Below are 125262 nucleotides of genomic sequence, written 5' to 3' on the forward strand. Positions count from 1 at the left end.
CTATAATTTGGACAGGTCTGTTTCTTCAGCAAAACGTTCCCTGTTAAGGGCTACGCCGGGTGGAGCTGCGCGTGATGCACACTGTCAATTTCCACGCACGGCCCAGGCCCCGGAGCTGCAGTCAAGCGCCCAATTACCGCAGCTCCTGGGTTTTTGTTTAGCTTAGCAACCCCCGCCCCCTCCCTTCCCTTCCCTTCGGGCACCTGCGGCAACCTGCCAGCCCGGAGCCCCGAGCAGCGAGCGCGGCCCGCGCCGCTGGCCAGTGACAGGGTGACACTCCGCCCTGGCCCCGGGGTTGGCTTCGGCTGGCTGGAGGCTCAGCCCCCTCCCCGCCTGGCGGGCGCTGCCCGCTCCGCGCTCTGCTCTCGCTGTGCGTGGGGCTGCGAGCGGCTGCGGCCGGGCGCGCAGCCATGAAGGTGGCGGTGTTGGACCTGGGCACCATCTTCGCCAGGCTCTTCAAGCCCTCCGCGGCTCCAGCTCCGGGCCCCGCCGCCTCCTGCTCCCCAGTGCCCGGGGCGGCTCCCGGCTGCCCTGCCGCGTCCAGGGCGCCGCCTCCCCCGTCCCCCCTCCACCCCCGGCCCGCCCTATCCTTCTCCCGCGCTCCCTTGCCCAGCTCCCTGCCCGCCAGCCCCCGGCCGCTCCCTCCACTTGCGGGGGGCTCCCCGGCTGCCGCCGCCGCGGCGCTCCCAGGGCGGGCGGCTCCCGGTGGCGGGGCTGGGGCGGCGTACCCGGGCGCAGGCTCCCCGCGCCAGGCAGCGGCTCCAGCGGACAGAGAGCCCGGCGCCTGGTCAGCCCTCGGCGCCAAGCCGCTGCTCTTCGTCACCCTGCCCGACATCGGCGAGGAGGGGGTGGCCGAGAGCGACCCGGAGGGCGGAGCCTGCGCCCCCAGCGCCGCCGACCCAGCGTGAGTGGGGAAACTGGGGGCGGGGGGCGACTGTGTCTGGGTCCGAAATGGCGCAGGATTTCCCCCTGCCCCGGCAGCCAGGGCTTGGGGGGGGGCGCTGGGAGAGCCTGTCTCTCTGGTCGAGGAAAGGCTCAGCTTTGTGTTTGGGGGGTAGGGTAAGGGGGGGGTGTTACCCTCCCTTAAAAGTATGGAGCTTGCGTCCTGCCCACCTAAGGGGTAACCGCCTCAATCATGCAGCGAGCCCCCGGGGTGCCCAAAGCGCTAATGAACTTTCCCCTCTGGGAAGGACCCATGTTTGGGGGAACAGGTTTAAAATGCTCCTGTGCACAGCTGTGCCCCTGGGGACAGAGGACTGGATTCTGCACTGGGTTACGCAGGTGTAATAAATCCAGAGCAACTCTACCACCGTCAACAAGGTGACTGGATTTATGTTAAGGTAGCTGAGATCCGATTCTGTCCTCCCAGGACTTGTAATCTCCTAAATGGAGTTTCACCTATTTCTTTTTATCCTGGTAGGGTAAAATCATTCTATTAGAATTAGAAATGGGGCTCAGCAGAGAAACCAACTAAGGCAAAGGAGAGGGTAAAAGGGCCTCGCTTTTGATGAGGTGTTGCCATACGATTATTTTTACACTTGTGCTCATTGTAAAAGGCTGCTTCAACGTGCCTGCTGTGTGTTGAAGTACACATTTGAATTATATTCATAATGTAAAGAGATACTTTAAAACAGATTGAAAACTTTCTTTAAATCTGAATTTTCCAGGCATTGAGTTTCAAAATGCTTAACTTCGATTATAGTTAAAGAGAACTACACATATCCAGCCACTTAAATGTGGATTTTGTGTGATTCTACTGGGGGATGTTCTGCTTACAAAAAGTTGTACCACATTAAAAAACAGGGCAGTTTCTCAGCTGATGTAAAGCAGCATAGCTCCAATAACATCAAGTGTAGCTAAGCCGATTTACCAGCTAATTACCTTGTCTAAAGTTTTAAAAGGAAAAATACATTCTAAAATTATAAAGTTATGGATATTATATTATACCCACATCATGCTTCAGTTGTGGCTAAAGTTAGCACAGTTATGATCAGAGAAAAACAAATATTTGGTAATGCCCTAGTGAGAACATATTTTAATTGGGGTATTTAAAAACAACTTTGTGTTGCAAAATATGTGTCTGGATTTCTTTTAGTCCTTAATATAAAATTAATATGTGAAATCTACTATTATTTTGATGTGAAAATCATGTTGGACAAAGCTGTAACATTGATTGCTGAGGTCACTTATGATTTCAATTTTCTTGACTTTCTCAGCATAAACATTGAATATACATCAATGTGATACTAAATTAATATTCATAACTTATTGTAATGAAATATAGGATGGGAGCATGTGAAGGAGGAGAAAGTGCAGTGTTCTGAACGTAAAGTTACTTGAACTTTGTGAGGAAAACAGGAATTCTGGAGGTGCAGAAAGTCACACTGGTAGAAAAGGAAGAAGAGTGTTTGAAGATAATAGGGTTATAAATAATAGCCAACATGGATTTGTCAAGAATAAATCATGCCAAAGCTATCTATTTTCCTTCTTTGACAAGGTTACTGGCCTAATGGATGGGGGAAGATGTAAACGTGATATATCTTGATTTTAGTAAGCTTTTTGGGGCAGTCCCACATGACATTCTCATAAGCAAAACTATGGAAATGTGGTCTAGGTGAAATTATAAGGCTGGTGCCCAAATGATTGAAAGACCAGGAGTACTTGTGGCACCTTAGAGACTAACTAGTACTCCTTTTCTTTTTGCGAATACAGACTAACACGGCTGTTACTCTGAAATCTGATTGAAAGACTGTACACCAAGAGTAGTTATCAAGGTTTCCTGTCAGATGAGGGGGGTGCATCTAGGAGGTCCTGCAAGGGTCTGTCCTGGGTCTGGTAATATTCAATATTCCATTAATGAAAACTTGTATAATGAAATGGAGAGGAGTTGTTGTCTTCTTTTATTCCTGTCTGTCAGCTCAAAAGCAACGATGGGGCTGATTGAAGTCCATGGACAAGGGGGATCCAGTGGACATAGTGTACTTAGATTTCCAGAAAGCCTTTGACAAGGTCCCTCACCAAAGGCTCTTACGTAAATTAAGCTGTCATGGGATAAGAGGGAAGATCCTTTCATGGATTGAGAACCGGTTAAAAGACAGGGAACAAAGGGTAGGAATAAATGGTAAATTTTCAGAATGGAGAGGGGTAACTAGTGGTGTTTCCCAAGGGTCAGTCCTAGGACCAATCCTATTCAACTTATTCATAAATGATCTGAGAAAGGGGTAAACAGTGAAGTTCCAAAGTTTGCAGATGATACTAAACTGCTCAAGATAGTTAAGACCAAAGCAGACTGTGAAGAACATCAAAAAGATCTCACAAAGCTAAGTGATTAGGCAACAAAACAGCAAATGAAATTTCATGTGGATAAATGTACAGTAATGCACATTGGAAAAAATAACCCCAACTATACATACAATATGATGGGGGTTAATTTAGCTACAACAAATCGGGAGAAAGATCTTGGAGTCATCATGGATAATTCTCTGAAGAAGTCCATGCAGTGTGCAGCGGCAGTCAAAAAAGCAAACGGGATGTTAGGAGTCATTAAAAAAGGGATAGAGAATAAGACGGAGAATATCTTATTGCCCTTATATAAATCCATGGTACGCCCACATCTTGAATACTGCGTAGAGATGTGGTCCCCTCATCTCAAAAAAGATATACTGGCATTAGAAAAGGTTCAGAAAAGGTCAACTAAAATGAAGAGGGGTTTGGAACGGGTCCCATATGAAGAGAGATTAAAGAGGCTAGGACTTTTCATCTGGGAAAACAGGAGACTAAGGGGGAATATGATAGAGGTATATAAAATCATGAGTGATGTGGAGAAAGTGAATAAGGAAAAGTTATTAACTTGTTCCCATAATATTAGAACTAGGGGCCACCAAATGAAATTAATGGGCAGCAGGTTTAAAACAAATAAAAGGAAGTTCTTCTTCACACAGCGCACAGTCAACCTGTGGAACTCCTTGCCTGAGGAGGTTGTGAAGGCTAGGACTATAACAGGGTTTAAAAGAGAGCTGGGTAAATTAATGGAGGTTAAGTCCATTAATAGCTATTAGCCAGGATGGGTAAGGAATGGTGTCCCGAGCCTCTGTTTGTCAGAGCGTGGAGATGGATGGCAGGAGAGAGATCACTGATCATTACCTGTTAGGTTCACTCCCTCTGGGGCACCTGGTATTGGCCACTGTCGGTAGACAGGATACTGGGCTGGATGGACCTTTGGTCTGACCCAGTATGGCCCTTCTTATGTCCACTACTCTGTCTTGTACCAGCTTCACAGCTTTGTTCATCTTGAAATCTTTTTGTTCTATGCCATTCATCATGTCTATCCAACACATCCTTGGTCTTCCCCTTATTCCCAGGTCTTTGCACTCTGGTATGTATTTCCATGTATGGTATACTTTTCAGCTGCATTCTTGACACATTTCCAAACCACCACAGTTGTCTTTTTTGAATTTTCTGTAATAGCATTATTTCTTGCTCTAGCCGTTTTCTTATCTCTTCATCTTTTTATTTTCTGCAGTTTTGGAACTGTCAGTATTAGCCTGAGCAAGTTTATTTCTGCAGTCAAAATCTTTCATCGTCAGAAATACTCGTACTTCCGCATTCTGACCCTTAGAGCGTTATTGGCATGATAGTTGTCTGGTATATGTTGAGTTTTGTTTTTATTGAAATGTTTTTAGCCTTACAGATCTTGCATAGTTTTGCAAATACAGTTGTGGCCAGTCTGATTTTTCTTTGTATATCGTCTTCATAATTCCCATTCTTTGATAGTAGTCCTCCAAGGTATGCAAATTTTTCCACTTGTTCTAGTCCTTTGTCTCTGAATTTGATCTTTACCTCTTGTCTTCCAACTGCCATAATTTTTGTGTTCTCCATGCTGATGTTCAATATGAATTTTCTGCTTTTATCATCAACCTTGTCAGTTATTCTCTGTAAATCCTCCTTGCTCAGTACCATGAGGTCAATATCCTCTGCAAATCTAAGGTTATGCACTGTTGTTCGACATATTAACATGACTTGTCCCATTTCATCTGTCAGTGCTACAGATATTACTGCTTCCAGAACCAAGCTGAACAAATCTTGTGATACCATTCATCCTTTTGTCGCTTCTCCAGTGATTCTGAACCATTTCATCAGCTTCTTGTCTAATCTCACTGCACTCATCAACTTGCTGTAGATGTTTTCTATCAGCTTGATCCATTTTTCAGGGATGACATACATTCTTATAACTTGCCATGAGAATGGAGTGGAGAGTATGATTGTAAAATTTGTGGATGACACCAAGTTGGGGGAGTTTGCTAGCACCTTGAGGACAGGATTAGAATTCAAAACTACCTTGACAAATTGGAAAATTGATCTGAAGTAAACAATATGAAAGGCAATAAACGCAAGTTCAAAATACTGCGCTTAGGAAGAAAAAAAACAAATACACAGCTACGAAGTGGGGATAGCTGGCGAGATGGAAGTACTGCTGAAAAGGATCTGGGGGTTATAGTGGATGACAAATTGAATATGAGCGAGCAATGTGGTACAGTTGCAAAAAAGGCAAAAATCATTCTGGGTTGTATTAACGGGATTGTCATATGTAAGACGCAGAGGGAAGTTGTCCTGCTCTACTTTGCACTGATAAGGCCTCAGCTGGAGTACTGTGTCCAGTTTTGGGTGCTACAATCTAAGAAAGATGTGGACAAATTGTAGAATCCAGTGGAGAACAACAAAAGGTTCTTGATAAAAGGTTCAGAAAGCATGACCTATGAGGAAAACTTAAAAACCTCGGCATGTTTAATCTTGAAAAAAGAAGACTGAGCAGGGCCTGATAAATCTTGCAGTGTATTAAAGGGCTGTTATGAAGAGGTTCAGTTGTTCTACATGTCCACTAAAAGTAGGACAAGAAATAATGGGCTTAATCTACAGCAAAGAGATTTAGGTTAGGTATTAACAAAACATTTTTAATTGTAAGAATAGTTAAGCTCTGGAATAGACTTCCAAGGGAGGTTGTGGAATCCCTGTCATTGGAGGTTTTTAACAACAGGTTAGACAAAGGTCAGAATATACTTGATCCTGTCTTAGTGCAGGAGAATGGACTAGCTGACCTCTTGAGGTCCCTTCCAGCTCTACATTTCTATGATTCTGTGATTTTTGGGAACTGTTTTGGATAAGAGAGCTGAAGGCTACAGTAGTTAAGAAGAGAGCAAGAGGGTATGGGCTAGTATGTTGGCAGTAATCATAAAAGAAGTGACAAAGTTTGGTATTGTAGAGGAAGAAACAAAAGGACTTGGTAAGGGCCTAGATAGAAGGGGAGGAGAGGATGTTGAAGATGACTTCATAGGAAGTCATGACTTATGGTTATGACTTGGTAATAACATATAGTGGTACTATCAACAGAAACAGAGAAAGGCATAGAGGAAAAGATTTAGGAGTGAAGATAAATCAGTTTGATTCATTGAGTTGAAGTTCTGGGGAGAGATCTGGGGGAAGTGTTGGAGAGAGGCAGAGGCAGTAGTATAAGATGGGAGATCAAGAAAGGAGAAGTAGATTTGGGAGTCATGAGCATAAAGACAGTGGCTGAAGTCAAGGGAATGAATGAGATCACATAGTTGAACAGAGTGTAGTATGAAAAAAGAAGGGACAGTGGATGGATCCTGTAGGACTTGGACCGAGTGTGCTGTAGGGGTGCTTTGCTGGTATATGTATATACACGTATATACACAGATCTACCCCGCTTTAAAATGGGAGAAGATTTAAATATACTAGGGAACTTATGGTATGCGGCAGCAGGCTCTGCAAGGACAGATAGAATGTGGCAGGCCAGTGCCAGGTAGATTTACACTCCAGCTTGTTGCAAACTAAGTGTTCCTATAGACATGCCCTGGCAAAAGTGCAGTTTTGCTAGTATAACTGCATCTGTAGTATGGGATTTTGTCGGCATAGCTGTCAGTCAGAGATCATTCCTCACCCAGTCCTGACCAGCGTAGCTATGCTGGCAAAAGTTTGTAGAGTAGACTGGGCTCAAACAGATGTGGAGGAAAAGATGGAGCCACCAAAAGAGACATTGGAAGAACAAATTGTAAGGTAAGAGGAGAAGGAGGAAAGTCCTGAGTTGAGAAAGGAGAGGTTATGAAAAAGAGCAAAAGAATTAGTCAAAAGCAGCAGAAAGATCAATGAGAATGAGTCTTACACTTCGAACATTTTTTTTTTTAAAAAGGAAATTAGAGAGGACTTGGGACCTAAGTGCCAAATGCCTGAAACAAGATTAAAGCTACTCTTAGTTGGAATAGCCTGTGCTCTGTATTATACAGTTATACGACTAGCTGTGTGTTAGAAAATTTCCTCTGGCATAACTCCTGAAATTCCTGTTCATAATGGTTGTGTTTCAGCTTGTGAGCCCACATGAATGCTGTTGCTGTAACAGAAGGCTGTAGTCTGATTACCATGTGTTGCAAAACTTGGTCATTACATGAACAAAAAGAGGCCTTGGTGAGAGAATAGACTTGGTGTCCATTCAAAATTATGAACATATACCACAGCATTGTAATTGAATTTATCATGGTATTTGTGATATTTCCCTTTTAAAGTAGAAAATATCATGTAGGTCATAGAAAGGTGCTTATCTGTAATCTGGAAAGTCCATATGGCAAATACTTAGGGTTTACACTTCATATGCTGCCTTGTGCTTTTGCTTTGTTGCAGTGGGATGCCTCTGAAGTTAATGTTGTTTCTGGGGACCTTTTATCTGATATGCATTTATGCAGGGATGGAGTAGTAATGTCAGTGTTTAGAACTGTATTACAATAGACACGTGACTGACCATCCATCCTTTAAAATAAGAAGAAAACAATATTGCTTATTGCCAGCTAACCAGCAATAAGTTTTAACAACAGCACCCAACAACAACAACTGTGGATGACATGATCTTAATGGTACTATTTTAATCAAGCTAGCAGTTTCTGCTTATCTAAAACATTGGATGAACAATAAAGTCTCCATCACTATATTTTCTGTGATCTGATTCTCTCTCTCTTTTTTTTTTTTTCGGCCTTGTGATTCACATTTGATTATTAGTTGATGTGATTTTTATCAGTGATGCTACATTTTTGGGGGGTGAAAAGCACTGTCCCCACCAGTTACTAAGCCTAACTAATTTAAAGCTTTAATAAGAAATTTTTAGGACAATATATTACCATCTTAATCAAGCATAAAACATACGTAAAGTAGAGAAAGCAGGGATAGGATAATGTGGCACAGGTAAGCCACTTGTCATCATAAAGGTGGTCTGTCATAAAGGGAAGGGTAAACACCTTTAAATCCCTCCTGGCCAGAGGAAAAACCCTTTCACCTGTAAAGGGTTAAGAAGCTAGGATAACCTCGCTGCCACCTGACCAAAATGACCAATGAGGAGATAAGATACTTTCAAAGCTGGAGTGGGGGAGAAACAAAGGTTCTCTCTGTCTGTGTGTTGCCTTTGCCGGGATCAGAGCAGGAATGCAGGTCAGAACTCCTGTAAAGAGTTAGTAAGCAATCTAGTTAGATATGCGTTAGATTCTGTTTTGTTTAAATGGCTGATAAAATAAGTTGTGTTGAACGGAATGTATATTCCTGTTTTTGTGTCTTTTTGTAACTTAAGGTTTTACCTAGAGGGATTCTCTAGGTTTTGAATCTGATGACCCTGTAAGGTATTTACCATCCTGATTTTACGGAGGTGATTCTTTTACTTCCATTAAAATTCTTTTTTTAAGAACCTGATTGCTTTTTCATTGTTCTTCAGATCCAAGGGTTTGAGTCTGTGTTCACCTATGCAAATTGGTGAGGATTTTGATCAAGCCTTCCCCAGGAAAGGGGGTGTAGGGTTTGGGAGGAAAGATGTTTCCAAGCGGGCTCTTTCCTTGTTATATATTTGTTAGACGCTTGGTGGTGGCAGCAATAAAGTCCAAGGGCAAAAGGTAAAATAGTTTGTACCTTGGGGAAGTTTAAAAATAAGCTTAGGGGTCATGCAGGTCCCCACATCTGTACCCTAGAGTTCAGAGTCGGGAAGGAACTTTGACATGGTCCGATCTGGATTGCTCCATCCGCCTCCCCATTAAACACACACATTCTTTATACCTTGTCTTGTAACATTACATAGGTGCAATTTATTAAAACTACCTCATCTGTAAATATTTCATTCTAAATATATTTTCTAATGCATTTTTACTTATTCTGCTAATGCTCAAATTTGTAGCTTTTTATCTTTTTTAACTCATTGCTTTCATTTATTCATTATTTCATACAACAGTTGTCTTATTGTTACTTATGTGCTTCTTGTGGCCTTGGAGTTGCTGACTAGTTTTGTCCAGTCAGTGTTTATCCTCCCTAGACATTCTTCCTTGCATCTGGCTAATACATTACATATTGTCTGTTTCACTTTGCCCTGTTGTCTATATAGACTAAGAATCCACTGTAGAAAAGACACAAACTAACTTTCTGCTTTTTTTTAATTCAGCCTTTGAAAGCTGTGTCAATAAGATACACAGCAAAAAAAATTTACATTTTCTTATAACAGTGTACATTTATTTCTTTACACTTTAATGACCTTGTCAGTTGTGTCTCTTTCAAAAATTAGATTTTTCAAATTGTTATGTATTTATCAAAATCCAAATCCAGTGTTTTGGGCACTATGCAATGCAGAAAGTCTGATCAGCACTATACACACAAGACTTGCAACTAATTATCCTTTTATTGGATTGTACTAATTAACCTGAACATAATCTTCTCTTTGAACAGTTGAAAAAGTATCATCCATCTGTTTAAAAAATAGGAACAGAAAGTGACACATATATTGAATTATTACACAGATTATAACCAAATATAATTATGAAGACATTTAGTATCTCAGAGCTTTTAGTAGGGCCTTTTTTCATTTTATGTATGTATGTACGGTGCTTACTGTGGTGGGGTCCTGATCCTTCCTGGAGGCCTCTAGATGTTACCATAATGCAAATAATAATTAAAGACTTGCTGTTTGCTTTTTAGATGCTCAAGGGTTACACTAAAAGAAAAAAACAGGGAAGGATTTGTGGCCCTTAAATGAGCAGTTTATTAGGTAAGTTTACTAACCACACAGGACTTGATTCAATTAGTGTCTGATTCAGTGGTCATTGAAGCCAGTTGAAATACTCTCATTGACTTCAGTGACTTTGGCTCAGGATCTTAGGCCCTGCTGAATTGGGGCCTTTGATAGTAATAGCACCTGTAAACAAAAGATTTCCTGAATTACGCTTGGAGCTAGAAATAAGTTATGGAAAAACACTAGAACATATATGAATAAACCCTAAAAATAAGAGACTTTGCTAATTTATCAACTAAATGAATAGTTTAAAATCTTACCTGGCATAGTTTAAGCTAAGGATTTGCGAAATGCCAGCAGAAACAGTCAGGCTAAGCTTCTTATTCATCACTAACAAGTGTAATATCTATACAAAGTAAAACTAAGTTCTGTTGAGGCAAAGCAAAAGTAAATGTAAGCCTTCCAAATGATAGATATTACTGAAGCTCCTATTAAAAAGTTAAAATAGATCCACAAACACAGATAAATGTAGAGGAGCCATATAAAAATGCATATTATCAAAATGCCAAAATCATATGCTCAGTAGCTTTCATAATCCAAATGCACTTCTAAGTGTATTTGTCAGTGCAGAATACATCTACATAAAAAGCAAAACAAAAATAACCCATAAGATGTTCTCCTTTCTCTACTTTCCCCTTGTTACAGGGTGGACATTTTTTGGTTTGGAGGAAACACAGTTGGACTTAGCTGAGAAAGTGAGCTGTACATTTTGATCTGAACACTGTTTAGTGTGTACTTGGTATGTTCTTCAGCAAACTTTGGATCTGATGGACCTAAATGAAATTTGGATAATGGGTTTGCCTGTATTTTAATAGAAAATAGATGTAAAAACATTTCTCTTCTGAAATAAAAAAAAACCATCAAAATTAACTTCTGCAGTTCAGTACTAAAGCCAACTGTATTTAATACTGCAAACTAAAATAATTCAGCTTAAATATTTAAATTATTTATAATACAAGTTAGAATAATTAAGTTAAGGTGTTTAACTAATTGTTTCTTTTTATTAAATGTTTCCCATAAAACAAACAGTATTAGTAATATAGTTTAAAAACTGCAGAGGACTGGGGACATTTTTATCTTTCAGTGTTTCTTATCATGATGTAAAATGTTAATTTGAAAAACAGATACATTAAATGTCCACAAACACTTATTGAGCAAACAATGTGTTTCATTAGCAAATATCTGTTCCAAAACCCCCCCAAAACAACAGTTTTGGACTTTGAACTGAAGTGTTTGGTTTAAAAATATGAAAGAGAATCAAATCACAAATATTTGGGATCTTTTTCAATCTTTTATATAATGCAGTGGAAATAGTGCACTAGCCATTTACTTTTTGTGAATAAAGTTCAAATCAATTTTTAGATCACTGCCCTCTCCTCTTTCTAATTCTGCCTCAAGACCCAGTTCTGCTGTGATGCCTGTGAGAAATTGGACAACCAATGCTGATTATACAGTAATTGGAGATAGGTAGTGTCAAGGTTCCTTCCCCACTCTGAACTCTAGGGTACAGATGTGAGGACCTGCATGAAAACCTCCTAAGCTTACTTTTACCAGCTTAGGTTAAACTTCCCCAAGGTACAAACTATTTTACCTTTTGCCCTTGGACTTTATCGCTGCCACCACCAAAAGTCTAACAGGTATATAACTGGGAAAGAGCCCGTTTGGAAACGTCTTTCCCTCAAAAATCCTCCCAACCCTTACACCCCCTTTTCTGGGGAAGGCTTGATGAAAATCCTCACCAATTTGCATAGGTGAACACAGACCCAAACCCTTGGATCTTAAGAACAATGAAAAAGCAATCAGATTCTTAAAAGAAGAATTTTAATAGAAGTAAAAGTAAAAAGAATCACCTCTGTAAAATCAGCATGGTAAATACCTTACAGAGTAATTAGATTCAAAACACAGAGTATCCTTCTAGGCAAAACCTTTTAAGTTACAAAAAGACACAAAAACAGGAACCTACATTCCATTCAGCACAGCTTATTTTCTCAGCCATTTAAAGGAATCAGAATCTAACACGTATCTAGCTAGATTACTTACTAAGTTCTAAGACTCCATTCCTGTTCTGTCCCTGGCAAAAGCATCACACGGACAGAGACTTTGTTTCTCCCTCCCCCCAGCTTTTGAAAGTATCTTGTCTCCTCATTGGTCATTTTGGTCAGGTGGCAGCGAGGTTATCCTAGCTTCTTAACCCTTTACAGGTGAAAGGGTTTTTCCTCTGGCCAGGAGGGATTTTAAAGGTGTTTACCCTTCCTTTTATATTTATGACAGGTAGTTACGTAGTTATTTATTAGATGCAAAACAACACAGATGATTTGGAACCTATAAGTTGTGCGATAGCTGACTGGGTGGTGGTCGTTGGGGCTCCCTTGAGTCCCCACCAGATCCCAATTCGGATTGTTTATGATGTCCATCTGCTGTTTGTACCACAAAGGAGTTTTCCAAACAAAATAAACACAACCAAAAGAGAGGCCTTTTTCTCTCTCTCCCTTAAGAGAGAAGGGAATCAGAGTAAAAGAAAAGAAAGGCAAAGGTGGTTTGTCTCTTAGTCTTTTTTTGGGGTCACCTCTCTGGGGCTTGGTTTATCAGCAGGTATAGCATCTATAATTAGGGTCTGTCTCCTGCCCCTCCTCCTGTGGGGCACCCTGCTTTATAGCTGGTCCATGTAGGTTCAGGGGTGGTAAGGCCTGCAGCTGTCTTTCTGTTGGCTTATCTGTCTCTGTGTTCAGTAGTCTCAGAGGTACAGCAGTCTTCCTCCTGTTCACCAAGCCTTCCTGTGGCAGGTTTTCCCTTTATAAGCTCCTCTTCCAGGCATAGCAAGCCTTACAGGTGTGCCTAGTAATGCTGAAGGAGCACAGAAGAGCTTGTCAGTCTTTGCTATACTAGAGTGGGGGTGTGCCCCGTCACACTAACATACATAACTGTATGGTTCTATCTTTATAAGTCATCCTCCCTGCCCACTTCCCTTCCTTTTTTGTTACATTGTGTCTTCAGAATAATTTGAAAGCTCTTTGGGGCATTGACTGTGCTCTCTGTACGTTTATACAGGACCTGACTCCTAGCTGTGTTACTGCAATACAAATAACAATAATGGTTAGAAATGAGTGTACATCTCCATTTGTGCACATCACAAAAGCTCAGATAATTGTGAGTGCATGACTTGCACTCTGCTCAAAAAAGTACAGGACTGGCATAACAGGGTTGTAGGTGTGAATTGAGGTTCGTCGGCAGAGTTGTCTGAGGAAGGCTATGCAGTGCCTGCGTACATCATGCCTAAATCAGGTCAATGCTGTGTGTCTATTTTCATGAATACTAAATGTATCCTTTTGTTTTTTCTTTTTTGAGTAAGAAAAATAAAGCAGAATATAATGCAATCTGAATTTGTTTTCCTAGTGAAAAGTAGAGGATGTAATCTATTAGACAAATTAAAAGATGGATCTGATTATTGTTAGTTAATTGTTGAAGAGAAATTGCTGCCTATCTTATAAGGGCTGATCAGTAAACACTTTAAAATGTACTTTCTGTCATTTAAAATTGGTTGCATATTCCTGCTAAGATCCAAGATAGACATGCACTACAAAATGCTTACTTCCTTTTATTAGACCATGCCCTTCAGAGTTCAGACCCCTCTATTTGATATAATTTATGTTCTTTTGTGTATTTTTAATTGCAAATCAAATATTTTATTCATACCCAAAAGCCATGTAATGAATATGTATTGTCTGTTTTAAAAAGAAAAAAACATACCAAGAAGATGAAGAAGAAGGAATAAGATATGGCACCTGGAGAAGGAAAGTCTATACCTCTACATTAGCATTTTTTTAATTAGATGATTCCACTTAAGCTTTTAGAAGCACCCAAATTAAATATTGATAACTATAGTCCTTCCTACCTTGAGTTCAGATTTAAGTTGGTCTAAATTATAAAGTATATATTTTTTCGCTTAGTATTTAAGCAGATGAGGTAGCTCATCCAAACATAAAATCCTTTTCCATTTGTTTTTTTAAAAATGTTAAAATGTGATTTGTTCTTTTAAAAAAACATTTATGGAAAAGTAATCATTCAAATAAATAAGTGTTCATGTTCTACTTCATCACCGTTTTCTTCAACTACTTTAGCATGATTGCATCCTCAATAAATTGAAATACCAAAAAGACCCACAATCTGGAATTCAGTTTTCCCTATTGTAGGCTGAATATTGAATATGCCAATCACTCAAATTCTTTCAATTCCATAATAATCAGTGAACAGCCTGAAGCACTGGAGGAGGTGTAAACTGCTGCTGTGGTCAAAAAGGATTCCATCCTTCCATCCCCACTGCCTCATTGGCTAGATATATAATGAATTCCTCTCCAACAGGGCCCAAGAATGCTAATATGCAATTGTTAGTCTCCCCGCACCTCCACCACCAAAAAAACCTCCTAACCCCAAAACAAACAAAAACAAAGCACCCTCCCCTGCAGAGGGTAAAATCTGTAAAATCTATCCTGCTCTGCACTGTTCAATATGAAATCATTTGGAAATGAGATGCCATAGACTCCACCACCATCAGCAGTACATTGGTGACACCCAACTGTATACGACCTCTTCCAGAGTTGTAACCAGTGCCATTTTAAGAATGAAAAAATGCCTAGAGGAGATCAGTGTATAGCTGAAGAACAGCTGACTCAAACTTAAAGTGGACAAGACTGGAGTGATATTGGTTGGAAGAGGGAAATACTTTGAAGAACTTATTGAGTCACAGCCAATATCTGTCTCTCAAAAGCATCTGCCCCCATTTGTCAAAGTGGTACTAATCTCTGGAGGTCCTGTTTAACTGTGCACTTAACTTTTAATATTTCAGAATTTAGAAGATCAGGTTCCATCCATGATGTCATCTTCCACCTCCAGTTTGGTCCTCTGAGTCTTGGCTTCAGCATTCAAAATCAGTGGTCACATCGAAAAAGGGGGCATAAGTGTCTTGCAGAAGGTGACAGAGTGAGATGGAAACAGAATCCTAATCCCTTGAGTCCCCTTCTCCTTTTCCAAGTGCTAGACAATTAACATATATCTTTTTCACTCTGTGTAGTATCCTATACATAACATTATAGTGTCACTTACAATATTTTTAACTAGAAGAAAGCTTTAAAATAATTTGTGGTGCATTGGCAGGATATTTTTGGATTTGGGATTGAGTGAAAATATATCAGTAACAAAATATTTAGTGCTAAATCCTAATTAACACAACACCTCTGAAATCAATGAGAACTCTCCTTTTAACTTGCCTGGGACTAGGATTTGCTCCTATATAACTGTTCTTTGGATAGTGCTCTTAATGAAAAGAAGGTTTGGTCCCCAGGGCTAGCTGCCCGGGGCCAACCGAGCAGCAGCCAGTTTGGCTGGTCCCGGGGCCACGCCAGCAGCCACTGGTGCAGCTGGCTGCGGGGCTGCTTCAGCAGCAGCCAGCATGGCTGTCCCCAGAGCCACCTGATTAGCTGGCCCCGGAGCCAGCTGCTTGGGCAGCCCTGGGGTCAGCCACACTGGCTGCCGCAGAAGTCATGGAGGTCGCAGCAAGTCACGGAATTTGTGAGTTCCGTGACAGACACAGAACCCTATTTATAAACAATTAAGAGGATGGTGTTATATGCAAGTTCATACATTTTTCCAAAGGTTCAGGGGCCAATTTTGACTCTTACCCCAATATGCTACTCCACTAGTTTATAGGGGCTGTGGAGGAGTCACATCAGGCCAGAGAAGAATTTCCCTGACACAGAAGCAGATTATGGCACCTTGTAGCCCCTGACATGTGGAGTGTGCTGGGAGCCGAACCAGGACAGGAGGGGTTATATACATAGTGCCAGCCACTGGCATTTCTAAGGCTGTAGCTCAGCCCATACATAGCCATGGGGAGCTGCTGTAAATTAGAAGGTTGCTGCTGTAATTTGTGTTGCGCGGCCCTGGAGTCAGCCACAGTGGACCCCGCAGAAGTCAGAGGCCAGACTCTGGGCACTGGAAAACAAGCTTAATGCCATGTTTTCTCCTTTTTCCCCCTGGGCTGTGCCTCTGAACCTCTTAAAATATGTCTGCACTGCACACCACTGGCAGCTGTGTGTAGGATATGTGTGTAGCAACACACTGCAGTGAAAAGCAAGCTATGCCCACGTAGCATTAATTGTGTGTGTCAATGAAAGGCTCTGGTGGTGGGGCAGCAGTGGAGAAAGGTTCTGGCATCGCCTGTGATGGGGAAAGGCTCTGGCAGTGGGACACTACACAGCTAAAAATAGCAATGTAGACAGGAGAGACACCGCTTGAGTGTGTAGAGAGCCATGTAGGGTATATACCCATAGGGGTGTCTTTATTCTCATAAGCAGTGCGTACATGGTATACATGGGTATTTATACCTGTGCTCGGAAGTGTGCAATGTATGTACTTTAAACGCCACCATAAAGAGGGTGTAATGTAGAGGTACCCTCAGGAAAGGCAGCACAGAACCTGTCCCTTGTTGGATTGAGAGGACTGTGTTCCATTTATCTTCATATAATTTCTCTGGTATTTCAAAATGAGGGCATGAGTGTATAATTTATTCCTTCTCTGTACGGAGAAAAGACAGGATTAGATGAATTTCCAGGAGATGGTGTGTTGTGTGTGTGTATTGGTATACATAGGCTGTAGGGAGTGAGGGAAAGTGCTTCACAGCATTTTGAATATTGTGGCTAAGAACTATAGCAAACTTTAAATCCTTCTAATAAACCGTCCTTTTTCCTACTTTCTTGGCTCCTAATTTTGTTTCAGATCATATTTTATTTTTTAGCAATAATACTTACACAGCCTTAAGAATGGTATTTCTATTCAATTCTCCCCTGCCTCTTGTATTCTTTTGTGCCAGCAAGCTGATTACAAAACAATACTATATAACTGGGTAGGTGATGTCACTTGAACTACTGATATCAAAAAGTTTGCAAATGCTTGAGGGGAGTGGCCAATATCTTATGGTTTCAAAACTTCTATCCAGTTTGTGACGTAGGATTTTTTTAAATTTTAACCTCTTCTCTTTTACTTTCAAAGGTGACTTTTGTTTACAGTAGCCAAAAAAGTTTGTTTTTGTGTTTTGCTGGGGAGGTTGCAATAAATAAATAAATAAATAAACAAAAAGAAACAAAAAAACCCAGGTAAAAATTATTCACAACTTTAGTTCACAGTAATGGTTTTCGTCATTGCCAAACCCCAAAATAATGGTTTTCCTCATTGCCAGTTCAGCATCTTCTCCTTGAGAAGGGGCTTGTGGACATAAAAGGGAATAGAAAGTGAATTTCAATTTGTGCAGTATAAGACTGATCATCCCATGGACAAATGTGGTTTCTCCTACTCTACTGAATGATCATGAACTTTGGCCCAAAATGTCCATTTTAGAGAATTTGCACCAAACCTTTAGACAACTGCGGGGGCTTTAGCTAGTACATGTGTGGTTTCTAGGCACTCCATGTGTAACCCACACACCTGGTGGGTGTGGTGTTCTATCCTGTCTAGTGACATTGAGACCACTGAGAGAGAGATAAAATGAGTCTTCTCTAGAGCCTTAGCTAACAGGCAATTGGCTTTTAGCTCATGTGGTAGAGGCTCATGCACTTAAGCTCCAGAGGTCCCTGGTTTGATTCTGCCCGCTGATGAGGGCTCTGTCGGCTTTACACATGTACAGAAAGTGACCACATGATTTGGGATCCTGCCTAAGATCTGTAAATCAAGCTATATTCACACATCAGTAACAAATTTGTGTAATTTAGCACTTAGTTAACAATTATGTTGATGATGCATGAGCCATAAGAGAATCCAGGTTAATTCCCATAGCTGGATGAACGTCATGGTGTTAACAAGAGTAAAAAATAACTTTTTCTCACTAAAGTACAATAAACAGATACAGTATGACTCATAATAAAAGGATCTGTTGGAAGGGAGATATTTTGCTGCTATAACTAAAATTTAAATAGAAAAAATACCACTACAGTGTGCAGCTGATGGCAGCATCCAGGGCCTGTCCTGACAGAAGTAACAAAGAGTTCTCTTTGCCTTGCTATGGAAATTGACTCTGAAACTGAAGAATTACAGCTCAGACAAGCCAGAGTGAATTTGGAAGGAAGCCCATGGCTGCATTGTCTGTGAAACATACTGCCATTAGGGAAGGAAAGTTTTATACTGCTAGTTTGCATGTTTGTTTCAAATGATTTTTTTTACTTCTTGATGGTGTCTGTATTACATGTTGCTATTATTTTCTGCATATATTGGCCACAAATACCTTGTCTCTGCTTTTTCATATTTAAAATCTTTGGGCCTCCAATATTTGCTCCTTTTTACCAATAATTAAGGTTTTTCTTCTGATCAAGATGGAATGCTGGTAAAACCCTGTGCTCATCACATGGCCACATTCCCCTACTTCTGGAAGGAAGAAATACAGGGTGCTTCTGTTGGATGACCACACATATTTTTTTAATCAAGCTTCTGTCTGTTGTGGAATTTTGCCATGGAAAGGGAGCATTTGTTGCTGTGGTTGCAATTTATGGATGGGGGGAAAAGTTACTTTGTGAAAAATATATTCCCGCAATCTGATTAAATGATTCTCATATCCTAGAATAAGATGTAGCAAAATTTCACCTCATTATTGTGTTGAGCTCATCACGATGGTATCTGAGCACTTTACAAGCTAATATATCTGGTACATGTGAAAAACAAAAACAAATTCTCCCTCACTATAGTGGGTTTTTATTTTAATTGTGGGAAAGCTATACTCACAAGTAAAAAAGTTTTACATTTTGACTTTCCCTTGATAGCTCATTCAGTATTTAGGTAGTGTATTTTCAATTGTTTCATCTAATAGCCTATTCTGAAAAGCAGTAATATACTTGTATTTATGACCTTGATATGGCAGAGTACAGTACAGAGTATATAGTCCTTCTATAATGACAGGTTTCAGAGTAACAGCCGTGTTAGTCTGTATTCGCAAAAAGAAAAGGAGTACTTTTGGCACCTTAGAGACTAACCAATTTATTTGAGCATGAGCTTTCGTGAGCTACAGCTCACTTCATCGGATGCATCTGATCAAGTGAGCTGTAGCTCACGAAAGCTCATGCTCAAATAAATTGGTTAGTCTCTAAGGTGCCACAAGTACTCCTTTTCTTTTATAGTCCTTCTAGTGTCTGAAGTAGTTTGTTGGTAATAGCAGGGTTACAAAATTCAGTTCAATGATATTATAAGAAGGGCATTATGAAGATATACTTTATTTATTTGGCTGAAAATATACTGCAGTGAGGTGAACTATATGAATATCATGCAAATAGCTGATATAGTGGAATGTATTTATTTACTACTGGTAATACTACTCTTGAAATTCTCCATTCACCAGAAACAAGCATTGTACAATTTGTCAGCTTTCACATATAAAGACTGAACACTTGGTCATTTTGTAAAAATAAAATAATACTATCTCTTGATTTGGTTGCTGCGGGTTAAGACTTTGATTAATAACGTGAGTTTTGTTCAGGAAATATTGAACCAGATTATTATAGGTATCTCCACCAGCACCATCCTTAATTAAGGTAGCCTGATACTTCTGTTATATGCAACTGAAAACATGACCTTATAACTCTGCCATACTTTAATTGTTTAGGCTGAAAATTTCCATGCCTTTTGCCAGCCGCAAGCTGTATTTGTCTGGAAAATTTCAGCAAAAATGGTTCAGCCATTTCTGAGAACAATATTAGAAAAAAATATTATTTCTCCCATGTTAAAAATAATGTTTAATATTGTTTTTATTGAGAATCTTTAGTGCGTCCATCCTTTGGAGAAAGGGCTTGAAATTTGGCTGGGAGGTTGGGTTTGTGTCAGAGTTGTGCCTTTTTGAAACAGCATCCAAATGATAAACCTTTGAAAAATCTCAGTTTGCAAATGCTGAGTGGAGACTTGTGAGAGTTTGCAGCCAAATTCTCAGAAGATTAATCTGTACAGAATTTCACTGAAACCAAGGACTGTAGTTGCTGACCAGGACTTTCCCTGCAATTGCCATTCCTGGAAGCTGTGGTTCTGGGCACTGGACTAGTAAGAAATATATTTGATATGATCTGAAAATTATCCAAGAGTAACAATTTCAATGTGGAACAGAAGAGTTGTTTTTAAAAAAAATCAGTAATAGAGGCAAATTTGTAGAATATACAATTCCTTACCAACATGTAGTGTTTGTGGCTTTAGCTTGCTATTCATAAAAATAAAATATAATTCCTTAAGTGTTTTTTGTTGTGGTAGTAGTGGTAGTATAGTTGGTTCCATTTTGTTTACATGTCTGGTACTATGGGGACATCTTATCACAGTTTATCAAAACCTTAGTTGGTTACTCAATATGTTTTAAAGGAGACTTTCATTTGAGTGTGAGCCATACTGTAGGTGCACACATCTGCATGTGCATTATTTTATTACTTTCACTTGAATACTCTGGTGATCGTGTAGGGACAATGTATGTGCATGCTTGTGCACAAAGTTGCATGTGTACAGAGAAAAGCTAGGTTGGAAATGGTGTTAAAAATCAGGCCATTTATTTACAATGTTCTAAAAACTGTGTGAAGTCAAACTGATTTCTCTTCTGAAAGAGAAATTTGCATTAAAATTCAAATATGGAATGCATATTTATTAATGACTCCTTCACATTTTTGTTTCATTTTTACAAATTTTTAAAAAAGCATGGAACTATGTTAGGATCAACCCTAAATTTTTGCATGAGCTAGATCAAGCTATATGCTGAATGCATCCGATGAAGTGAGCTGTAGCTCACGAAAGCTTATGCTCAGATAAATTGGTTAGTCTCTAAGGTGCCACAAGTCCTCCTTTTCTTTTTGCGAATACAGACTAACACGGCTGCTACTCTGAAATCTGTCATTAATAATTGAATAACTAAACATCATGTACATTATTCTAATAGAGCTTAAAGTGTTTCTTGTAAAAGCTTATATCTGTAAGCTTTGAGTGGAATCTTATACAATACTTTGAACAGCACAGCGAAATATCTTGCAATGAACCAGTTTAACTGTTTCCGAGAATATTGTTGTGGTGTTTCCATCCAGACTGAAACGTTCATCGTGAGACACAAGTTAGATATAGCCTTCATGTATATGGTAAATAAGACAAAGAAGCCCATATCAAAGTGTTTTAAAATTTTAATTGTTGAAAAGTGTCTGGTTGCATATGTCAAGGCTGAACAAGTTCTAGTTTATTTTATCAGCAGAGCTACAATAACTTGCAGTAGTCATTCTCTGGAACATGTTCAACTACCTATGTGATGCAGAAAGAAAACATTAAATAATGCATAAATACTGAGGTGCAGTAAAAACAGGTCATGTGTAGGGTTTGAGAGAATACATGTTTGCAGTTCTGCAGACAATTAAAAAGTACACCTAGTTTGTGACTGGGAAATGAGTTTTATTAGAGTATGGTTGGAGACACTAGTTGTTCAAAGCCATGGGTTTGCTTTGGCTGCTTAGGCCTTTTTGGTGATGGCACAACCATGCACCAACTCCCAACAGAATATAGCTGGGATTTCATCCCTCTCTCCCTCAAAATAAATACCTGCTGCTCTAGCAAGCACTCCCTCCTGGCATCCACTTAGGACAGCTGTGAGAATCCGAGTCTCTGTGCTGTGGATTTCTTGGTGTGTGTTAAGCTTCTTGAGCCTTGTAGTGGGGTGGTCACCCCTCCTGCCTGGAAGGGCCTAAAACAGCCCTGGGAGAGGGCTGGGGCAGGGAAAAAGCTGGGCTGACTGGCAGAGCAGCCACAGCTGGGGGCCACGCCCAGAGATGAAAGTAAGCTGGTACGCCCTGGTACGTCGTACCGGCAAGAGCCGATGCGCCCTACTGGGGCAGCCCAGCTTCCCCAGGGGGCAATTTAAAGGGCCTGGGGCTCCCAGCAGTGGCTGGAGCCCCAGGCCCTTTAAATTGCCTCCAGAGCCCTGCTGCTGGAGCCCTGGGGTAGCGGCTGCAGGGCTTCAGCGGCTATTTAAAGAGCCCGCGGCTCCCCTGCTTCTATGGCCCCGGCCCTTTATATATCTGCCAGAGCCCTGCTGCCGCTGCTATGGAGGCTAATTAAAGGACCGGGGCAGTAAAGCAGGGGAGTCGCGGGCCCTTTAAATAGCCCCTGGAGCCCTGGGGTAGTGAGGGCTCCAGGGCCTATTTAAAGGGTCCAGGGCCCAGCTGCCTCTGCTGTCCCATCCTTTAAATAGCCGCTGGGGCCCGCCACTTTCCCAGGGCTCCGGCGGCTATTTAAAGGGCCAGGGCAGTAGAAGAGGGGAGCCCTGGGCTCTTTAAATGGCTCTTGGAGCCCCGGGCTGCTGCTGCTGCTACCCCGGTGCAGGGTGGAGCGGGACCACTTACCTTACAGGGTGGGCTGGGGCTGGCTCTGACCCCCTCAACGCTGCCCCTTCTGGGGGCCAGAGCTGGGCCCAGCGTACTTGTAAGTCACTCAACTTACTTTCATCCCTGGCCACGCCCCAAACAGACCACAGCTGGCCTTTATAAAAGGGCTGTGGGCCAGGCACTGAGAGAGTCTCCTCTAGCCGTAGAGGGAGAAGCCCTGGCTGCTGAGGAGTGTACCTGGGTACCTAAGGTGAAGCAGGCCTGGGGAAGGCCAGAGGAGCTGGGGAGCTCCTGCCTGGAAACCCCCCAGCGTGCAGCCTAGTATAAGGCCAAATAGGACTGGGGTTGCAGAGGGCAGCCCACAGGTAGGCAGAGGCAGCAGGTCCAAACCCCCCTTTGCCTGTGATGATTGGCGTATATACTGCAGTCTGCCCCAGTGAACGGGGGCTAGATGATGACTTGGCAGTAGCCATATACTGAGGCGAGGTGGGGATAGTGGGTGGGGGTTCCCCTGGGAGGGGGAGGCCCAGATCTGTGGTGGGGTACTGCAGGGGGCAGCACCCCGGGTAAAGGGGCACCGTGGTCTGGGAGGGACACGGGGGGGCCAGCAGCAAGCGGGACACCGGCCTGCAGAGGGCACTCAGGAGGCTTGAAGAGCTAATTCCCAAGGACGACCAGCAGGAGGCACCACAGGGTTGAGTCCTGCCCCGTTACAAGCCTCAACCTATTGCAGCACTGGTTTTTCTCTTGGTTTTTCTGGCAGATTTTCTTCTATGTGCCCTAGGTCCCGCAACCAGTGTTGACCCTGAAATATCTCACTTACTTAAATGGATCAACACTCCAACTCAAAGGTGTCAAGCTTCTGGTTTACACTTTAACTCTTTTGGGGCACCCAGTAGTTGTGAAGCGCATATACATGCACACCCTGTATGGTGTAAAACCCTTATTCTCTTTTATACGTAATCATGTAAAGCACAGGAGAATACAGATAAAAAATAATGAACATCTCAAACTGCAAATGTCCCTCGCTTTCTAGCTTATCTGTCCCTTGTGAGTCCTTGGGGAACCATCAGGGTCCCAGAGGGCAGATAACCAGGATGTCCCCTCCTCATTCAGTCTGCTGCATGCTAGCTTGCCTCTCTCCCTCATGAAACCCTTTATCCAGCATCTGTGGCCTTGTTTTCTCCTGCCCCATGCTGCTTGTTCTGTTTCTCTGTGTGTTCATATATTTTAAACCCCTTCTGGTCACCCGGCCTCTTTTGTTCTCCTCAGGGTAACTTCCACTGCTCACCTGCTCCCTTCTCTTCAGAGGAATCAGCTAAACAGGTTTTTCGAAGGATGTGGATGCTTTTTTTTTTTTTTTTTTGCGCGTAACCTTGTGAGGTCTAAGTACTGTTGTTAACCTTAAGTGTTTCTCTTTGTAACTGTCTGGGATGTACATGCTAAAGGCACTGTCAGCAATGATGGATTCACATACATATAGGCACTTACAACAGAGCAGTTTTTTTCATAATACAACTTCACAATAGCAGTTAGAATTCATAAGTGGTATAGATATAGCCCCAATTAATCACATATGGGTAAAAGTATAAGAAAGTGGAGAGGGAGAAAAGATATTTACTACTATCTCTTGCTCTCTATTAAACATCTGTCTACCACAATGGCTATAATATAATACCCAGTTTTCTTTTATTTTTCCCCTTTAACTATCCCTTCCCTTATAGCCTTTCCCAACCATCTATACCTTGGTCATGAAGTTCTTTCAGCCTCACTGTTTCCCTTCCAGGTCTTCTGTTCTAGGCTTGTTTTTAAACTTTTACCTTAAGAAACTGAACAGAGAGCCCTAAAACAGCTACCTCTACTTTGATTGGCTGCTAGCCTCAGAACATCTCATTTCAATAAATGTGGTCCCCATAGTTTCTGATAGACTGTCCAACCTGTCACCATCTTTCACTGCCCTCTTACTCTAAGATAGCCTCAGGATAATATGTCTACACTGCAACTAGACACCCACAGCTGGCCTGTGCCAGCCGGCTTGGGTCTGTGGGGCTCAAGCTGCGGAGCTGTTTCATTGCTGTGTAGACTTCCGGGCTTGGGCTGGAGCCCAAGCTCTGTAACCTTCCCACATCCCAGGCTCCAGCCCGAGCCCAGAAGTCTACAGAGCAATGAAACAGACCCACAGTCCAAGCCCTGTGAGCCCAAGTAAGCTGGCATGGACCAGCCATGGGTGTCTAGTTACTGTGTAGACATACCCTTAGTCCCCTTTCTTCTACTAAGAGTAATTCCTTTGTTAATCAACTTGCATTTAATATCTGGGAATATAGCTTCACTATTTCTGTTGCAACTTTTACAGTATTTAAGTGTCAGAGGGGTAGCAGTGTTAGTCTGTATCCACAAAAACAATGAGGAGTTCAGTGGCACCTTAAAGACTAACAGATTTATTTGGGCATAAGCTTTCGTGGGTAAAAAACCCACTTCTTCAGATGCACTGGGTGAAAATTACAGATACAGGCATAAATATACTGGCACATAAAGAGAAGGGAGTTACCTTACAAGTGGAGAATCAGTATTGACCAGGCCAATTTAGTCAGGGTGGATGTGGTCCACTCCCAATAATTGATGAGGAGATGTCAATACTAAGAGAGGGAAAATTGCTTTTGTAGTGAGCCAGCCACTCCCAGTCCCTATTCAAGGCCAAATTAATGGTGTTAAGTTTGCAAATGAATTGTAGCTCCGTAGTTTCTCTTTGAATTTTGTTTTTGAAGGTTTTTTTTTGTTGAAGGATGGCTATTTTTAAATCTGTTATTGAATGTACAGGAAGATTGAAGTGTTCTCCGACTGGTTTTTGAATGTTATAATTTTTGACATCTGATTTATGTCCATTTATTCTTTTACGTAGAGGCTGTCCAGTTTGGCCAATGTACATGGCAGAGGGGCATTGCTGGCACATGATGGCATATATCACATTAGTAGATATGCAGGTGAATGAGCCCCTGATGGTGTGGCTGATGTTGTTGGGTCCCCTGATGGTGTCGCTGGAGTAGATATGGGGACAGAGTAGGCAACGGGGTTTGTTACTGGGATTGGTTCGTGGGTTAGTGTTTCTGTGGTGTAGTGTGTAGTTGCTGGTGAGTATTTGCTTCAGGTTGGGGGGCTGTCTGTAAATGAGGACTGGCCTGCCTCCCAAGGTCTGTGAAACTGAGGGATCATTTTCCAGGATAGGTTGTAGATCCTTGATGATGTGCTGGAGAGGTTTAAGCTTGGGGCTGTACGTGATGGTCAGTGGTGTTCTGTTGTTTTCCTTGTTGGGGCTGTCCTGTAGTAGGTGACTTCTGGGTACCCGTCTCACTCTGTCAATCTGTGTCCTCACTTCCCCAGATGGGTATTGTAGTTTTAAGAATGGTTGATAAGGATCTTGTAGGTATTTGTCTCTGTCTGAGAGATTGGAGCAAATGTGGTTGTATCTTACGGCTTGGCTGTAGACAATGGATTGTGTGATGTGTCCTGGATGGAAGCTGGAGGCGTGTAGGTAAGTATAGCAGTCAGTAGGTTTCAGGTATAGGGTGGTGTTTATGTGACCATTACTTATTTGTCCTGTAGTGTCCAGGAAGTGGATCTCTTGTGTGGATTGGTCTGGGCTAAGGTTGATGGTGGGGTGAAAATTGTTGAAATCCAGATGGAATTCTTCAAGGACCTCCTTCCCCTGGGTCCATATGATGAAGATGTCATCAATGTAGCACAAGTAGAGTAGGGGCGCTAGGGGACGAGAACTGAGGAAGCGTTGTTTTAAGTTATCCATAAAAATGTTGGCATACTGTGGGGTCATGCGGGTACCCATAGCAGTGCCACTGACTTGAAGGTATAAGTTGTCCCCAAATCTGAAATGGTTGTGGGTGAGGACAAAGTCACAAAGCTCAGCCACCAGGTGTTCCATGGCCTCATCAGGGATATTGTTCCTGAAAGCTTGCAGTCCATCCTCATGTGGAATATTGGGGTAAGGAGCTTCTACATCCACGGTGGCCAGGATGGTGTTTTCAGGAAGATCACCAGTGCATTGTAGTTTTCTCAGGAAGTCGGTGGTGTCTTGAAGATAGCTAGGAGTGCTGGTAGTGTAGGCTCTGAGGAGAGACTCCAAATAGCCAGATAATCCTGTTGTAAGAGTGCCAGTGCCTGAGATGGTGGGGCGTCCAGGATTTCCAGGTTTATGGATCTTGGGTAGCAGATAGAATGCCCCTGCTCAGGGCTCTAGGGGTGGGTCTGTGAAGATTTGTTCCTGTGCTGAAGCAGGGAGTTTCTTGAGCAGATGGTATAGTTTCTTTTGGTACTCCTCAGTGGGATCGGAGGATAATGGCCTGTAGAATGTGGTATTGACACCTCCTCATCAGTTATTGGGAGTGGACCACATCCACCCTGACTAAATTGGCCTGGTCAGCACTGGTTCTCCACTTGTAAGGTAACTCTCTTCTCTTCATGTGCCAGTATATTTATGTCAGTATCTGTAATTTTCACTCCATGCATTTGAAGAAGTGGGTTTTTTACCCATGAAAGCTTATGCCCAAATAAATCTGTTAGTCTTTAAAGTGCCACTGGACTCCTCATTGTTTTTGTGGAATTTAAGTGCTGACAATGCGTGGGAATGGGGTCAGATATTGATGTGGCTTTGTTTTTGGCTTCTGGATACAGAGTTGTGAAGGCTGCATCCAGTGAGAGAGAGGGATTTGCATAATCACAAGTGATTATTTCTCAGTAACCGTTCAAATATTATGCAGATTAGACTCACATAAATCATTGTGCAGGGAATTGCATAACTGCAAAATTATTGTACATTTACAGTCAGTAACTGTAAATCTTCCCTTCACTCTGGCTGAGACCATTCCATTTCACCATAAAGAAATTAAGTATCAAACAGATCTGATTTTAATAATGTATGTGTTTTTGATGCAGTGCTTGTGAAGGAGAAGTGTTTCCTTATACAAAGGGAGAGCAGAATATTGGAGTAAAGATTTGTCAAGTAAATCGGAGAAGAGAACTTGCTCTATGATTAGAATTGAGTTAAGAGGCTCTGGAAGAAGAGTACTTCTTAACATCAATTTCAAAATATACTTAGGCCTGTATTATATCCATGGCAATTGCAGGATTTAAATTGAATTCTTAGTTTTATTAGTAATTGTTCCAGAGATGGGAGGATTAGGGAGATGTGCTTGTGCTACTTTATAAAATGTAATATTGTGGAAGAGGAATTTTACATTCATTGAAGCTTGATATTAAAAGTACTTGTCAACTCAGCAGATGGAGTATTATAATATAGTAGTCTACAGTAAATGAAAGCAAGGATATGCTTCTTAAAAGCATCCAAGGCCCAATCTCTATCAGTGTTTTATATTTCCATTTGTTAGATGCCTCAGTATTCTACTAGACATAAAAATATCAAACAAATTTACCACTTGAAAGGAAATTATTATTTTGTAAGCCGACAGACCATAATACTGAATGGTGTCTTTGAAAATGAGTACACGTGTGCTGTGAAATCCAGGAGTTTCAGTACATAATTTTTTAAGAAAAGAGAGAGACAAGTCGGGATGTAGTTTGTAACCTTTAGCAATTTTTCAATTGAAATTATTTGTCTTAACTGTCATTTTGTTGTTTTTGATGTGTTTTTTTAAGAATGAGGGCTCGAGCAAACTGCCAAGCAGAAAAGAGAACTGAAGCCTTTATCACCAAATTATAGTTTTCCCACTACCACATATTACTGCATAGCAACAAGTTGAAGTTTACTGAATGAAAATTTTTGACTCTCTGTGATAGTTTTAAGTAGTCAATGGAAGGTCACCTTGTGTTCTATTTGGAATTGGCTGGTGACAAGAGTGCACTTGGATATTAGACTCGGAAAGGATTGGAATGTTAATGTTCTGGCATCACTCGCCGTGGAAAAGGTTAAAAAGAGAAGTAGCTAAATAACTAGTACTTCCCTCACAGACACCTTTGCCATATTCATTGTGGGGTGGGATGCGGAGCTATTCTGAAATTCAGCTGCCCTAGAGCAGAGAGGACTTTCCTTGGCAGCTGACTCTGCAACTTGCATAGAGAATAGTGTTCTTAACATTTTGCTTCAGTGGCCTTGTCCTGGGAACCCCATATACTTTCTGGTGGGTCTATATATGAGTTATTTCCATCAGGCCTACCAGCAGGACTCCCTGAGACCTGGTTGATGATTGTGGAATGTACCATGGGCTCTCCTTCATGGGCTTTTTTTTTCTTTTTTTTTAATGGATGATTAAGGAGACATATCAACAGGCACCTCCTGGACTTCTCAGGCTTGTGTCTTGGGCCTTTGTAAAGAATGGTGGTAAGTTGAAAGACTCATGCATGGCTTTCTCTGTAAACATCTTTCGCCATGGCCTCTGCTCCACCATGCACTAACAGGACCTAGCTCTAGAGTGGTAGAGAAGAGACTTTGAAATCCAAGCACTTTTCAGGATGATAGCCACTGAGACTCTTCCTGGTCCCCCTATTCACTACAATTAGAGACCTCTGTACTGGAACAATACCTGAAGCCCGTGGCCCTCCTGCCACTAAATCCATGCTAGACAGCAGAACCTAAACAACCTAACTTTCCCATAAAAATTAATAAATAAACATTCAAACATGGCAGGCACGCCATCTTGATAGCAGAAGAAGATTATTGATCTTGGTTTGGGTAGTATATTATGTGTGGGTGAGTTATTTTCAAGTGTTTATGTATGAAAGTAAAGTGGGTATCTGCTAACAGTGACCTTATTCTTGTGTTTATGCAATTTAATGCAATGTTTGTGACAAGTAAAATTTTATCCATCCATAACTAGATCAGGGAAGTGACCCCAGACTTTACATGTAAAATTGGGAGATGAACAAATGAAGTCATTAGCTCTTTGTTGTATTGGCTTTCTTCAGAGGAAAATAAGAACCACCACACTGGATCAGATCAGTGATGCAGCTAAACTAGTGCCCTGTCTCCAGCACTGGCCACTACTAGATTCATAGATTGTAAAGGACAGTTCTGATAATCTAGTTTGATCTTCTGCTTAACACAGGCATACAACTTCTCCAAAATAATTCCAGTTTGAAACAGGATTTCGTTTAGAAAAACATACAATCTTGATTTAAAAATTGCCAGTGATGGAGCATCCACTATGACCCTAGGGAAATTGTTCCCATGACTAAGTATGCTCACTTGTGCAAATGTGCACCTAATTTCCAGTCTGACTTTGTTAGCTTCAGCTAGCCATTGGCTCTTTTTTATACCTATGTTGCTAGATTAAAGAGTTCATTATCAAATATTTGTTCTCCATGTAGGTAGTTCTAGTCTGTGATCAAGTTGCTCCTTAGCCTTCTTTGTGCTAGGCTAAATAGATAAAAAAAATCATTGAGTCTATCATTATGAGGCATGTTTTCCAATCCTTTAATCATTCTCATAGCTCTTCTCTGAACCTTCTCCAGTTTATCAACATCCTTCTTCATCTGCAGATGCCTGGACTAGAGATGATATTCCAGTAATGATTGCACAAGTGCCAAATACAGAAGCAATAATACCTCCTTGCTCCTACTTGAGATTTCTCTGTTGTATGCATCTAAGGATCACATTAGCCCTTTAGCCACAGTGTCACACTGGGAGCTCATGTCCAGCTGATTATCAACCATGACCCCCAAGTCACTTTCAGAGCCACTGCTTCCCAGGATAGAGTCTCCCATCATGTAAGTGTGGCCTATTTTCTTTGTTCCTAGATGTGTACATTGATATTTAGCCATACTGAAACACGTTTGTTTGGTAATGCTCAACTTATCAAGCAATACAGATCACTCTGTATCAGTGACCTGTCCTCTTCATTATATACCACTCCCCAAACCTTTTTGTTCTCTTAAAACTTTATCGTGATTATTTTGTTTTCTTCCAAGTAATTGATAAATATTTTAAATAGCGTAGGGTCAAAAATCAATCCCTATGGGACTCCACTAGAAACATACATGCTCCATGGTGATTCCCCATTTACAATTACATTTTGAGACCTTGTATTTAGCTAGTTTTTAATACATTTAATGTGAAGCATGTTAATTTTTTTTTAGTTTTTTAATCAAAATTATAATGCAGTACAAAGTCAAATGCCCTACAGAAGTCTAAATATATTACATCAACACTATTACCTTTATCAACCAAACTTGTAATCTCATCAAGAAAGTTTGACAGGATCTATTTAAACCCATGTTGATTGGCATTAATTGTATTACCCTCCTTTAATTCTTTATTGAGTCCCATATCACCTACTCCATTATTTTGCCTGGGATCGATGTCAGCCTGACAGGCTTGTAGTTACCCAAGTTATCCTGACTATCCTCTTTAAATATTGGCAAAACATTAGCCTTCTTCCAATCTTCTGTGTTCCCAGAGTTAGTGGAAGGCAACATTAATTGTCCAATGAGCTCTGGGGCCAGCTGTTTTTAAACTCTTAAATCAGCAGGTCCAGATAACCTGCATCCAAAAATGTCTGACTGTGGTAGCTGCTGAGACGGGGGGGCTGGAACAATGTATATAGTGGGGGTACTGAGAGCTGTTGAACCGAACTTTAAACCCTGTATAAGATGGAAACCCCTTCAAGCCAGGGGCTGCGGTTGCACACCGGGCACCTAAGCTGAGATGATAGTGGAATGGGATGAGTATCATCATCATGATATGACTACATCGCTGTTTTCCCCCCCAGATATAGAACAATAATATTTATTGAACATATCTGACTTTTCTGCATTTTTTCTGATAATTCTACCATTTCCATCTAGTAATAGACCAATACCATTTTCAGGATTTTTTTTTTTGTTCCTAATATACTTACAAGCTCTTTCTTATTATCCTCAACTCTGCTGGCCATAGATTTTTTTTTTTCCCCTCTGTGTCCTTTGTTTCCCTTACCAATTTTCTGCAATTCCTCGCTTCTGATTTATATTCATTACTATCTTTACTTTCCTTCATTTGTTACATATATTTCATTTTTTATAGCTGCCTCCACATCCCCTCTAAGCTTGGTTGATTTTTTAACCAGTGCAGACTTTTCTTTATTGTTGCTTTTTGAGCATCTAATAAGCCATTCACAGATATTCACATTTTTCCATTTAAATTCTCCCCTATCCCCAGCTGATTTGGCTCATAATTGTTTTCAGCTTTGTGAAATTGGCCTTTTCTAAATTACCCAGATGCTTTGAACGAAGGTGTCAATCCCCAAAATAAGCAAATATACAATAGTATGCCTGTGGGGATAGTTTTCAGTCTGGTATTTGGTATTATATGAGCGGCGAGAAGGTCAGGGACATCAAATGTCTGAGGCATTGCATATTAAATATTGATTTGTTGGAGCATACTCACCTTGTGTGCATGTCTTGGGATAGCTGTGACTCTGGGGCACAGGCTGTCCTGTTGCACCTCTGAATACCCCTCCAGATTAAACCAAGTTTTTGTCTGGTTTAGTGTTGCACACATGTTGGACCAAATTTCCCCTGTGCTGTTGGTGAGCCTGGTACAGTGTCCAAGGTATGGGCCTTCCTGTGCCTTGGCTGCCAGGAGCTAGTCTGGCTCCTTGCACAAGTTAGAGCAGACTCTTTCTCCGGCCTTCTCCAAACATGGCTTAAGCACTCCTGCTGTGCTCAGACCTCCTGTGAGCGGTGGAGGGTTTATTTGAAACAATTTAATGCAAACTCTAAAGTACATTGTTATCTTAGCTGCTCAGTAGTACCTGATATACAGTAGATCAAATAGTTCTGATGGTGGCCGTGTGATCATGGCTTTTTGGGTTAAGAAAAGGAGAAAAGAAAGATTTACTGACCACTTTGATATAATCATTATGTTGATAAAAGAAATCCATTGTATGCGAAAAGAATAGTGATTGTGTTTTCCCTGTATTTTATCATTGTATTCTTATTACTGATGTGCTTTGAAAGCCTTATGGACCATTTCCAAGAATTTTATTCAACCCTTTTTTTTTTCCCCTTCCCCCTTCAGTTCCAGGGACACTTGATCCTGCTGTAGTAAATGCTTCCTATCAGATCCCAAAGAAATAAAACACCTCTACCAAAACACTAATTAGCTTTCTTTATTATTGTAGTTAATTAAGATGATTGCATTTTCTTGACATTAATTCATAATTTATGTAAAAATATGATAAAATGTCAGATTTGCCTTTAAAGATAAATGAACTCCTAAGTATGTATGTCTTATCTCAGTAGCGTTCAGAAGCTCAGTCTAAGAAATAATGTAGATAATACATCATCTGACAGATGACCCTGTTGCTTTGGGAAATACAAGTTTTTTGCACCAAATCAGGATTAAAAAAGATATAAATAAAACATGCATGAGTTAATACTCAGCAAATGCTCAGGTTATTGCATATTAAAGTTTAATATTTGTTTTCAGGCAGTTTTGTTACCAAGTTTTTTTTTGTTTCCCATTTTCTATTTTCTGGGTAATGTTAGATTCAAACCGTGTACAGTACTTCAGAATGATGTCCAAAGTTTGACAGTCATTGAGCTGCGAGAAAGTTTTCAGACACCATTTGCATAGAATATGAATGAGGGCATGCAGGATTAGGCCATAATTGTGAAAGGCTAGTGCACTACTGACACAATAAAACAAAAGACAAAAAAAAATAGTTCAAAAGTATAAGCTAAAAGCAAATGTGTGTGGTGTTGCTATTCACCAGAAAGGAAGGAACATAAGTTTACATTACAGGCCCCAAGACCTGGTGCTTCTGCTTGAGGAAGTGATCTGTAAGCACTTACTATCAGGTATGCCACTCATTACCATGAGCAGTCTTATTAACTTCCTTGAGACTACTCATAGTGAGCATTACACTGAGCAAAGTGATTCTGCAAAATAACAAATGTACTTTTAATCAGGTAAGCAAAAACAAACAAAAAAAAACTAGGTATCAATATTTATTCTTCCAAATTAGTGTCAAAGGATTTTTTTTTCAATATTTAGTCTCCTTCGATAGATGTATCTATTGCTTTTATGTTAAAGACATCTTATGGTTCATTTGTTCAGCAAGATGACAAATGTTATAGTGGCTTTCATTCATGGATCTCAAAGCTCTCTCTAAAAATAAAAAAAAAAATAAAAGTCTATGAGGCCAGTAATAGTAATATACTCATTTAGTATGTGGATAAAATGAAGCACAGAAAGGGTCAGTGACTTTTCCAAACTTACATATCAGTACAGTAAAAGAGATCAGAATAACACTTTGTGGTACTGACCTCTAGTCCCCCTGCTATAACCCGTTACCGTTGCCAAGATTTGTAGTAGAGACACATGATAGGCCTGAAAGCTGCAAAATTCAGATCTGGATTTTGAATCCCCCTTTCACTCCCCCCCAGCCCACCCATACAGACTGAAATTTTGTGGGAAGGGGGATCAGATCCAGGGTTTGGATGCAGGTCCATCTCTAGTGGAGAGTTAATATTTCAAGCATTTTAGTTTCATCACACAGAGTTCTGTGAGAAGGTAAATATCATCATTGTATTAAAGTTTCCTTTTAGCCATGTAGATGTTACTATGGAAGATACCCATGAATTTCTCCAATGAAATATCAGTGCATACTGTTTCATTTTTATGGAACAAGAGTGACATCTAGTGACCATCTAGTTTTGTAACTATAACAGTTCTGTATTCTATACATAAACACAGCTGTATTTTCAGCTAGTGCAAATTGGGTAGTTGCATTAACTTCAGTAGAGCTGTGTTGACTTAAATCAGCTGAGAATCTGACCCAGTATCTTCATATTGTGTCTACAAACAGTTTGAAAACTGGCATCGGGTATCAGCCATGTGCTTTCCTGTTATTTAAAGTAATAAACCTCTTTTTACAAATGCAATTACACTTCCCCCAAGTTTTCCCTTCATTTAGAACCCTGCTATGACATCAGGACTCAAAGAGAGAAAACTCATGAAATGTTCAACGGCAAGATAACTTTTTCCTTTTTCTTTCTCTGCTTATGTATTTCTAATCTGTTTATCACTGTGGGATGTAAGTGCCAAATACTCATTTAAAAAACAGTAAATTTCATATATAAGGGACTCCTCTCTCCATCTCCTTTATTCAGATGCTATTATGTAGAGTTTAATTTTATATATGTATCAGGAATTACGCTAGGTTCTTAAATCCTCATTATTGAGAGGCTTGTGAGGGGGAATAAAAATCCAGTTAAGTTTCAAACAAACAAAATTATTGGTGGCTGAGTGATTAAGGTGCTTGACTACAACCCTGAAGGTCGTGTTCAAGTCTCTCTTGATATCACACTTAATGGCCAGCTCCGGTTCACCCAGGTGCAAAATGAATACCTGATCCACTGGGCAATCAAAGGCAATCGTAAGGATGTGTGGGACTAGAACCTGGATCTGCAGAGTCTAGGATAGCAGATGTTTCCACATCACCAGAGGGAGACCATGCAGAGCCTCATCCAAGGAACACTTAAGTGCCACAGGAAATACCACCCGAAGGGTCCACAGTGAAAGCACCCTGCGGCCCTCTGCTTGGCCCATGATCACTATTTAACCTTGGAGAGTGTTCCAAGAAGTTGTCTGGGCAACCATACAGATTTCTGGCATTGGCTAGCCAGAAGGAATTGCTCTCAACCTTCCCAAGAAAAATGCAGACATGCTACATCTGCACTGGGACTGTGACTACTCCTTAGACCTGCATCCTGTGATGAAGGTCCTTTATGGATGGATCTATGCAATGTCTGAGCCAGAACTGGCAGCCCTTTGTTCATACATCCAGGAAAATTTGGCCTAGGGCTTCATCCAGCACTCCACCTCCCTGCCAGGGGCTCTGGTCCTTTTCGTTAAGAAAAAGGATGGAATGCTATTCCTCTGTGTAAACTTTCGGGCCTGAAGCCAGGTGATGGTCTGACACCGGTATCCCCTGCCCCTAATCTCAGAATTATTAGATCATGTATGGTCTTCCTGAATTTTCACCAAACTGGATCTCTGGAGGGCTTACAACCTAATGTACCTTAGAGCAGGAGACGAATGGAAGATGGCCTTTTTAACCTGCTGTGGGCACTACAAATATTTAGTAATTCCATGTAGTCTGACCAATGCTCCCATAACCTTTCAACACTTCATTCTGGGCCAATATATAGTCACCTATCTTGGTGACATACTTGTGTTTTCAAAGAACCCTGATCAACATTGTTACCATGTTCATTCCATCCGGAAAAGACTACGGAAGCAGAGTGTATATGTGAAACTGGAAAAATGTATCTGACCAATCCTCCACAGAATTTTTGGGTTATATCCTTTTCCCAGAGGGCATTAAGATGGACCCGCAAAAGATGGAGGCTGTCTGCAGCTGGGCAGTACCCAGGTCCCCCTGGGAGTTATAGGGCTGTCTGGACTTGCAAATTTTTAACCGATGGTTAATTCCAGGCTTCTCAGGGCGAACACCCACCATGACAAACCTCCTCAGGCATCTAAACAAATTTGGTGGCTTTCCAGAAGTTCACCATGCCTTTAAATAGCTTAAGCCACTTTTATGACTGCTCCTGATCTAGCACATATGGACCTGTCCCAGGCATTCATAGTGGAGGCCGATGCATCCAGTGTTGTGATTGAGGCCATACTCATTCAGAGGTGCAGGCAACAGCAAGTGCTGTACCGCTGTTCAGACTCCTCCCAAAAACTCACCTCTGCTGAATGGAATTATGAAATATTAGACAAAGAACTGCTTGTGATTAAATCAGCCTTTGAAGAGTGGTGCCATCACCTCAAGGGAGTCTGACACCAGATGCAAGTCTTTTTCTGACCATAATAACCTTGATTAGCCTCATAAGGCTTGACCCTTAAACCAAAGACAGCTCAGGTAGGCATTGTTCTTCCCTTGGTTTGATTTCATCATTACCTATTGCCCAGGAGCCAGGAATGGGAAAGCCGATGCCTTATTCCAAGAGGGTGAACATTACCAAGAGAACGAGGAGACTAACCAAAAACACCCTATCTCCTAAAAACTCACCATTTCCTCAGTGTTGCAATACACCAAGACCTGATTGATCTAACCCGATCTGCTTTGTGGGGTGATCTGTAAGCCCAGGAGGTGACTGAACAGCCTGAACAAATGAAAGTCAGAACCAAAATGCAATGATCCACACAGAACACGATCACATAACTCAGTGGGCTTATTTACATTCCACCAGGGCGTCCCAGGCCAGAAGTGCGTCATATGTGCCATGATATTCCATTGGTGGGCTATTTTGGCTGCCTTAAGACTTCCTGCATGGCTTTCCATTTCTTCTGGTGACCTCATTTACAAGTTGAAGTCTGGGATTATGTTGATTCTTGTGACCTGGGTGCACACACCAAGAGACCCCATGCTAAGCCCATTGGCATTCTCCTTATCTATAACCTGGGCCTCGATCACCCTGGATTTTCAGGAACTCCTGACTCTGATGGCCACACGGTAGTCTTGACCATTGTGGACTAAGTGAGCAAAATGATGCATTTCATCTCCTTTGGCCCCTGCTCTCTGCTGAAGCAACGGCTCAGCTGCTAGTGGTGCGTGTTAATTCATCATCATGGGCTTCTGGACTGTATTATCTTGGACCAAGGTCAACAGTTTGTCTCATGCTTTTGGCATGAAATGCTCCGGTTACCGGACATTCGCGCTTTTACCTCCGCTATGTACCAGCTTCAGACAGATGGGCAGACAGAGAAGGTGGATCAAGTACTAGAGCAATACTGAACGTGCTTTGTCAACTACCATTCTGATAACTGTTCTCCCTCCTGTCTTATGCTGAATTCTCATACAACAATGCTGACCATGCCTCCCCATTTTTGCAAATTATGGGTTCCACCCAGCTTTGCCGGCAGCTGGCCCAAACCCAGCAGCCACTGGCTGTATCCAATGAATTAAACATATCCAGGAGGAGCTTAAAGACCACCATGAAGACACGAAAAAGGACTACAAGTGGTATGTGGACTATTGATGCCAGGAAGGCCCAGCTCTCGCAGGAGGCCAAATGGTCTGGCCTGCAGTAAAACATCTCTGTATGAACAGGCTGATCTGCAAGCTAGACCACCAGTTATTTGGACCATTCTGGATTTATCAGCAAATCAACTCTGTAACCTTCAAATTGCAGCTCCCTCAATCCCTTAAGACATATTATGATTTCAGTGTATCCCTTCTGAAGCCATACATGGAGGACCCTTTTCCTGACCGGTCCCAACAGCCACCCCCACCAGTCCAGGTCCAAGGGCATGAGGGTAGTCCATGCTATCCTGTACTCTTAAACTGCAGAATGGGAGACTGTACTAGCTCAGTGACTGGGAGGGTTATGATCCTGAAGAGCGTTGCTGCTGCCCGTGTCATGCCCTAACCTGGTGAAAAGGTTTCCTCAAGACCAGCTGGATAAAACAGGCCTGAGGCCAACCCCGAGGAAGTGGTGAGTGTAATGTATTGATCCATGTGACTAGAACCCAGGTCTGCAGAGCCTGGGACATGTGATGTTGCCACCAGGAGGCCATGCACTACCATATCCAAGGGGCACTGTGGAGATTAGGTGCTGCAGGAAGTACCGTCCAGAGTGACAGCAATCTATGACCCTCTGATTGGCCCATACTTGCTATTTAACCGTAGAAGGTATACCAGGAAGTTGTCTGGGCAACTACACAGATTTCTGGCCTGCTGCGACTCCAGACCTCACCTCTCTTCCTGATTTCCAGTCTCCAACCCCTGACTCTCTCTTCTTCTTGCCTCCTGATTCCAACCTAACTACCTCTGATCTTTGGCCTCTGACCCTGCCTTGACTCTGACCCTGACTCTTGCTTATTGATCTTGGCTCTAGTGATTATTCTGATCCCTGCTTGCTGACTTCTGCCTTGTAGCCATCCTTGACATGTGGGTTGGCCCAGCTGTGACTGGTAGGCAAGACTGCCTATGCCCTGATCCCTTACAGTCAGACATGATGCTGGCCACGTCACTCCCCTGGGTATGCTGACTGTGAAACTGACCTGCCTTCACTGTGTCAGCCGAGTGAACCATTGACTTGGGGGAACTTTGAGTTTGACCGTGCCAATGACCATACTCTTAGTATTACCCTACGTCACCCTCCCCACGTTGTCCAAATCAAATAAGATTGTTGCTATTGTGATGCTGTCCACCTCAAGCCATTCTTATCTATTCCAATCTCTCTTCTTGAATTTAAAGTACTACTTCCTTTCTGGTCTTCCTGATTATGTTTCCTCTTTAGTTTGTCCAAAATTAGATGTGAAAATGATCTGACACCTATCTCTCTTATTATGTTCAGTCCCTCTTCACTGGCTTTCTCTTGCTTTCTGTAACAAATTCAAGCTCCTTTAAGGCCATGCACAACTCAAGCTATGTCTATACTAGCAGTGCTTTACTGGTCTAGGAATACCAGCACACTACAGTGACAAAGCACTCCTCGTATGGCTACGGCTATATTGGCAAAGATGTGCTTTGTACCAGTCTAGTAAAACCATCCCCTACAAGTGACGCAAGCTACACCAGTAAAAGCACAGATTTGCCAATATAACTGTGTCTACGCTACAGATGTCTGTCAGCATAGCTGCGTCAGTCAGTGATCACACCTCTTTACACCCCAATCAACATATATATCTACTGGCAGAAGTCTGTAGCATAGACATAGTCTTAGTGTTTTGCATCTCTCTCCATTTGCATTTATTTTGATGCTCCTCCACATCCTCTTCACTCTTCCCCTCACCTCTTCATTCAGCTTAAGCCACAGGTCTAACAACCTCCTTCATTTCTTCCTCACATGTTCTTCTCCTCACTTTCTTTTATGTGGCTCCTTTCTTGACCGTCTCTGCCATCTCTCCACTCTATCAAGTCCCTCACATATTGTGAGATCTATAAACCTTACTTTCCCTTGCTAAGTAGTGAGGCTGAAGGGAAATAATGAAACTCTCAATGCTATATGCATTAATCCCTAAAATATGAATCATGCGATCTTACTGTAATCACCCTCATTCTCTCTTCCTTTTCTCTCTCCTTCCCCTGTCTGCCCAGAAAGGACTACAGAGGAAAGCAGTCTGGGAAATATAGTGAATCACAAGTTAAATATGAGTCAACAGTGTAACATTGTTGCAGAAAACGCAAACACCTGGGATGTACATTCTGGGATGTATTAGCAGGATTGTTGTAAGCAAGACACGAGAAGTAATTCTTCCACTCTTCTCCATGCCGATATTGCCTCAACTGGAGTATTGTGTCCAGTTCTGGGTGCCACATTTCAGGAAAGATGTGGACAAATTGGAGAAAGTCCAAAGGAGAGCAACAAAAATGATTAAAGGTCTAGAAAACATGACCTATGAGGCGAGATTGAAAAAACTGGGTTTGTTTTGTCTGGAGAAGAGAAGACTGAGAGGGAACGTTATAGCAGTTTTCAAGTACATAAAAGGTTGTTACAAGGAGAAGGGTGAAAAATTGTCCTCTTTAACCTCTAAGGATAGGACAAGAAGCAATGGGTTTAAATTGCAGCAAGGGAGGGTTAGGTTGGACATTAGGAAAAATTACCTGTCAGGGTTGTTAAGCACTGGAACAAATTGCCTAGAGAGGTTGTGGAATCTCCATACTTGCATGTTTTTAAGAACAGGTTAGACAAACACCTATCAGGAATGGTCAAGTTATTACATAGTTCTGCCTTGAGTGCAGGGGACTGGATTAGATGACCTACTGAGGTCCCTTCCAGTTTTACACTTCTATGATTCTATGTATCTGTACCTGCGCTGGTCAATTTCTTCTTAACTTAGATAGTAAGCTTTTCAGGGGAGGGACTCTTTTGTCCCCTCTATAGCACTGCAAACGTTTATTGTGTAGATAATAATGTACTGAGCCTAACTTAAGTTTTAAATACAGTTGTGAAGGTTTTGTATCTCTATTGGGACTGTAAATTCAAGTGGCATTTCCATTTGCATTATTTTGATAGTGATTTTGTCCTATATGTCCTTTTTTTTTTTTTTTTTTTTTAAAGTTTTCACAGGGTAGCTTTACAGACAGGCTTTTTTCACTTCCTTTTTCTATCTGTAATTCTCCATATCTTGAACTTCCTCTTTGGCAAACTATAGCATGTATGTTCCAGCCTGCAATAAATCACATTAGAGTCACTAAACATTTTTCTTCTAATATTTTGTTTCCTTTGGCACCCACTTGTTCAGATGATATGATAGTCTATCATTTCCATAATCTTATTCTTCTTATTTATTTCTTGATGTAGGAGAGCTGTAATTTTACCATCTTCATTCTAGGAAATATATTTTCTTTAGGTCTTTGCAAACCACTATAAAATGCATATTTTAAGGCACAAGATATAATTTAAGAGGGGAGGAAAAAAAAGGAAGTTGAGGTGACTGCAGTTGTTGTTTGAAACGTGGAAGCTCGCCACTGATTTCTTCTTATGGTTTCATTTTGTAGCGTAGTTAGTTATCTAACATCTATTATAGTATACTCTCTGAGGATACAGGAGTTTAAACAAGGCATGATATTGCAGTTATCCTACGTATGCGGCTTCTGCAGTTTCCCTCCCCACCACATTCCCCACACACTAATAGTTATTTCCACAGGATTCTCCGATCAGCAACATTGTATTTGTCCTGCTGCAGACTATTATTTCCTTGGATGTGCTTGCAGCAGTAGCAGCTTGAAGGTGATTAGTCAAAACTAGTTTAATTTACACTACTGTAGCCAGTGCTTCTGGGAAAATATTGCTCAACACTGCATGGGCAAATTCATGTTGATTGTTAATTTTCTTCCGCTGCTTAGTATGTTGTAGTGGAAGAGAGAAATGGGTCAGAAAAGGAAGAAGAAGAGAAGATTGCATGTGGTTGCCTTGCCCTTTATGAACAGTTAGTGTGCTCCTGAATTCACCTGTAAAGACTTCGTGTTGCCACACCCTATTTCTCTCTAATGTGCTTTGTCACCACTCTAAAGATTGCTTGAAGCACTGTAGTTCCTGATACGTTTCAGAGTAGCAGCCGTGTTACTCTGTATTCGCAAAAAGAAAAGGAGTACTAGTGGCACCTTAGAGACTAACCAATTTATTTGAGCATAAGCTTTTGTGAGCTCATGAAAGCTTATGCTCAAATAAATTGGTTAGTCTCTAAGGTGCCACTAGTACTCCTTTTCTTCTTATAGTTCCTGATATATCCAAGAACCCTAATTTTAAAGATTTTATGCTCCTTTGTTTCCTTTCCTTTGCTTTGAGTATCCATTTCTCTTGGAGATCACCCATACACTTCCATATATGCTCACCATAGAAGTTCCAAGTACTTTTTGTACCCTTCCTCTAATGACCCCAATTCTCTATCACAGCCATACACTTCTGTTAAGTCATTTGAAAATGTCAGTAGTCTGTTTTCCTGTTTAGAGACCTTTAAGTGCTCCACAACTTTCCCCTAGAAACTTTTACCACACCTCTCTTATAGAGATACCCTGTGTTACTCCATTTCTTTTTAAATGCTTGATGCTTTTTGCACACCACTCAGAAGCCTTCCTGTGCACTTCAAACACATTTGCAGTTTCCTCATGTAATTCAGTATCCCCTGTGAATACCTCTTCTGCACCCCTCCTGTTTAATATTTCATTTAAGTGCTCCTGCTTTGTAGATGCTCCTCAGTGTTTTCCTGAATCTGTCCATTTGCTAAGATTCCTACATGCTCACAAACCTTCTTTTAGAAACTTTTGAGATATTTACACATTCCCCTAAAGTGTTCCCTTATGTGTTCCCAGACCTATTTCAAAGGTATTTATTGTATTGCATTTGTAGCATCTAGAGGGCTCAGTCATAGACCAGGCCCCCATTGGGCGAAGCATTGTACAAACACAAAAGAAAACAGTCCCTGCCTTCAGGAGCTTACAATCTAAAATACCCTCATGTGCTCCTGACCTCTATGTAAAACACAGCAGTTCTGTACTCTTTTATATAAACCTCTGGTGCTCTCTTGCACCCTTCCTATAGAGAGCCCAGTATTCTCTCCTTCTCTCCTGCCCATAGATTCTTCCATGAGTACTTCAGCACCCTCTGTGCAACTTCTTTGGCATTATGCACTGCCATATGCTTCTGCTCTCTCATTTGAGGCCCTATATTCTCCTCTACATCAAGGTGTTGAAACAAAACAGAGTGAAAAGGAACATGGAAGGGTTCTAAGCCCATGAAAGCCTACATAGCATGCAGTCTTCATTTTCTCTGAGCCAGCAAAAGGTGCTGTGCACCAACTCCACACACCTGGGCTTCAGCTGGCATTCAGGACACATACTGAGGGTGGGGATGGAGGGGAAGCAATCACTCTGTGCAGAACACTTTACTCCAAGACTGAAGGATATTGAGACAGGAGTTAATGATGCTTCAACCAGCATTGACTTCCACACCAAACTCCTTCCACTTGGAGGGACTGGTAGAAACTCTAATGACAGTACAGGTCATGAAAGGCATGCTGTTGGGTGAGTGGCGAGGAAGCAATGAGGAGGGCCCAGCACATGCAGAGGCCTCAAGACCTATGGGTTCTTTCTCTCTTGCCTTCTTTAAGGCAGGGTGTAGCCCTTAATGACCACTGAATGATATTTAACATCTTATCCCTCCTTGGGAAATTCACTGCACTCCAACCTGTGCAGGTGCTCCATGCCCTGCCTCCCTCTTTGGGTGAGGGGATTTTTGTCCTCCAAGCCACTGTATAAGTTTCCTGTGCAAAACCCTTTTACTTGAACTCCATGTAGGGGATGAAGATTTGGCCCCCTTTTAGCCACAATCCTGTCCTCTTCCTAGTCCATTCACTAAGTGTTGTAAGATACCATGGTAACCATGTCCTAATTGCTGCTTTCACAATTGCTACCGCTAGTGGAGCTCCACAGGGGAATTATGGCTTTAGTGGTTCCTCCCTTTGTGATCCATCTGACTCAGCTTCCCTGGTTCTCCTCGGTATTTGTGATATCCAAGTAGAGGAAAAAAATAATTAGTTTTACCTGGTGAAAATCGCCCTGTCCCCAATATCTCAGGCAACCAAATGGAATTTTTGTCAAATTTTTCCCATAAAATTCATCTCTGGACTGACCAAATATGAAAAATGTCAGCCTCAGGGTGTGTTGTTTTTTGTTTTGTTTTTTTTTAAAAAAAGACTGTCACAAGCATCTGTAAATTAGGGTCTTATAACTGAAGTGACTTGTCCATAAGAGCTGCTGTATTGTGGTGTTAGTGTAACACTCTGATAAACAAAGTAGCCACCTAGTGGCAGTATAAAACTACATTATAGTTTAGAACAAAGCAAATATTTCTCATTTATACTTAAAGATGTACAGTTCATAAGTTGCATTTTGTTAATGTCTTTATTCGTTATGGCTTACAATTAAAATTATGTTGCAATGTTCTTTTGTGCTTATTGTCTGGATTGTGTAATTATTATTATTTAGTGTTGTAGTGGTTCAGAAGAATCTGTAAAGTAAATGTTTTTCAATCTTATATGTGAGGATAACTGTATTAGTAAACATTAGAAATATTTCTGCATACTTTCCTTTTCATTCCTGTCTCTTAAAACAAACCAAAATAAAAAAAATCCTATATCTAAATCTTACATTTTCAAGATTTAAATAATATTTTAATATAGCTTAGCAAATTGTTATATATTCCTGCTATTTTAGCAGTTTATTTTTAGCTCCCTTAAGACCTCTCCCTTTCCTGGTAGTGCTTGTTTATGGCGAGATGTACAGTATTTATCTGAGATGTACATGTTTTGTTGGAACCTGTACACTGGTAGCAGTGGGAAGTGCTCTGGTGTAAATATGCAGTCACACCTTCCCCCATTGCCTGTACCATGAAAATTAGCTATACTTTAAACTGGGATAGTGAAGGGGAAAACTGGTATGGATTAATTTATCTGAGATGGCTCTCCTTCTGCCCCCACAGAAAGATTTTGAGGGAGAGGCTGCTAGCCAACTCTTTGCTCTGGATTGACTCATTTTCCCAAATTCATTAACCCCTGCAAAGGAAAGCCAAGGCCTGATGTAGGTGTTATCTGGTGCTTCGCCTTTCTCTTGCATCAAACCAAGCATACAGGAATTGTTTCAGAAACAACTGGGGAAATTCAGGTAGGGGTGGGAGTGTGTGGAATTGTTTAAGGCATATAATTAGTACAGAAAAATTTTTAAATGGTACAGTTTGGAAATACTCAATAGGCTACACCTGCCAGTGCCATGGGCAAGCACAGGAATTTTGTAGTGAATAAACTGCATTAGAAACTCATTTCTGAAATAAACCTTCATTTAAAGTCAGTTGGTGGAAATCTCCCTTGGAATTTCTTTATTAAATCATGCTTTTGAAATAAAAATTCTCACACTTAGGCAAAGGAGGAATCACCATCATTCCCCAGAGTGACACTAATTATCTTATTTTCTCCATATATTTATGGTTTACTGTGCATTAAGGATGTGCATGCATTCTTGTTGCCTGGACTGATGCTGTAGCTCCCTCCAACCCCTATGCCTAGTACTATTTTCTGAACAGGTGTATTTTTAACCCCTGTTCCTGGTAGCAATTGTCCCTACCTCTGTTGTTTTTTGTTTTGTTCTTGCATTTTTCCCCTCCAAATAAGGTGGGCCAGATTCCACCACTAGTATTCATTGAGTAGTACCTTTCTTTTTGAGTCACCCTGTCATTTCAGTAGGGTTATGAGGACAGTAAAGTGCTACTCGATGCTGGCTGAATCTGGATTCTGGTGAGTAGTCCATCAGCAGCCTTGCCCTGAAAATCCTGTGAAGAAGGGGCAGAAGGAAGACAATGGACTTGACCTGCACAGGTGTATGTGAACCACTGGTTTCCTTTCTTAAAACTACAATTTAATTGGTCATTGTGTGTGAGATCTTCCTGCTTGTAGGTGGGATGGGGGTGTGGGGGGTGGAAGGACTTGGCAGGTGTATGTTAGGATAGTGGGTATGGCTTTTCCTATTGGCTGAGAGGAGGGTGGGGAACTGCCAGTGCTGCAGCACCCCTTGGCTTGAGGTGGTTTCCATTATATACAGGGTTAACAGTTTGGTTCAATGGCTCTCAGCACCCCTACTATACAAATTACTCCAGCCCGCGTGGGGGATGGGTAGGGCTTTGTTGGGTTTAGGGGGCATTGGCATTAAGGCTCTTGTTCCTGGAAGGAGGGGAATAAGTGGTAGGAGGGAAGGGGCCTTTGTGTGGGGTGGGGTGTGGTGTGATGGTGATGGGGGTAGTGGTCAGGGCTCTCCCTACCGCGTGAGAAGAGAGGGCAGGGTCTGGCAGCTGGATGGGTCGGTGGGGCGGGAGGTGGGGGCTGTTCGGGCAGTGGAGGAGGTTGGCTAGAGTGGGGTTTCTGGGCCCGCGGGCCCGCGCGGCGCAGTGTCTGCCCAGGGGAGAGCCGCGCCCTGGGCAGAAGGAGCCGCCCAGCCCCGCTTACTGCAGCTGTCGTGGAATTCCGCTCCCCGCCACCTGCGGCCCTCGGGAAGGGGCGCTCAGAGCCCGCAGCGAGCGGAGGGTGAAGCTCCAGCGTCTCCGGAGGAGCCCGACCCCGCAGACCCCTTTGCCGCCGCCCCCGGCCTCTCTCCCGACGGGAGATGGAGGGTCACAATGAGAAATGACAGGGGGGCGCTGCTTGCAGCCGCGTCCGCCCTGCGGCCGCCAGGACGGGAAGGGACCCTGCTGGGCTGCTGCGAGTCCGGGCGCCGCTCTTCTCTGCGCCTTTCATGCGCGTGGCTAGCGGGGTGCGGCGCCCCTGCCCCCCGCCCGTGACTTCCGACCCGCCGCGGCCTGCCCGAGATCCAGAGCTGGTGGTCGTAGGGTAAGGCTGGAAAACACGGGGGGCTGCGGGCGCGCCTCGGGGCACCCTCCCTGCGGAGACTCCGGCCTCAGCCTCCGCGCGTGTGCAAGTGGAGGTCGGAATTCCCCGGGGCAGGGCGTGTGCAGGGCTGTGTTACACGTGTCCAGTGTGTGTGTGTGTATCTGTATACAGCTTATTACGAACAGGGTACGTGAATGGTGTATAAAATACATGGTGGGGTGGCAGCAAGATGTATTGGTGTAAATTTGGCATGACTGTATTACCGACAACGAGTCATCGCAAAGAGTCACCGGTAAAACCTTGAAACCATACCATCAAGTGTTTTTCCTGGCGAAAAAGCCCGTTTTAGAGCACTTGCATTTTTTTTTATTATTGTTACTTTTTCATACCTCAGCCTGTAGCTCCATGCTCTCCCAGTGCCAGGAGAACAACTCACACAGACCTCTGAGGGAGTGAGAAAATCTCTTACATTAAAAATTCTGTACAAATAGATTTTGTGTATACATACAAATGTCATGATTTCCAGGTCAGTATCTCAGCACCTTTTGGGAATCTCTCCTTTTGAAAAGTATGAGGTTCTTTTTCTAGCATTCAGGAGGCACAAGATATCTGACCATGAATACCATCGCCATTGTAGACTGACTGTTGTCCAAACCTGGCGCTTCAGGTCATTTTAATCATAGGCATGTGAGGTGTGAGTTTCACATCTTGGAAGAGAAAAAAGGAAACATTTCTGCGGCCAGTGGATTTAATTAAAATAATGGTGTCTGTTTTGAAGCTGTTCAGAAGTTTGGAATTTTAGAATTCTCTGGGGAGATAGATTAAAGAGCAGAGTGCAGCTGAGGCAGTCAAAGGTTCATGGTAGATGCAGGATTAAATAGGAGGAGCGTACATGTATGTAATAATAATTTTTATGTCTGATTAGTGACTTGATTCTGTATTTGACCTTTGTTCTTTAGAAATAAACAAATATGTCCAATTGAAATCAGTGGAAGGCCCACATTTGGAACAAGGGTAGAATATAGCTCAAAGTGACTGTTCTGATTTTAATTTAAGGCTTTAGTTGCTCCTGTCATTCTTCACAGAACTCTTCTCATAACCATAGACAGTGGCTTTATGCATTACATTAAATCCCAGTCAACATTAAGAAAAATTGGAAAATAGTATGGCCGATCATATAATCTTTACATGGGTATTACTTAAGGTAGGAATTATACATCTCAGAAAAGGTTGCAGGACTGAGCCTGAATATTGTGTTTACAAATGCGTGTATTTCTTCTAAAGAGATTTTAGTTTTTTTTCTGAGCAAGGTGATTTCTCTAAAGAAAACTATATTGTAATATTACATGCAGTGTTAGTTATCTAAGAAAAATGTCTAAGAAGTATCTGCATCAAAATAGAACACAGTTGTCCCATCACGCTACCATTGAAATAGTGCTTTGAACCCTCTCCTGTCTGTGCAAAATATTGTATGTGTGTTCTTAATATATATATTTATACTTCATAAACTGCTATATAATGATTTAACAACAATACTATGTTGAATAGAAATTGTGTGTTCAAATTTAACTAAAAGTAAGTATTAAAATTAAGATGTTATCTGAGATTATATTTATATGGCAATATTGGAAAAATTAGTGTTGTATTTGATGGGGTTTTTGGAGAGAGATGAGGTTATATTACTGTGTGTGATCTAAGGATGAGAGGGGTTTTTTTGGAGTATTTCTGATTTTATTGTCTGCTGGCTGAGGTAAATTGTTTCATGAATTTAACTATTTAAGGCTGCTAGGTGGCAGAGTAATGTTATTTGTATATTAGTATTAAGGTCGCTGAGTGATTGTTATAAGTTTAATGATTGTCAGGGTACTCTTGTCAGAGTTGTTATACGTGAGTTCTCAGTGTTGTATGTTCTAAAGGGATCAGTTTAATTTATTAATTGTACAACTGAGTTAGATTATAGCCATTTAGGATTGTAAACTAACAACTACTCCAGTTCAAAAATACTAATTTTTCTCTCCACACTAAGATATTGTTGTAGAAATAGCAATAAAGCAACAGTATAGTTTTCCTCATCTGTGTATTTTAAAATATGTAGTTTAAGGTTTATAGACTCTTTAAGTTATTGAGGGTGGCGACATAGAACTACATTTTATAAGTAGCAATCAAAATGAGTCAGAAGATCAGTACTAACATTTGTTACATTGGAAAGGGCAGAGTAATGAAAAATGTTATGGCCTATTCCCTAATGCAAAAGTCATGGAGCTTTTTGCAGCTCATGAAAATTTTGATATGTGCATGTTTCTTGATATTTAACTAGCATTTCAGATTTCCTAATGAAAATGTTAAGTTGACTGTTTAAAGACTCTTTGAAAAGGTCCTTTTCCACTTAGTAGCATATTTGTAATTTATCTTCCTGCAGACTTTACAGGCAGTGAAACCAGCTGCAGGTTAATGATTGAACAACAAAATTTATTTAACTAAGTACTGCCTGAACAATTACTGTTTTGTGCTTTTGAAGTACCTCTGGTGACGGGAGGGAATACTGCATGAGTGTTTTTCCTGTGGTTTCTGCATGGCAAAATGCAGGGTAAAGAAATGCTTGAAGAATAACATGTAGATTTCTGTAAAGATTCATACCACTCTTAAAATAAGCCTTTAATTCCATTAAAAGTACACTCACATTTTTTTCCTCAGGAAAGCTCTTGTAAATTGACTTACTGTATCTTAAAATTGTTTGAGCAAACATTTTTGTTAATTAACACTTTTAAGGAGTTGGCCGAGACGGAAATTCAAGTCATTGTTCTGAATTCAGAATACTTAGAATACTGAATACAGAATAGGCCAGATACTTTTCAGCCAGTGTTCCTGTCTAGTGGTGAGAGGTGCTTTATTCTACTTTTCAGCCAGTGTTCCTGTCTAGTGGTGAGAGGTGCAATCATACAGTCGTTGGTCCAGATCCTGCAAATAAGTTGTTGGAGTCTGTAAAGAAAAATAGGTTGCAGGAGATGGAAAATAATACTTTTTTTTCTATAAATGGACCAAATGCAAAGCTAATTTATTTTCTTTTTTTCATTGCTATCTTGGCACCCAGTCCTCCAGACCTTTAAACAAATAATCCCATTGACTGATGACTGTGTGCAAAAGGTTTGTAGGATCTCCCCTCCGATCCCTGATTGTAGTACTAGTTCCTAGGCAGAAGCCTTCTTATTTGTCAGTTTGGGAGCAAATACATTCTGTCTTACAGTGCTGTACTACCACTCTCACCATAAGTGCACATTCTTGAGTGTTGTACAGGAATCCAGAGCTATCTTCTTTTACTTGTGACTGGAATTTACAGTATCAATTGCAGTGTGAAAATCGTTTGCTCCGAACCTCTCTTAAATCTGATCTGCTCTTTTCATTTGGCTATACAGTAGTATGCTATATGAGTAGTTAGTTTCTACTTTCTGTTTTTGATGAGTTATGATTATGTACGACTATAGAAATTAATATTGTTTTCTTGTGGTGTTTTCAGAAAGGGGCTGTCCAAAGGATCTACAGATCATTGTTTCCCAGGGAAGAGTGGAGATCTTCCAGCAATTTTTAGGAGAAATGTTCAGGATGCCATTGACAATTTTACCTGGTATGCATTAACATTTGAAATAGTACTTATTAATAATAGAACAATGGGCTAAGTATGGTAATATAATCCATTATAATTAAATATTACGGTGTGTCTACAGCAAATCTGGATGATTAACAGGTTGCTTTATTATTTTGGAAAAAAGTGGCTACATTTAATATTATGCTTTTATACAAATGTAGTGCAGTTTCTTTCCACTGAAGTATATTCTCTAACACAGTTAAAATGAATATCATCAATCATTTTTCGGTAAGCTTTTCCTGCAGGAGTATTGGGTCAAGAAACATCATCTTTTAATTCAAGTGACTATTTTCAGAATACCTCTTGGATTTCATTGGTCATTTCCAGGTCATTTTCATGGATGACAGGTGTTAAGTGAGGACTTCAGCTTTCCAAGTAAACATTATGCCATGCAAGGGAAGCAGCAGTTTAACTAGCTGAGATAGCAAGTAAATTCAACTTTTAATGTATTAGTCTGCTTAACTCAGAGTTTGTCTTTGCCGCGTTTCAGGCAGATAACATTTGCTTTTGGTCTGCATTTTCTCCGATGTACTTAATATTTTGTACAACCATGATTCTTTCCTTCTCAGAGTTTATTTTTCCTTTCCTCTCCTCTGCCCCCACTTGCTGAGTAATATAATCCCACATTCTTCTTTTTTTATAAAACTATTATTATTGTATCTAAATGCATTTAATCTAGGAACAGAAACACACAGGCTCTGTACTGCACAAAATACAAATAACCCTTGTTAATCAGATCGTCTGTAAATATCTCTGGGTTTGAACTACGCTACTGGGCTCCAGGGCACCACAACCTCAGAGCAAAATGAAGAGGCACCAGCCAGCATGGAGAGTCCAGGTTCAAACTTCAGAGACGAGAAAGTTAACTGTTTTTGTAGATCAGCTAACTTTAAAGAGGCTTCATTCCAACTACCACTGTCTAGACCAGTGGTTCCCAAACTTGTTCCGCCGCTTGTCCAGGGAAAGCCCCTGGCAGGCCGGGCCGGTTTGTTTACCTGCCGCGTCTGCAGGTTCGGCCGATCGCGGCTCCCAGTGGCCGCGGTTCGCTGGTCCAGGCCAGTGGGAGCTGCTGGAAGCAGCGCGGGCTGAGGGATGTACTGGCCACCACTTCCAGCAGCTCCTATTGGCCTGGAGCAGTGAACTGCGGCCAGGGGGAGCCATGACTGGCCGAACCTGCAGACGCGGCAGGTAAACAAACCGGCACGGCCCGCCAGGGGCTTTCCCTGCACAAGCGGCGGAACAAGTCTGGGAACCACTGGCCTAGACATTGGTTGGTCTGCAAAGATGATTGCCTAGATCTTCACTGCATTCCGGTGTTGGAGGATCCGGAGTACAGCCATATAAAAGCCTCCTGACAAACTAAAAACCCATAACTGAAAGTTTGGAATGGGCCCTGTGATGTTTCACTCCATATTCTTTATGAAAATATGCTTATGATATGAATATGACATAACTGAGAAATACTTTATGGAAGATAGGTCTTGTAAGGTGTCATTGGAAAGGTTATGATTTACTGAATGTGATTATCCAATTTGAATGCCTGTATTATTTCTGTATCTGAAGTTAGGAATATTGACGATGTATCTGTATTTCAGCTTTGCTACTTTGGGTGATGCCCATTGCTAACACTTCAGGTACAACAATGGAAAAGCCAGACAGGGCTGATGACCCATCAGCGAGGACAATGGACTGTGAGAAGGCTTGGCCTTCCTGTGGACAATCCACACTGCAACTGACTCATGGACGCTGTAATACTACAGAGTCAGGTGATCTTGTCACCTGATACTAAACATTACCTGGAACTTCTTGTAACTTTCCATTGGAAGGGAAGGGAGGTCAGTTTGGGAAACAAAGGATTCCCGCCTTATGTAAATGCTACTTAAGGGTGGGGAGGAAGGCAAACAAGACTGCCGCTCTCCATGGCCTATCTGCCCAAGAAGAAGGACTGATAAAGCCACCTGAAGGGAAGGCAAGGGGGGAGTCCAGGCTGAGGCAGGGATCCAGTCTGAAAAGGAATATAACTGGAACTCTGAACCACAGAAACATTGCAACCTGCCTAAAATAACATTTAGGGTGATTAATTTACATTTTGTAACCTTTTTTCTTAAGTATATTGAGCGTAGGTTGTGTACTTTGTTTTATTTGCTCAGTAATCTGCTTTGTTCTGTTATCTCTTATATTCACTTAAAATTCACCTTTTCTAGTTAATAAACTTATTTCTTGTTTATAATATAACCCAGTTTATGTAATTGCTAACTGGGTGGGGAGGGGCAAGAAGTTGTGCATATCTCCCTCCACATTGAGGGAGGGGGTGAATTTCATAAAACCTTTCGGTTTGTACCCCTTAAAGAGAGTGGGCACCAGAATGGATCTCTGTCTATGCAGCTGGGTGTGGCCCTGCCTGTGTGCTTGACTGGAAGAGACTTGTGAGCTTAGCCCGGTAAGGCCAGGTAAAGGGTACCCCAGGCTGGCAGAATAAGCTGACTTGGTGGCATCTCAGCACATCAGGTGACACCCCAAAGGGCCCAAACCTGTCACAGTGGTGTAAGCAGCAGGATAGTGTGCACAGCTTATTGCCCTGAAACACTGGTGGTGATTTTAAGTGAATTTTAAGTGTGGGGACTAGAGAACAGACAAAGTGGTTACTGGTTTGTTATTTTCTGTTTGCTTATTTCTGGCAAGAGAAGAAGGGACAGGAAAAAACAGCAAAATGAGTGAAAGTGAAGCTACCAAAAAGTTGGAGCTCTGCAGATTTCAGGCAGTGGAAAATGAGAAAGAGCATAAAAGACGTATGGAATTACAAGAAGCATAAAATGCCAGGGAGAAAGCAGCCCATGAGAGGGCCATGGAAGCCCAGAAGCAAGCCCTGGAAATGAAAGACAAAGAAATTGAAGCCCAGAAGCAATCCCTGGAATTGAAAGACAAAGAAATTGAGGCCCAGAAGGCAGCCCACGAGAGGGCCATAGAATTGAGGCAGCTCAAGGCTGACAGGGAAAGGGAAGCTCAGAATCATGAACTGGCTGTAATGGAATGGAGGAGACAAAACCCCACACCAGAGGGCGCCACCTCTCCAAAAATCCACAAGTGGAAGCGGTTGTGTCCACCATATAGCGAATCTGGTGATCCTGCTGAATATTTCATCACCTTTGAGAGGCTGTGTATGCTCCATGTGATTCCTGATGATCCAAAGATGACCACTTTGGTTGCAAAATTGACTGGGAGAGCTCTGGACGTATTCAAAAATTCTGCTGCCTGAAATCTCATATTCAATAAGATGTCCAAGGGTGATGCTTCCAATTATGGTAAATTTAAGGATTCGGTTTTGAACAGTTTCAGATTACACCTGAAATGTATAGAGTAAAATTTAGAAGCTTTAAGGGAGGCTCTGGATTAAGTAATGTGGCTTATGTGAACCAAAATGAGAGATTTACTGGATAAGTGGGTGAGGGGAAAAGATACTTATACAAGTTTTGAAGGAATGTATGATTTGGTTGGTCAGGAACAGTTCCTGAATATGTCTAGTATTAATGTAAAACAGTGTTTATGGGATAAAAAGATGGAAACTGTTGATGAACTTGCAGTTTATGCTGATAAATTGGAGCAATCCGAAGCACCTAGTGGAATAAATCACAGGCAGAGGAGTTTAATTTTGGTGGGAAGCAAAGTCCCCGTTTTACCCCGGGAAGGAGGGTGGATGGGAGGCTGGACACTCACCTCCCCAAGTTCACTTCTGCAGTCCTTGTCCCAAATCTCCTGTGAAAGCAGAAGAGCCCAGCAGGTGCTATCGTAATTCCACTGAGCACCTGAAGAATATATGCCTTCTGCTGAGTGGGAACAGGCAGCAGGCAACTCATGGAAATGCTGCTACCCAGAGCACAGAGGCACCTCAGGCAGTTGCCACTTATCACACAGGATTTGTAAAGGTTGCCACTGCACAGCCAGGCAGTAAGCACATGAAGGCTGTCAAAGTAATTGGCAGAGAACTCCCTGCATGGAGAGATACTGGTACAGAAATCTCTGTGGTCAGGAGAGACCTGGTTCAGGAGAAAGACATACTGCCAGGACAAATGGCAGAGCTTTTGTTGGTATGGGGTCACAAAATCCTTGTGCCTTTGGCTAAAGTGCACATGGAAGCTGAGATTTGAAAGCTGAGTTAACCGTGGCTGCGGTTGCTCAAAATCCTACACAAATTCTTCTGGGAAATTACTTTTTCAGTGTGGCTAGGGCTATGCAGGGGTCTGTCAACAGCGAGGAGAAATCTTGTGCTGAAGCCCCAGTGGGAAAGCTACAGAGCAAAGCTACAGAAACTGCTGAGGAAATGAGAGAATGTCTCTTTAATTCCTCTACTGCCCTGCAAAGCAATTTGCTACCAAAGGTGGGAGTGGGTAAAACCAGCTCCTGTCCTGTTGCTATCCCCTCGGGTGATGGGAGTGTTTTGCCTGATGGTAGGGAGTGTGTCGAGGTTGCTGGCTGCCAGGAATTGGCAGTTAAGCACGAAACAGAACTCACTGTAAAATTCATAGGAAAATGTGTCCTAGAAGAAAGCCCAGAGAAAGGGGGTGAAATCCTGGAGACTGCTGCAGTGATTACGGTTTCCTTGGGCCCTGTAACTGGAGGCAAACCCAATTACCAGTGAAGGCTGTTAGCTCTGAGCCCACAGCTGAAAAGGGGGCAGATGCCACTCTGAGGACACAGGGGTGTGTTCTTTGGGAGAGAGGGGGCAGGGAAAGGAGTTAAGAAGGAATGTGGGGGAGTACATGAGTGTCCCCCCCACTTATTACAGGGAAGGGTAACAGGAGAAATTTGCTGGATCTGCATCTGCACTCCCAGGCACATCACCTGTGGCCAGCACTATTGCAAAATGTTTTTTCCTGTTGTGCTTGTGAAAGCCAACTCCCACCCTTTAAGGCGGAGGGGGGGACGGTATTCTTCCGAGCATTCTGGTGTCAGTGGATATGCAAATGAACCATCTCATGCAGAGACAGCCACTTCCCAGGCAGGTAAACCCCTCCCCACAGCTAAGCATCAGACACTGAGTGATAGGGGCTGGCAACGCAAAGGAACCCCGGGGATGTGTGTGTGGGAGTGGATTCTTATTCTTCCAATGGGCTTAACCCTGGCGAGGAAATGCGACTCCACAGGGGGCCAGTAACATACAAGGTCTCCACACACCCTTTCCGCACCAAAACTCCAAAGACATACCTAAACTAAGAACCTTTACTGAGGGGATGAGAAATACAATAAATGTTAAACAAACTGATTTGTTTAGACAGAGGGTGTGGTATGATGATCTTACTTGGAAGCGCCTCTGTGTCATGAATTTGCTGGTAATTTTATGTCTCTTACTACCCACACTGTGGGTCAAGACAAAGAATTTGATACTGGTGGTAAATACTTCAAAATGTGTAACATGCATGATTGTTGGAAGAGTCTTTGGTACGGACTGGGAGTGGTAACAAGAAAGTCCTGTAACAGTGCTGCTTCTCAGCTAGTACCTGTAAACAGGCTTAGAGCTGGACACACCAGAAAAAGCACAACTAATCTAGACTGCTGTGTGAAAGGGGAAACTGAGGCCCACCACCTCATGGCATTGGTGGCTAAATGCCAAGACACCTACACTTTAAAAGATATTGATATCTGCATTATGTTCGCAATGCTACACACCAAAATGTTTTCAGGCAACCTGAGACCAGAAACTCAGGACTTTGCAAAAGCACCTATGGATAATGTTACGTTTGATAACTCTTGGCGGTTGTATAACCAAAGCCAAAAAGGGATTTTAGGCATACTGCCTCCATATTGGTCGATGATCAAACCTCTGGCAGTAATCTCCAAGGGAAGGTGTGATGTTTCACTCCATATTCTTTATGAAAATATGCTTATGATATGGGAATGACAACTGAGAAATACTTTATGCCGGATGGGTCTTGTGAGGTGTCATTGGAAAGGTTATGATTTACTGAATGTGATTATCCAATTTGTATGCCTGTATCATTTCTGAATCTGAAATTAGGAATATTGACTTTGTATCTGTATTTCAACTATGCTACTTTGGGTGACGCCCACTGCTAACACTTCAGGTACAACAATGGAAAAGCCAGACAGGGTTCATGGCCCATCAGCGAGGACAATGGACTGTCAAAAGGTTTGGCCTTCTTGTGGACAGTCCATACTGCCACTGAATCAAGTTGTGCATATCTCCCTCCCCATTGAGGGAGAGGGTGAATTTCATAAAACCTTTGGGTTTGTACCCCTTAAAGGGAGTGGGCACCAGAATGGATCTCTGTCTGTCTATGCAGCTGGGTGTGGGCTCTGCCTGTGTGCTTGACTGGAAGAGGCTTGTGAGCCTAGGCCCAGCAAGGCCAGGTAAAGGGGACCCAGGCTGGAAGAATAGGCTGACTCAGTGACACCCCAGCACATCAGGTGACACCTCAAAGGGCGCAAACCATCACAAGCCCCCTCTCTGTATGTGTAAAGTATAATAAGTAGCAGTAAATATAATAAACCAATACTAATTGAAACTTTTATAGTTTTAAACACTTTACTATAAGAAATAATGCAAATTGAGCCCATCAATTTCTAATAGATTTCAAAAAGTTTACTTGTTGTGACAGACCCAGACCAGTGGGGTACAGGAGTCTGGTAAAAGGCAAATATACTGGCCACTGGATGAATAGTTTTCTGTTCCCTGAGTGACCAGAGCAGGGGCTGTGCTAGAGCAATCAGGAACCTGCTAGAACCAATTAAGATAGGCAAGCTAATTAAGACACCTGAAGCCAATTAAGAACATACTAGAATCAATTATGGCAGGCAGACTAATCAGGACACCTGGTTTAAAAAGGACCTCCCATCAGTTAGTGGAGGGCATGCAAGGTGTGAGAAGACGTTCTGCTGGAGGACTGAGGCTTACAAGCATGGTCAGGCTTCAGGAGAAAGATCCTGCAGTGAGGATAAAGAAGGTTCTGGGGGGAGGACATGGGGAAGTAGCCCAAGGAGTTGTAGCTGTAGCTGTCATGCAGCTGATACAGGAGGCATAGACAGCTGCTGATCCACAGGGCCCTGGGCTGGAACCGGTGTAGAGGGCGGGCCCGGGTTGCCCCCATCCCTCTAACTGCTGATCGGACACAGGAGGAGTTGACCTGGTCTGTGAGCAACACCAAAAGGGAAGTTCTAATTTGGAAAGGGATCTGGCCTGTCCTTTACCCACTAGGTGGGTCAACAGAGACTACAGAGATTGTTCTCCATTTCCCCCATGCTGGCCAGTGATGAGGTTAGCTGAGTGAACAGCAGGTTTGAGCCTCTAGCAGAAGAGGCCAAACTGAGGGCTGCCATGAACCTCTGAGGTGAGCAAATCCGCCAAAAAGTGGAGAACCCACCAAGGCAGAGGGGGAACTTTGTCACACTGTCTATAACTTGTACAATTTTGGCTTCACTGCCTTTAACTGTGCAGGAGGGACCATGTTATTCTTTCAGCACCTTTCACATATTGAGTATGTATGCATGTGCATGATCGCATGTGTAAAGTAAATCCCTATACACATGTTCAGGGTGTCCTGGTAATAGTTAAAATGATAATCATCCAGCACTGTAATGTGGTAGAAAAGTTAACCTATCAATCGGGCCCTACCAAATTTGCAGCCATGAAAAACGTGTCACGGACCATGAAATCTAGTCTCCTACTGTGAAATTTGGTCTTTCGTGTGCTTTTACCTGATACTGTGCAGATTTCACAGGGGAGACCATAGTTTCTCAAACTGGGGTCCTGATCCAAAATGGAGTTGCAGGGGGTTACAGGGTTATTTTAGGGGTGGTCGTGGTATTGCTACCCTTACTTCTGTGCTGTCTTCAGAGCTGGGTGGCTGGAGAGTGGCAGCTGCTGACTGAGGGGCCAGCTCTGCAGCAGCAGTGCAGAAGTAAAGATGGCAATACCATACCATGCTATCCTTACTTCTGCACTGCTGCGGGAGGCGACTCTGCCTCCAGAGCTGGGCTTGTGGTCAGCAGCTCTCTCTCTCCAGCTGCCCAGCTCTGAAGGCAGTGCTGCAGCCAGGAGCAGTGCAAAAGTAAGGGCAGCAGCACTGCAACCTCCCCGCCACTCCTTTCTGGGTCAGGACCCGTAAAATTACAAGACTGTGAAATTTTAGATTTTAATAGCTGAAATCATGAAATTAGCCATTTTTAAAATCGTATGACCGTGAATTTGACCAAAGTGGACCGTGAATTTGGTAGGGCCCTACCTATCAGCCTTTGGATGATAGGTATGATTGCAGCATACACCCATCCCGCTCTGCCTAAAAGCCCATACCCATCTCATTACCCTTATTTAACAGATGGATTTCACAGCATGTTATGAAAGTCATGTGTGCCAGTCATAAACATGAAGGGAAGGCTAACCACCTTTAAATCCCTCCTGGCCAGAGGAAAAACCCTTTCACCTATAAAGGGTTGAGAAGCTAAAGATAACCTCGCTGGCACCTGACCAAAATGACCAATGAGGAGACAAGATACTTTCAAAGCTGGGGGGGAGGGACAAAGGGTTCTCTCTGTCTGTGTGTTGCTTTTGCTGGGACCAGAGCAGGAATGCAGGTCAGAACTCCTGTAAAGGGTTAATAAGCAATTTAGTTAGATATGCATTAGATTCTGTTTTGTTTAAATGGCTGATAAAATAAGCTGTGCTGAATGGAATGTATATTCCTGTTTTTGTGTCTTTTTGTAACTTAAGGTTTAGCCTAGAGGGATTCTCTATGTTTTGAATCTGATTACCCTGTAAGGTATTTACCGTCCTGATTTTACAGAGCTGATTCTTTTACTTTTTCTGTAATTAAAATTCTTTTTTTAAGAACCTGATTGCTTTTTCATTGTTCTTCAGATCCAAGGATTTGGGTCTGTGTTCCCCTATGCATATTGGTGAGGATTTTTATCAAGCCTTCTCCAGGAAAGGGGGTTTAGTGCTTGGGGGGGGGGGGGGGGAGGGAAACGTTTCCAAGTGGGCTTTTTCCAGGTTATATTTGGTAGATGCTTGGTGTTGGCAGCAATAAAGTCCAGGGACAAAAGGAAAAATAGTTTGTACCTTGGGGAAGTTTTAACATAAGCTGGTAAAAATAAGCTTAGGGGTTTTTTCATGCAGGTCCCCACATCTGTACCCTAGAGTTCAGAGTGGGGAAGGAACCTTGACAGTGTCACACACAGGCATATATCATTACCCTATATATAGTATGAATATGTGCAATGTTACTTTTAGTATGTTTGTGTAAAATACATTTGATTCTTATTACTTTGTTTCTTTCCACAGTGAAACTGTTTCATCATTGTCTTCTAGCAGTCCCATAACACCAACAGACTTGAATAATTCTTGGTCTGGAATACAAAGCTATACTACAGGCTTGTCCACTGAAAGAAGCTCAATTTACTCTTGGAGGGATGATGTATGTCACAAATTTTTATTAATAGTACTTTTTGTCTAATTTACTGATGAAAGATTAAACCGTTTTACAGAAAACTAAGGTTTTGAATCGACGGAAAGCACATGACTTGTAATCGAAAAGTTACTTTTTTTCCAGTGCAGGACAGCTGCTATAGCAGTAAAGAAAACCAAATTAGTAACAAGGTCATTTGTTAACTCAATTGTGTCTCCAGTGACTACTACTAATAATGTCGTATATTTGGTATGGTTTTCATTTTAAATATGTTCAGCTGTATTTCCTAAAAACAGTCTTATAATTTGTAGGAATATGACAAAGCTAATACACAAAGAGTGCATCAGTCATTCTGGGATGTGGATGAAATGTTGTTTGAAGGAAAAGTGAGTTCTCAAACCCAGAGTCTGCAGGCAGAATGTAAAGAGTGGACCAAAAGGTCTCTTCATCTGAGGTAAGGGAATTGCTTACTAGAATTAGTTTGACGCTATCAGAATTTTGTTTGATTAATTTATTTTATTTTCTAGGTATCTCAATTTGAGCTGTTCTTATTGGCTTGTATTTGTAGTACTATTTTCAGAATTGTGTTCAAATTCATCTGCAGTTCAATGGTCAAACTTCAGAAGGATAGCCGTGTTAGTCTGTGTCCACAAAAACAACAAGGAGTCCAGTGGCACCTTAAAGATTAACAGATTTATTTGGGCATAAGCTTTTATGCCTGCATCCGTAATTTTCACTCCATGCATCTGAAGAAGTGGGATTTTTAACCCACAAAAGTTTATGCCCAAATAAATCTGTTAGTCTTTAAAGTGCCACCGGACTCCTCATTGTTTTAGTGGTCAAACTGGGTGTTAGTCCTTAGCCATGCATGGACTCTCAGTGCTCTACCTGCTCATGATATTCTTCCTAAGTAATGTAATCATCGCAAAAGATTTTATATTAGTGCGGTATCATGAGAATAGCTATGTGTGTGAAAATTAATATGAGAAAAGAAGAAACATTTATTTCAGTAGTGACTTTTAATATTTACAGCATACATCTAATAGTGCAATTAATACTCTACTTATAAAAACTAACCTCAGTGAAGACATACAACAAAATCCTGTCTGCCCTGAAGTCAATACAAAGACACCCATGCTGCCAATTCTACTCTGTTGAATGCTGTCCTTTTTAGGAGTAGGGAGAAAAAAGTGTGTCCATAGGCTGCAGGAACAGTATGTGGCTATGGTGATGTCACCATCCTGAGTCATGTAAACCAGTATGAACCAAAGTGAAATGTTAGCAAAGCAATAAGTAGTTCTATAAATGGAGAGAGATGTACTTACGGAGAAAATGTCCTTGGCTCTTTCATGGTGGTGCAAGGTGCCTGTGGAACACAGGGACTGCTCTTTCCTTCGATCTCTAGCACAGCAAACCACCCAATGAGGGCAGGGATGAGACCGATGCCCTGTTATGTGCTCAGAGGGTCACACAACACCATTAAAGTGGTACTGCCTTGTGTGCGCACATATGTACACTCTTACTGTCATAGGGTGGCTCCACACCATTCTAATGTGAGCCTGTGTGTATCTGGATAACCTAGTCCTTAATCTTTAAAAGGATTTTAGTTTTAAGTTTCCAGAGAATCATAATTACCAAATGTCAATGAAAAAAGATTTAGAATGTGTTGTTAAGGTTGACAATAATAATAACTAATAAATACTACAATCCTTTATGTGAATCAGGAGACATTAAATACATAAACTTGAAGCAACATTTCCGTATTGTTATACAAAATCTTTTCTTTCTTTAAATGCTATAACAATTTATAGGATATGCAGAAATCCTGCTGTTGTGTAGAAGTGTAGCTAATTCAATATATGCATTCTCAGCTGATTACATTTTTACAGTATTTTCACTGGACTAGAGTTCATATGAATGTTGGGTACTTATGATTTCCTGGCTTAGCTCTGATAATGATGGTAAAAAGTAAATGGAACTTATTAATGAGCTCCTGGAAATAAGTAGATTGAACCTGCCTACCGGTACATGATTCAGGAGGGAAATATATTTACTTAATTTGAGCCAATTTAAAGATTATAGACTAGATAGTAGAGAGACAAGATGGACGAGGTAATATCTTTTATTGAACCAAATTCTGTTGGTGAGAGGGACAAGTTGGTTCAATAAAAGATATTACCTCATCTACCCTGTTTCTCTAATATCCTGGGACCAACATAGCTACAATAACACTGGATAGACTAGTTATGGAATATAAGTGTCATTAACTATTTTGTTAAGTTATTTTGAAAAAAGATGAGTATAGTAGAAAAGAAAGCTTGATACAGTGGTCCTCATGCTCTTCTCCAGTCTGGATTGTTTCTGTATGCTCTGTTTCTTCTCCAGGAATCTGCCGAAGCCTCTTGTAATGATTGCAAGTGTATGTCAGGACTGGGGGTGGAGGTTGGAAGCAGTTGTTCTGAGTGACTGGCTCCCTTGGGAACTTGGATTTCTAGATTTCTGCTTGGAAATTTGTACAAGTTAATGAGTGAACCAACATAAACTTTGCCTCTGCAACCCTCTACCCTGTCAAATGGGGAATAGTGCACAGCTCTAGCACTATAGCAACATGATTTCTGAAGGAGCTATCCTACTAGGTGAGGTGTTAGCAAGAGAGCCACACAACGCTGTCATTATGGATTCTTGAGAGTCCATTGCATTGGCCCTTCAGTTCTCTGTGGATCTTTGGGCTTTCAAGTTCATATCCCCTGGTCCCTGTCCCGTGAGTGGAACATTCTTGCAAATCCTGTCATGTAGATTTTTCAGAGCTATATCTCTCCTCCACAGACAGAGATTGTTTGTTTGTTTTTTAAATCAAGTTTGTATGTTTTTCTAAAATATCTGCTCTAGGAATTATTTTGTGGAAGTTCTATGCCCTGTGTTATACAGGAGGTCAGACTAGATGATCACAGTGGTTTCTTCTGATCTTGGAATCTATGAATTACTGGAAAGGTATGGAAAAATTCTAGTGATATAGAAAAAGCCTGTCTGACATGAATGTCAGCTCTCGAAGAAATATTTACAGGTACGAGAAGTTCTGTGAACATTACCGTGCTTAATTACAGGTGCTAAGGGAGTTTATTTTAGGGAATTTTCTACCACCTGATATTGAAAAATGCATAGTGTGCCATAGTTAACTCTGAGCTTTAAAAAAAACCCTTAGTTCTCAGTCAGGGCTAGATTGTGAACCCCTTTACTCACAGTGTTGAGCAATTTCAGGAGATGCTCCATTGACTCTAGTGGGACTGCTGCTGTGAGTAATTGTTCCCCAGTGTGAATAAGAGGTTTACAGTCAGTCCTTCCATTTTATAATAGGTAAGTCATGCTGGTCTCCGTTTGAACAGCAAAACATATTTAGTTGCTCAGACTGGGCCTGAACATTGCCATTGATTTCATTAGGCACGGGATCAAACCTAATAAAAGAAAAGGTCTTTACTTACTACGTCAGTTTATAAAGTAGAGAATTTGTAATAATTAATGAGTTATTGACTACTGAACATGACTCAGAACTTTCTTATTTACAGTGCCATTCAGTGAAAAAGTAGGAGTTTCTCAAGGAAAAGTTTCCAAGTATTTGAACGAACTTGAGAATCTCAGATTGAAATATACAAGTTCCTACTTATTACCTGTAGACTCCCCTCAAGAGCCCTTGAAAATGTTTAGTGGAAAGCAATGTAAAGTAATGAGCATTAATCAGATAAATAATGATCCAAAATTCTCTATTTCACAAAGGGATTGTGTATACATTAAAAGAAAAATAAACTCCCCTCTCCCCCCCTCCCCCCCCAATTGCAGCCTATACATTGAAGCCTTATCTGGTCCCAATTTCAATAACATGTACATTAGCAGCCACCTTTATAAACATTTTGGGTCAGATCCTTTGTCCCCAGGAAGGTCACTTTTGTGTTACTAGAGTTGTGCAGAGTGATGTTAAAGTAACCCTATTGGGATCGTGTTCTCCATGTATTTTAAAATTTTCTCTTTCTATGTTGTCTGATGGACTGTTGATATGAAAGAGAGTTTTATGTTCTGTATGCAAATCAACTTTTATAACATAGTTCATGTAGCTCGTGTGGGTCTTATCTGTTGTCCTTTCAGTAAATGTCTGGCTATTTTTAAAACTTATAGGCCTGATCCTCAACTGTTTTAAATTAGCATAGATCTACTGGCTTCAGTGCAGCTACACCACTTTACATTATCTGAGGATCTGGCCCCTTATTCCCATTAATTACTCAGAATAAATGTATGGAAGCTATTATTAAATTATTTCTACCTGTTTGTTGGTATTGCAGGTGTCTGTATTTTTCACATTGTTGCACTTCCTGGTATTCTGATTTGATTATGTGTATCTACTTCACATTTTGTATTTTGCAGGATTTTAGGAAAACAGCTTCTTTTTCCTAGGGATGAAGGCTTTCAGCATTTTCAGAGCAGAACAACTAGCTCGGTGTACACCAAATCTTTACTTGGCCTCTGTGAAAGTACTAGCAACACAAAAGAGTATGTTAACAGTTTCATATATGTTACTTTTTAAGCATTTCTATTGACATTACATTTTTTTCATATATTCCTAATATTTCTAGCAACTAAATATAGTTACAGTTAACATAAAAAAACCTCAGTGACAAATAAATAAACATTACCTCTTATAGATGATCAAATAAGTGAAAAGTTTGTATGACATATCAAAGAGTTCCTTTGATTGTGCAGCGATTGTGCAGCAATTGTACCGTAGGCTTTTAAGACCTTATTAGGATATTATTTCAGTATGTTGTCTTTATGTAGTGGAAATAAAATTTACTTAGTCAAAAGCACTTCACTTTGATCTATCATAAGTTTATAGGCATATTATTTTAATAACCTTAAAACACCTCAGTATAATGCAGCATCTGCCTATTTACACTTCTTTCCATGTATATTTAATTCTAATTCTTTTATTTCAGGCTGTGCATTTCGGGATCTAAATTAGTTCCAATAGCATCCCCAGTACACAAATCATTAGACTGTGGTTCCCCAAGGATTTCTGTTTCTGAGTCATCTGGGTATTCATTCCTGGAAGAAGAAATCTATGAGGTGGATGGAAAAATTGAAGAATATCTTGCTTTTGACAACAAGGAGCTGTAAATAAATTATATATTTTTTGAAGAATATAATGAGAAACTGTCATGAAATTGCTTAAAACCTGGTGCTTTACTTCTCTCTAAACCTACTTCCAATTAATTTAGAAAATTCCTTAGTCCTCACTTCTGTGATTCAGAAGTACACTGTGTAGCTCAAAAAGGAGGGATGCAAAAGTGATTTTAGGCCCCCTTTCCGTTCCCTTCCAACCCCGGGCTACCGATGTGTCCCCTGGCATAAGTTAAAGGAGCCTGAAGAGTGAGAGTGCAGGGAAACCACATACCTAGCGCTGGCTGTAGGGTTGGGAAGTTATGGTAAAGGAACCATTGTGCCCTCTCCCTGTCCCTGAACTAGTTTGATTCTTCTGGGGCCAGCTACACCATCTTGAGGGTCACTTTCCATCGGCACATCTAGAATGCAGCCAAGGATGAGGCCTTTCTGAATTGAGATTATAGAGGTTGTTTTTAATATAATTTTTTTTCATTTTCTTAAATTGTAATATGATATAGTTAATGTTAGAACAAGCACAGAATAAAATTTAGTTCCAGAAAGCTCTTTTCATACTAAGTGTATCATGAGGCAGTGAGTAAGGGTTCTGTGACACACCTGTTCCCCAATCCAGACAGGAAGAGAGAGAAATAAAGAGGGGCGCAAATGTCCATATAATAATGGAAGGGTGGATGTGGCACATGAAGTTACATAGTCCCCTGCTCCTGCAAAGCTGTAGAAATCCCTCCAAGTCACTCCACATGGTCATGGCAAATGTGTCGGGATGAGCAGGATGTGGAGCTAAGGATCTACTCTACACAATATTCTCCCCTTCAGAGCTGGTGGGATGGTGTTTTCCTTAGGTGGTGCTGAAGTAAGGGGGTGTGGGATTCTAGCCCCACATGCCCAAGTCCATCAGTTTTGTCTTATTCCTGCTATACTATCTATGTCTATGGCTGCTATATCAAGAGTCAAAAACTTCTTGCTATAACGCCCCAGTTTAATTTTTCATGCTGCTACCACCTCCATTCAACCAGCAAGAGGCAACAAAGCAAAGTAAAACCAATTCATAATTTCAGTTTAGAGCGGTTCTGTTTTCTTCCCACAGTACTTGGGTCATGTATAATATGAACCTTGATCTTTTAAATACAAATCTATTTTATGGTTTTCTGGATCCATAAGAAAATATGTTAGTTTCACTGTTTTTGTTAACAAAAACATGTAGAAGTTGGTAATAAAGCTGAATTTGCTTCAATCATTAGTGATGATGAGAGTTTGGAACAAAAGAAAGCCCAGCTTGCTCGAAAGAGGAATAAATGTGGCATTCCTCCAGTTTCTCCCAATGCCTGTATCAAAGACGCAGTGGCTGCTGAAGTGTTTGATGGTGTCTGGAGCAATATAGTTGAAATATTGGAGGAGCTGATTAGAAAAAACTGGGAAACTGCTATCACAGGTACTCAGAGTTTTTGTAGATGGCACTTATAGACTTGTACTTGGAACAGTAATTTAATTTCACCAATTAATTAAATATGGCTTAGCAAACATCTTTATTATTATTCTTAAATATCACTGTGTGTTTACATGGCACTTTATAAAATTCATGCTCATCCTCCCAATGGAAAGATTCTTACTGACTTCAGTGGGCTTTGGATCAGCCCCATAAAGAGAGGTCTCTCACAAGAAGTGCTTGTAGGCACAAAGAGATCCTTAGTGCAATATATAACATGATGCCTCTTGGAAGCTCTTCAGCAGTAGGGATTGAATCTGGGACCTGGGTATCTAAAAGCATTAGCCTCTAATGTTTAAGCTAAAAGACCCAAGTTTGTTAGCAAAATCACAGTAGAGACTCATCAAACTCTGTGTGGTCCAGCCACTAGAGGAGGAGAGAGAGCTACGCTGACTGTGGGTTATGCAGAAATGAACATAGGATGAAAGAACATAGTTCACTGTGATTAAATTTAACTCTTCCTGGTGTTTTTAACAGACTGTTGCACAGAAAAGCAGAAGGTAAAGAACTAACTATTGGTGAAATGTTGTCCTCTGGCACATGCATGGAGTTGCCTTTAGAAGCTAATGGGATATACATTTTAAGAAACAATGCAGAATAACAGAAGGAACAATGCCAGAAAAACATACATAAAATCAATCTTAAATAAAAAGGAAAAACATATCAATGGAAACTAGTAAAATAATAAACCTCAAATTCATTTTAAAAGTATGGCTGGTCTACACATAAATATTCACAGCCCTGAGTGGGGTAGCTATGCAACCTAACCACTGGCATAGACACAGCTAGGTTGACAGAAGAATGCTTCTAGTGACTTACTATTTCAGTGGGAACATTACCTCCCTAAGCAATGTAGAAACCCGTTCCATTGCTCTAGCTGTGTATACACTTCGGGGTTATGCTGGCATAGCTACAGGGCTGTAACTATGCCATTATAGCCCCCATAGTGTAGACACAGTCTAAGCAGAAGTTGTTAAATATTTGCAGGAGTCTATGCTGGTAGAACTGAGTGTTGCGTGTGTAATTGCCAGACTGCACAACAATTGTTCAGGCTACAAGTGAATTGTTTAGCTCAGTATTATGCATTAAAGAGAAGGAGATTTAGGTTTGCTACCTTGTCCTCTAAGAAGGAAATCCACTTGTGGAGAATAGGCTGCTAAGCAAAGTATGTGGGCTAGGACTGTTGAGAAATTTAAGGGTATGATAGAAATAATATAATGGCTTATACTCACTGGAAAAGTAGCAATTCAGCTTTTGGCAGGCAGGAATGGACTAAGGACATTTGGTTGCTTCTGTTCACACATTTTTCTGTTTCTAACACACCTTACATGAGAATGTTTCAATAATGTTCCAGTTGTTTTACCAGTGTTTTTTAAAAAAAGCAAATTACGTCTCTTCCACGTATATGGCCAAACTGATTTTATCATTGACAGAGAAAATACAGTCATTTTGAAAATGTTTTTAGAAATAAATGCTTTTAATCTCACAACTAGTTTATTTTTAAATGTCATGAAGACTTAAATTAAAACTAATCTAAGACAAAATGTCAACATTTATAATAAATGTGGAATACTGTTTTTCTAGCAGATAATATGTCAAACCTGAGTCACTGATATTTTCCTACCATCATCAATTTGTTTAACTGCATAAAATTTTGTTTCTTAATCACTTATATGTTCTACACTGGTGCAGAGAATGATAAGCAGGTGGAGAAATTGAAGGCTATTACAAGTAAATTGCCACATCAACTAGTCTCCCGTATTACAGCAGATACAGCAAGTATCCCCCCATCAAGAGGCTCGGAGGCACGAAGCACATCTTTTGGTTCGCATTTTGTTCCATCTCAGGTAAAATATTGTTCCACAAAACAGAATTCTGTTTTCAGTTGGCCTAGGCCTTTTCTAACTTAGATCAGAAAAGTTTCCATTTTATTGATTTATGCATATCTAAGGTATTTAGTTTGACTTTCCATCTTTGAGTCTGGTTTTTAAAAAAACACAAGTCTACATCATTGTTATAAACACTTTTTATTTGGACCCCAATTAGAGCCCAAAGACCCCAATTAGAATTGAGACCTTATTGTGTTAGGTGCAATAAAAACAGATAGCAGTACTCCCTATTCCCTCCCAGAAAATCATACCCTTTATATTGAGAGACAACCCTTCCCTTTCAATAGAACCATGAAAGAACTCTTCCCTGCAAGGTGCATGTGAAGTTCCAGCTTAACTCCCCTCGTTCAAAACCCCTAACATCAGATTGTCTTAGTTGCTCCTCTTTCTCTCTCTCTTCCCTTCCCTCTCTCTCCCCTTCCGCTCCCCACTGCATTATGGGTTGGTGGACAAAGGGACTTGTTCAGTGTCTGCCTTGGTGTTGGAACTTGGGAGTCTTGGGTTCTATTTGAGTTTATGGAGGTGGGTATGCTCTAGCAGTTACATACTCTTTTGTTTCTTTTCTTTAGCCTGTCCCTTTCTGTCTCTGTCCCCTATGCTTCTGTTTCCCATAGTCTGTCCCTGTTCACATCCAGCATGTCCCTGCCCCTGCATTCAAGCAGCTTTCTTCTTCTCCTCCATGCTTCCTCGGCGTCCACAGAGGGAACTTTGAGAACATAGGAGAGACAGCTTCTCTGCTCTTAGGGCTTGTCTACACTTATGGGGGATCAGTGAGCAGCGATTGATGCATCGATGGTTGATTTAGTGGGTCTAGTGAAGACCCACTAAATCAACCACAGATCGCTCTCCTGTCAGCTCCTGTACTCCACCGGATTGAGAAGCGTAGGGGGAGTCGAGCGGAGAGCGTCTCCTGTCGACATTGCGTAGTGTCGACCCCGCGGTAAGAGGATCTAAGCTATGTCTATTTGAGTTATGCTATTCATGTAACTCATATTGCATAGCTTAGATCGAATTTTCCCTGTAGTGTAGACAAGGCCTTAGTTCCAGTGCTTCGTACTATAGTGGCCCAGCAGCCAGGAGTAAATTGCAACCAAAAAAAAAGTCCTGTTCAGCCCCTGCAGCCTTGATCTAGGTATGCCCAGTGAAAATGGAATATTTTGAGAATTTAGCTACCATCCTCTAACAAACCTTTACTGACTAAGTGCAGACAGCAATGGTCAGAGGTTTATAATTTGGCCAAATTTGGATGGATTTTCATGGGGGCATTTCAAGTCACCTCTCTGTCCCTACAGCAACTCCTCTGCTAAATTTTTGAGTCCCTACTCCAAAGCCTGGTGGTGGTAGAGCTTCTCTGTAAAGTGGTTTTAAGAATTTTTTAATAGTAACAAAACGTATTTTTCACTAACCTCATTCTCAGAAATGGCTGAACCATTTTTGCTGGAACTTTTCAAAAAGTAAGTAAATAAATTATATATATAAATTATATATAAAAGCCTGAAGTGGACACACAATAAGAACAATTTTAGCCTGAAGAAAAAGCTTTAGGTAAAGTTATAGGGCTCTGTTTTCAATTACTTACAATAGAATGGAAAAGCAACCCTAATTATAGTCATTGCTGCCATCTCTGCCTATAATAGCAATAAATAATGGGATACATATTACTTATGTTTGCAGTGATAATATTCAAGAGTTCTTTCTTGTAATATGTATTGTTAGTCTTAGTTTTCCAGCTTTGTTTTGTGGAGTATTAACCCTTATTTGTTTGCATTTTATCTTCTTTATGGGAGACATTTTCCATTATGATCTGAAGTGGGATTTCTCTTGCATACTGTTTTTAAGCATTTTTTGACCTGACTATGTGGGTTTTGGGGGTTTTGAAGCCTTCCTCCATAGAAGGTAATGAGACTGAAAGGTTAAATACATTTATTTTTTTGCTCTCTTTAGGTTCACCGTTTCTCCAGCAATTTCTATAGTGATTTGAATGGCGTCATGACAATTCAAGCTAAACCACTCCAACAGAGGCATACAAGCTTGGCAGACAAGATACAGTAAATATTGCTATGAAAATAGTACACTTTTTTATGCTGTACTTTGTCATTTTGGCCATATTAAATATGCTTTGGGATTTCAAAAATGTAATTAAAAATGCAGACATCTTTCTGTCAATAATAGATATGACTGAGTTTTAATTTATAAAAATAACAATTATATTTTTCTAAAACGTGTGCATTTTGTTTTCTCTCTAGGAATGAACAAGAAGACAAACAACATAGTATAGGCTCCAGTGTTCTCAACTCAGTGCGGACTCGGCGGGGGCGAATTACTGATAACAGTATTCTCTCATCATCTCGGGTACTGCTGGCATCTTCTAGGAAAATGCCAACCCATCGTAGGCTACCATCTCTCACTTCAGACCCACTATGCTCAAAGACTCCTAATGTGTACAGTGATGAAGTCCTTAGGGGCACTAAACTGTGAGTTTTTAGTTTCACTTTCTTCTTCCTTGCTGAACTTGAACAAGAGCATTCATTGTTACAGGGTTTAGTGAAGTATTGTAAAAGATTGCTGAAAGATTCCACACTTCATACAGAAAAACGAAGCATACATAAAGCATGTTCTGAGAGCTGCCGCTGCATTAAGTGTTCTGCTATTTACAGTAACTTAAATGTATTAAGAAATGTTGTCCCCGGTGTATTAGATGGAATATGAAATCTGTTTAATCTGAATCCTACAGGTATACTGGCTTAGATCGCTTGTCCTCTCCACTTGTACATACAGCCCGGAACAAGTTACCACCAATAAACACGGAGACTGTTGAACAGTATCTTTCAGTACCCGGATCACGGCAAGGCTTTGTAAGATGTGCTTGTTAATATTGTTAAAGGACATCAGTAACTTGAACAAAAAAATTCCCCAAACCCACTTTGTATCACTGGTTGAAATTAGTACTTTGGGGAGAGTTGTATTCAATCATATTTTATTGTGATACAAGGCCTTAACATATGTGAGAATTTATAGTTACGTTTTGAAGGGACATTGGGAGATATTTTAGGTCCCAAATGTAGGTTATTTTAAAGATATTTTTCTAAAATTAAATAATTTTTTCTTGAATTTCTAAAGAGCAGATATAAATGAATTTTGTATCTGTGTTTTAGATTTATATATTGCCTTGCAGTGTTTTGTTGCATTGTGCCAGTGCATGAGAAGTAGAAATTGAAATTGACTAAAAGTGAATATAAATAAAAGTGAAACTGATCCATTTTCATTGTCCAAGAAGTATGAAGTACAAGAAAAGAGAAAAATGATGAAAAGTAAATTAGAATTTTGAAATTATTTCAGTTTGAATAATATATTTCCAAATATTTTTAAAATTATAAATATGGACATACATGAAGAAACCCATAACCTTTATGGTTTTGTATGTTCTTATGCTCCTTTATGAGATGGTGTAGTGGTTGGGGCATTATCCTAGGACTTAGAAGACCCTGGTTCAAATCCCTACTCTGGCAAAGACATCCTGTGTGACTGTGAGCATGTCACTTGCTTTACTGTGCCTCACTTCCTCATCTCTAAAATGGACGTAATAGCACTGCTCTATTTCACAGGGGTGTTGTGAGGCTAGATAAGTTAAAGATTGTGAGGAAGCAGCACCTAGCACTTAAGCATCCTATCGCCTAGTGGAAATTGCAGCCCTAAATTAGGTGCCGAGACTCCCTATACAATGCATGGATCGAGTTAGATGCCTAAAAAGGGATTTACAGAAGTCAGCAAACTGAGCAGGAGCTTCCTAACCTAGTCAGTAGAGATGTTGAGGAGAGGGGTGAGGTCTAAGCATTGCCCCTCAAAGGATGTTAGATGCCTAACTCTGTGCTGGGAGGGAGGTGCTTCAGGATTCCTACTTGTAAACTCTTTCCTAGAATTAAGCATTTTAGCCAACTCAGTCCTTTCTCATGAAAAACAGTAGTGGTGGTGGTCCTGCACCGCCACTCCTTCTACTAAAAACTCAATGGTTAGAGGACTCACCTGGGATGTGGAAGACCCTCCTAGCCGTCTTTTATAATAGGTACAGTAGGGTCTAGCATAACCCTCTCAAATTATGTAGAACATGAGAGGTAGACACATGTTGTTAACACAGCTATCATTCTTCGTCTTAAACAGAACCTCTTGCAATTACACTAACCCCTCTCCTGCCCTCTCTATAAAACATGTTATCTTAATTTTTAGACACTTGAAATCCAATTGAAAAGCCCAACCTAGTTATTTTAAAAACTCTTAACTCAAGCCTTTCACTTAATGGAGAATTAGCTCTTTGCTTTTTTTTTCTTTTAATTTAAGCAAAGGTCAAAAGGATTCTTATTTTAGCCATGCCAATATTTGCATTTATTTCAATGCTCAATTTTTTTTCTCTTTCAGCATAGAGGGCGATATCCTCATAGTAGAGTGTCAAGTGCAGTACCTGACAGTACAGAGCAACGACCACTTAGAGAACGAACTGTCATTATTGATCAGTTTTCAAGACCCAACACAACTAACACATTCAGGGTGGGTTTTTATGTGATTAGAGATGTTGGGCCAGACATCTATGGAAGGGTGGGACAGAAAGAGATGCAGAAAACCTGCCTCCCCAACACCACCACCACCATCTTTGTATGACTGCAAAACAGCCTCCCACAGAACCAGACCTTGTGATCTCAGGAGTGAAGGGACTGCTTACTCCTACTCCTTCCAGAGAGTAGGATGTCTAAAAGCGGGTGGGACCACATTCCTGCACCCCATCTACACTGATCTGAAGAGGGGGGTTAGTGTGCTGGGAAGAGAGATCTGCTGCATCCTAATGAGTGAAGCAGATTGCACCACCTCCATATGCAAGACAGATGCCTGTGGAGGCACAATTTCTATTATACTCCTTCTAGAGCAGTGCAGCTCCACCACTGCCCTCTGTGCTGGGCTGTGGTGTGAAAGTCACAATCAAATCCTTAATCTGTGAGAGGACCATAATGAACAAAAATATTTCCCCCCTTTTTACAGTCAGATACCCCTCATAAAAGGTCATTGACGCCCATGGATTTTGCTAACCATACCTGGACAGGTCAAGGCTTTTTAACAGGTAAGCAAAACCAAAAGATTAATTTAAAAAAGAACGCACAGAACGCCTGATGAGGGGGAAATTGGGGGTACCTTGTGTGGGGGAGCACACAGAGCCTCTGACATAGGGGGTGGAAGAGGAGAAAGGAGGGCATGGAAGAGGTGGGAATGGTGGGGATAATGGGGACCCTGGTATGGGTGGAGTGGGGAATGGAGAGACACACGGAGCCCCTGGCAGGGAGGAGATTGGAGGAGTTCCTGAAATAGAGGGGAGGGCAGCATGCAGGGAGCTTTTGCGGCAGGGTGGAGGTATGCAAGGAGCCCCTGGTGTGTACAATAAGCTCGGCCTACAAAAGCTATGAAGTGTGCAACCCCCTCATTGTAGGTTCTATATAAATGGCAGCAGTGGTGGTGGTTGTTTATAGTTTTTTTCCAGACACTTATTCATAGATGTGTATTGCACATGACATTCCACACTAGATTATAAAATGTCTAAACATACTCCATATAATTATGCTTTTTCATTGGCTGAGGCTGCAAAAGCTTTCCACCCAACTTTTGATAGCATTTCTCTGTCTGTCTGTCTATGTAATGCAAAAACTTTTGAACACTGCATCTAATCAATTCCAAAATATCAGGGTCCCTTCTAGGCATCAGTGGCCAGAACCCTATTGGGTTTTTTTTTGGCGGGGGGGCAAATCAGAACATTGAAAGGGAGGAAGTGGGGGCACATTGACACGTGAATGACAACACCCAGACAGATAATACTGAGGTGGGAAATGTGGGTGTACACACAGAGCCCCTCACTCAGGGGAGAATGTGGGACACTGGTATAGGGCAAGAGAGGGAATGGATGGCAATTGGTGGGGGTGGTATAGGGAGAATAGGTGAAAGGTTTGCAAGCAGAGTCCCTGCCAAGGGGGATGTGGAGAGTGGGGGGACCCTGGTGTGGGGGGATATTTGGGAGTCCCTCGCATGGGGGGAGGAGGGAGACAGACCCTTTGGCATAGGGAGATGGGGGGAGGAGTGCATGGGATGATGTGGGAATGGGGAGACACAGAACCACTAGCATGGGGGGTAGAAAGGGTAGCCTTTACATGGGAGGAAGGGGAAATTGGGGGCACAAAGAACTGGCAGCGAGAAGATTGGGGGGAGTTGCAGGAAGTCCCTGAAAAAGAGGGGGATGGTATGGTGACACATAAGAAGCTGGAGGTGGGGGGAAATGGAGGGATGCAAAGAGCCCCTGATGTGTGCGATAAGATTGGCTTACATGAGCTACAAAGTGTACAAGTCCCTTATTTATTAATAGCGTATTGAACATAAACAAGTAATTTTTAATGTGAAAAAGAAAATGGAAATTTTTTTTATAATGTTCTTTAAATCAAATATTAAATTAAATCATTGTTGGATTTCAGCTAAGATCTTTCCTTTGCTGTACCAGCAAAACAAGGAGGTACTGGATATTGGATTCAGTATTAAAACGAATCTTCATATGGGGCTCTCTAACTTCTGGGATAAAGCAGTACTACTTATGTTAGGTTCCATTCAGCCAGTGAAAGTCTGCCATTCCACACATTGTGTATCCATTCTCATTTCTAAGAATTGTAGGTTTTCCTGAGTTTTGTGTAATTCTTTAGTTAAAGCATTGTGTAGAGAAACTAATAAAACCAAAAGAACTACTCGGATAAAAAAGGTGACGTGAGAATACAATCAAGCTAATAAATGTTCTTCTAAAGGAGGCCTACGGAAACAACCCAAATACAGGGTTGATGTGACTTTTGGTTATAGTACACTTACTAAATAATGTTTTTTATTTTCAGGTTCACAACATTACTCCAAATCCTTTCAAAGAAATCCATCCACTTCCAGGAAGAGATTTCAAGTAGCCTCTTAATACAACTTGGAAAGAGACAGAAAATCCATGGCACTAATTGGAGGACTACGCTGCTTGGCCTACTAGCTGTTGTCACAAGGAATAAAGAAAGAGTATTGCAGCATACTGTATGCTGCTTCGTCTTCCAGTCCTGGGCATATGTGTATGGCCTTGTTCAAAAGTAGCATCAGCAGAGATTGGAGCAAAATGAAAGAAAAAGAAAATAAAACCAATGGATTAAATCTAGACTGTAGGAATTTGGTGTCTTTCCAGGGTAAAGATGAGGCCACTGTCTCTTTCACACATATACGCTGACTTAGTCCTTCATTTGGGAAGCAACTTCATAGTTCTGCTTCTCTGTTGGCAGAAGCAAGTAACAACCTGCTTAAGTCCCTGTAGCTATATTCTCCTTCCTTTTTCCAGTGTTAACGGGCATTTTGTACTGTCCTTGCACTGATTATGTACAAAGTTAATGTCTTTTTAAATAAGAGTTTGTAGTACCCCGTGTTTATTATGCCCTTTCGCTTTTCTAGTCTCGGACTGTTCCTGTTGCTCTCTGTAAAAATTGCCTGTCCCTAGCCTTTCTTCCTTGTTTAATTTATCTTCATCTGAACAGTGATTAGAGAGCTGTATTTCATTCATTATTAGTAATTAAGCTGTTCAGAATGTTAAGTGTTCTGTAGCTCAAATGGAATTGTTCTCAGGAAACAACAGTTGTCTTGTCAGGCTGAATTATTCATTACATTCTCAAGATTTGAACGTGCTCGCTGACCTGTGAATAAGACAGGTCTCACTTACCAAACCAGTTATTATTGAAGTTTTTTAATGACACATACTAATGTGAAACCTAATAAAAATTCCTGTATCTAATCCTGCAGAACATTTGTTTCAACATTAAAATATTTACCTAATGAATAGAGGCAGCATTTCATACTCCCTGCATCTGTTTAGACCATACAAAAAACCAAAAAGTAACTTAAAAATGTTTGTTGTTCATTATGTGTAGTGCAGTAGTGCCTAGAGGGCACTGCCAAGATCAGGGCTCCAGTGTGTTAGCCCTGTACATATATACAATAGGTGACAGTCCCTGCCCCAGAGAGCCAACAGTCTAAATAGACAAGATAGGCTAAAAATTGGAGGGGAAACAGGAGCACAGAGAAATTTAGTGACTTTCCCAAATCACCCAGCAGGTGAGTAGCAGAGCTGAGAATAGAATCCAGGTCTCCTGAGTCCCAGTCCTGTCCCCTGTTCATTGGACAACATAATTCTTGTCAGCCATGCTTGCTCAGGAAATTGTCATGCAGCACTGTGGGTTCTTTGCTTGGCACAGTTCCCAGCACCCAATCTGATTGCTTGTACAAGAGGCAGGTCGATGCTGATTGGGAGTGCTCTGAGGTGTGGTTATCACCCCTGGTTTGGCAATAAGTGGTCTTCAGGTGCTTATCGTGCTCCCAGTATTGATGACATGCCAGTGATGGTTCTTCGAATGATTGCTCATATCGATTCCAATTAGATGTGTGTGTGCCACGTGCACAGTTGTTGGAAAGTTTTTCCCCTAGCGGCACCCGTCTGGTCGGCTGTGGAGCCCTCTGGAGTGGCACCTTCATGGCGTTCAAAATATGACCCTGCTGACCCGGCACCTCCTCAGTTCCTTCTTACTGCCAGTGACAGTTGTTGGAACTGTGGCGTATTGCTCAGCAAGTTCTACCACGTTTCCCCAGCCTCTTTATTTTGTCTCTGTTCTTTATACATTTTAGTTAGTTTAATTTTTAGTTAGTATTAGTTCTTAGCAGTTGGGCTGGGGGGTTTACCCTCTATCCCAACTGCTTTTTCTTGGGAGGGCAAGTCCCAGGGGTTCAAGCCCTGCAAGTCCTGCTCCAAGCCGATGCCAACAGGCGACCGCTATGACGTTTGTCTGAAGTGTCTGGGGGAGGCTCACCAAGCCGATTAGTGCAGGATTTGTAAAGGGTTTAACCCCAGAACCAAAGAGGAGTGAGACTTTTGCCTTAAGCAGCTCCTTATGGAGGTGACACTTAAACCTCAGCCTCTGCCGGTGCTGCAGGACCTGGTACCAAGTTCTTTGGTGCGTAGTGCCCTGGCGACAGTGGTGGAAGTGGTACCGTGGATGGACTCTAGTGGAGACCTGTAGCACCGCGGCTCCCCGGTGCCGAAACCAGCAGGATCGACCCGGCACCGCTCCCACTCCCCAGTGCAGAAGCAGCACCGGAAGCAAGGGAGGAGCAGTTCTTCGTCCCAGAGGCGCAGCCCTCTGGAGTCGGCCAATGGGGCGCATCCTCGTGAGGAGCACCCAGTGCTGAAGCCTGCAGAGATGGCACCGTTGACTTCGGCCCCGCAAGGGGGACCGTTGAGTCTGGTGCCATTGGATTTCCCAGCCTACATGATTGAGGAAGTGGAGCTGCCATCCACCCCAGACACCTTTGCTGCTGCAAGGAACCTCATTGCCATGACAGCGCCGAGGTCACCTACGATTTGCGCCAAACCTCTGGTACCACATCGTATGGCACCGTCTCGAGGCAAACCAGCGATGATCCAACGCTTGGTACCACTGATAGAATCGCGGAACCGGTCGGACTCGCAGCACCGCTCCAGGTTGCGCCAGCGCTCACCATCGCAATGCTGATCCACATGTCGGTCTCCATCGCGCAGCAGGTCCCGGACCCGGCACCAGTCCCAACACTGCTCAGTGAGTCAGAGGACCCGGTGGTCAACATTTTGGCCCCAAAGGGTCCTTTGAGGGTGGCTCTGCCCCTCATCAAAACTATACAGATCAGTGCCAAGACCATCGTCAGACCCTGGCCTCCATCCCTCCCACCTCCAAGGGCATTGAGAGGAAGTACTTCATGCCTTAAAAAGGGGTACGAATACCTCTTTATGCACCCGCAGCCCTGTTCATTGGTGGTTGCGGCTATAAATGAGAGAGAGAGGCGGGGCAGCAAGCCCCAGCGCCCAAGTCCAAAGAAGCCAAATGACTGGACTTGTTCGGATGTAAAGTATACTCCACAGTGTGGGGCTCCAGCTCAGGATTGCCAACCAGCAGGCAATTCTGAACCACTATAACTTCAACTCCTGGAACTCAATGCTCAAGTTCAAGGAGCTTGTGCCAACTGAGAGCAAGGAGGAGTTTGGAGCCATAGTAGAGGAGGGCAAGGTGGTGGCACAGACCTCTTTACAGGCCTCATTGGATGTTGTGGACTCGGTGGCGCACACCTTGTCCTCCGGTATCGCCATGAGGTGCACCTCATGGGTGCAAGCCTCAGGCCTACTGCCCGAGGTTCAACAGACAATGCAAGACCTGCCTTTTGATGGGGCAGGCCTGTTCGCAGAGCAGACTGACTTTCAGTTGCACAGCCTCAAAGACTCAAGGGTTACTAAGAAATCTTTGGGTATGCACAGCCTGACAATCCAATGAAAGCATTTTAAGCCACTACAGCAGCAGCAGCTCTCCTACCCTTCTAGACTGAGGCAGGAATTTTATGGAAGAAGGGGCAAGAACGGCAGAAGGAAGCCTTCCAACCCCAGCTCCCCCTTCCGGAAAAGGCCAGGGCCCGACCAAACCATCGTTGGGTTCCAAGCAAGCCTTTTGAAGGGGTGCTCGAGGACAGTGCACCAGACTCATTCCCGGATCCTTCCCCGCCCTTTTTGAATGGTTTGTCCCACGTCTACCATGCTTGGTCCCAAATAACCTCGGACTGCTGGGTCCGGTGGAAGTGGGATACTCCAGTTCTGCTCCTACCCTCCCTCCCACCCCCCTTCTCTGTCCCTCTTCAGGGACCCCTCTCATGAGCAACTCCTTATCCAGGAGGTGCAGGTACTCCTCACCATAGAAGCAGTGGAGGAGCTTCCTCAGGAGCTAAGGGGCAAGGGATTCTACTCCCAACACTTCCTAATCCCCAAGGCCAAGGGGGATCTCAGACCTATTCTAGACCTGCACGGACTCAACAAATTAATGGTAAAGTTGATGTTCTGCATAGTCTCTCTGGGCACTATTATCCCTTCCCTGCATCCGGGAAACTGGTATGACGCCCTCAACATGAAGAGTCCATACTTCCACATAGCAATTTGTCCAGCACACAGGCGCTTCCTATACTTTGTGGTCAACCACAAGCATTACCAATTCACTGCCCTACCATTCAGCCTCTCAACAGCCTCCTGAGTGTTCACCAAGTGCGTGTCAGTTGTGACTGCTTTCCTCCATTGCCAGCAGGTGCAAGTATACCCCTACCTAGACAACTGGCTGCTCAGGGGCTGCACCAGGGCACAGGTGCAGTCCCAAATCCGTTTGGTCAGTTGCATGTTTGAGTAGCTTGGTCTCCTCAACGTGGGGAAGTCGACCTTGGAACCGACCCAGAGAATAGAATTCGTTGTGGCAGTGTTAGACTCGGTTCAGGCGCAAGCCCTTCTGCTGGAGTCCCGATTTTGAGCCATCACAGACATAATTCAAAGCCTCCAGCAATTCTCAACCACAACAGCAAGCGGGTGCCTGAGTCTCCTTGGCCAATGGCTTCTTGCACTTACGTGACCCGGCACGCTAGGCTCTGGCTCAGACTGTTGCAGACATGGCTCACCTTGGCCTACCGCCTGGGGCGCAACAGCTTGAATTCATTGGTCACGGTGCCAGGGCAGGTCCTCATGTCCCTTCGCTGGTGGCTTGACCCCCACGCGGTGTGGGGAGGAGTACCCTTCCACAACCCTCAACCTTCCTTGTCCCTGGTTATGGATGTGTCGGCTCTGGGATGGGGGGGGCCATCCGGGGGACCTCCAGACACAAGGCCTGTGGTCGCAGGATGAGCTCTCCCTAAATATCAACATCAAGGAGCTGAGGGTGGTGCGCCTCGCTTGCCAGGCCTTTTAGGCCCGACTGCAAGGCCTGCGCATAGCGGTCCTAATGGACAACACCACTGCCATGTTTTACATCAGTAAGCAAGGGGGAGCCTGTACTTCTCGCCTATGCCAGGAGGTCCTCTGACTGTGGGAGTTCTGCATAGCCCACTCCATTCACCTGGAAGCATCCTTTCTACCAGGAGTTCAGAACACGCTGGCCAACCGCCTCAGCAGGGCCAACCTTAGGATTTATGGGGCCCTACGCAGTATTATTAAACTGGTGCCCCTATGCCCGATGGCAGCCTGGGCTCACAGCCCAGGGCGCGGGCGACAAGGCAGCAAAGGATACTGAGCAGCCCGGCCTGCCTCATGGCGGTGGAGAATCACAGTTCCCCACAGAGACCCACATACCCTCTCCCTCATGCAGAATGTGTGGCACCAATGCATTCGGCTCTGTGAATATGGCCCCTGCCTAAGCAGTCTCCAGTGCACACTGGGTGTGCGGGAGCCAACCCGCTCTTACCTGCTGTCATGGGCGGTGGGTGAAGCTGCCGCTTGGGGAGGCTAGCTCCCCAGCCCGCCTCTTCTGCCTGTGGCCTCACCCATACTCCACCCCCTGCTCTGCTCCAGGCCCTGCCCCCACTCCAGCCAAATCCCTGAATCGAAATGAAGCAAATGACATTTGAAAAAAACACTCTTCTGCAATTTCTTTCTAAAGAAAATGGAGCATGTTTTCCACTGCATGTCAGATGGTGAAGATTGGACATGAAGAAGGTACCTAATTAAAAGCACCATATTTGGGAATAAAAATGTCAGTCACGGGTTTTTTGATATACCCTGAAGTTTGTCAGAGATTTATTTCCAAACACTTTGTAGTAAGGGTAAGTCAGGTGAATACAACATTCAATATTATGGAATACATGATGCAGCTCTTCTCTGATTTACATTTTCTTAATCAGTATTTCTAAGGTGATTTTATATTTTAAATGTACTCTTAAGCCTTCATAAAATAATCATTCCAGATTACTACATATTTAACTCACTGAAACGAAGACATTATTTTAAATTAATCAGTCACAGAGGTTTAGTTTGTTAATAACAATGTACATTGTTTTAGAAAAAGGAAACACTAATTTATTTTGTGTGATCTCCATAACAATAGACCTGTTTATGAAATTTCACCAACTTTAAAAAATATGTTTCCAAAGATTTTAGGCATAACAAAGGATTTTATATCTTACTAAGATATTGATTTTGCTAGAGGGGTCTCTTAAAACTAGTTCATCAAATAGAAGGGAAGAAAAGGAAACTTATTTGTCCGGCTATCTGGAAGGAAAGGGGTGTTGTCCCTTTAAGGCTCTCTTCAACAGGGGTGTGAAGGGAGAAAGAGGTGGACAGAAAGGACAGGACGACTTTGGAAGCAAGTTTTTTTTTTACTATGGTAATTAAAATTAAAATGTGTATTTTAGATATGGATGGGCTTTTGAAGGATTTATCTAAAAAATATATGTCTGAAGAGTTAAGCATTTAAGGCTAAAGATGAATAGTCAGATTGTGCATCTAAAAATCTATGCAAGGATTTTTTAGAGATGTGATTTTATAATCTTCAGCAACACACTAATGAAATATTTTTAAAGCAAATTTTAAACGAAGGTCCTGTAGACTAACATGTTCTGAGTAAATATTACAGTAACGCACAACTGTTTTTGTCAGTAAATTCAGAAACTGACAGTATATACCTAGGGGTTGGCAAATGCCTGTTAAATGGCTTCATGACTACTTGAATGGCTCTTTAACAGTTTCAGTGTTGTGCTAATAGGCCTGGAAGGCTTTTTCACTTTTAAGTTACTAGATTCCCTTCCCTGGAAGACTCACCAGGCTGCAGCAGGTAGCTGTGGGAGCCTGCAGGAGGGGTCAGAACAAAAATAGGAAGAGGAGGGAAGGTGGACACTAAGACCCAGGGGTACCCCAAATTTTCGGGTGCCCTATGGAGCCACATATGCTATGTATGCCTAAGGATGGCCCTGCACCTCAGCAGGTCCTTCCGCACACATGAGTCGTCCATCCGGCCAGATATCATACACCTCATTTTCCAAAGGTGGGAGTTTCCCCAGGTTGACCTGTTTTTCCACCCGACACAACAGGAAGTGCCCAATGTTCTGTTCCTTCCAGGGTCACAGCCCAGGCTCCCTCATGGACGCATTCCTGCTACCCTGGAAAGGTTGCCTGCTCTACGCCTTTCCCCAGTTCCCTCTCTTGCACAAGGTCCTGCTCAAGGTCTGCAGGGAGGGGGCAAAGATAATTCTGATAGCTCCAGTGTGGCCTCACCAGCACTGGTACACCACGCTACTGGAGCTGTCAGTGGACGCACCGGTCACGTTCCCTCTCTTCCCCGACTGACTCAGGACCATGGTCACCTCCATCATCCTGACCTACAGTCCCTCCACCTCATGGCTTGGAAGCTTCATGGCTGAACCCCCTGGAACTTCCATGCTTGGAACAAGTAAGGGAGGTCCTCCTTGGCAGCAGGAAGCCCTCTGCTAGAGCCATGTATCTGGCGAAGTGGAAGAGATTCTTGTGTTGGTGTGACCAGCATTGCATACCCCCTCTCTAGGCTCCAGTACCTCTGATCTTGGAGTACCTCCTACACCTGAAACATCAAGGACTGGCAGTGTCCTCCATAAGAGTACACCTCGCTGCTATCTTGGCCTTCCACCCAGGAGCGTCTGGTCAATCTGTCTTCGCCAACCCTATGGTTGGTTGCTTCCTTAAAGGTTTGGACTGCCTACATCCCCAGATCTAACAACCTGTCCCTGGGTGGGACCTTAACCTGGTCCTTTCCAGGCTCCTGGGGCCCCCATTCGAACCACTGGCAACTTGCTCCCTCCTGTACCTGTCTTGGAAGATAGCGTTCCCGGTCGCCATTACATCTGCAAGGAGGGTGTCTGAGGTAAAGGCCCTCACCTCTGATGCACCTTACACAGTTTTCCATAAGGATAAGGTGAAACTCAGGCCATGTCTGGCCTTTCTCCCCAAGGTGATGTCGTACTTCCACACCAGTCAGGACATTTTCCTACCCGTCTTTTACCCTAAGCCTCATGCCAGTAACCAGGAACAGTGGCTTCACTCCTTCGATGTTCAGTGAGAACTAGCTTTCTACATTGAGTACACTAAGCCATTCAGAAAGTCGAACCAGCTGTTCATAGCATTGGCAGACTGGATGAAATGACTCCCAGTCTCATCTCAAGGAATATCCTCCTGGATCATGTCATGTATCTGCACATGCTACGAGCTGGCCAAACTACCAGCCCTGGCTTTTATAGCACACTCCACGAGGGCCCAGGCCTCATCAGTGGCGTTCTGGACCCAAGTCCTTATCCAAGAAATCTGCAGGGCAGCAACTTGGTACTTGGTGTATATCTTCACCTCTCATTACGCCATTGTCCGGCATGCCAGAGATGACGTGGCTTTCGGCAGAGCGGTGCTGCAATCAGCGTTCTCTTAACTCTGACCCCACCGCCTAGGTAAGGCTTGGGAGTCACTTAATTGGAATCGAAGAAGAAAAAACGGTTACTCACCTCTCGTAACTGTTGTTCTTTGAGATGTGTTGCTCGTATCCATTCCAAACCCACCCACCTTCCCCTCTGTCGGAGTAGCCGGCAAGAAAGAACTGAGGGGGTGCCGGGTCGGCAGGGTCATATATTGAGTGCCATGAAGGCACCACTTCAGGGGGCCCCACAGCCAAGCTGACGGGTGCTGCTAGGGGAAAAACTTTCCGACGACTGAGCACACGACATATACACATCTAATTGGAATCAATATGAGCAACACATCTCGAAGAACAACAGTTACAAGAGGTGAGTAACTGTTTTTTCCCCAACACTCCCAGGTAAGATACTTTGTACCCATGATCATTTCTTGTGCTCTGATGAAGTCAAATGTCTTGCACTCCTTCCACTGCAGTTTTACCAGAATCTGGCTGTGTTCCTCTGGTCAGCTAGCAGTGTGCTTGATGTAGGGCTTCTTCTTAGTGACGGACTTAGCTAACACACAATAGGTTAACTGTGTTTACAGTTGAGCAGTCGGCATGGAAAGGAAGGGTTAAACACATAGAATTGTGTTTGAACCAGGAGAGTGCTTCCAGTTCCTGGGAATCAAGTGGTAAATTTGGGGTAGAAGGGACACACAGGCCTAGGTGATTGTGAGATAATGCTGGCCAACTCTCTGGATGTGAGTTTGGTGACCCAGGCATCAGCTGTATCCACACTGTAAAATGAGTGGCTTTTACCCATGTCACAGTGTAGAGGTAAAAATCCTAAGGCCATCTTCCATCCTCTAAAGGACAACTAGGCATCCATTTTGTAAGCCCTTCTTGTCCCCTCCTCACTCTGAATTTGGCGACTTTTTATGTTTAGGCGGGAAGATGAGGTTACTCATCCTGTGCAGTAACTGATGTTCTTCAAGATGAGTGTCCTGTGGGTGCTCCACTTAAGGTCAAGGTGCATCCCGGTACCTTCGAACGGAGATTTCTACAGCAGTACCCCTGTGGGCCGTGCATGCGCTGTGCCTGCCTCACTAGCTGTCAGTGTTTGAATAGTGCGTGCACGGCCCGGGCTTCTCAGTTCCTTCTCTACAATGGAGTGCATTCCAGATCCCGAAGTAGAGGGGAGGAGGGCGGGTAGTGGAGCACCCACAAGGACACGCATCTTGAAGAATATCAGTTACTGCACAGGGTAAGTAACCTCTTTGAGAGAGAGATGTCCCTGTGGGTGCTCCACTTCAGATGACTGAAAAGCAGCATCCCTTAGGATGGTTGGGACTTTGGATCAGGTAAGAAGGCTGTTGACAAGACAGCGCTACCCATCTTGGTTTCATATGTTGCAGTGAGCATGAGAGTGTAGTGCTGCCCAAGGTAGCTGCCTTGCATATGTCAAAAAGCGGGACATTATGGAGAAAGGCAGTGAAGGTGGAGACAGCCCTAGTAGAGTGTGTCCTAATTGATGTAGGAGGGTGTATTTGCCTCAGCTGGTAACAGATATATGCAGTCAGCAATCCATTTGGAGAGTCTCTGGGTAGAGAGAGCTTTTTCCTGTGATCACTGAGTAGTAGAGACAAAAAGTTTGGGGGGTTTTCTAAACGGTTTTGTTCTATCCAGGTAAAAGGACAGTGCTGTGCATAAGGTGGAGTTCAATGGACAGGCTGCTAAATTGCCACTGTTTTGTGGTGAGAGGTAATTACTCAGCCTTAATGGGTAGGTCTTGGCTTGGGAAGATTAAGCTGAATTGGGCAGAAGTGCACCGAATGACTAAAGAAGAAACCGGTCTGACCACTATACTAACGAAACATGCTGCTGTTTTTGGAGAGGATCTGGGAAGTATGAAGGGAATCATTGTGACATTGAACATTAAACCTGACAGTCAACCAAAATATCTGAAAGCCTGAACTGTGCCATACGCCATCAGGCCGAAAGTTGAAGCAGACCTGGAGTGCCTGGTCACCAATGGAGTCCTAATACCAGTTACCCATAGCTCATGGGCCACTCCTATCATTCCAATAGTGAAGAAAGATGGCTCCCTCCGGATTTGTGGTGATTTTAAAGTCACTGTCAACCTGGTGTTGTGTGCAGAGCAATACCCGCTTCCCCGCATCGATGACCTCTTCGCGGGCCTGGCAAAAGAGAGGGGGACAAAAGTTCAGTAAGATTGATCTGAGTCAAGCGTATTTACAGATGCATGTTGATAAAAAGTCCCAAGAGCTGTTGACTATTGTGACTCATAAGGGGCTTTATCGATACAGTCGCCTACCCTTCAGAATAATGTCTGCTCCCGTCCTGTTCCAGAGGGCTATGGACCAGATCTTGTGTGTCTTGCCAGGAGTCCAGTGCTATCTGGACGACATCCTGGTCACTGGAAGGAATGAAGAGGATCACTTAAAGAATTTAGAGGCTACCCTACAAAGACTGGAAGAGTATGGCCTACGAGTCTGCAAAGACAAGTGTGAATTCTTCCAGCCCTCTGTAGAATATCTGGGACACATCATTGATGCTGCGGGTCTTCATAAGGCCCCTGCAAAAGTTAAGGCTATTGTACAGGCTCCCCCACCTCAAAATGTTAGCCAGCTGCACTTGGTTCTAGGACTATTGAACTATTATGGAAAGTTCATCTCACAGTTAGCCACACTGCTAAAACCACTTCACCAACTTCTTGGGCAGAACAAGACCTGGAAGTGGACTGAAGCCTGTAATGTTGCATTTAACAAAGCTAAGGATGCATTGCTAAATTCTGAAGTTCTAACACACTTTGATCCATCCTTACCCCTACAACTGGCCTGCAATGCCTCCCCTTATGGAGTGGGAGCAGTTGTGTCACACATTATGCCTTCGGGAGAAGAGAGACCTATTGCTTTTGCTCCATGCACTCTAAGCAAAGCAGAAACTAACTATGTCCAAATCGAATGTGAGGCATTGGGAATTGTTTTTGGAATTTGGAATTTTCATCAGTACCTGTTTGTGCGGAAGTTTACTCTTCTTACGGACCATCGACCTCTGACGTCAATTTTTGGACCCTACAAAGGCATTCCTCCATTAGCTGCTAGTCGTATGCAATGTTGGGCATTGTTACTTTCAGCGCACACACGAGATCAAATATCAGAAATCCACTCTGCACGGCAATGCAGATGGTCTCTCAAGGTTGCCTTTGCCAGTCAAACATCAAGATACTGCCCAAAAGGAAATCTTCTACTTTGAACACGTAGAGCATACACCCATCACTGCTACTCCGATAAAGAAGGCAACTCGCGTTGACCCAGTATTGTCCCAAGTTATGGACCTGGTGATGCATGGAACATCTCGATGAACCTCTCTGGTCTCACCCGGCCTTCTTACCTATATGTCCAGGAGGACGGAGTTATTGATCCAATCTGGTTGTTTGTTGTGGGGGAGACGTGTCATTTTCCCACCACCACTGAGATCACAGATGTTAGAACAGCTACATTCTGGTCGCTGTGGAATAGTGCATATGAAGGAAATTGCACGAAGCTATTTTTGGTGGCCTGGATTGGACAGAGCTATTGAAGAGAAGGCAAGAGCTTGTATGTCATGTCAGGGTGTCAGGAATGCACCCCAGTGGGGGCGCCCCTACACCCATGGGACTGGTCTGAAAACCCATGGCAACGTATTCATGTTGACTTCGCTGGCCCCCTTGAAGGAAGCATATTCTTGGTGATGGTAGATGCCCATTCTAAATGGCCAGAAGTCTCTATAATGCAGTCCACTACTGCAGAGAGTACTATCCAAAAACTGCGGGGACTCTTTTTAGTCGTTTCGGTCTGCCAGAACAACTTGTGAGCGACAACGGACCGCAGTTCGTCTCTCAGGAGTTTCAAAATTTTATGAAGGCAAATGGGATGCACCACATCACTTCAGCATCATATCATCCATCCACCAATGGATTATCTGAAAGATCTGTGCAGACAATGAAACAAACTTTGAAATCAGCAAGGGGACAACACTCCATTCAAGAGCGTCTGGACACCTTCTTACTTTCCTACAGAAACACACCTCATGCTACGACCAAGGCATCCCCGGCCTTTCTAATGATGGGACAACAGCTGCGCACTTGCTTTGATCTGCTGAAACCTTCTGAACCCAGACAAATTGTTCAATGTCAGCAGCAATATCAAGTCAGCAGATGTGCACCCAGAGCAAAAGACCGAACCTTTAGCTAAAGTACAAAACAATTTATAATCTCTATTTCATATACAAAAACATGTTTCAAAAGCATGAGATGAGGAAGGCCTGAACAATAGCCTCGGCAATCCAGAGAGAGAGAAAAAGGCTAAAACTTTGAAATATTATGCAGAGAGAAGTGGTGATACTTAGAGAGACCCTGGATGACCTCTAAAGAGAGGGCTTAGTCAAAAATGACATCCAGATTTTGGGCATGAGTGACTGGGAGGATGGTGGTGTGATCCACTGTGATGGAAAATTTGTGAGTGAAGATCGTAAGCTCAATTTTGGCCATGTTGAAGATAAATTGCTAGCTGGGTATCCACAAGGAGATGTCAAAAAGACAGGCTTAACTGTGCGTTTGGATGGAAAGAGACAAGTTTTCATCATGGAGGAAATGTAGCAGAGTTGGCTTCACTAAGGGCATTGAAGGAGGGATCTCTCTCTAACTAATGTACTAAAATATTGTTAAGTTACTTGGATATGTCAGGAGTTGTGTACCTCAACAACAAGGACTAGACTAAGATCAGAAAGAAAATCAATAACTTTGAGAAGTTATAGATTTTTAAGTCCACAAGGGATCATTATGATCATCTGTAGTCTGACTTCCTACACAATTTGGTTAGTGTTTTCTAAGCCAGTGGCTTGTGATCCCCTTGTGTGCGTGTGTGTGTGTGTGTGTGTGTGGTGGTGGGGGGGGAGGGGGAGGGTCACAAAGCATTGAAAATTTTATTACAATCTATAGTAAAGAAAATCTCACTCCCCACAAATCCTCACCCTACAAAATCAAGTATTCTATGGCAACCTCTTAAACCACGCACCCAAATAAATTCTAAAGGGTTATGATTGTTACCATCTATACATTTTTTACAGTAAATGTAATGGAGTTGTGAAAAATGTTGACTTCAAATAAGGGGTTGCCAACCTGCAATGTTTGAGAAGCACTGATTTAGGGTATGTCTATGCTAGAAAGTTGACCTATATTCGGCTGGCTTACAGCTGTCGTCAAGTGTCACCAGTGCGGTGTTCTGCTCTATTCAATGTTGATAACAGTTGGCTGCATGCGGCCCTGGCTCTGCAGATAGCTGGCACAGCAGACCCCAAGAGAAACCCCAAGGACCACAGACTCTGATAAGGTACGAAGGCACCTGGCCAGGTTTACTGCCAAACGAAACACAGTCTCTAGCTCCCCGGATCAGATGTCTACAGCTCTACTAGTACATATATGCTCCCTGACAATGGACCGGCTCAGTCAGTGACGGGATTTACCACTGCCCCCTATGGCAGACAAAGACAACCCCTCAGGAGTGCATTCTTATATACAGGTACAAACAAATTACACCTCACTCCTGACATACTGAGGTACAACCCCTCTACGTAGTAAGGTGCAGCCTATTACCTTGTACATGTTGGTTTGATCAAAACAACCCCATCCATCATATTACCCTTTTGCCCCTGTCTTTAGGATGGGTCAGCTTGTTCCTTGTTGTCTGTGTGGAATGTGCAAGTATCGGAGTGTTCTGGTACCATCCTGGCACATGTTTATATCTCTAGTGTCCAGTACCTTTTAGATATGTGTGTTTTTGAAACATCAGCCCTTTCCTTGCCAGATTCTGAGCAGGGCCTGCCTTTTGCTCACAGCTTAACTTTGCTTTATGCTAACAAAGTCTTGACCGTTACTTTAGTTCAGACCTTAGGCCTCATACCAGGCCTCTGATACAAGGGTTTATGTTTCAGGGCCTCATCTAACTACAGTCTACATTACTACAACAGCCACCATAGTAATTTCTGCAGTGATTCACATCCAGCTACCCTCCTTGTGTCAGTGGTGCGCATCCTCACCAGGAGTGCTTCCACTGACCTAAGAAGGGAGCCAGTGGTCTTGGGCTCACAGGTTGGGCTGTGGGGCTGTTTCATTGCTGTGTAGACTTCCAGGCTTGGGCTAGAGGACCGAGCTCTGGCCCCTCTACCCCACAGGGTATCAACTCATGACTATACTTGGTTGTTGTAGTTTGTCCCTCTCCCACACTGACCCTGCCCTCATATGTAATAGTGCCTGTGTCCTGAAAGTATTCTCAGTGTTGCCCATGAGGCTAGTAGTTGTGCCCTGGACCTTGCAGTAGCTGAGTGACAGATAGTTTGACCCCTCTAACTATGAGCAGTGGTAGTTAGGGTCACTGACAACTACAGGGAGACCTCACTTGACCCTCCAAGTTCAGATCCCAGGCTGCACAGGCTCAGGGGTGTCACATTCAGAGTTGGGGCTCCTGGTCCATGGCAGCTGAAAGCTGAAGTGTTTACTCCTAGGGTCACACTTTGCCTTTTGCTGCAGGCATGTGGCCTAACCGAAGCTGAGGGAGTTGCATGGAGTCTGTGCCTTTGCTGAGTCGGTCTTCTCTGATGCTTCCCTCCTTCGTGGTCTTTCCCCTGCTGTGGGCTCGTGTCACCTCCTGCAGATCCCAGCTTAGACAGCGAGAACAAGGCCAACCACAGATCACAGCCGCGTTTTCTTCCTCTGCTGCTCTGCTCGCTCATGGAGCCTGTCTAGAGATCCCTCCTTCCCTGCCGCTTTGTTCCCCGGCCTCCCGCTCCAGCCCAGCCCCCGGGGCTCGAGCTCCGCCTCCTGGAGTCCCCTGGCGCACCGCCCAGCTCGGGCTCGAGGAGAGGGGAACTGTTCTCGGAACAACGGCTCAGTGCACGCCCAGCGGCCGGGTCGGGGCAGCGATGGGGGCTGTGCAGCTGCCCCAGGAGGGGGACCGGCTGCTCTACTGGGGGGCTGGCGTCGTCACTCTGCTCTTCACGCTGCTGGCAGCCTTCACGTTCCGCCTGCTGCCGGATTACCTGGGGAAGTGGAAGGCGCTGAAGCCGATTCCGGGGCTCAGCCCCTGTTACCCGCTGCTGGGAAATGCTCTGCTTTTCGAGCGCAAAGGGGAAGGTAACGGCCGCCCAGACACGTAGCGGGGGGTGCCTGCAAACCCCTCTTCCCTCCTGGAGCTGCTGCCTGCAGCACCCTCTCTCCCGGGTGACCGCAGTGCCCTGGGGATCAGCCCTGCCAACTTGGCCGTACAGCGGTGTAGACATTAGTAAAGTGCTCGGGAAGTGGCTGGCGATTTCCAGGGGCTGTAGAAATAGGAGCTGATTTGCAGCAGTGGAGCTGGACTGGCCCCATCACTAAGTGGTGGTGGTGTTGTAGAATAACAGAGCAGGAGCGAGCTGGTCTTGGGTTAAAGGATTTTTTCCAAGCTGCAAACAAAAACAAAACAGTTCATTACTCAGCATCCTGCTGCATTTCTAGATCCAGGCAAAACAGACAGGCAGTATTACCGAGACTCTACTTCTACCAACCAAACCTCCCCCAGAAACCTCTGAGAGATCTTTATGGTTCCTGGGATATACCACCCCCCCGCTATTTCCAACGAGTTTATAAATTGATTATAATTTGTTTCATGCAAACAAGTTCTTAATTATGATGCCCTGTCCTTTTAATTATTTGAGCACTTCCCCTCCCCATTGCAAAGCCTCCTTCTGTGTTAGTTTCTCTTTTGCAGCCGGAATAATAGCTACCCGGCAGACAGCTGTGTTGCTTTCAGCTCCCCCTCTGTCTTGGTCCAAACGTAACATTAAACTTGGACGAATTGTTTGTTTTGATTTTTACCAGATATTTCCTAACTGATGTCAAATATTTTTAACTTTCAAGAGTTCAAAAGGACATTTTGAAGTTTACCTTTTTCAGAAGCTACCTTTCCACCCCTGTATGCTTTGAAATCCATTTCTTGTCTTTCAGTGAAACTTTAGAGACCCTTGGTCAGCCTCTTCATGGCTAATACATTTAAAAACAACTGCCATGGTACATGCTTTCCCACTAGACTCTACGGTAAAGGAGTCTTATGCTAAAGCGCTGGATAATTACATAATTAGATGAGCTTGTTATGTACATAGGAATTGTTGTTTCAGAACAAACTTTCAAAGTGTATGCAGTATTTATGCAAAACTGGAACAGTTCCACATTACAGTATTATGAGTCCATTCATTATGCTCCTCTGATTTGCAAGACAAATCGGACATTACTAGTTCTTTTTCTACTGTGAGACTTCTTTATACACCTATATTCATCTGAGTCTTAAGGTACTGAAGTTATTGTGCCTTTCTCCCCAGTGAGATAGTAAAAATATCAATATGCATGGATTTCTGTGCTTATTGTACCTGTGCAACTATGGGCTTTTGTGCTGTATTATTGAGCCTTGATTTTTTTAACAAAAGGGATCTTTCAGGTAAGTTATACCTGAAGTGGAATGAAGAAAAAGGATTATTTTTTTGCTTAACTTTGCTGCAGGGTGGGTGTGGTGGTTGTGCTGAAGAAGACAATACTATAAATGTAGGTTTAATGCTCCTGCTGGTGAAGTTTTTTCTTTTTGATGTCATTTGGGAAAACAATAGGCCAGACCTGCAGCTGGTGTAAATCCGGTGTCTTCAGTGGAGTGCTGCTGATTTACAACAACTAAACACCTAATATGGTGAATTTTATCTGGTGTCTGGATATCCCAAAAGGTAGCTGATCTGGTTTATTGTTAGCTTTTTGCTAAATGTAAGGCCCAGTCCTGCCCTTCTCACACTTGTAGAATTTTCATTAAAATATAGATTGATATGGTCTTCCATCTGCAAAATGTTTCTGTGGCAAAACAGAAGTATAATAGATGTACTATAGGTTATAAATTGTGAGCTGTATTTCACGTTGTGTTCTTCTATCTGTAAAATATGAAGTCCACATTTTATAACACTATATAACTCCTGGACTTAGTATCTTACGTAATTATTTTATGTGTAATTAATGTACATCTGCCACAACTCTTTTACTAGAGAAACAACACAAAGTCCATTTGTAGCACATTATATATAACTGTTATGTAACCTCTTGGACCCTTCCCTACCTGCTGGAGCTAAGGCAAATGCAGCGGGGCACATTGGCTCCTCTCAGCACCTCCCACTCCATGGCCCCAACAGCTGCCAGCACAGGCCTTGTAGAGGGGAGCTTTAAAGTTCCAAGCTGCCCCAGAGCTCTTTGCTGCAGCACAGCCACCATGAGAAACTACAATGGCCTGGACCTTTTACACTTGGGGAGGGAAGCCATCTAGAGGCACTGGGTCCCAGTTGGTGCACAAGTGCTCACAAAGAGCAGCTTCAATTAGCCCCCAGGCCAGCATAGGTATTCTGAGGGTGGAGCTTTGAAGCACTAACACCTCAAGAGCCTCAAAGACCCAGGGGTCCTTTATCCTTTAATCAAACTCCTGTGAGGGCCAATTAAAACTATGAGCAGACATTTCGGCACAGAGCCCTGTGTTGGAGCCCCTCTGGCCATCCCAACAGACAGCTGTGTCTGTGTTGGGAGCTAGATGAAACTCTTCTTGGGGTAGGCTGTGGTTGATGGACTTAGCATCCTCCTCCTCTGTTGCTATAGCAAGAGAGACTCTTCTCCACAGAACTGTTTCTAAGGGGCGATGGGGTGTTGTTGATGTCCCCACCTACACCCAAAGAGCCTTCTATTTGGGAGGCTGAATACTCCCATGGATCTTGCTTTAGGAGGTGAGACTGCACTCAAGCCTCTGTTCCAGTAGGTGGGAAGTGCAGCCCTCCTACAAACTTACACACACGGAACCCTTCTCCTAACGGTGGCAGCTCTTCCCCCTTCCAAAAACCTAACCAGCACAATCTCTCTGTTGATTTAGAAAGGTCCTCAAAGAAACCATTTTGAAGCATTTTGGAGGAGAGGAGGGTAATCAGGAACAATCAACATGGATTCACCAAGGGCAAGTCATGCCTGACCAACATGATTGCCTTCTATGATGAGATAACTGACTCTGTGGATATGGAGAAAGCAGTGGACATGACATATCTTGACGTTAGCGAAGCTTTTGATACCGTCTCCCACAGTATTTTTGCCAGCAAGTTAAAAAAGTATAGATTGGATGAATGGACTATAAGATGGATAGAAAGCTGGCTAGATTGTTGGGCTCAATGGGTAGTGATCAACAGCTCGATGTCTAGTTGGCAGCCAGTATCAAGCGGAGCGCCCCACGGATCGGTCCTGGGGCCGGTTTTGTTCAACATCTTTATTAATGATCTGGATGATGGGATGGATTGCACCCTCAGCAAGTTCACCGATTACACAAAGATGGGGGGAGAGGTAGATATGCTGGAGGGTAGGGATAGGGTCCAGAGTGACCTAGACATATTGGAGGATTGGGCCAAAAGAAATCTGATGAGGTTCAACAAAGACAAGTGCAGAGTCCTGCACTTAGAATGGAAGAATCCCATGCACTGCTGTCGACTGGGGACCGACTAGCTAAGCAGCAGTTCTGCAGAAAAGGACTTGGGGATTACAGTGGACGAGAAGCTGGATATGAGTCAGCAGTGTGCCCTCGTTGCCAAGAAGGCTAATGGCATATTGGGCTGCATTAGTAGGAGCATTGCCAGCGGATCGAGGGAAGTGATTATTCCCTTCTGTTTGGCACTGGTGAGGCCACCTGCTCCAGTTTTGGGCCCCCCACTACAGAAGGATGTGGACAAATTGGAGAGTCCAGCGGAGGGCAATGAAAATGATCAGCAGACTGGGGCACATGACGAGAGGCTGAGGGAACTGGGCTTTTTTAGTCTGCAGAAGAGAAGAGTGAGGGGGGATTTGATAGCGGCCTTCAACTACCTGAAGGGGAGTTCCAAAGAGGATGGAGCTTGGCTGTTCTCAGTGGTGGCAGATGACAGAGCAAGGAGCAATGGTCTCAAGTTGCAGTGGGGGAGGTATAGGTTGGCTCTTAGGAAACACTGTTTCACTAGGAGGGTAGTGAAGCACTGGAATGAGTTCCCTAGGGAGATGGTGGAATCTCCATCGTTAGAGGTTTTTAAGGCCCGGCTTGACAAAGCCCTGCCAGGGATAATTTAGTTGGTGTTGGTCCTGCTTTGAGCAGGGGCTTGGACTAGATGACCTCCTGAGGTCTCTTCCAACCGTAATCTTCTATGATTCTATGAAAGACCAGGAAATGCTGCATCAGATCATACTTGGGTCATGTTTGGAAAGTTATCTTCACAACCACAAGAAGCAGAAATCTTAGATTCTACGGAAATCAATAGCTCTCACTTAGGGAAGATTCCAAGTCTTCCTGTTTCAATTCCTTGCCCAGGGCCTGGAAACCAGTTACAGAGCAGACAGGGCTCAGATTTGGAAATGATACAGTATTTTATTTGGAAAGCAAATGAGTGTCTTTAAAAGCAGAATTTTGTTTTGATCAGGGTAAGCATAAATAATGCTTCTGTAGGAATGTCTTGCCAGTACCAGGGAAATTTTCAAGGTTCTGGGTTGTTTAAATGTGTTTATTTTGCACCATACATTCTGATGAAGATCTAGTTGGCTGAACTGCTCTTTTTACATGTCATTTCTGACTTTGTACTATGACATAAGTGGGTTAAAAGACATACACCAGGGCCACAATCCTGCCATTTGCTCTGGACAAGTGCAGGCGGCTGCCTGTGTGGAATTCCTTGCAAGTTCAGGGCCTTAGACAGCATTTGCTACATATATATCTATCACACACACAAGTTTATTTTAAAAGAACATTATGAAGGTTTTCAAGTCAAGCACTCAAAAGTTAGGAAATGCCAGAATTAAGGTTGGCTATAGAACCTTAAAAGAGCTCTCTTTGTGCATAAGGATTATGATCTAGTCTTTAATTGCATGATCACGTACTATATTTTCCATAGGACCCCAGCGTCATTCTGCATGTAGGATGGACAGTGCTCAGTTAATGAGCAGCTATTCAATGTTTTGTTTTAACCCCATAGTTCAGTATGTTGCCATAGGCTGTATTTACTGCATGCTAGTCAAATTCTGTTATAAAGATAGAATTATTAGTTTCCTCGGGGTCTCTTCTATGATACTGATCACAGTAGTATCCATCTGCTTCCCAAACATTAATTAATTAATTTTTTGCATCACCACTGTGAGGTGAGGGGGTATTATTATGGGGAAGTGAGGCACAGAGAGATTAAGGTAAAAAATATCCACTAATTTTAGGTGCTCAATCTGAGATGCTGAAGACCTGATTTTTTATAGTACTTAACAATGTATCACACTTTATATATTCAAGCACAGGTCCCGCTGCCTTCAGCTGCAATTATGAGCCCCCTGCACTTCTCCTGAACAGGCCACGTTTGGGCATCCAGAAAATGAGGAACACACAATTAATGACTGCCTGTGGAAAATTTGGGTTAAGTGACCTGCTTAACCTGCAGTTCTCCAGGGCAGAATTCCACTATCTAAACCTCCTTTCTCTTTCTGCAACCTCTTGCCCGCATTTGCTATGCATACGGCCCTACGAAATTCACAGCCATGAAAAAAGCATTACCGTGAAGTCCCCCTCCCCCGTGTGAAATGTGGTCTTTTATGTTCTTGTAGCCTATACTATACAGATTTCACATGGGGGAGGGGGAACGGGGAGGGGAAGGGAAGAAACAGTGTTTCTCAAATGGGGGGTCCTGGCCCAAAAGGGAGTTGCAGGGGGGTTGCAATGTTATTTTAGGTCGGGTTGTGGTATTGCCACCCTTACTTCTGTGCTGCCTTCAGAGTTGGGTGGCCAGAGAGCGACAGCTGTTGGCTGGGTACCCAGCTCTGAAGGCAGCGCTCTGCCAGCAGCAGTGCAGAAGTAAGGTTAGCAATACCAGATCATGTCATCCTTACCCCTGCGCTGCAGCCTTCAGAGGTGGGTGGCTGGAGAGTGGCAGCTGCTGACTGAGGGCCCAGCTCTGCGGGTAGCTCTGCCTTCAGAGCTGGGCTCTCGGCCAGCAGCCGCCACTCTCCAGCTCCCCAGCTTTGAAGGCAGTGGTGCCGCCAGCAGCCGCACAGAAGTAAGGGTAGCAGTACTGCAACTCTCCCTACAATGATCTTGCAACCCTGCCCACAGCTCCTTTTTGGGTAAGGACCCCTACAATTACAACACCATGAAATTTCAGATTTAAATAACTGAAATCATGAAATGTATGATTTTAAACGTACTCTGATCGTGAAATTGACCAAAGTGGACCGTGAATTTGGTAGAGCCCCAACTATGCACCTTTTCTATAACATATGAGGCAGGGATCCTACAGACACAGATTCCTTCACTTACACGGCCCTGATTAATCCTCAGAGCAGCTCCATCCCATTCACTGAATCAGGCACGGGGCTCATGGAAAAAAATATGTGATCATGTAGATAAAGACTGTATCATAATGTATATTCTTAAGGATGCACAGGGAACCTTAATTCTGGCATTTCCTAACTTTTAAGTGATTGACTTTGTAACCTTAACAGTGTTTTTAAACATAGTTTGTGTGTATGTAATTTTCAGAATTTTTAAAAAAGCAAGCTGAAAAACCAGAAATTCCATCATGTAGTCCATCATTGTATTGACACCCACATGGTTCATCAGCAAGGTTGAGACCATTAAATCCACTGCACAGACCTCTGCCACTTAAACTAATGTAGTATCTGATAGCAGTAGTACAGTGTCATCTCTTTGTGGGCCAGCACTAGAGAGGGATGAGACACAGATTTGCCAGTTAGTTTCACAGATATTTGTTGTCAACAGAGGAATGATGAGATTCAGGAATTTTGGCTTTTATTCCAGACTCTGGAGGCTTATGTTCTCCACAAACTCTTCTGCCTGTTTTCCCCAAGCTTTGATCCCTTTCTTCCCTGTCCCCTCCAACCTGTTCCTATCCCTGTTCTAGTCCTATATCTTCCTCACTTCTGGGTTCCTGTTCCAGCCTTGGCCTCCTTGCCTACCCAGTCACCTCTTATCAGGCTTTTATCTTAGTCCCAGTCTTCTTACCCAGCCAGTCTTTGTCTTCCCCTCTGGTCTCACTGTCTGAATCCAAATATCCCAATGATTCCAAATCTCTCCCTGTCCCCACATCCAGTCGTTGTCTGTTTGCCCAGCAACTCTCCGTTTTCCCATCTGGCTCCTCATCTGATATGCCTTTTCTCTCCCTCTTGTACTGTCTATCAGTCCCAGTCTCCCTCTCAGGATTCTTTATCCATTCTCAGTATCTCTCTCTTCCCTCCCTAGCTCCTTGTCCCAGTCTCTTTGCCCAGCCAGTCTCACTTCTTTCCACTCACCCCAGTTCCTTGTCAGATCTGTCTCTCCTCTCACCTGCTCCCATTTCCCCCTGGTTCCTTGTCCCCGTCTTGTGGCCAGACAGTCCCAGTTTCCCTCCCTCCACCCAGCCCTCCAGCTAACTGTATCCTAGTCCCCTATCTTCCCATTTCCCTCAATGATTCCTGTCTCCTTGCCCAATTAGTCCCTGTCTCCCCACCCAACAAATCCCAACATGCCCTTCCTTCCCCAGCTCCCAGTCTCCTTGCCCAATCAGCCCAGTATTCCCTGGCCAATCCCAGTAAGAGTTTCTCTCCCCCCTCGGTCCCAGTTTCATTAGCTCTCTTGTCCCAATCTACTCCTTTCCTTCCCCCCGTCTGACTTTTTTCCCCGTCTGCAGTTTCCTTCTCCATGCTGCCTGGGTACCAGCGGGAGGGTCATAGAGAGCACAGAAGAGAGAGGCTCCCTGCTCTGAGTTGTGGTGCCCAGTTGCACGCTGGGCTGAAGCAGCCATTTTGGGGAAAGTTCTTCTGAGCCTCGTAACCCTTGGCTGGAGAGGGCATGTGCAGTCCAGTCCCACGCAGGAGCTGTTGAGGGGATGGAGGCAGCTCAGTCACGCTGTGAGGATGGCACATGCATGGTCTGGTCACATGTGAGGGTGGGGAGGGGATGCAGCATAGCCAGTTGCTCTGCAGGGATGGCACATAAAATGTGTGGTCGCACAAAGGAGCTGTGAGAGACTCAAGCATGCTCAGTGAAGAAGGAATCTTCAGAGATTTTTAGCTTTTAAAACCCAGCAAGTCTCTATTGAACAAGTATAAAATGTTTTTTTTCAAAGGCTAAAGATGGTCAAATTTGGGTGGATTTTTACTGGGGTGGCACAAGGTACATTCCTGACACACAGTCCATTCCCTTGCATGGAGGTGTTAAGGCATTTAAAAGTAAAGGTCTCAAGAATTTTTTAACATGAGCAAAACAACAATATATTTGTACTTAGCCTTGTTCAACTTGTTTAAAACAACTGAACGGTTTTGGCTGAAATTTGGCTTGAGGTGAGCACCTGGCGTGGAAATTTGCAACCCAAACTGTTAAAGTTTGGCAAAATTATAGGCAACTAAAAATGAGGCCTTACAGTGGAAAGTGTCAGCAATGTTTATAATAGGTGGTGACCCTCTGGGCTTTTGTGTATAAATCTCTTTCGAATGTGGGACTCTAGCATTATTGTGGAAAGATTTATTCTTTAATTATTATTATTTAATCTGCACAATCTCATTTCCCCTTTTATCTCAGATGCTCATGGTGCCATTTTAGAGGGACTCAATTAAGGTCTATAAAATCAATTAGTAGAGGTTCTCTTGTACTTAATAGATGATCCTTACCTCCCCCCCACCAAGATTTATATTCCATCTTCCATGTTGTTCAGAAAAATTAATCAGTGTGAGGATGGGTTTGTGTTAATGCACTGGAATGGGACTCTGGAGAAATGTATTCAATTTCTAGCTTTGCCATAGACTTCCTTGGGCAAGACTTCCTTTGGCAAGTCATAGTCTTCTTTTGCAATGGACTTCCTTGAGCAAGTCACATAACCTATTTGTGTGTTGGATCCCCATCTGTAAAAGGGGGATAAAAATATTTCCTTTATACTCTTTCATTTGTCCTTTCTAGTTAAGTTGCAAGATTCCTGTGTCTGTACAGTATTTATAACAATCTCGACTGAGACCCCTTTGTGCTACTATGATCAAAATAATAAATAAGTGCAAAACATACTTGCTTTGTCACAGTAGCAAAACTAACACCACGGTGAACTCATGATCAATTACATGATTACAGAAGTTCTGGTTTTGGCCTATTCAAATTGATTTTTCCCCCCCCACAGATTTCTTTAAACAAATAGTAGACAAATTTGAAGAATACAGGAATCTACCACTGCTAAAAATTTGGATAGGACCATTGCCTTTTGTGATTTTATATCATCCAGATGCTGTAGAGGTGAGTATTTGTATCTCAGGTTTAATAGATTTGTTTGTACAAGTCATACAATTTATGACAGTTATTCCCTAATTTGAAATTTTGTGTTGTTTCATCTCCAGAGTTTATAGTAAACCTTGAAAATGGCTGGTCATGAAGCACAGATGCCAGTCACCAAACTTCTTGTTAGTTCTACAGCTTAGGCTTCATGCTAGTCTCCCCCTCCTCCCTGCCTGCCCTCCCTCCCTACTTTTGTGCAGGTGCTTTATAACTCTAGGCACTCAGGGGAGCACAGGGACTGCATGCCAGATGCTCCTCCCAGTGGTATGCTGCCTGAGCTAAAGGAATGACACAAATCACTCCCTGTCAGTCCAACCGAGACACAATACCCCTGGTGTTCTCACTGCAGGGGTGTGAGTACCATCCCTTTTATTATGGCAGTATGCAAATAGTGCAGTCTAGCACTGAATGGTTTGTAGTCTGCTTGGAGATAAATGCAAAATTTCTTGTTCTGTGTCTTTACGTTGATTAACAATATTTCTGTGATTCTCAACTAAGTGAGAGGAAATGTTTGTCCAGGTTTTGGACTGTGGAAAACCTTGAACTTCACTTTGTATGATCAACTTAAGAGGTTCTGAATGCAGATACTGTGTTAATGATCTACTGATTTAAAACGTCAGTGTTGTGCTATTATCTTCGAGGCACAGTTGTGTTTTATAAGCAAGTGATATAGGGGTGAGATACATTTTATTGGTTTCAGAGTAGCAGCCGTGTTAGTCTGTATTCGCAAAAAGAAAAGGAGTACTTGTGGCACCTTAGAGACTAACCAATTTATTTGAGCATAAGCTTTCGTGAGCTACAGCTCACTTCATCGGATGCATACTGTGGAAAGTATAGAAGATCTTTTATACACACAAAGCATGAAAAAATGGGTGTTTACCACTACAAAAGGTTTTCTCTCCCCCCACCCCACTCTCCTGCTGGTAATAGCTTATCTAAAGTGATCACTCTCCTTACAGTGTGTATGATAATCAAGTTGGGCCATTTCCAGCACAAATCCAGGGTTTAACAAGAACGTCTGAGGGGGCGGGGTAGGAAAAAACAAAGGGAAATAGGTTACTTGCATAATGACTTAGCCACTCCCAGTCTCTATTCAAGCCTAAGTTAATTGTATTCAGTTTGCAAATGAATTCCAATTCAACAGTCTCTTGCTGGAGTCTGGTTTTGAAGTTTTTTTGTTGTAATATCGCAACTTTCATGTCTGTAATCGCGTGACCAGAGAGATTGAAGTGTTCTCCGACTGGTTTATGAAAGTTATAATTCTTGACATCTGATTTGTGTCCATTTATTCTTTTACGTAGAGACTGTCCAGTTTGACCAATGTACATGGCAGAGGGGCATTGCTGGCACATGATGGCATATATCACATTGGTGGATGTGCAGGTGAACGAGCCTCTGATAGTGTGGCTGATGTTATTAGGCCCTGTGATGGTGTCCCCTGAATAGATATGTGGGCACAGTTGGCAACGGGCTTTGTTGCAAGGATAGGTTCCTGGGTTAGTGGTTCTGTTGTGTGGTATGTGGTTGCTGGTGAGTATTTGCTTCAGGTTGGGGGGCTGTCTGTAGGCAAGGACTGGCCTGTCTCCCAAGATTTGTGAGAGTGTTGGGTCATCCTTCAGGATAGGTTGTAGATCCTTAATAATGCATTGGAGGGGTTTTAGTTGGGGGCTGAAGGTGACGGCTAGTGGCGTTCTGTTATTTTCTTTGTTAGGCCTGTCCTGTAGTAGGTGACTTCTGGGAACTCTTCTGGCTCTATCAATCTGTTTCTTTGCTTCCGCAGGTGGGTATTGTAGTTGTAAGAATGCTTGATAGAGATCTTGTAGGTGTTTGTCTCTGTCTGAGGGGTTGGAGCAAATGCGATTGTATCGCAGAGCTTGGCTGTAGACGATGGATCGTGTGGTGTGGTCAGGGTGAAAGCTGGAGGCATGTAGGTAGGAATAGCGGTCAGTAGGTTTCTGGTATAGGGTGGTGTTTATGTGAACATCATTTATTAGCTCTGTAGTGTCCAGGAAGTGGATCTCTTGTGTGGACTGGACCAGGCTGAGGTTGATGGTGGGATGGAAATTGTTGAAATCATGGTGGAATTCCTCAAGGGCTTCTTTTCCATGGGTCCAGATGATGATGATGTCATCAATATAGTGCAAGTAGAGTAGGGGCATTAGGGGACGAGAGCTGAGGAAGCATTTTTCTAAGTCAGCCATAAAAATGTTGGCATACTGTGGGGCCATGCGGGTACCCATAGCAGTGCCGCTGAGTTGAAGGTATACATTGTCCCCAAATGTAAAATAGTTATGGGTAAGGACAAAGTCACAAAGTTCAGCCACCAGGTTAGCCGTGACATTATCGGGGATAGTGTTCTTGACGGCTTGTAGTCCATCTTTGTGTGGAATGTTGGTGCAGAGGGCTTCTGCATCCATAGTGGCCAGGATGGTGTTATCAGGAAGATCACCGATGGATTGTAGTTTCCTCAGGAAGTCAGTGGTGTCTCGAAGGTCCAGCGAGAGACTGTTGAATTGGAATTCATTTGCAAATTAGATACAATTAACTTAGGCTTGAATAGAGACTGGGAGTGGCTAAGTCATTATGCAAGGTAACCTATTTCCCCTTGTTTTTTCCTACCCTCCCCCCCTCCCCCGACGTTCTTGTTAAACCCTGGATTTGTGCTGGAAATGGCCCACCTTGATTATCATACACATTGTAAGGAGAGTGATCACTTTAGATAAGCTATTACCAACAAGAGAGTGGGTTTGTGTGTGTGTGTGTGGGGGAGAAAACCTGGATTTGTGCTGGAAATGGCCCACCTTGATTATCATACACATTGTAAGGAGAGTGATCACTTTAGATAAGCTATTACCAACAAGAGAGTGGGTTTGTATGTGTGTGTGTGAGGGAGAAAACCTGGATTTGTGCTGGAAATGGCCCAACTTGATTATCATACACATTAAATCAGTAGATCGTTAACACAGTATCTGCATTCAGAACCTCTTAATTTGATCATGCAAAGTGAAGTTCAAGGTTTTCCACAGTCCAAAACCTGGATAAACATTTCCTCTCACTTAGCTGAGAATCACAGAAGTATTGTTAATCAACGGAAAGACACAGAACAAGAAATTTTGCATTTATCTCCAAGCAGACTACAAACCATTCAGGGCTAGACTGCACTATTTGCACACTGCCATAATAAAAGGGATGGAAATGATATAACTTGCATCAATCAGATTAAAACTGAAAAAAGTGTTTTAATTAAAACCATAGGCATTATTTTATAAAGGAGAATGCATTATTTAGAGTAGCCTTAAGGCAGCTTTGATGTTCAGGTATCTCTTCTGCCACTGATTATCAGGACACTTATTTATGTATTTCAGTGTATAAAATCTGCCCACTACCATCAGCCTCCAGGTGTGTATATAATTCAGTCTTTAAATATATGTCCAAGAAATTCAGGTTGACCCAGCGTCACCCCTAGGAGCCCCTTCTACCCTATGTCGTGGACTGGAGTAAATCTGCCTCTTTAGTTTGCTCGCCCATTCCTCCTGACCCCATGGAAATGTCTCTGGGGATATATCAGTTCTATGGAGCTAAGAGGGGTAGTTAAATGAGCTGCTGGGAGAGCCCCTAGAAGCACAGCACCAGTTTAGACCTGCAGAATTCCTATAAAAATCTACTAGCCCAACTAAAAATCCAGGAGGCTGACAAAATGACTTATCTTACTGTTAATAAGAGTCTGTGTTTATGTCCACCACCCTTTCTCAAGAAAACAACCCATTTTTTGCCGCTGAAAAGACTCTTCTTCATAAACATATGGTTCTCGCTCTCAGCCCCGCTCCGGAGACTGACCTCCTTTGTCTTGGGAAGATGTCGCTGCCTTGGTGTAAACCATCCAACCAGAAATCAAGTTATTTTCACAAGACGAAGGGCTGGAAACCTAACTTTAAAAATGAAAGCTTAGATTCTGCACAAGATGGTGTCGTTCCCCAAAAAAGACTCCTACTCTAGTTGGGCAAAGTTTGTAGATATATTACATAAATAATTATATTCTGTGTCTCGTGTTTAATATTACTGTTAGGAAGATGTACTTTTACCAGTCACATGAGAGAGACAGAACCTCTGTTGCAGTTCAGGTTGTCAGTCCAGATATCCAGCTTCTCTTTGGCCTGGGAGATATTGCAATATATAAAAAAGGAATGTCGCATTCAGACTATTGACTATTACAATCCATTGGAACATTTTCCTGGTCTTACAGTCAAAGTGATGTATTTTTATTGTGATAAATATTTCCTTGTTAATGACCTCTCGTGTACCTCCAGGGTTTGTAAAGTTGACTGAGCCATATAAAGCAATCTCTGATTGTAAATGAGTGTGCAAGTATATAGGAGAGCAGACATAGCTTTGAATATATTTTGCAAGTGCCCTCCTCCTAAAAAATAGGATGAGTATACAGTGTTACCAACGTCTTCTTTTAAAGAGATATTTCCCCTCTGTCTTTTCTCCTGCTGGTAGGTTGTTCTGAACAGTTCAAAGCACATAGAAAAATCTTTTCTGTACAAATTTCTACATCCATGGCTTGGCACAGGACTTCTGACAAGGTATAGTAATATATAAATAGAGTCATGTACCTTTAAAGTTATGCAAAGTTTAATTCTAAGATATTATGTATATTTACTGCCTGAAGACTAGAATGTGTTATATTTTATTTGCTAATAGGCAGAATAAAAGGCATAATTAGAGTCTGAATATTAGAATCTGAAGTACAGATGCCCAAAGAGCAGCTTTAGGCCCACGTATCGCCTGCAGGGCCATAAAATGGGGTCCTCCTGCCACCATCTGGAGTCTAGAAAGGATCAGTTCTTGAAAGGATCGTGTGATGTGAGGAATGTGAATGGGACTTTAGAGCAAATGATGTAGCAAGACCTCACTTGGATGCACTGAGCTCGAGTTTTCATAATCGTTAGAAACAACTTTTAATTTTTCAGCAAAAGAATATCAGTCAATTATAAGCCAGCAATATCAAATATTGTCCCCACACAAATGACACAAGTAGTCTTTTTGAGCTAGCCCTCAGCTGTCCTCAGACTCAGCTTCATGAACTTCAAGGCGAGCCATGTGCAAGGGCACCCACTCTAGGCTCCCAACTCCTCACCCATCACCTTTTCTTGTCTCTCTCCCTCCTGATGGAGTTTTTCTAGGCTGCACGGTTCCCTGCCTATACTGTGATATTCCCAGCAAGCCAGACTGCCTGAACAGGCCAGTGTCTGTGTTTTGCTTTTTCTCCAAAGGCTATAGACAGTTAAATTGCACACAGTTATAGGTTACCACACAGCTCTTTCTAAGCAAGCACATTTATTTTTAAGGTGAAAGGATTACAGGGAAAACATATAAAAAACAGTAAAAGAATCTACACATGTGCTGAAAAGCTTACCAAAGATGACCCCCCCAACCACTCCCTACTCCAGCAGGGACTTTGGTAGGAGTCAGTCCTTCCAACCCCACCAAAGGGTTTTTCTGTAGTTACAGGTTCATTCAGCTTTTGCTCAGAACAAGCACACCGATGCATAGGTTCATCTTTCCTTTACACAGCTTGGTCCTTTGATCTCGGGATTCTGGAATCAGCTGATGATTGTGCTGTCGTTAGGGTGCAGTTGCATAACCATAGGTGGGGTAGGGGTGGGTGTGAAATTTGCATTCACCTCCCCCTAGATTTTTCCCAGGAAATCCATTTCACTGGTATTATCCCCAAAATCCATTTTTTTCTGCTACTTTGTTCAATATAGTCATTTGATCATCAAGGCCCACAACCATTCATTTAATGCAATGTACCCCAAACATATGTAAACTTAATTCCCAAGGATATTGCGGGAAATTGCCATATCTGTCACACTTGGGTTAAAGTAAAGTATTTCAATTCCTAGGAGACAAAACTGTGGTGTGCTACGGGCAGAGAACAAGAAAGATTAAGGTGCTACCAATACCCAAGGCCCTTGCAATGGCAGGGAATTGATTAGGTAAACTACACACAGATGATCCTGGCTGGTAATCCACACACTGTGCTACTGAGGATGGCAAAAAATGCCCAAGTACCCTTCCCATCTGACTTGCTGATTCTTTCCTGACCCCAAATTGGGTGATCAATTTGACCCTGAGCCTGTGTGCAAGACACACCAGGCATTCTCTGAGAGAGAGGATTTTCTGTACCATTCAGAGCAGTGGTCCACCCTGTCTGGTGTCCTGTCTCCAGTAGTGGCCAATCCTTGACGTTTCAGAGAAAGGTGAACCCCTGAGGTTAAAGTAAGTCGGTACGGTATGGTACTGCGTACATAGCTAACCGTACCAGCAGGGGACAGCTTCCCCAGGCTGGCAATTTAAAAGGGCCCTGGGCTCTGGGCAGCGGCCAGATCCCCCCGGTCCTTTAAATCTCTGCCAAAGCCCTGCTGCCGGAACCCTGGAGTAGCGGCCGTGAGCCCTGGGGCTCTGGTGGTGATTTAAAAGGGCCAGGGGCTCTGCTGTGGTAGCAGCGGCTGGGAACCTCGGGCCCTTTAAATCTCCACTGGAGCTCTGGAGCCCTTTAAATTGTGATTTAAAGGGCCTGGGGATTTAACAGCCCCGCCCCTTCCAGTTGAGGCCCCGGCCCTGAGTACCAGTAAGTCCCTTTAGTTACTTTCACCCCGGGTGAAACCACACAAACCCCCACAAGAAATCTAGCCAATTGTGCATTGTGGAAAAAATTCCTCCCTGATGCTTATAGGTGACTGGCTGAAACCCTGAAGAATGAGATTTGATGATAATCATTGTCTTAATACAGAGCTGTAAGTGTAAATGAGTATGCTGAGGGCAATGCAGACACACCTACTTCTCCCTGTGGCCCATGAAAAAAGGGACGAAGGGAGGAATTAATAAATTCACAGATTCTGAGCCCAAAGAGCCCACAATGACCATCCAGCCTGAAGGTGGATTAGAGCATATTTTTTAGAGAGCATTATAATCTCATTTTAAAGACTCTAGGCAACGATGAGCCTTCCACCTACGTTGGTAAATTGTTCCAAAGTCTGATTACCCCCACGGCTAGGAAATGGCAACTTATTTCAAGGTTGAATTTGTCTAACTTCCAGCTGTTGGATTGTGTTCTGCCTTTGTCAGAGGTGAAAGTAAGCCGGTACGGTACGGCGTACCTGCAAGAGCTTTGCACAGCCGACTGTACCAGTAGGGGGCAGCTGCTCCAGGCCAGCAATTTAAAAGGGCCCTAGGCTCCGGGCAGCAGCCGGAGGCCCGAGCACTTTAAGTTGCTGCCAGAGCCCCGCTGCCAGAGCCTTGGGGTAGCGGTAGCAGCTGGAAGACCTAGGGCTCCGGCAGTGATTTAAAGGACCTGGGGCTCTCCGCAGCGGCAGGTACAAAATAACAGCAGGTTAATTTGATGAGACTTACCTTCCATGAAACCATGTTGACTGGCATTAATTATATTTGTAGCCTCTAATTCTTTTTTAATAAGAGTCCCAAATTAACTATTCCATTATTTTATTTGGGATCAGCATCAGGCTATCCAGTGTATAGTTCCATGGGTCATCCCTGTTTCCCTTTCTAAATACTAGAACTACGTTGGCAATGCTCTCATCTTTTGGCATTTCCTCAGTTTTCTAAGATTTGTTAAAAATTAACATTAGTGATTGAGAGAGATTCTCAGCTAGTTCCTTTAAGGCTCTTGGGTGTAAGTTATCTGTGGATTTGGAAATGTTTAATTTAAGCAGATGTTGTGTGCCAGGGAAGACTAGGCTCACAGGCCCCCTGCTGGAGGCCTCAGGGTCCTGCCACACCTCGTCCCAGAGAGGGTCAGAAGAGAAGTACTCCAAGCAGCCTAGGAGTGATTGCAAGGAAGGCAGCCAATCAGAGAGACTGCTGGAGCAGCCGATCAGGGGCCAGAAGGGCAATATAAAAAGGAGCAAGAGGCCCAGAGCAGTCAGCTGCTGGGTGGAGCTGGAAGGGAGAGGACCAGGTTACTGGCTGTCTGAAAGAACAGCAGGACAACGGACAGCTCAGTTTGGGCAGTGACTGGGGGAGCTAAGAAGGAGCTCCTGGCTAGTTGCTGGGACTGAGTCTGGGGAGGGCTGCAGGGGCACGTACTGATACCAGGGCCGAGACTACTTAGAGACTGAGCTCGGGAAGGGATAGAGAGACAGGCCTCTGGTGGACTGTATATCCTGGAAAGGGTCTGTTCTGATTCACATATAGACAGTGTGGGTGACTCAGCCAGAGGGCTGAATTACTGAAAAACCACCTGAGGAACCACCAGCAGAGGCCACCAGAACTGAAAGACTGTAGACACATCCAACCAGAAGGGGTGCTCGTGAGAGGTGAGTGTCACTTCCTCACATCCTCCTTTGTTATAGACGTTGACCTTTCTGTTCCATCCACAATATTGTGTGTAATGGGTTCAGGCTGCTGCATGGTTCCAAACACAGAACAGAAATATCTGTTGAACATTTCTCCCTTTTCTGCATCAGTATTTACAATTAAATCATTTACATCTAGCAATGTTCTGCTACCTGACAGGGTTGTTTTGCTCCTGATATGTTTAAAAAATACCTTATTATTGTCTCTAACCCATTTGGACATTGATATTTCATATATTTCTTTATCTTCGTATATCAGTTGCCTACATTTTTAACTTGTATTCATTGCCATTTACTTCCCCTTCCTTCCATCCTTTGAATATTTTTGTGTGTGTTTTATTGCTACTTCTACTTGCCTCTCATGTCTCACTTCTAATTTGTTGATCTCAAAGAGCCTTTAAAAGAAGGGTAAATATTATTTTCATTTTACATTTTGGGAAACTGAGGTACAGAAAGGTGAAGTGACTTTCCCAAGTTCATCTAGCAGAACAGCGGCACAAAACCCCAGGTCTTTTGACTCCTATTCTAGTACCTGATCGGCTGGACCACACTGCCCCTCAGCAGGACTACCAAGCAGCTTAGATGCAGAGCAAGTGGCACAATAAACATAGCTCATTTTCAAACCCTGGGGCTCAAAAGAAGGAGAATAGTGCACATCTTGAGCACCACTATGTGGGGGAATGGAGCAGGAGAATCCTTCTCCACCCTTCAAAGCTACAGAGCAGCTCCTTAGCCACCACTGTAACATTGCATTCATTATTAGGGCCTTTTGTACTTGAAGGAATCTAGACCTAAATTCTGCACAAGGTATCTGAATTCAGCACTTAACTCCCTTTGTGAAGCACACCCTGAGCGCCTTGCCAGTTATCTGATTCAGAATTATTAAATTCTGCCTTCATTTATGTTCTTAGAACTTTAAGTGCAGCTGCTGGGGTGTAATGAAAAGCAAGCTTGCAGACAGAACCTGACTCACAGTCAGCTTGGATTTATGTGCTTTATCAAAGGTGGTGTGTTTATGTATTTATCAATTATACACACTTATACCTCTGCTGAAGGGACAGTCTGTTGTTATTATGAATCATGATTATTAGGGTAATGCCTTGGGCCCCTTTGTGCTAGGCACCATACACATTCACAGCAGTAGATACACCCTTCCGTGAAGAGCTTACAGTATAAGTAGACAAGACAGACACAGGGTGAGGGAAAGGGATATGACCCACAAGCAAAGTGAATAATGTGGAAGCACAGATGTCATACTAGTGCGATGATTTTTTCTGAAGGGGGCTAAGAGGAGATTCACACAACAGAAAAGGCAGGAAAGGAGAGTGATGAGAGGGACAGAGCAGATGAGAAGCAGGATGGGAGGAAGGTATATGGGGAAGGTTAGATGTGGAGGGAGGCTGAGGAGTAGAGATGTTGGCTGTTTGCTCCAGTCCCTTCCCCCAGTCACCACAAGGCAGAGAAAGTCCAGTCAAAGCTATGGAAAATATTATTAGTGTTTCTGGGTGCCTGCTTCAGTTGCTTCCATTGCTGCTCTGCTGGCTTCAGTCTCTGGCTGGCTCCTCTGCTGTTTTTTTGCCCCAGCGGACATGTGCCTGGGAAGGGAAGGCACCTAATGTCCACCGGGGATGTCTCCCCTGTACAGTGCTGGGGATACCATTCATGAGGGAGGGGTGGCCCTGGCTGGGCCCCACTTTACTCCTCCCCCAGGGCAATAGTACCTACTTATGCTGTTCTGGAAGCACAAGTGTAATGCAGGTATCTGCCATTTCAGATCTTTTGTAAATATTTTAGTGATTATTTCCTCCATAATTTTTTGCTGATTAGAGACTCAGAATGAACTAACACTGTGGCTGGATCTCAGCAATGCTGTGTTCCTGACTTTCACTCAGTAGACAAAGGAGGGTCAGTTCAAGGAAATGCTGAGTTTGGGGACATTTAAAAATAAGCGATTTAGGGGTGGGGGGTTTGTGAGCTCCCCTGCTCAAAACAGGAAGATGCTGTGTTCCCTGCTGAAACCGTCTGAGACACAGGCTAGGTCTCCTCTTAAGATTGCAGTAGGGATTCAGCATAAGGAGCAGACAGGCTAGAGTAGCTAAGAAGAGAAGCCCACTGCCTCCTTTGGCCAGCCGGTGTTGTGATGGTACAAGACCAAGCACATCCATACCTTAAAGACTAGCAGTAATTGGGAGAGGGGCCTGGAGAAGCATCAGTGGCACCCCAGGAGAGGGGAGGTGAAGTAGATTTGGCCGACCCAGAATGAGCCAGATGGCTTGGGAGGCTGGGATCAAGCACCCTGAAAGAGGTTCATGGGAGGAACGAAACTAGTTGGTCTCACTGCAATAGGAACAGCTCCCTGCAGCGGGGAGGGACCACAGAAGCGTATACTTGGGCAGTCTCTGTCCCATCACCTTAACAGCTCTGTGGGAGATGAATCCTATTCTCTGAGAAATGTTTGGTAGATGATTAATTGTTTCCTTTTTGGTGAGGTTTTTTATATTTAATTTCCAACTCTTTATTTTGTAGCACTGGAGATAAGTGGCGTTCCAGAAGGAAAATGATAACTCCCACGTTCCACTTCACAATCTTAGCTGATTTTCTAGAAGTTATGAACGAACAAGCCAGTATTTTGGTTGATAAACTTGAAAAGCATGTTGACAAAGAGCCCTTTGATTGCTTTCTAGACATCACTCTCTGTGCCCTGGATATAATCTGTGGTAAGTCCTGGTGATGATTCAACAGTTGCTATAAAAGTCCTGTAAATGATGAGGAGACTACAGCTGTCCACAATGCTACAGTTTCATTTGTTGTGATAATTGACAAAAAAGCCCTGCTGGTTTTGTACCACTGTTTTTGTATTATCAACACTGAACACATCTTTTCTGTTTTAATTATGTTGTGTCTATCTGAACAATCAAACGTGTTATGGGGTAAAACAGGGACATGGAATCTAAACTGAGGGAGAGTTAAAAGGAATAGGAATATTAGGACTAGACTCAAAGAGAGTACATATTCTAAAAAAAGAGAAATGCCATGAGATGAGGATGTAAATGACTGCAATGCTTTCATGCAACTCCTGGCCGTATGTTGTCAATGTACTTTGGGCTTTCCACCCCACTAATGTACTCTTCAAAAATTTCTCTTTTCTCTTCCTAGAAACTGCAATGGGCAAGAATGTTGGTGCGCAGAACAACAGGGATTCTGAATATGTCCGTGCTATTTATAAGTAAGTGTAGATCTTTCATGTCTGTCTTATAGTTTTGTTGGTGAAGGATTGAGAACGCCAATGCCAGCTATAGCACCTCAAAACTTACGAAAGCAAAATCTGGTAGGACAACCAGGCCTGCACAAGAGCAACAGTTCACCCAAGCACAAGGCCCGCTGATGTGCAAGTTAGGTCCTGCATTGCCCATGTGTGGGGATGGGGGAGTGTATATGGAGGTAGAGTGGCAGGACGATGGTAGAACCTATGCAAGCTGTATGTGCACAGAGGAGACCTCTGTATTGGCTCCGCAAGGCCAGCTGCTATAACGGTGTGAACAGGTTGCAGTTGCAAATCAGCCCTTCCATAGCTAACATTGCTTGGACTAGTCACCACAGCTCCTTTCAGTCTTCTTTATGGGTGGCGTGAGGACATTGAATCTATATAGCACATTGGGCCCAACTCACTGTTGATTTGCACCTGTATAGGCATTTACACAGTGCAAAGTGAGTACGAAATGGTGTCTGGTTTGAATGATGATGTTTTGCACTCGTCATGCATTAGTGTAAAAGACTACAGGAGGTGCAACACAACAATGAAGTGAGAATAAATCAGTCACACCATAGCAGCGTAAAGGGACCTTACAGTGGGTGTAACTGTAATTTATTCTAATTCAAAAGCCCCTTTTTATTGCCACAGCAGTATAAAGGTACCTTATTGACCATAAGAATCAGACCATATGGGTCTACATTAGATTATATTAGAACAAGCATTGCATTGGTTATACAATGATTTGTTTTGTGACTGATCCTTTTGCAAATGCAGATTAATGTTGTGGACTTCAGTAGAGTTATTCCAGATTTACGTTAGTGTGACCAAGAGAAAAAGTTGACCCTAGGTTTTTTTTTCATAGTGACAAACTTCTTGAATTAATACTGCTTTTGTATGGGAAAATAGATTTCACTGGACAGAAGCATTTCTATAAATAAAAATGTGAAAAGTATTATAGCTGGGAGTGAGCATTATAATGAATTAAAGGTGGATTGAGGGCATCTCTAAAGATTAGACCAAATGGTTTGTGTCTGCAACATCAAGCAGTGCTTGCATCATCCTGTCCAGTACCAGGAAATTTAGACCCTATTAGGCTCTTGTAGTCATGTTGTGAATATGTTTTCAGAAATAAATATTACAATGCTATTTTTGTTACCCTAGGATGAGTGACCTCATTCATCATAGACAGAAGTCTCCTTGGCTTTGGTCTAACTTGATGTACCCTATGTTCCAAGAAGGAAGGGAACATACTAGAAGCCTCAAGATCCTTCACAGTTTTACTGACAGTGTAACCTGTTGTTCCTTTTTCTATTGCGTTCCCATTAATGGAGAGAAATAATGTAGTAAATATAGAGATTCCAGGTTGTGAATGTGGTGACAGGGAATCAGTCACTGGGAACATCACCTTATCTGTGGTACATATATAATAGGAGAACTGAATATTTATGATATTCAGTCCCTAAAGAAATCCTCTGAAGAGGAGAGATAATGTGACTTAGAACTCGTTGCTTGAGTGTTGGTTTTAGTCAATGGGTCACCCTCACATGGTAATAGTATGACTTAGTTGTAATTGGTGGTAAAAAAAAAAAAAAATCACACAGAATCATCCTAATTCCTTTAACGTACAATGTTCTCAACATTTTAAAATAATTGGTGCACTTCACCCTAAGGCTTGTAACAGCTAAAATATTTGAAAACGGCATTCTGCTTTGTTCTGGTGCTTTGTCCAGTACTTAAATATTTCAGTTCAGATCTGAATTTTGAGAAAATGATAGAAATTTGGACTGCATGGAATACTTAAAAATAAAAACCCCAATGAATAAACTTCAGCAAGGAAAAAATACATGGAGATGACCTACTTTTTATAAAAGTCCACTATTTTCTCTTAATTTTAAATCCATAGAAGTAACATCTGATTTTAATTAACTTTCTCCAGCTACAATGGTGTTCTTAACATGGGTTACCATTCAAATCCTGTCTTTCTTTCTGTAACAACTTGATGCTGATTAGCATTTTGTGTGATGTACTATCGCTATACAGTATTATAATATTGCTTACTAGAGACACGGTGTTGAAGACTCAGAAATGAAGGACAATCAAAGCAAAGAGCCAGCATGGATTTAAAAACTCAGCTTCTACATGATTCACAACCCTGACCTGTGCAAACTCAGTGTACAATAGGAAAACAAATACGGAGGGGGTGGGTATAGATGTCGCTTCCTATCACCAACCAGTGCATAGTATGGAGTCAGAGGTAGAATCGTTTTTTAAATATCTGGGGTAAAAGTTATTTTAAAGTACGTGTGCAGTGGCCACACACTTAGATTGTGGAATCTAAATTGTGGAAAAAATAATATATTGATTTATTTATATCTAAGGTTATTGAAGAAAAAGCCCGTGAAATAAAGAACCACACACAACATAAAGATGACTTTGACAACTGTGAACAAAGTGGGCCCAAAAGGAGAAGGGCTTTTCTTGATATGCTTCTCAATGCAACTGATGATGAAGGGAACAAACTGAGCTACATGGATATTCGAGAAGAAGTGGATACTTTCATGTTTGAGGTACTCCAACTAAACTGAATGGTCCCAGTCTCTTCCCACAATGAATCTCTTTATACTTCTAATCACTTTTGTCAGCTGTCTTTGGACCCTTTCCATAACGCTTAGATCCGTTGTGACACAGGATGACTGGAAAAGATCACACTGGGTCAGGTTCCCTGCTGTACTGCTCCAGTTTTCTGATGATGTAACTCTGTACTCCCAGAGGCAGTGGAATTAATTGTACTGTTGTTGCTATTACTCTATGGCATAATTAGAGTACATTTGATTAAAATTAAACTTCGTGTACTAAAATCTGTTGCTAGTGAACATTATCTTGTTTTCTTTAGCATATAGTACCTGAATGGATGAGTTTTATGTTTGTAATATATAATCTTAGCAAAATTAAATTTCTTTGCCTTCTTCTGGTAATTGATGGTAATACTGTATATTTTATCATGGGATAGTAAAGATAGTGAGTAACTAAAAAGTCAGGTATACTTACATTTCATTGTAAAGTGGTGAAGAAGGGCAAATGCCCTTCCAACAGTTGACTGAGGAAAAAAATAGTGAATTTAAGATTGCTATATAATATTTAAATTATTGTGACTGTCCAGAGCAATTTAGTGGGTCAACAAGTTTATGTCTACAAGGAAGCAATGGCAAACCTCTTCCTCATAGAGACTGAATGTGGAGGAAGACCCTTCACCCAGCCAACATAGAAAAGCTAAGTAATAGAAGAGGGATGGCAAAGGGACTTCTGCTTATTAATTATTATGATTTGTTTTAGCTTTTTTCTTATCTTAGTCTCCATCCATCCTATTACATAACTGGTTATTTTTTGTTATGTCTTGGGTGCCAAATTATTACATGGATTCATATAGTCTTACCTTTTCTTAAGTATCTGAACAGTTAGGCTACACCACTATAATATCCCTAATTATTTGTATATATTTATCTTCATATGCATGAGGATAATGCAGATCTGAACATCTGAATAAATCTGTACCTCTAGGGGCATGATACAACAGCTGCTGCTATGAACTGGGTCATCTACTTACTTGGATGCCATCCTGAAGCCCAGAAGAAAGTTCACAGAGAATTGGATGAAGTGTTTGGTAAGTTTCTACTCTTTCCTTGGATGTGGGTGTAAGTTTGCATGGTACAGTATATGGTTTATATATTAATTTCTGTGTAGAGGTTTAGAAAGGCAAACCACTCTACTGCCGCTGTATGTGCTGTAACTCTTCTGTGGAGAAAGAGATGTCACTAGGAGTTGGTTTGATGCTAAGGGAGTTGTGACAGACTTCAGTACTGACGTTGTAAGCTTTTTGGGCAAGAACCATCTCTTCTATATTTGTACAGTGCCTAGCACAATGGGGTCCTAGTCCATGACTGGGGGTCTTTGATGCTACCTCAATACAAACTATAAATAACAATAGTTTAAGGACATAGCAAGAATGAAAATTGAGATAAATGATTCAAATCTGCAAGCCCAGTGGTGCAGTTGTAGTTTTGTCATCGTTTAAGATAGCTGTGAGCCTCTTCAGCTAGCTTGTGTTTAGTCTGATTAGGACAGTTGTTTCTCACACCCCTGTTGTGATTCTGATCAGGGAACTCTGACCGGCCAGTCACAATGGATGACTTGAAGAAGCTCCGATATCTTGAGTGTGTTGTTAAAGAAGCCCTTCGTCTCTTCCCTTCTGTTCCATTTTTTGCCCGCACCACAAGTGAAGATTGCCATATTAGTAAGTAGTTCTCAGCCTTTTGTATGTATTCATCATTTTAGGTATGATAAATATCTGCTCCGTCAAGATGATGCACAAGTCAAGAATTGGTTTTGAGCTTTGTATCCATTTAGAGAAAGCCACTTACTTCACTGGCATGTTGATACTGTTTTTGCAGGCGGATTTAAGATACCAAAGGCAACAGAGGTAATCGTGGTTCCTTATGTGCTGCACAGACAACCGGAGATTTTCCCAGACCCAGAAGAATTCAGGCCTGAGCGATTCTTCCCTGAGAATTCTAAGGGAAGGCACCCATATGCATATGTGCCCTTCTCTGCTGGACCCAGAAACTGTATTGGTACATGATAAAGTGTAATAAGTCCCATATGTGGTTATTTTCTTACCACTTAGGTGGAGGTGCCTTTGCTGTAGTACTCACAACAGAGCCTATGAATTTGAATGGAGATTTCAGATCCCTGTGGCTGATAACTGCAGCAAAGCAGTACCGGTATCTCACATTATCATTGTCACAACATTTCCTTTCTTCCCGTGGAGTTCTTCAGAGTCCACATTACACCCACTTTATTGTTTTCCTCCTTGTTGGGACATGCTCCATATGTAGCATTGTATCATGCTAACTTCAGTTCTGCTCAAGAGGGCTGGACATATCCTCAAGACTCCAGAACCCATCAATGACACCCTGACAACTCACTAGGGAAGAACATGAGCCACTGTCTTTCTCTTCTTTCCCTTGGGATATGTTTGCTGGCTATACAATGATCCTAACCTGCAGGCTGGAGGGGAAAATTTAAATACCCTCCTCTGTCTTCTGCACTGATTGCTGGGGTGTTCACTCTTAAACTTGTAAGCTGTTCAGGGAATGGACTGTGTCTGCAATTGTTTCTCTGAAGCACCTAACACAGCTATGGGTGTTCAAAAATAAAGAGCTTTTGGAGTATTGTATGTATTATATAGTTGTTGTGACGTCAGAGAAGCTGTCCCTCTATTGAACCTTCATCTAGAAGCACTATTCTATTATATTAACAGCCTTGAATGGGTCAAAATACTGAGAGGAAGGTAAATTTCCATGGGTCTGATCTCATTTCATTTTCAGGATTTCATTCCATTTTGTATGGGTCAGTCCCAATGACAGAATCACTGGCAATGCTCTTCTTCTGTCGGCAGTGCGAAGTTATAGTAGATATTCTCAGGAGTCCAAATATTAAGTGAAGCTAAAATTAAAAACCCCCCTCAAAGATTACTTTTTTGTTCTTGATCAGATCTTCGTGTGTTGAAAGCTGATCTAATTTATTATACCCAGGCTAATTAATTATTGTTTCTAGAGCACCCAAAGAAGTCTGGACGCTTTGCAGACATAATGATTCCTGCCTAGATAGATGGCAGTCTGAATAGACAATGTACCAAGAAGGTGTTGATGGAAGGGTGAGATGCAGCAGAAAACAACTTTTTTAAATCCACACCTCTTTTGAGTTAAATCTTTGGCTAAGGGCTTGTCTACACTTGAAACACTACAGCAGCACAGCTGCAGTGCTTCAGTGTAGACGCTGTGTATGTTGACGGGAAGGATTCTCCCCTCGGTGTAGGTAATCCATGTCCCCGAGAGTCGGTAGCTAGGGCAAGGAAAGAATTCTTCCGTCGACCTAGCACTGTCTACCCCGGGAGTTAGGTTGGTATAGCTGCGTCCCTCAGAGAAGTGGATTTTTCACGCCCTTGAGAGACAAAGCTATACTTTGTCAATTTCTAGTGTAGACCCAGGCGAATTGTCTGGTCTGTGACCCTTGTCACTTTGCTTAGTTCTTTTTTTATTTCTGTCTATTTTTTCGCCCTCCTCTTTTCTTGTAAACCTTTGATCATCTGCCTAATTCCTCTCCCTCTCTACCACACCAGCACACTCCACTTTTAGGATAAAAAATAGACATAATTCTATCATTTCCCCTGTGTGTGCACATCCATTCAACCCTGAATTTGGCCCATATTGGCTTATAATCTGTGATACCAGATGCACAGTTATTCCCATGCTGCATCTTGTGGGAAACCTTTGCCGTGTAATTACAATTTCTAAACTACTACTGGTTTTGTTCCAATTTAATTTGAAGGCCAGCGCTTTGCACAGATGGAAGAGAGAGCTGTTCTAGCCATCATCCTACGGCGCTTTTGGGTGGAAACAAGTCAAGAGCGAGAAGGGCTTAGCCTCGTGGGAGAACTAATACTTCGCCCAAATAAGGGCATCTGGATCCAGCTGAAGAGGAGAAGAGTGTGTGTGTTATAAGAAGAAAGCTCCTAAAACATGTGCCATTATAAGATCAGCTAGCAGTTGATACTCGTTGAGGTTTATGTAAATCTCTGCATTTTAAATTATTGTAACCATTTATAAAGGAACTCAGTATCAAATTATTAGAAGGGGTTTTTCTTGTTGTTCAGTTTGTATTTCTGGCACTTTGTTCACACAGCACGATTTTCACGTTACAATGAAAACGGAGGTAGTGTCGAGCGTAACCTCCCTCCCTTAATAGAGCAGGTACTGGAGGACAAGGTGGGGGTTCTATATCTGCCTCGCCTGTGCACAAAATAAGAAGTTTGGTTGCCAGCACAAATAATTCTAACAATTTAGCATGCAGGGCCAGAATCTGTTGAGATACCCAGGTCCTATGGAAAAACAAGTATGTTGATCATGTAATTAAAGACTGTATCATACTTAGAGCTGCATGAATAATGGATTTGTAAGTTTGCTGGCAAGTAAAAAAAAAATAAAAACCATTTTGTTTTAGATTGAACCATTATGAAATTATTCAGTGTATTGAACAGTCAACAGATTTTAAATTGAGTCAAAACAAAATGTTTTGAGCTGAAAATTTTCATTCTAGTTTTGGGCATTTTTATAAAAACAAAGGCTGGATTCATGAGAAGGGGTGGGAAAGAGCTTCCTAGTACCCTTTAGCCGAGGGGTTTGGGTATTTTCCTAGGATGTGGGAGACTCGGATTCATTTCTCTCCCTCCCTGATATAGAGAATGTATTTGAACTTCACAAATACTCTCCACATTCAGGAGAGTGTCCTCGCTTCTGAGCTATGGCATATTCTGATGCAGGGTTTGGGCTACGGAGTCATTGTCTGGCTTTTCTCTAGCCCTATGCTTATCCATTGTCATCATGAATTACTAGGAATTGCAACCTCTGTTCTGACACGGCCGAGCAGCTGGACATCTAAACCCCAGCAGGATCCTCAGTCTAGGCGGTCTCCCTCCTATCTTATCTGATCTGGTAGGCATGCTTAGTAACTGTCCACCAGATTGTACCCCACACAAAACACAGCTGAGGGAGGTGCTGCTGCCCCCACCCCATACTCTAAGAGTTAGAGCACTCACTTGGGATGGGGAAGATATGGATTCATATCCCCACTTTACCTGCTTCAAAGCAGAGATCTGAAATCCTCCCCCTCCATTTCTCATCTTATAGGTGAGTGCCCAAAGCACCAGGCTACAGGGTAGGGTGTTCTGATCAGGTTGTCTTTCAGTCTGTCCTGATGAAGCTGTTCCACTTGTATAAATGAATGTTATAATAAATGAAATGAAATAAATGAAGCTGTTCGACTTGTATAAATAAAATATTCGTTGGAGCTCGGACTGTAGCCGGGGTCACCCATATGAGTGCTCTAGCTGCTGGGCTACTGAGTCATTCTCACTATCTTTCAGGCTCAGTATCCCTTTAAGGGCTGGGGACTCAGGCATTTCCCACTGGCTAGCTTATTTGGCTTCCTGGTCCGCTTGTTGGCTTTTATGAATCCCCTTCTTAGCCACTTAACTCTCCCCAGGCATTAGGTGGCAGGGCACCTTAACCTCAGGCATTGTAACACCGAATCTAAATCCCCATTTTGAACCTAGGCCCATATCCTCAAAAGTATTTAGGTGCCTAATTCTAACTGATTTCTTTGAGAGTTAGGCAGCTAAATATCTTTGAGGAGCTGGTTCCTAGCCCCTACTTGCCACCAGTGGGTGTGAGTCTCCTGCAACAGCAATGAATCATTTAGGTGAGATATGCCCAGATAATCTTAGCAGGCGATCCATACTCCTATGCTGCAGAGGAAGCCAAAACCCCACCAAAGTCCCTGCCTATCTGACCTAAGGAAAATTCATTCCTGACCTCAAATGTGGCAATCAGTTTAACCCTGAGCCTGTGAGAAACACACACCAACCAGGCAGCTGAGAAAAAGGATTTTCTCTGTACCATCTCAGATCGCTGGTCCACCCTGTCCTATGTTCTGTTTCCAGCTGTGGCCAATTCTTGATATTTCAGAGGAAGGCAGAAAAACCCGCAAAATATATCTGGCCAACTATGCATTAGGGAAAGAGATTCTTTTCTGGCCATTGTAGGTGACCAACTGAGACATGAGAGCCGATTATAGTCATTGTCTTAATGCAGAGCTGCAAGTGTTATGAGCATGTTGAAGCAGTGCAGGTAATCCTATTCTTGGCCCACAAAGGAAGGTCATGAACAGGGGATTCATAAAATTCACAGATTCCAAAACCAGAAGGGACTACCATGACCATGCAGCCCACCCGTCCAAAAACATAGGCCATACAATTTCTCCCAGAAGCTGGACTAAAGCATCTCTCTTAAAAACATGTCTAATCTCACCTTAAAGACTCTAAGTGATTGTGAATTGACCTAAGGAATTGCATCCTATCTCAAGGTTAAATTGTTTCACTGCAGTTCTAGCAATTGGATCTGTGTTATGCCTGTGAAAAGCTCTCCACTATCAGATATCTTTTCCATGGGTATGTACTTAAGCACAGCCATCAAAACACTTCTCAACCTGCCCATCAATAAGCTTGTGATAGGCCTTGCCTTCCTCAGGGGTCACCCTCAGGCAGTTTCAGATCCTATACCCATCCTGTAGGTATAGCCTGCATTCCTTGTTCCCAGATGTATTATCTTCCATTTGGCTGTATTGAAACACATTTTGTTCGATTGTGATCATTTAAATAGGTGATTCAGATTGTTTTGTAATGGTAACCTAGCCTCCTTGTTATTTATGACCCCACCAATGTTTGTGTCACCTGCAAATTTTACCAGCAAAGATTTTGTATCATCGTCTACACAACTGATAAAAATACTGAATAGTATTGGACCAAGAGCCCATCACTGGGTTCTCATAGGTGACAGGAGACATGAATTGGGTTGCATCTCTACAAGTGCAAATGCAGCAGTCTTCCCAGTGGAACGGATCCCTTTTCATATCCTATTTTTGGGTCCTGGATGACTCAGGTTAAGACATGGATGAAGCAGGTTAGGCTGTCACAGTGGGAGAAAAGGAGTAATCCTGACATGTAAATTAGAGTGGATGCTGTCTTCAGATTATCAGGGCTACGTGGAATATTTACTTAATTATAGATTATACATGTCATGAATGTGTAATTGCTAGGAGTAGGCTTACACATATGGGGTGGCTAGATGAGTGTGTATCTGATTCATGACAAATATTAACACAAGGGACCACATATACATTAGTATTATATTCTATTCTGTTCCATTCCATATAGGTTCTCATGTCATCACTGTAGTATCCGAATACCTTCCAGTACTGCATTAAGCATCATGACTATGACTTGTCACATGTTGTTCACAATCTCAGAAGTGGGTGATTGTATCTGGGGATTTGGAAACAATACATAATTAGTGGAGCATCACAACACATAGGTTGTGCGCATACCCATATATTAGTACTACAATCCAGCACTTAGCCAACACTTTACAAACATTAACAAATGACTCCATTAAACCTTCCTCCACTCATTTGAGGTAGATAAGTAAATATCTGGTCTAATTTCCCTTGTTGGGTTTAGTGTGTGGATGCCATGTGGTGTTGGTGGCCTGTGATATGCAACAGGTCTGACTAGATGATCTGGTGGTCCCTTCTGGCCTTAAACTCTATATTGGCTAAGATTTTCCAAAGCAACTCAGGATTTTGGTTGCCTTGGTTTTTGGGGCATGATTTTCAGAGAGTGCTCAGCAGTCTCTGAAAGTCAAGCCCCATTTAAAGTGTCTCCCGCTGAGCACCAAAAGGTTGAGGCAATCATGACTTTGCTTCAGGGGGCCCTGTGGAATGAAACTTGCTCCCCTTGGCATGGGTCTCAGCCCATCCCTTCCCACTTTATATAAAAAACACAAACAAGGCAAGTTTCTTTGGAAAGGTGCTTTTCTTCTTCTTCTGATTTTTTCGGCCCCATATTTAGGACTTTCTCTTCTCCCGGCTCTCGTTGCCCCATTCTTTTTGCATTAAGACCCATGATTTTTTTTTTTAAGTTACTATTCTGGTCTTCTTACCTTTGTGTGTATGCTTTTACGTTTGGTTTGCACTACCTAATTCCTTCTATGGAGAACTATAAGAAGTATGCTTTGATGAGGATCCCAATAAGCATTTGTATCTTCTGGGCTCAGCTGTGTAGTGAAACCAAGTCACTAACTTGATCATTAGCTTCACCTAAGCACCCTAGTCTCTTCTTTGCCTGTTGGCAGTACACATGGTACATCAAAGTGTATTGTTGAAAGGAACCCCCACCAAACTGAATCTGGTAAGGTTAAGTGCTAATTATCCATGTAGTCTTTCAGGCCAATGTCACCTTGCACGCTGTTTATTTACAGAAGTGGAATGCAGAGAAGAGCTTGGATCAGATTTTCAGATGTACGGAACTCCTGGAGCAAGTGGCGGCCACTAAAAGGTCAAGAGTGGGTGTCAACACATTTTAAGGGATTGTGACTGACCTTGACATGCAAAAAGTTTAAATTTTTTAGTTAACATAATAAGAGGTTCCAACAAGGTTGGAAAACTGTAGCCAGGTTTGAGCCCTTCAGTTGTCTCAGTAGGGTCCAAAATTCTGATCATTATTCAGGCCTATTTTGTAACATGTTGTTTTACAATATACTGTTTCAGTAGGTTTAATTGTTAATACCCGTTGAGAGGAAGCTCACTATCATGTGAGGAAGCACGTTCCCTGTGCAAGGGCCTCATTCCATTTTTGACACCACCTCCCCCTGTGACCTTGATCAAATTACCTAGACAAAACTTTTCAAACTGGGTGGCCTAGAGTTAGGTACCTAGTTCTATAAGGGCTTAATCCTGTGCAGATTGAAGTCAATGGCAAATCTTTCACTGACTTTAATGGTGCAGGATCAGGCCTTAAGTGCGGAGTACCTGCAGCTTTCACTGCAGCTTTTCACTACAGCTTTTCACTTAATGCCAGTTGCAGGATAAATCAGTGTAGGGAATCCACAAAAATGAGAACATCCGTAGTCGTTTAAAATGTCTTTTTTGTCACTTATCTTTTATTGAGCTCACTAACTTGCTTTGTCCAATGGTAAGGAGTATGCAATAGTAACGAGACAAAAACAGATGCAGTTTTGAATACAGATAATCTATAGTGTCGGCATCCTTTTTTAGAGGTACCTAGTCGCAGAAATCTTGGCTGTCTATTTTACTCAAAAGCAATTGACACCACGCCTCACAGAAGGTGGAAAAGAAAAATATATGTTTGGAATCCAAGTAGCCATAATCCCTTGGGTAATGCTGGGCCTATGTACGCCCATAGAAGGAGTATTATGCTGAAGCAGGAAAGATTATGCAAAAAGGAAAATATTGTGTAACTGGGTTACCAATTTCATGTGGGGGAAAACACCTGCTGATGTGTAGATGCAGACAGCTTTGACGGTCTGGTGCACCATCTTTCCCTATAGAATGCTGCAGGCTGTCACATGCAGGGATCTGTGAAGTTAGCCTATTATAACATGAATGACTGGTTGACTTGGAATATGTCCCACGTACTCACTACTATGTATTAGCAGATTGTATGGCTGTTTAATGCAGACATCTTGACTGTAGTGTGTTAAAGCTTTGGTATACTGGGATAAAGTAACCAGGTGAAGTACTTTGCCTTGCTGAGTCTTTGTTGTGTGTTTGTGCCTTTTATGGATGACTGAATAACCTTCTGACAGCAGTAAATTATGTACACTAAATTACATACCTGAGCTGTAGTATGATAAAAACTACTATTATTATACAGTGATCTCAGAATTGGGTTTTAACATTAGGGTAATGCCGCGAATTGCAGAAAAATACTTGATATGGAAGCCTTGTATATAGAGGAGCCACTAAGTTGCTGTTATGTCAGAGAGTGATGCTATGTTTAATCAATGCTCCACAGTCATCTGTCAGGTGGGAAAAGTTTATAGGTTGGGAATTTTGGGGTGTGTCGTGACTAATGTGCTGTTCTTACATTCAGGGACCAAACGGAAAAACTAAGCTAGTCAAACTGGAGGTTTTCAGGTTCTCGCTTCAATAAGAAAAAAAAATCTGTTTCAGAAACACTGCCAGGTGGTATTTCCAAAAGGAACTGTACTTCTCTGGGCCAGCAGCTGCTGAGAAACATGGACGGGTCTGCCACAAGATACACTTCATACGCTGTGTTCATAACTTTGCAGTGTGGTTCTGACTGCATATTACAGAAGTGCCCATTGCTTACCGTTGCTTAAAAATGTCATCAGAAATAGCGCAAAGATGCCAATGGTATATAATTACACATCTCTTACCTACAGAGCCTGCAAATTCACTGTCTGGACTCGGGAAATACTGAGTGAATCTTATTAGCTCTGTGTCAGCACGACATGTTATAGCCTTCTCAGAATAATCAGGCAAAGTCTTCCCTTATTGTCATGCTTACTGAAGGTACTCAAATGGAGTCGGGTTAAGGATCCTGGCATCCCTTTATCTCTGTACTTTCAGCGGCAGAGTGGGTGCAGACTAGGACCTTGCAATAGCTACACATGGTGTCATGACCACCTCCAGGTTTCATCATTGTCATTCTCTCTTAACAGGGCTTGCGACATTGGATCTCTGTTACTACTGCGTTCTAAAAGTATGTTTGTTCACTGTTTTGAGCAACTGCGAGCATAATATGCCCACTTTATGATCTTTGTGGCCACTTAAGAAGTAGTACATTGATTCTCTGAACCCTCTCCAGTTCATTAGCATCTTTCCTGAACAGTGACACCAGAACTGGGCACAGTAGCCATTGTACCAGTTCCACATACAAAGGTACTAGAACTTTTTCATACCTATTCCATCTTCCCCTGTTTATGCATCTAAGGATTGCATTAGCCTTTTTGGCTGCAGATCGCACTGAGAGCCTGTTCTTTGTTCTTATCTCATTCTTTGGCTCCAGGCTGCCCCTCCCAAGCATCTCTGGGCCTGGCACTTCTGCTCCTGGCAATTTCCCATGGTTTCTCTACAATTATTGCGCTGTAGCACTTAATGAAGAGGCTACTTATGCCAACAGGAGACCTGTCGAACTGTTAGCCCACTTGTTAGGGCACTCACCTCGGAAGTAGGAGACCTGGCTTCAAATCCCTGCCCCAAATCAGGCAAAGTGGGGATTTGAACTTGGGTCTTCCACATCCCAGCCAAGTACTCAAACTATTCGGTTATTCAGCATTAACAGGGCCTTGTATACATCATGATTTTCATACTTTTTTTTGTAGAAAATTCATGACAGTGTAAATGGCAAAATATTGAATTTCACAGATTTTCCATGGATTTTAAAGTAATGCTACTGAATTTCTAGGAAGGAATGAAATTTAGAAGTAACCTTAGTCAATTTTGACTAGTTACTTGTAAAATTCTTTCCATCCTTTAAAACTGACTAGCTAAAATAATTATTGTATTAAAGACTTTGTAGCCATTGTTCTTAAGGAAGGAGGGGAAA

At 42.6% G+C, this 125262-nt stretch overlaps 2 protein-coding genes across 5 annotated transcripts; both read left to right on the forward strand.

The window, feature by feature from the left end:
• The first annotated feature begins 213 nt into the window (after positions 1-213).
• On the forward strand, positions 214-75737 carry FAM149A (family with sequence similarity 149 member A). 3 transcript variants are annotated; one of them, XM_037897661.2, is made up of 14 exons: positions 214-904; positions 49824-49931; positions 59245-59377; positions 59680-59822; positions 63782-63907; positions 64351-64527; positions 65776-65966; positions 67713-67867; positions 69854-69957; positions 70156-70383; positions 70644-70764; positions 72323-72451; positions 72938-73016; positions 74815-75737. In XM_037897661.2, the coding sequence occupies exons 1-14, from the start codon at positions 411-413 to the stop codon at positions 74886-74888; spliced, it is 2262 nt and encodes a 753-aa protein (XP_037753589.2). In that variant the 5' UTR covers positions 214-410; the 3' UTR covers positions 74889-75737. The 3 variants fall into 3 exon arrangements, with proteins under 3 accessions (XP_037753589.2, XP_037753588.1, XP_043402048.1); XM_037897660.2 differs by lacking the exon at positions 214-904 and adding an exon at positions 45853-46309; XM_043546113.1 differs by lacking the exons at positions 214-904; positions 49824-49931 and adding an exon at positions 58828-58859.
• A 14315-nt stretch (positions 75738-90052) lies between these two features.
• On the forward strand, positions 90053-118283 carry LOC102943258 (cytochrome P450 4V2). Of its 2 annotated transcripts, none has more exons than XM_037897662.2 (11): positions 90053-90370; positions 99433-99545; positions 104085-104170; positions 110492-110682; positions 111122-111191; positions 112380-112506; positions 113597-113785; positions 114777-114879; positions 115375-115509; positions 115667-115846; positions 117606-118283. In XM_037897662.2, exons 1-11 carry the CDS (start codon positions 90160-90162, stop codon positions 117776-117778), a joined length of 1578 nt encoding a protein of 525 aa, XP_037753590.1. In that variant the 5' UTR covers positions 90053-90159; the 3' UTR covers positions 117779-118283. The 2 variants fall into 2 exon arrangements, with proteins under 2 accessions (XP_037753590.1, XP_037753591.1); XM_037897663.2 differs by lacking the exon at positions 90053-90370 and adding an exon at positions 91811-91983.
• The last annotated feature ends 6979 nt before the right edge of the window (positions 118284-125262 follow it).

The sequence above is a fragment of the Chelonia mydas genome, chromosome 4 (genome assembly GCF_015237465.2).
Source record: "Chelonia mydas isolate rCheMyd1 chromosome 4, rCheMyd1.pri.v2, whole genome shotgun sequence".
NCBI classification, from domain to species: Eukaryota; Metazoa; Chordata; order Testudines; family Cheloniidae; genus Chelonia; species Chelonia mydas.

Coding starts and splice junctions, on each gene's coding strand:
- FAM149A (XM_037897661.2), top strand. CDS start 411: ATGAAGGTGGCGGTGTTGGACCTGGGCACCATCTTCGCCAGGCTCTTC. Junction 63,908..64,350: donor AGTACTAGCAACACAAAAGA/GTATGTTAACAG, acceptor CTTTTATTTCAG/GCTGTGCATTTCGGGATCTA. Junction 70,765..72,322: donor CCGGATCACGGCAAGGCTTT/GTAAGATGTGCT, acceptor TTTCTCTTTCAG/CATAGAGGGCGATATCCTCA.
- LOC102943258 (XM_037897662.2), top strand. CDS start 90,160: ATGGGGGCTGTGCAGCTGCCCCAGGAGGGGGACCGGCTGCTCTACTGG. Junction 111,192..112,379: donor TATGTCCGTGCTATTTATAA/GTAAGTGTAGAT, acceptor TTGTTACCCTAG/GATGAGTGACCTCATTCATC. Junction 112,507..113,596: donor TTCACAGTTTTACTGACAGT/GTAACCTGTTGT, acceptor TTTATATCTAAG/GTTATTGAAGAAAAAGCCCG.